Raw genomic sequence first — 143249 nt, 5'->3', positions numbered from 1 at the left:
TCCTAGTCACCTGACTGCAAATCTCTAATTTGTCCTCAAGAATATTCTTCCAACTTTTTCTTGTGGACATACTTCAGAGTCACATGCTCCTCCAAGCACTGGTGTTCGAGACCACTTGCTGATTTTTCGTGATAGGTCCCCTAAATCACCTGCTGTAACCCATCACCTGGCCACTCCGAGGCCTCTGAATTTACAGTTCCAGTTAAAGTCACGTCCATGAAGAGGGAGGGAACGAACAGCTCTCCCAGCCCTTCGAGCCCCCAAATTGATTTGGCACTTGGAGTCACTGTTATATTTTATACTGAGTCTTCTGAATCAGTTCATTGAATTTTAGCCGTAGCTATATAAAATCCTCTCCAGTGAAATTATTTGGCCATATTGCGAATAGTTCTGCCATAATCTATCAATGCCACTATCAGCAATAAAAAAAAAAAAAATCCTCCTCCTTCTCTTTTCATTATAATGAATTTTCTAAACTCAGATTGAACCTTGGAAGGTGCTTTACCAGATTTTTAATTTTTAAAAGGTAGCATTTTGTATTTGTACAGAAAACACGCAAGTTGGGTGATGGCAAATTTTGAATATTTGTTACGCTGCAGCAAGTTTGCTGGGGAGATTCGGGAAAGTTGGCTTGGATTTCTTGGGAGGAGAGGATGGGGCTTGGGGAGGTTTCAGGGGAGTCCAGTTGGACTTGGACACCTGTCATCAAGTGGCAGTCAGGGGACTGGGGTTTAAGCAAAGGGCAGCCGTGAAAATCTGGCTGGGATCATTTCAGTGCACAAGTGCATCGGTAAAGGGGCGTAATGCATCCAGCGGTTGCAAACATATATATTGTTGTCCTGCATAAGAACCCGATTTCCAGGTCAGAGCTCCTCATTCCACTCCACTTTCAGAGAAGAGCAGACCACTTGAAGGACACAAATGAAGACAACAGATATTCTATTAGTTTAGCTCCTTTGGTCGCAAGCAATGGCAGCTGACTTAGTTAATTTAACAAAAAGGACTTACTGGAAAAACCCAGGGGCCTCACAGAATCTCCAGGAGGCTGGAGAGCTAGTTTGTAAAGCGCAGGGCCTGGCAACCAAACCCTGACACCCATCTCCTAGTGATGTTTGGTCACAATGTTGGAAAGAGTAAATGCTGTATGTGTGTGTCTGCATCTCTTGCTTACAATCCAAAGCCCAAGAAGAGAGGGTGATTGGCCGAGCAGGGGCTCATGCCCACTTCTGCCTGTATTAGGTCAGGCACAAAGAGGGTCCAGCTTCAGAGTAAAGTCTCTTGAAATGACCATTTCAGTGGCAATTTCCCAAAAGCAATATGAAATGCTTTGGTATGACCCCAAAATAGCACATGTCTGCTACAGAACCCAAAAGAAAAAAAAAAAAAGTCAGAACTTCCCTTTTCTCAAAAATATGTTATCACCCAAATTCTATATTTTCTGGTGGAAAGGTACTTGACAATTTTCCCCTTTTTTCTAGAAGAGTAATTCTCAGCAACGACTGGTGCGTTAAGTTTTCTAGAGCTGCCATAATGAATTACAGCCAACTGAGGTGGCTTAAAAAACAGAAATTTATTCTCTCACAGTTCTGGAGGCTAGGGGTCTGAAATGGGGGTCTTGGCAGCCTGTGCCCCCTCTGCAGGCCCTTGGGAAGATTCCTTCCTTGTCTCTCCCTGGTTTCTGGTGGTTGCTGGCAATCCTAGGTGTCCCATAGCATGTTGATGCATCACTGCAATTTCTGCCTCCTTCCTCACATGGCTTCTCCCTGTGACTCTGTGTCTCTTCTCTTCTTACAAGGACGTGAGTTACATTGAATTGAGGGTCCACCCTAATCTAGTAGACCTCATCTTAACTCATCACATTTGCAAAGACTCTAATGCCAAAAAAGGTCATTTTCTGAGGTTCTGAGTGGACATGAGTATTGGGGTGGAGGAACACTATTTGACTCAGTGCACCCAGGAAAATGCAAATCCTCAGAAATGCAAATTCTTAGGCCCCCACCCTAGACCTATTGAGTCATAAACTTTGGCAGGAGAGTCCAGCAATCTATGTTTAAATAATATGTCCAGGGGATTTGAAGCCCTCAAAAGTGTGAGGACCAATGTCCCGGAAGGAGCCACTCATGCATCTCCCAATTCAGCACTTGGTCTTCCCAGAAAACATGGAAAATTATCATTTTGAGGAGAAACAAGGGTCTGATGGGAGAGGGCGAATATGGTAGTAGGGTAGCAGGGTAGAAGGAATCTGGATCTACACTTTGAAGGAAGAGTGGACTTGCACTTGAACTCTGATAACTTTGCCAATGGCTGGAAGCTACTGTGTACTTACACTTACCAAAAATAACCATTGTCATATTCATTATAATCATCATCCACTCAAATCACATATGGCAGAAAACAAAAGTCATCACATAGAAGACCTCAGAACTTGTTTATTAGAGTCAAATGGTGTTCTTTCTACCTTGGCAATAGATTTAATTTCTCTAAACTGTGTTTTTAGTCCTTAATGTTGTTTCTTTCCACCAGAGAAATTAAGACTTTTCTTAATAGCCAAAGGAAAAAGAAATAAAATTCTCTCTTAAGATTTCTGCACTGTTAAGATTCCTCCTGATTAGGGCTCTCTGTCATTTCTCTTTAATGCCAGTCATTGATGTATGGTACAGACTCATTCTCAGGGGTTGGTTGAATCGAATTGATGCCATTTGAAGATCTTGGTTCAGATGAACTATAGCTATTTCACCATGGTTAAACTTTATGCTTCATATCAATCAACCCATCAGTCAAGGAGAAATTTCAAGCATATTCTCTGTGCTCCAACACTATGTAAAGAATTTTTAGAAAGGAATAAAAAGGTACATACAGAAATATTAAATACCTCCCTACATGCCCCTCCCCTCCTACACATATAATCGTTAAGAAGGCGGTGTAGTATTTAGGAAAGAGTGTGAATTTGGTGTCTGTAGACCTTGGATATTAGTGCTAACCTCCCTCTTTCTGCTCCAAAACAGCCTGTGACAGAGACATTTAGTGCTCACTGAATGCCATGTGCTACCCGGTAAGTCCCTGCTTCCTCAGAGTTAGGCAGTCATGTGACTGATTCGGACCAATAGGTATTAGCAGAAGTGGTATATGTCCCTTCCAGGCCAGGGCGTTTGAAAGCCAGTGTGTGGCCCTCCTGCTCTTCCCTTCCTCTCCTTCAGAAAGCTCTGAAGCAGTATATTGAGGTGGAGCTACCGGTGTAACCTCCATCAGCCTGAATCACTAAGTGACCAAGTGGAACAGAGCCTCCTGCTTACTTATAAGAACTGAGCAAGAAATAAGTCATTGTTGGTTAAGCCACTGAGATATGTTTTTTTTTTTTTTTAAGATTCTATTTATTTATTTGAGAGAGAGAGAGTGAGAGCATGAACCAGGGGGAGGGACAGAGGGAACCAGGAGCCCAACATGGGGCTTGATCCCAGGGCCCTGGGATCATGACCTGAGCCAAAGGCAGAGGCTTAACCAACTGAGCCACCCAGGCGCCCCAAGATATGGGTTTTTAATGTTACTGCAGCACAGCCTAGTCTATACTGACTAATAGAGCCACTGGTCTACATTCATCCAGTAGTTACCCTCCCAGGACTTTGAGTCTTGAGTAAGTGCCTCTATAAGTGGTAAATGCTAAGTGAATAAGTGCTTGGAGAACATTCATTACACTCACGGTTTGTTCATTAGACTGTTCCTGCTAAGAAATAGATACCACAGTACCCCCTGTCCAGCCACCCAGGGTTCTACTTATTCCTGTCCATTTCCTAGCCAGGTTGTCCAGATTTTTGTCAATTCTGTGGGTCTCTTCATATCCCTTAATATGTTCACCTTTGCTTAATTTAGCTAAGGTCTATTTCTTTTGGCCTTGACCTTGGCACCACTGACAATGGGACTTTAAAGAGACCCACCTGTGCCCCTGATGAGACTCACTGTTCCTGCTATGGGCATTACCCACTGCATGCCAAAAATTATCTCAGAGACCAGGCCAAAGAAGGGGTTTATAATTAGAACTGAAGACCAACAGGACCAGTCTCATTACCTCAGACACCCCCAAACAGTGCCAGCCTCCCAGGCCATTCCTGACTCATCTGATTCCCACACAGCTCTGGGTACTTCCTAATGTGACTCAAGCTGACAACCCTCCCCACCCCCAGGTTGTTCCAACATACCTCTAAAACTCATGTTTGATCAGCAGCAAAATCCCCCTATCCCCAGCCTCTTCTCGTATTAAAGCCTGCCTTTCCCTGTGAATGTGTTTTCCCTAAAGCCCTCTCTCATCATCACTGACTTTCTCCTAGAGGCACAGGGCATTCTCCGCAACTCTCCTTCTAGACCACTGCTTTCCATTTTACCCCAGCCTCCCCATTCTGCACAACCTTCATCTCATTGGAAGCACATAGACTCACTTCTTTCCTATTGCACTTAACTACCAGCCTTCAAGACATGTCTCCTTATTCAGGAAGAGTTGAACTAGCTTGGCCCATTGTGTTTTCTCTCCAGCATCCTTGGAGGCTTCAGTACCTATGAAGATGGCTCATCCAATGCTCTGGCCTCTCAGTTTCTATCCCCCACTCGTCTTGTTTCCCATGCCGTGTCAGCAACCTGTTCCCAGAATCGTATTCTAGACTTTGACGTGATCATTAACTCCACACTCTCCAGAATCTCTATCTCAAAAAGCATCCCACTCTGATTACATCTTTTCCTCTCTCTAGCTCACTCCTTCTACTATCCTAACTCTAACCAAACCTTTCTGTTTCATTGACCCTACAAACTCTTTGCTGTCCATCACTTGCTTTGTGTCTCTACTCCCCTCCTTACCCATCCCTACAGCCCCTATCTTGTACAAATCCTCTGGAGAAACATCGCAGGGGTTAGCAGCACAGGCTCAGAGTCAGACTGCCAAGGTCAAGTCCTGGCTGTCACTTAGACCTGCTATGTGTCCTTAGACAAGTTACTCAATCTTCTGTGCCTCAGTGCATCATCTATTATAAATGGGGGGAATAATAGTATCTATCTTTCTCAAAGTGTTGTTATAAAGATTAAATGGGTTAATATTTAATATTAATATTTCATACACAAGTACGTACATGTGGCTGGTACATAGAAGCCACTATATAAGTGCATGTGAAATAAATTTTTAATACTCCTCAACCATTTCTGAAAAAAAAAAATGCAACCCAGTCCCTCCCTTTTTCACACTTGGCAAAAACCAAACTCTTGGATAAACTCTCTTCTCCATTTACTCCATATATGCACCTTAGCAGGTACAAATGGCTAGAGAAAAACACACAATCATATTTTACTCTAAATTTATAAATATATAACCACATACCTCATGTGGATTCAGAATTCTGCCTCATTCCCTAAGGAATAAATTCTTCTGCTCTATTTTTAAAGCATAATCCTCTCACTGTAAATCTTTAATATCTCTACCTAACCTTTAGCTGACAACCTTCTTTCTCCTTTCATTAAGAAACCAAAACAGTTAAAGAACTTTCTCATATTTCAACCACCATATCACCTAGGCCATTTGCATCTGTATCTACCTACTCTTCTGTTTCAGGCCAAGCCTTCCTCTTAGGCACTGGATCTCATCCCCTCTTATCTACTCAAAGCAGTAGTTTATGAAAGTATTTTCTGCCTCCCCTGATATATAAGTTTCTCCCCATCAATAATGTACATTCCCTTTGGTGTAAAAGCATGCTCTAATATTGCTCATCTTTTAAAAACCTTAAAAATCTCCCTTATCCACAGCCCCTACTGACCCATTGCTAACCTTTAAAGCAAAAGTCTTTGCAACAGTTGTCTATATCAGCTGCCTCTACTTTCTCATAAGTTCCCCCCTCCTGTTTACTCATTGAACTTGCTCTTGTCAAGGTTGTCCCAAATTTTTGCACTGGCCAAAACCAAAATGTCCTCATCCTACTTGACCAACACTAGCAACTCGGTGAGCACTGCCTCATTCTTGAAACATCTTTCCCTGACCTCCGGGACATCACTGCCTTTCTTGTTTGTTCTCCTCACAACTTTTTTTTCTGTCTCTTTTGTTGGCCTCTCCTCTTCTTTACCTTCCTTATCTCTGAAAGTTGAGAGTCCCAGGTCCCATTCAGTTTCATGGTTCTAAATACCAGCTATACTTTGATGACTCTTGACCTTATTTCTTTAGTTCCCTCTCACCCCTGAAATCTAGACTCATATATCTAACTGCTTAACTAAAATCTACATTTTGATTCAGAAGAGTCACCCTGAACTTAAAATATCTAAAACATAACTCCTTATTTTTACCACCTTACCCCAAACCTGCTCCTCTTGGGTCTTCTCCATTCCAGCAAATGATAGCATGATTGATGCCGTTGGCCAGGCCAGAGATCTTGAACTCAGCCTTAATTCTCTCTTTTCTCTCGCCTCTATATCCAATCTATCAGCAAACCTTGCTGGGACTAACTTCAAAATATATCCGGAATCTAATATATTCTTGTGCACCCATTGCTACTATTCTACTCTACGCCACCATCATCTCTCACCTGGATGACTGAAGGGGTCTCCCAGGTGGTGTCTCTCCTTCTACCTATACTTCTTCTTTCCTCTCATTCATTTTTCACACAGCAGCCAGTGTGGTCCTTCTGACACATGAGCCATTCCATATTACTCCTCTGTGAGAGCTTCTTGTCACATTTGGAATAAAATATAAAGACCTAACCATGAACTCCAAGGCAGCTGATACTCTGATTCTATCTCTGTCTCCATCAACTGCCTATTTACTCTATTGTTCGTTCTTCTTTAGACACATCCCCAGGATCTTTGACCTCTTTGTTAATCTTCAGACACACTATATGCATCCCATCTCAAGACCTTTGTCCTCATGGTTCTCTCTGTCTAGAGCACCCCCCCAACACACACCCATCTTTGTCACGGCTCAACCTCTCTCCTCATTCCAGTCTTTGTTCACATGTCATCTCCTAAGACCATAATATCTAACACAGCCTGCTTTCTGACTCCATTCACTCTCTGTTGTAGACAGTTTCCAACGATGGCTTCCATCAAGTCTGCCCACTGGGAGATGGAGTCTATTTGCCCACCCTTGAATCTGGGCTGGTCTCATGCCCTGCTTTGGTCAATAGAACACAGAGGAAGTGGCAATATTCCAGTTCCATGACTAGTCTTTAGCAAACCTGGAAGTTTCCAGGATGCTTTCTCTGGGGAGGCCAGCTGCCATACTGTAAAGAAGACCAAGCTAGACTACTGACTGATGAGACACCATGTAGAGAGGGAGAGAACACATGGAGGAGCATGGAGGCACCACACATATGAATGAATTCTTGGACTTTTCAGCCCAACCCAGTGCCGGTGAACGTGGCCAAGTGATTGACCCCAGTGGGTCAAATGAGCCAGCTGAACCATCCCCAAATTTCTGACCCACGGAATCATGAAAAATACTAAATCCTTGTTTAAAGCCACTAAATTTGGAGATACTTTTTTACAGGGCAATAGAAAACTGAAATACTTCCTAATACCTCACTCTGTGCTATAGACTAAATGTTTGTGTCCTCCCCAAATTCATATGCTGAAACCTGTTCTCCACTGTGATGGGGAGGCAGGGCCTCTAGGAGGTGATTAGGTCATGAGGACAGAGCTCTCACAAATGTGGGACACAACACCCTGATGAAAGACACCACACAAATCCCTCCTGTGCTCCTTCTACCACGTGAGGACACAGCAAGAAGATGGCTGTAATAAAGCAGAAAGTGGACTTTCACCAGACATCAAATAACCAAGGCATCTTGATCTTGGACTTCCCAGCCTCCAGAACCGTGAGAAATACATTTCTGTTGTTTATGAGCCACCCAGCCTATGGTATTTTGCTACTTCATATTTTCATGGTGTTTTGTTAGAGTAGTCTGAACAGACTAAGACACCACTTACTTTTTTTTTCCCATTTATTTTTCTTCACAGCAATTATTTCAGCAAGAAATTACACAATTATTAGTTTACCTCCTGTTTATTATCTGTCTCTGCCTCCAGAATATAAACCTACAAGGAAAAGGACTGTGTCTCATTCACCATATCATTCCCAGCGTTTGGAACAATCTCTGGCCTATTTTAGGACTCGATGGATATTTGTTGATAAATTAATATACCAAGAACCCTAACTGATAATGAACCTTACTTTTCTACAAAAATGATTTCCATCTTCACAGTAACAATTTCTTTTAAGTCCCAGCATCCAATTACATTTGCCCTTTAAACCAGAGATCTCTATCAGGTTACTAGGAAAACATCAGGCTTTTTTTTTTCTCCCCCCAGAGAATACTTTTGGTCAAGATCTGCAGTGCATTTTAAGATGACTTGGATATTGTTACCACTCACTGGATAGTGCAGAGTGATCCTGTGGGTTGGTTAATGACAAAGTACCACTTAGTCCCCTTATCTTCCCAGGACAGACTTCTTGTGCCTTCCAGCCCCTCCCATTTAAATACATACAAGTCCCCATTTTAGGACAGAACATCCCAGCAGGGGCTGATAGTTCTTATTAATTCCTGTGATCCCAACAATTTTTCCATCAAGGCAATGTGAGAACAGCCCCCTCTGTGTTAGTCATCGAAGATCATTTTCCAGTATGCTTCCTCCCTGACTCACTGGCCCTCACCGTGCATAAGATAGCGGACACTGCCACATTGGGGAATGCCTTTCTCTGAAATAGGTTTACTGTGATTTCTTTCATGCCTGGTTGGAACACAGAGTCATAATTAGAATGAGGCTCCTCTCCCAGGTCATTGTTCTGATGGTTCTAAATTGGTTCACACAATCCCATTTCTTTCTAAATGAACAGGACCTTTGCCTTTCTGATTGGAGACATGGGAGATTGACCACCAGGTCCTCAGCATCTCCCCGTGACTACCATTTTCCCTGGTGTTTTGGGGTACTCTGCCCTATACATTTCATTTGGGGAGCCACATTGCTAGGTTGTAATTTAATTTTTCTAAATTTAGTTTGTAGAAGGCTCATGGCCAATGGAAGGGGATTATAGCTTCCTAGGAATCCACACTTAAGCAGGAGAAAAGTCCTCTCTGGGGATCTGGATTTATTTACGGAGTTTGGGGACTCAAATGAAGACCAAATAGACTTAGCAGCCATACTTCTCCACTGCAATTTAACAGTCTCTTAAGCACAAAATCAAACACAATATAAATAAAGTGGCTTGAGTCTTCCCTGAGTGTCTTACCTTAACTTCCACTGCCTTCCGTCTTGCTGTCCCCTAGATGTCCCCAAAGACCCCAGTCTATCTTCTTGAAGAACTGTAGCTTTTTAAGGAGAAACAATCACCCATCCTGAAATGCTTTCTGTTACTTCAGGAGCAATCCGGCAATGCAGAAAGAATTATTAAAAGATCAGATATGTTGAAGATCTTAATTAGAAAAGGTACTAGTTGTGCGCAATACCTTTCAGAAAATATGTTATGTGCCTAAACCTGTACTTGGCATTATGGGAAATAAAGAAATGAATCAATTTTATATCTTACTCTCTGCTAATAAGGAAGTTAAAAAGACAAGCCATAATATAGTAGAGTAGTTCAGAGCATACACTGCGGAAGCAAATTGGCTGTGCTAGAATCCTGGCTGGAATCTGGTTAGGACATTTAGCCTTTCTGGGCCTCAATTTCCTCATCTGTACGTTGGAGACAATAAGAAGAGGTACCTCATTGGGTTATTACGAGGATTTCAATGAGTTGATAAATGTAAAGAGGAGAGTGTCTCACATGCAGTAAGTGATTTCTATTTTATATAGACATGGATGTGTGTGTGTGTGTGCGTATATGCGCGTGTGTATGTGTGTGTGTGTCATCTTCATATGATGTAGAAATTACCCACTGCAAGGGAGGCGCACATATAGTGCTCTCAGAATCCAGAGGCAGGAGACATCATTTGCAGCTAGAAAGAACCAGGGAGGCTTCCTGGAAGAGTGGCAAAGATGATTTTGCTCACTAAATACTACCTTGCTTTGCCCACTTCCCAGTTCTTTCGTTGGGGTCCCACGACAAGTTCTGGCGAGTGGCATGTGTGTGAAAGTGCCGGACTTATTTGGTCCCTCCCCTCCTGCTACAGTCAATGAGAAGGCTCTGCGTCCCAATTAGTGCAGCTACAGATGGTAGAAAGTCCTTCGGTCCATCAGCCTGAGTACCCAACTGTTCAGCATGGAGTGCAGATACCTCCTCTGACCCAAACACGCATGTTCAGCCGCCCACCGTGGATATATAGCATGGGCAAAATATCAATCTTCCATATGCTAAGCCACTGGGAGTTTAGGCTTCATCACTGTAATGTAACCTAGCCTGTCATGACTAAGTATATCTCTCTATATATACATCTATTATATGTGCATTATATAAATAAATAAATATAAATATATAATTAAAGTTCTATAAAATTCAAAAATATATATACATAAAATGGTGGTGGAGCAACCCAAGATAAAGAAAGGAAGTATGACAAAGTACAACCTATTGAACAAATGTTTGATTGGAAAGAAAAACTGGGGTCAGATCAGGGAGGGCCTTACGTTCCAGACTAAAGAGTTGAGACTCTATTCCACATGGGAACAGGGCAGCATTCAGCATGTTTCCTGGGATAATTACACCAAACAGGCGGCCCCAGTGAGAGTTCTTCGAAGAGCAAGAGCCTGTCACGATGTTCAATCCTTTTAGGTGGTACCTGCTTGAGTCCGATAATCCCTCCCTCCCTCAAACAGTTCAGAACACTAGAAGTTTGTGCTCTGAGTTGATATCAAGAAGAACTGGGTTTTATGATCTCTAACACAGAAATTTTTTATCATGATTCCTAACCCATCTCCATAAACTCTCCCAGTCCAGGGTAGCAGGAACCCCCTCTGCATTTGTTGTTGGAACTGGAGTAATGTGTTAGTATAACAGTTTCTAGAAAGAACAACCAAAACTCTCCATGCTCCTCTTCATTGAATGGGGGCTTTCCTGAGTGAGAGCATTTCTGAAAGTAGAATGGCTTTACTTCCACAACCAAAATGAAAAGAGGATATGTTTCTGCCCATATTGAAAAAAAAAAACAAAACCTCAATTGCCCAAGAAAACCAAGAATTACAGTTTTTGCTATATTTTGAAATATTAAAACCTATTATATTGGTTAAGGTAATCACAGTTACTATAACAAATAAACCCCAAACTGTAATGGCTCAAACATGGTAGACGTTGGTCTCTTCTATAAAATCCTAAATGGTGTTTCTGATTTGGAGGTGGCTTCCGTCTGTGTGATGATTCAAGGATCATGGCTCCTTCTTCCTTGTGGCTTTGTTATCGTCCAGATGCAATGTCCAAGAGTCCAAGGTCACCATGCTAACCTGCATCTAGCTGGCAGAAGGGGAAAGAGAGTGGAGGGTCACGCGCAGAGGTTTAACGGGCCAGGTCTTGAAGTGGTAGACATCATTTCTGCTCACTTTCTGTTGGCCAGCGCTCAGTTAGAGGGTCTCTTCTAACTGCAAAACCAGTAGGTAAATGTCACTTACCTGTGTGTCCAGGCAAAAAAGAAAAGCTGTTTGGGAAATAATAGGCAGGTCGGCCACACCTGCTGTTGTTCCCTTTCCTCCCGATAGATGTCTATTAAAAAAAATGAGCTAGTGAATTAACCTTCTGGTTGTTCATTCTTTCAATAGATATTTATCGAACACTTATTGTGTTCAAAGCACATGCGTGGTGGTTGGGGGCTGGGGGATGCAAGAAGAATGTGACAGAAAGCCTCCCTGGAGGAGCTGATGAGGCAGAAAGGTGCCTTGTTGTCTCATTGGATGAAGCGTCTGCCTTGGGCTTAGGTCATGGTCCCAGGGTCCTGCGATCGAGCCCCACATTAGCGGGGAGCCTGCTTCTCTCTCTGCTGGCTGCCCCCCACTTAGGCTCACTCTCTCTCTCTCTCTCTCCGACAAATAAATAAATAAAAATATTAAAAAAAAAAAAAAGAAAATGACAATAGCTCCAGGAGAGGTTCAGGTGGGCTTTTTGGAAGTTCAGCAGCGGGGTCAGGTGGAGGATCCCGTGATAGGAGTGGGGCGCTGATGGTTAACAGGAGCAGAAGCACAGAGGTAGGTGATCAAGGAGCCCTTGCAGCAGGAAGTGGGAGATTCAATCGGACCGGAGTGAAGGGTGAAGGAGATGAGAGCAAGTGTAAGTTGGACACATTTGTTAAGGTCCCCTGCCCTCAGACTCTCACCCATCACGGGTGATGATGTACTTTCTGAGAAAGGCTATTCAATCACTTATTTTCCCCCATCTATTTTTCATTAAGCAGGTACCCTGCTCCCTTTCCACTTCAAATAATTATAAAGATGATTATGGAAATGATAGTGGTGGTGGTGCTAATGAGGAAGGAGAAGAGATTTTGTAAAAATTTCCTAATCTACTCGGAAATCTCTGCCTCACTCAGAAGAATCCCTGAGATCGTCGTCCATGAGGCTGCCCTGGGCTGATTTCCTCTCCCTGGGAGCCCACAAGAGAAAAAGTGCAGCAGATTCGGGACCGCTTCTGAGAATCAGCAGAGCAGGGAGGCTTGGCAATCAGTTTGGAGAACACGGACGTCCCAGAGCAGCGCACTGAGGCCAGCTCTGAATGGGACCCAACATCTTCACCAGACCATGGGACTGAAAACCTCTGGTGTTGAGACTAGTTTCCTCCACCCTCAACCTTTCAGAAGACAAAACAAAACAAAAACAAAAAACACCAACGCATAAGAGCTAGAACACTGGGCTAATAAGGGTGCTGCTTCTTCATGTGAATTAGGCAGACAGACCAGCGAAGTGCATGACACTGTAGCAGCCTGACGGATGAAGTTTAGCAATAATCCAAATCAATTCAGTTGGCCACCAATGTGACCAAAGAGAAAGGGTGTGTGTTGCCCAGCCGGCCTGTCCTGTGGAGTGCAATCTGCCTTCCTGGTCCTTTGCCTGTCTTCCTTTCTGGACTCATTTCAGCTCCCAGACACACTAGAGGATGATGGGGAAACAGCTCTATTCTGTGAAGACCCTGAGACATTTGTCTTAGTTCGCAGGTGAGGCTGCCACAGCAAAGTGCCACCAACTTGGTGGCTGAAAATGGAAGGCACGGGAGTTGCTAAGGCTGTGGGATGGGAGGGTGCATGGCTGGGCTGATGGCCATTGAGAAAGTGAGAAAAATACAGGAGATCAATACCAAGCCTTCCTCCATTGCATATGCCATCCACGTCATTGGCATTCCTAAGCATCCTTCCAAATTGACTCGTGCCCATTTCCCTTGATTCTGCCTCCTCCCTGGGCATCCCTCCATCTACACACACTACCAGTCTCGCCCTCTTTTAATGCCAAAACCTTCCATGTATGTATCTCCAGAAAAGCACCTAGCATGTTGCTTTGGACACAGTAAGCGCTGAGTGGTGTTTTCTTAGCTCCTAAAATTCTTACCACAACTTTAGGGATTTTCACTGCAAATCAGATGTGAACTGAGTTTTTAGAGAAGACCTGGTTTATGTGCAAAGACACAGAGATGCAACAGAATCCTTTCGAAGAGCTCTCTTGCTGACGCTAAATCGTAGGGAACAATGCATTTCCTGACATTTTCAGATTCCCAGACCAGAGATAGACTATGATCAAGGGGGGAACAGGGGTGAGCAGTTTTATAAAGGTTCTTTTGTCCCATCCTTCTTCCAGACTATATCTTTATTCATGGGGCTAAGGGAAGGAATTCACTTTGAGTTCATGGACGTACACAGGTGTGTGTGCCCTGAATTTTGTCCAAGCCGAGTCTTATGGAAAATATACCTGTTCTGTAAAGGAACTCTAAAGGACTCCAGGGGGATGGAGAAAATTCTGTGTATGCATGTGTGTGTGAATGTGTGTGGGGGGTGGGGGCGTGAGACACAGAGCATGTGCAAGCATAAATCCGTTTATGTTGGAAAGGGGAGGGAATGGTGGATCAAGTTAATGTAAGGGAATTTAATCTGCATTTGACTGCTTAGCCAAATATAGAAGTAGTACCTAGAGGATGACATCATTATACAGGAAGGTGGTTGTTTCTAAGTGTAACACTTCAGGCTTGGAGAAGGTTTCAGCACCTGCTTTAATCAACCTTACAACTATTTTTATGAAGATTTACACTTACAGATAGAAGTTTGAGTAGTTTTCTCGAGTTCCTTCCTTTTACTTATAGTTTGGAATTTTTCCATGTTTTTGGACGCAAATAAATGCAGCTGTTTGCTCTGTGAGAGCAAGGGAAAACATATATTTATGCTGCATTTGTAATATAGAGAATGTTCAATTGAGACTGGATTTGGCTTCTTGCCTTATGTTTCAACTTTTCTTTTTAATAACATAAGAATCTTTATTCATGCAAATGATGCTATTGACTCATCAGCATGGTTAAGCAAAAGAACAAGGGTCTGGGCATAAAAACAACTGAGTTTCAGTTCTGCTTCATCAGTAATGACCCTCCTGGATGTGGCAGATTATATTTTCCAAAGATGGTCCCCAAATCTTACATCAGTACATCTTGACAATGTGACCTTGACCCTGTCCCATCAGGAGGAGGAGTCTGTGTCCCCTCCTCTATAATCCAAATGGGCTTGCGACCTGCCTGTAACCAACGGAATGCCGCAGAAGTGACCCCAGTGCACCACTTCTGAGGCTGGGTCATAAAAGACAACGAAGCCTCCCCCACCTTGTTTCTCGAAGGTGAACATCAGGCACTGAGCTGCCATGTGAGAAGTTTGCCCCTCCCGAAGCTGCTCTTCCGTGAGGAAGCTAAGCGTGTGGAGTAACCACCGACAGGCACCCGAGTCAAAAGTCCTGGTCTTTGCTGGGTGGTGTACGGAAGTGTTGAATTACTATACAGTGCACCTGAAGCTAATATAACACTGCGTGTTAACGACACTGGAATTAAAATAAAAACTTAAAAAAGTCCCGGTCTTTGAGAAAGACAAATACCGTATGATTTCACTCATATGTAGAATCTCAAGAATAAAACAAGCGAATAAACAAACAAGCAGAAAATAGATTCAGACCTCTAAGTAAAGAGAACAAGCTGATGGTTGCTTGAGGGGACGGGGGAGTAGGCGCAGCCTAAAGAATATGGTCAAGGATATGGTGATGGTTGTGTGGTGACAGATGGTAGCTACACTTGTGGTGAGCATTGTGTAATGTATAGAGTTGAATCCCTATGTGCACACCTGAAACTAATGTAACATGGTGTGTCAACTACAGTCAAATTAAAAAAAAAAAAATAAGTCTTGGTCTTTGTGTTCTTGCAGCCCAGGGGCCAGACATATGATGGAAGAAGTCTTCAGATGATCCATACTCTCCATCATGAAGTTCCTCAACACCTTCAAGGGTTTCCAGCTGAGGAACGAGCGAGGCCAGAGACCAGCTATCCCCGTCATGCCCTTTTTGCCCTGTCAGCCTGCCATGGGAAGGAGAGATTCAGTTCTTTCTTATTCAGGTCCCTCTACATTAGGCTCTGGATTACTCAAGCTCAGCTTTGATCTTAATACACCCATCAAAGACTCCTGGTACTTGTATGATAAATTCCGATTTCCAGAATGTGGCCAAGGGTCTGGTTGTCCCTCCAGCCTGACCTCCTGTGACAGTCTTCCCCACACTCTGTGCTCGGGTTCAGGTAGTCTTCATAACGTTTCTTTGTTCTCACATGGTTTTCTCTGCCAAGGCGGCCCTCTTTCTCAGCCCATCCTCTTGCCTAGGTAACTTCAGGTCTTATGTTATTGACACTTTACATAGATTCCCTATTATGTACTCTTACAACGCCCCTGTATTTTTCTTTCATGGTACTTATCACCTTGGTGATGAAATAATCATTTGCACAACTGTTTGGTATGTGCTTCACCACAACATTGTGGGGACAAGGCCCATATCCCTCATGTTTCCTGCTCTGTCCCCAGTACCTGAATCGTGCCTGGCACATAGTTTACTCAGAGTATTTGTTGAAATTTATTGAATGAACTTGTAAGACAGCTGACCAAAGTTTGCAGGTTAGGCTTGTGGCTGTAGAAATAAGCAAAAGATGAACCTGCCCGTATTGGTATCAACCTATGACCTTGGCTTCATAGTTATTATGCTCACAAATCAGCTGAGCTCACCCCACCAGGCTGCAGGCATCCTGAGTTTGTTCCCTATAGGCTATCTTGAGTGTCATCAGGGACACTTCTGATAATAGAATCTCTCTCTTTAAAAAATTGGTTTATGGATGAAAAAGTCCCAAGTATATAGGATGCTGAGTTTAGCAGAATCTGTATGTAAATTGGTATTTTGCTGGTGATCAATCTTGTGCTAAAAATGGAAAATCAATAAAAAAAAGAAAATCTAAGGAGAAAAATAAGTTGTAGACATTTTTGGTCCAATGAGTTTCCAAGTCCGAGGACACTGCCTCTGAGACCAAGGTTACTGTCTGTTTCGAAGGAGCGTGCAAGAAAACTGGACGACCATCTCATATACACAGAATATGGCTGAAGCTCTCAGTGAGAGAAAAGTTCCAAAGGCAATGCTTCCTATCACCCTTCCTGGGAAAGGCCTTTGCAGGAGCTCCTGGAGACTGAGAAGGGATTCATCATACATGACCAGCCGTGCTGGGATCTCTTGAGCTGCAGAGTTCACAGAACTGTTGAAGGGACAAGAGCTGAAATAGCAGCGAGCTTAAGGACATGGCAGTAGCATGAAAATGAATAAAAGTCAGTAAAAAAAAAAAAACACCTCATCTCAGATCCTTCAACTACATATCGAAATGGGTTGGCACAATAGAAACCTAGGGATGACAACTGAGCAAGAGCAACACGAAGTGGTGCCAATTCAAACCACTTCTGCCTGAAGTAAGGGGGGAAGCCTTGGGAATGGTAAACATTAACCAGGGAGCTAGTAGTCCTATACACTGTGAACTTTCTCCAGATAATTTATGTAGATGCCTAATTAACTTTGTTAGACAGAGATGAGGGAAGTCTCATTAAGGAAAATAGCTGTTAGAGTTGAACTGTGCCTCATCCCCCAAATCATGTGTTGGATTCCTACCCATCAGTACCTCAGAATGTGACCTTATTTGGAAATAGGGTCATTGCAGATGTAATTAGTTAAAATGAAGTCATACTGGAGCGGGTAGGCTCCTAATCAATCCAGTATCACTGGTGTCCTATTGAAAGGAGAAATTTGGACGCAGGGACAGGCACATATAGAAAGAAGACACTGCAAAGAGACACAGAGAGAAGTTGGTCATCTACAAGCTGCAGAGAGAAACCTGGAACAGATCCTTCACAGCCAATTTTGACTTCACACTTCTAGCCTCCACAACTGTGAGACAGTACATTTCTGTCATTAAAACCACCCAGTGTGTGGTCCTTTGTGACAGCATCCCTAGCTAACTAATACAGTAGCATAGCATAATAGCAGAGTGTACAGAGCTCAGAGAATGTTTAGTCCTGGATCCACCCTTACTAGCTGTGTGACCTTGGCCAATCATTGAAAAACTCTTTAACATGCTCAGCTTCCTCTCCTTTCACATGTAGATAATCAGGGATGATATTCAAAATATTTAACAACCCCTAAGGTACACTGCAGAGATTGCCAATCCCACAGGCGGTCATAGGAGGGTGACTTCAGATGCATTCGTTCTTGAAGACTCATTCCAGTCTTGGACAACGAGATGAACACAAAGCACTTACCTGTTGAGGTACCAGCACCAGTACCACCACCCACCACCAGGGCTCCGTTCACCCCTTCAGCATCTGGTCAGCTCAGGCCAGGGAAACACATGGGGATGGGAGCCGTTGTGGGGGAACCATGATGAGAGTTCCCTGGCGGTGCTCACCTGGGTCTCTCCTGGGCTGAGGTATTCGGTGAGGGAGAGGTATAAGGCTACGGGGTTCATCCCAGGGGCACAGAGCATCTGTTATTTACCAACCTGTATGGAAGTATTTTACACTTCCAACAACCAGCCGGGTCTTCCCGGCTTTTACCTGCTGAATATCAGATCTGGGATAATTACAGATACTAAATGGTTTCGTGAAAATTAGGTTAAGTGACATGTGTCAAGTGCTTAGCAAAGTGCCTGGCATATGGCAAGTGCTCAATAAATGCTAGTTTACATTTTTATTTTTTTTAAGATTTATTTATTTATTTTAGGCGGGGAGAGAGGCCGAGGGAGAGGGAGAAAGAATCTTAAGCAGACTCCCTGCTGAGTGTGGAGTCCGATGCAGGGCTTGATCTCACGACCCTGAGATCATGGCCCTAGCCAAAATCAAGAGTTGGACGCTTAACTGACTGAGCCACCCAGGCGCCCCATGTTTACATTATGATTGAGAAGGCATGTATTTAAATAGAACTCAAGGAACATTTATTAAGCACCTGCTATGTGCTGTGTACTGTCCCAGGTACTAGAGATCCAGAGATGAATATGGCCAATCCCTGTCCTCGAGGAATGTATTTTTGTTTCTACTTCCCTGCTCTTCATAATGAAGGGGGATTGAGTCTTTCAATGTATCAGTGCCTAACCCTTCCTTTACACACAGGATGTACTCATACCGTCATCATTTGGGTATTTCTATGGGGACTCCTCTATGCCATGGTTTGGCTTGAGTGATTCCTGAACTGATAGCATCTAAAACAAAACGAAATGAAAAATTTGTATGGAGGCCTGAATTCAATTGATTTTGTTTGCATTAAGATAAAAAGAAAAAAGTCAAGCTTGGTTAATATGCGCCCAGTGTTGCTTTTTGCAAGGACGGCATCAAAGGATCATTTGTGATAAAAATCAGAACTGCTGCTGTGGTCGTGTGTTTCCAGAGATGGAATTCTTTGGAATTCATATCTCCCTATGTGCACATGGATGGCCCCATCCCATCCTTATCTAGAGGTGGCGTCTATTACCCTACTCTCTTGACACTGGGCTGACGTGTGACTACTTTGACCGAAAGCTTGTGGTGGAAGTGATTGCGTGCTAGTTCCTAGGGCTGACCTTTAATAGGACTGGCAGCTTCCACTTTGCTATGGTCTGAATGTTTGTGTCTCCTCAATATTCAAATGTTACAATTTTATCCCAAGCTGATGATACTAGCAGGTGGGGCCTTTGGGAGGTGATTAGACCACAAACGCTCTGCTCTAATGACTGGGATTAATGTTCTTATAAGAGACCCCAAAGACCCAACTCACCCCCTCCACTGTGTTAGGTCACAGTGACAAGATGGCCATCGAAGAACTGGCCCTCACCAGACACCGAATCTGTCTGCACCATGATCTTGGACTTCCCAGCTTCCAGAACTGTGAGGAATAAATGTCTGTGGTTTTTCAGCTACTCATTTTACGGGATTTTGTTATAGCCTCCTGAATGAACTAAGACACACTTCCTCTTCCTTGAAACACTTGCACTTGAGAGGCTCCTTTTGGGAACCTGGCTGCCATGTAGTGAAAAGCCCAACACGGCGAGACAGGAGTAGGTGTTCCAGTTGCTGGCTTTAGCTGAGTTCCCAGCGGGCAGGCAGCACCGACTGCCAGCCTCAATGGCCGGCCATGTTAATGAGCTGTCTTGGACATCCAGTCCAGTTGAGCCTTCAGAGAAGCACAGGCCCAGCCTCTGTCTGGCCTCCACAGGGGAGACTCCACATGAGAACGACCCAGCTGAGCCCAGACAACTCACAAAAGCCCGGGAGACAATAGTAAATCAATGCTGGAGCCACTAGGTTTGAGGTGGTTTATTACATAGCAATGGGTGACCGGAATTCTGCTCTTCGGGAACTTCAAATATTCTCAACTTCAAAGCATGGTGAAGAAGCCAGAGCATGGGAATCAGAAGTTGGGCTCTGGCCACAGCTCTGTCCCTAACAAGCTCTGTGACGTCGGGCAAGGTGCTTCGTCACTTGGGGCCTCTATTTCTCTCCTTATAAACTAAGGGGTCCAGATTCCTGAGATTCCTCAGACTCCTAAAGCTTTATGGTGCTGTCATCTTTCTTGGATGGTGGTTAACAACACCTTCACTAAACTTCTGTGCAGAGCTCCACCCAAATGTAAAATTTGGCTTCATTTCATCGAGCTGCAGACCCTCATGGTCATCTGGCTCAAGCTGCTCATTGTAGAGACGAGGACACCAAATCACAGATGGGGTGGTGAAGGTGCCCCAGTCCCCAAATTCACTACTCCAACCCACTGTTCCCTTTCTCAAGCTTTTGTCTGACTATTTCTTCCTTCACCTCAGAAAGGAGTCATTGCAACCTCTTTTTCAAATGATCTGGGATGTGGTGTGGAAACTCGCCAACTCATGTTTTCTGTGTCTTTGTGGTCTTTGATTCTGCCCTCTCACAGCTTTCTAATTGGAGCTGGTTTTTCTTTTTTGTGTGTTTTTAATTTTTTCAAATTTTTTTTCTTTACTTATTTTTATGGTAGGATATATAGAACATAAAATTTGCTGTATTAACCATTTTTAAGTGTACCGAATGGATCTAGTTTTCATGATTCATTCCCAGTTCCTGGAAAGGGTGACTATGTGACATAATATATAGCCATAGAGGCCGATTCTGGATTATTTCTCCATGTTTCTGCAGTGTTCAGCTGCTTGGGGAACTTGGCCACGAGACTAGGAGACTCCAGGACAGAAGTCAGCATCTTACCCTGGTTGTTAGAAGATCCTCCTAAGATCTCTTATATCACCTTAACATTGTTTTTCCTGGGCGCCTGGGTGGCTCAGTCAGTTAAGCGTCTGACTTCTGCTCAGGTCATGATCCCAGGGTCCTGGGATCGAGTCCTGCATCAGGCTCCTGCTCAGCGGGGAGTCTGCATCTCTCTCTGCTCCTCAACCTGCTCTTGTGCTCTCTCTTGCTCACTTGAGCTCTCTCTCAAATAAATAAAATCTTTTCTAAAAAAGATTGTTTTTTTCTGCCTCATGGGAACAACCAGGGTTCATAAATGGCATCAGTCACAGGTGGGCATATATGTGCCTTTTTTCCCCCTAAAAGTAAGCTACTCAATGGAATAGCAGGGACACAGTAAGCTCATAAATACCCTTGTTGATAGTCTCCCTTTAGCAATCATGTTTATTTGCCAAGTTGTGTTTCTGCTAGAGAACAAAGAGAAATTTGCCCTTTGGTGACTGAATGAGGTCAAAGCATTATAATCGGTGTCACCAAGGCCTGACAATTTCTGCCCCACAGATGTAGTAAAAGCAAGCAGATCGCTGCCGTTCTTTGAAACATTTGCCCAAGTACACCCACAAGCCACGGCTGCGGACTGCAGGCAAACACCTCTTTGTCTGCCCCCAGCTCAGGGAGCTACAGCAGCTCAACCGTTTGGACACTGAAAGGAATCACAGTTCTGGTGGAAAGCAGGAACCAGTGATAGTCCCATTCGCCTCTGATGGGAATGAAGGGGCAGTAAAACCCTTTGGTGGACCTTGCGTTCTGGGGTCTTGAATCTCCAGTGTCACTGTGGTTGCAAGTTGCAGAGGAAGGCCTGGCTCGGAGAAGCTATTCTCAAAAATCCATGAAGGGTTCTCTTTGCAGTCACGGTCATGGCCAGGCTGGAGAGGCTGCTCCCAACTGGGAGAGGCACATCATTAGAGAAACGTCATGACCCTGTATGAAGGGGGAAGATAAAAATCAACATCCAGGGTTCTGAAGGACAGCCTAATGGACAATAAATATTTTACCAGCTCTAGCTATTTATATGGAATGCCACCTTTTCACCCTATCAAATTGTTTTCTTTGTGTTTTCTTCCCTCCCCCAAGTCCCATTACTTTTCCATAGCACGGAAGGAAAAAAAAAACAACGCTGTTGTCGCTTTGATAGTGAATTCTGTACACACAGTAGGCTCTAGATAATGTTAGTTCTTTTCTTTTGGTGTCCCTTTTCACTGAAATAAGCCTGCCTGTCTCTACTGGGTAAAAACTGTCCCCCCCACCCTAAGAGAAAAATCTGACCGGAGGACAATGTAGGTGATCCTATTTTAGACAATCATCAGACTTTTTTTTTTTTTTTAATAAGCCTCGCAGAGCGACAGGGTCAGTCCCTCTCTTGGCCTGCAGGAGAGGCCAGCGGCCCCCAAATCAGCTGTTTCTATTTTCGGATCCCCAAGTCCAGAGAGCGCTAACCTCCCCTGTGCTGAGGGCCACGCAGCCAACCCGGCAGCCAGCCGCTCAGGCCTGCAGCCTCTCTGCATTTACATTTCCATAAATTTACATCAAATTTGTGCTGAATCATATCCCCCCCACGCAGAAGAAATGAAATACATTATCAATAAGTACAACAAATTTGAATAATCTGGGAGCAGAGTGACTTTCTCTGTCTCTGTACCATTTAACTCTTTCCTTGGGGCCCCGGCTCACACCATTTCCCCCACCAGCCTGCCCTCGCCTCTGCTTCCCCTGCCCCCCTTCTCTCTCCCACCTTCTTGATTTTCTGGCCTCTTATCAGGAGCCCCACCAGGCCCTGCCTCTCCCTTTGCCCCTCGTTTCCTTCCTGGCCTCCTCCAGCTCTTGGCCCTTTCCTGCTGACTTCTTGGTCCCCCTTCGCAGAACCCTTCCAACCCAGGAGCAGCCCTTCTGCCTCAGCTGGTCCCCGCCCCCTGCCCTGCCAACGCCCCAGCCAATCACACCCACGCCTGAGCCCCTCCAGGATGGCAATTGCGGGTCCCGGCCTGCCAGGCCATCATCAGCCCCACTCAGTCATTTGAGCACCTCAGTGGTGGTTCAGCGGGGAGTGGAACTTCCTTCCACCCCCTGCTGCCTGGCTGATTGGCAGCCAGCAGGGCTGGGGGGGGGTGGGTGGGGGTAGCAGCGAACAACTGATTGTTTGCTGCTGGGCTAGGAGGGCATAGTGGTGGCAGAGAGAGGGCCCAGGAGCTCAGGAGGCAAACAGACAGAGGATGCTCTGAGTCAGGAACCCCGGGCAGTATCCGGGTCTGTCTGATGTCTGGCTGCCGGCTGCGGGAGGGAAATGATGGATGAAGTGCTTTGCAGAGCATCCCCAGGTAGGGGGAAGAGAGGAGGCTTATCTTTTATAGAATTGAGACCAGTGGCCCAGGGGACCTCAGGTCTCAGCGCTCCGTAGGAAGACTGACTTCCATAGACACCAGGACCTACAGTCCTATGCAGACTTCCCCCCACCCCCTTAAAATAAAGAACAAAGGAATGCACTTAGCAACCAGGTGGGGTGGGGGAGGGCTCCTGGCAGGATCTGTCTAAATGTCCCTCCTTTGACAAAAGCAAGAATTGGGGACCTTAGTTCATATGGAGTTAATTTTTTAGGATTATATAAATAAACAGTATATACATATATAATACATCACTATAAACCGTTATCATTATGAATCATTTTCTTCCCAGGCTCATCAGACTCATCAGACTGGATTTCCTAATTTAGGCAGGAGAAAGGTGACTAGGGGAAAGGAGTGGTCATGAATATTGCCCCAGTTGTGTAGTTCAGAGAAAAGCTGAGTCAAAAATCTCAACTAGAGATTTGCTAAGTTTCCTTTAAGGAGAACACTGACAATTTTGCTTGGGCAGCCAGAATTTGAATTGAAAATACTGTCTGGAGAAGTTGTATCAAAAACTTTAGGGCTTTCCTAGGTCTCTGGGGCTGTTGGGACTTGGCCAAAGTCATCCCGCAAGTCAGTGGAGACGTGGTGATGAGAGCCTAGGTTTCTAACAACAAGTTCAAGTCATGCTTTCGCTCCCAGTCTCTCCAGAGATTTTTTTTGTTTGGTTTTGTTTTGTTTTCATCAGTATCTATCTGATGGTTCAATGTCTTAGATTAAGCTATTTTGGAGTTGCCACATCTAAAACCCTCTCAAACTTTTGGAAAGTGAGAAGCATCACTCAAAAGCATCTAAGCACTTTCTTCTAACCCTATACATACAGAGAAACAAACAAACAAACAAACAAACAAATAAATAAATAAAGCTGGCCCTGGGCCTATGAATCAATATGGAAAAATTGGGACCCTGGAGAGTGTGTGAAAATAGAGGCAAAAGCCAACGTTTCAATACTAGTGTCTGGGTGGCAAATTTAAGACAAAGACAAATTTAAGATAATCCCTGGTTTTCCACTGGTCCCGTGCAAATGGACTGTGGGCTGGAGCATTTAATGTATCGCTTTTATCAGACATAAGGACAGTTGGTGAGCAATTTTAGTTTTTTCTTTGACAGAAGTTCACCACGATATAATTAGCTTTGTTTTTGTCAGCCTGGGCTGCTGCTGATGAGGTATCTAGAGGCCTTCTGGTATAGGTGCCTAAAAGCTTACACTGTATTTAATTATTATTATTACTCAATGTCAGGCTACATAAATGAAAAGAGATAAAAAAGAATCGCTTGCAGCTCCATTGCTTTGGTTCGTGATTAAAAATCACATCTCACAAGCTAAGCAGGTTCGAGCGGGCACTCCGGGCATGGAAACCTCTAAGGAAAACCCTAGCCAACCACAGAGACCGTGTCAATGGAGTTGAAAATCTCCCTGCATGCTGACGTGGGTAGAGGCTTGCCACTCTTTGATTTTCCTCCTCAATTTTATTTTTAAATACCTCAATCACTGGCTGACTGACTGCAGGGAAGAAAAACACATAGGGGAAACAGAGTCACACAGAGGGTTGTCTTAAAGGTACAGGGTCTCTCCGGTGAAGATTCCTGGGCTTGCAACTGCTTCTGGATTGTCCTGCCACCTGAAATCACCAGGGAAGGCTCCAGAGCAGCAGGTGAACTGAAAGCCTCAGGTGCACATGGTAACAGGAAGGGCAGGGCTGCTTTTCTGCCCGCCAAGAGAGAGGCACAGACCAGGAGGCAGTGGAAGGCAGATGGACCAGGTTATGTCTGATCTTCCTGCAGTGTATATCTTCCACAGGTCAGATGAAACCAGATGGTTTGCCAGAGGGCAATATATTGGCAGACAGTACTTTGCTTCGTAGCATGAGACATTGATCAGGCTGTTAGGAACAAGTGTTTGGCACCGAGTTAACCCTAGACATTCAGCTCAGGGATGAACCTTCTTTCCACCACCTCCTTGGGTTAAAAAGAGAATGGATTAGGTGGCCCAGCATGGTCAGGAAACCAGAAGCCTTAGGCCGCATTCTCACCTCTTTTTTCTTCTCTTCCCGCTCGCTAGAACATTACTTTGCAAAACCTCGATGGTAAGGCTTGCAAACCCTCCTGGACAGGGACCATGGTCTGCAATGTTACTGAACATTCCCAAGATGTGTACAGTATTTGTACACAATGGGCACTGAATAAACGTGTTATCTGGTAGACTGGCTCCTTCTCATAGCCCGAGCTGTAGAATCTTCTTTAGATGAGGGCCCAGAAGGTCATGATGCCAGGGGTTGTTGCTTGTTAAGGGCTGCCAGGGACAGTTCTGACCAGCCAGGCTCTTTATCAGTGTATCACCATCTGTGTTGGTTATCTGCTGATATATAGCAAACCACCCCAAGCCTTAGTGGCTTCAAACATAACAGCCATGTATTTAGCCATGTGATCTCTGGGTCAGCAAATTGGGCAATGCTCAGCTGGGTGGTTCTTCTGCCGGTTTCAGCTGGGCTCGCGCATGAACATCTCATCTATGGGAGTCATTGGTGTCACTCACATATGTGGCAGTTGGCTGGGTGTTGGTCTTGAGTCCATCATCCAGCAAGCTATCCTGGGCTTGTATGGTAGGGTTCACAGGTTCCCAAGAGCATAAGCAAGGATTAGTCCCCCTGCACATTTGCAACCTTGCATTAGCTAAAGCTAGTTACGTGGCTGAGCCTAGAGTCAAAGCTACAGACAATGGCAGGGAATTATTAACACCATTTTACAGTCTACCATGCCGACAAGACAAGGCCAACGATAAAATGCAATATGGCCTTCTTCCAGGTGTGGTACTTTGTGTTCAGGTATCCAAGATGCTGAAGAGACCCTCTGGGAGCCAGATGTCCTCACCAAATCTCTGTTTCTCCATTTTTCAGATCTCTGTTTCCACGTCTGATCAATGAAGAGAACACTCATCCCACAGGGTTGATCCAGGATCCAGAATGGACTAAAAATAATAAGTAAATGTTGGCAGTGATGTTCCCACAACTGTAAAATGGGTCCACAGCTTCTTCTCAACCTACCTGCTTGTCTTCACAGGTTGGGCTTCTGCAAGACTGGCAAGCTCACCTTGGTGGTGGTCCATGAGAGGATTTTAGGAGACCTGAGAAAACCATCTTGAATATTAATGACTTATTTGTGAAGATTCCCTGCCCTCTGTAATTCTCTTCAGTCTTTCCTCTCAGGAGACAGCCTCAGATTGAAGCCAGCAGGTTTTAACACCTTCCCTGACAGAGCATAGCATCCCACTCAGAGCTTTTGGTCCTATTTAGAATTCAATATTGTTTTAGTTTCAATTTTTTTTCATTTGCTTTCTATTTATGAGAGCTGATAATTTGAGAAATAAATGTAAGTAAACATTAGTAGCTTCAAAAACAATGTTAAATATATAATAACGCGTGGTCCCTTCATTCCTGTGACCAACAAACATTTGTACAGCACCTACCATGTGCCAGGCCCCGTACCTAACGTTCACTGGGGAACAAAGCCACTGCCCTCCCCCAGTGGGAAGTGGGTCAGGGGTTGGCTGGATTTGGGGGGTCACGCAGGTGCGTGTGAAGCGCGCCTGCCGCCAGGGGAGAGCAGGAATCCCGGAGCTAGGAGTGACCGGCATGCTGGGACCCCTCCCGCCCCTTCCCTGCGAGGGTCGTGGTGTGTGTGTGGGGGGTGTGAACGTGGGAACCGGGGCCTGGGCCCAGGAGTCGGGGGCAGCGGGCGCGGGAGATCGGGGGGGTCAGGGGCTGGGCGCGTGGCGGTCCGGGGCCCGGGGGGCGGGGGAACGGCCCGACTGTGGCTGTGGCCCCGGCCGCCGCGGCTCCTCCTCCCCTTCCCGCGGAGGCGGACGTTGAGTCAATAGGGCGGGCGGGCGGCCGCAGGCGGCGGCGGCGGCGGCGGCGCGGCGGCTCGGAGGCGCCCGGCCCTCTCGGGGCCGCGCGGGGCTCGGGTGGCGGCGACGGCGGCGGCGCGGCGGGGGGAAGCGGAGGCGGAGGCGGCGGCGGCGGCGGAGGAGGGCGGCGTCCATGAAGCCGGCCCGGGCCTGCAGGAGAAGGCCATGAACGGCGACCAGACCGAGAGCGACTGGCAGGGGCTGGTGAGCGAGGTGAGGCCGAGGCGCCGGCCAGGCGGGAAGGGCCGGGCCGAGCGGCCGCCGCAGCCCGGAGCCCGCGCCCCCCCCATTCCGCCCCGGGGTGGCCGAGCGCGGCGGGGACGTGCGGGGGACGCGCTGCCCCCTCGGCCCCGCCAGGTGCGCCGTTCCTCCCGCGCTTCCCGGGCTTAGCCGGGCGCCACTTCGCTCCGCGCCATCTGGTACCGGCTTCTGGAGAGGGGCTTTCGTCCCCCACCCCCCGGCAGGGTTGGGCCCCGCATTGGAGAGCGCGGCGCGGGGATCCGGGAGGAAAGGCGCCAAGCCCCACCTGCTTGCCTGGTCACCACCGTTCTGGAGCCTCGCGATTGGACGGCCGGTGCTGAAGCGGAAAGGTGGTGCCAGTGGGGGAGGAGGGAATCCGGGCCCTGGGGTTCCCCTCGGGCCAGGTGGAATTACCTGCCGTGGAGGTTCGGGTGGGGGAGTTCGGGGTCCTCCGTAGCCTTCATGCAGTCACTTGCTCGTTCCTGTCAACACGTGTATGGCGAGCCTACTCTGTGTCAGGCGGGGAGCCTTTTATCAAAGGCGTGAAATGCAGATGCAGAAGTCAGTCCGTCTGTGGAAGCAGAAAACACCAGCCCTCTCCTGCCCCCAAACTCTTTTGCCACAAACACCCCTGGCGCCCGCTGGTAGTCTCCTAAGCTATTCCCTCTTCAGCCCAGCTTGGGCTTTTTGGCCTGGGAGGCGCCGTCCACAGACTCCTCCAGGTGAGAGTGAGGGCCGATGTCCCCCTCTCACAGGTAGGTAGCTGTCCCTGACTTATCACCATATGTGACGGCAGTTAGCCACCTTACCCAGCCATGCTGAGCATCCCCTGGAAATTTTCCATTCTCTCCCTCCTGAGAACCATCCCCCTTGCCCAAGGCCAACTTGGGGTCTCTTGGACTTGATTCCTGTGCACACAATGAGGGGTGTAATGGTTTGCTCTCTTTCTTCCCTTATGGGATGCTGGAGGGGAAACCCGGCATTGTCTTTCTCCTTTAATCATTTTCTGGGCCTCCAGGTCAGTCTGATAACAGTATTTAATGTCCAGTGTGTGTGAAGCATTGTATTTTTGAAGAGGAATAAGATGTCCTCAGTTCTCCCTGGCTTAATTTGTTTACTCTTGGTCTAGTAGTTGAAAGCTCCTAACTAGACAACATCCGTTGTTTTGCTCAGGTCTAACTATCAGGCTTTATGCCAAGGGGCAGATCCTCTAGAGGACTTTTCTCTTGGCCTTTCAGGACTCACACCCATTAGTCAAGGAGGCTGGAGGTGGTTCTTCATAAAAGTCCAGTGTTGGGCTCTGAAATGGCCCCACTCCAACAAATACTTACCGAATGTCTATTAGTAGCCAGGTACATGGTACTTGGGATTCAGTGGCAAAGAAGACAGACAACCTCTTTTGCCCTCCAAGAATTTCTGGAGCATAATGCTACAGTTTGGGGGAGTCCCACAATAGAGACAGAGAGAGTGCTAAGGAACAGAATGTGAAGGATGGAAAACCAAAGGAAGGAAATGCTTCATTGCACTCGAATGTGCCTCTCCGTGGCAGGCTTACCTCCGCCTTGCACTGACCACACTGTATCACAGCCTGATGGCCGCCCCACTAGGACGTGTGTTTTCCTTGGCTTTGTTCCAAGTGTCTACACACTGAGCTCCGTACACAGCAGGTGCCCCCAAAATGCTTATGGAATAAATCAAGATTCTGAAATGGGTCTTTCAGGAGTTGCCTTGCCTGTTCCAGCTGCATTTCTTCAGGGTAATGCCTTCTTGCCTTCCACAGACATTCATTAAAGGCTTTCTAGCCTCACAGCTAGAGAATTTGAACCCTGGTCTGTCTTACTCCAGAGCTTGGGATCATTAGGCTATACTTCGTATTTTGATCATTGGTTCATCTGTCTATATCTTTAACTAGACCGCGGCTTCTCCAAGGGAGGGGACCGTGTCTTACTCATCTTTGAATCCTCAGCGGCTAAATCAGTGTTTTTCAGAGTATGATCTACGCATCACCTGCACCAGAGTCATTTGGGGAGCAAAGAGTGCAAAGAGTTACTCTGCATTTTTGGAAAAAATGCAAGTTTCAGAGTCTCTCCCCAAATCTATTGTGTGCCCACCTCCTCACCATGGATACGTCTGAGCCCTAACCCCCGAGTAGCTATGAATGGGACCTTATTTGGAGATAGGGCCTTTGCAGATATAATCAAGTTAAAGACCATGAGATGAGATCATTCTGGATTTAGGGGGAGCCCTAAATCTAATGACTGGTGTCCTTATAAAAGAAAGTAAAGATAGATTTCAGACACAGAGATACAAGGGAGAAGGCCACGGGAAGACAGACACACACAGAGGGAGGCCATGTCAATAGAGATTGGAGTTGTACAGCAAAAATCCCAGGATGTCAAGTTTTGCCAGCCGCCACCGGAAGCTGGAAGAGGCACGGACCAGATTCTCCCTCAGAGCCTCCAGAAGGAATCAGTTCTGCTGACACCTTGACTGTGGACATCTGGTCTCCACAGCTGTGAGAGAATAAATTTCTGTTTTAAACCACCCAGTTTGTGGTAACTGGTTATGGCAGCCACAAGAAACTGATAACACCCATGGCATGAAAATGCCCAGGAGTGCAGCCTCAAATCTGCTTTTCTCAGAAACTGAGCTACCCGGGGGATTCCCCTCCCCACCCAAGTTTAGCTGGCTGGGTGTGGACTGGGTCTGGCGTGGAGATGTCTGATACTCAGCCAGGCAGGATTCAAGGAAGAGAGTGGTCAACGGCCCATGGTGTTTCGCAGTGATTTTGGAGCCCAGCCGAAGGACCCGGGGAAGATGTCACCAGACATCTGACCTGAGCTGACTGGGCTTTTTGACAACTCCCATTGGTTTTCTGCGGAAGACCGGGCTTCTGCCTCCCACCCTGGATGCGCCCTCCATTGTCCCTCCTGCCCAGAGCCCCGCGCGCTCTTTGAATCAGTTTTCTTCCACGGCTTGCCTCTAGGAAGCAGTTTTCATTTAAAATGATCCTACAGAGATCAGTTTTATTTTCATATTTTTAGGATAACAAGCTGAAATTACAGCCTCCTCTCAGGCCCCGAAGTCAACACGGCCATGCATGTGAAAAAAGCATGGCTGGTGAGCTGTTTTGGAAATTAAATGTCTGGGGAGGGGGAAGTGTTCTTCTTAACACCGCCTGAGGTGATCTTTCAAAATCAGGGAAAAATCTGGAAATGCAGCCATGCAGACAATCAATAACATTCTATTTCTAAAATAAAAATGTTAGCCACCTCTGAGCCTACTGCCCTGTGATAAACCATGCCGAGTTCAGTATCACTATTTTCACTATTTGAGTGTTGGTTAATTAATTAGATAGCAATCAGTCTCATATTCCTTGAGCGTGTTGTAAAACCCTGGGCCTCTGCCCAGAGTGGAGCCACTGACATTTGAAAGAGAGAGATTGAAGAGACATATAGTCGGCCCTGTGGTTAATGGCACAGCTTTGGGTCTCGGTTGTCGACTGAGATCTGGGGGTAAATCTTGGCTTCCTCTTTCTGGGTGCAAATGATCAAAAACCCAACCCAAAGTGGTTCAGCTCAGGGAATTAATTGGCTGGTGTTGTGGGTTGAATTGTGCTCCGCAAAAAACATGTGTTCAAATCCTAACCCCCACCCCACAGTTGTGAACGTAGCCTTATTTGGAAATAGAGTCTTTGAAGACGTAATCAAGTTGAGGTGAGGTCATTAGAGTGGGCTCCTAATCCAATGAGGCGAGGAAAATTTGGATGTAGAGATGCACAGAGGGGAGGCAATGTGAAGTTACAGAAGAAAGAAGGCCATGTGATGAGTTATGCAGCTAACAGGAGTGCCTGAGATTGCTGGCAACTACCAGAAGCTAGGAAGAGGCAAGGAGCAGTCCTCCCCTAGAGCATTATTAGGGAGCATGGCCCTGCTGACACCTTAATTTTGGACTTCTAACCCCCAGGAGTATCAGAGAGTTCATTTCTCTTGTTTCAAGCCACCTGGTTTATGGCAATTTGTTACAAGCAGCTCTAGCAAACCAATACAGCTGGCCTGACTACTGATTCCCAGGTAGGGTGGTTTGGGGCACAGCTGGATTCCCTACTCACACAGACGCTTGGGTCTCCTTGCTGTTTGTCTTCAGCCTCAGCCTCCCATACATTCAAGTTCAGAGTGGAAAACAGAAGCTCTTATGTAGTACATTCCATAAAACCACAGGAATCACTCCCCATGAACCCACTCAGATCACTGGCCTGCCCTGGAACGAAACTGCTCAGGAGCGTGGTGATCTGACGGTCTTAGGCCCTGCCCTGGAAGCCACATGGCCCGAAAGCAGGTCAGGGCCCTGGGGGCTGTTTGCCAGAAGCAGAATGGACTTGAAAGAATCACCTCACTGTGCAATTTCTCTGAGCCTCGTTTTTTCCTCATCTTCAATAGAGTAATAAAATGGCCCCTCATAGGTGCTGTGAGGCTCAAAGGAAGTAGTGCTGGTTAGTGCTTCGGCCTCTGCCTGGCGGATGGTCTGTGAACATTAGTACAGTGACCATGAACCTCAGGACGGAAACTTGGGTATTCACAAAATGAAAACTTCTGTATTTTGCTACAACACCTGAATTTTGGTTACGGGTTCCCATGGTAAGGGTGGTGGAAGGATAATTTGGAGAGGAGTCATGCCTCCCCCTTTCCCTGAGCTTGTATTTACGTCCTAGGGGGCTCGAGCAGGACTCCACCATTGGCAGGGGTGATGGGGGTCGGGGGCACACAGCTGGTGATGGGGGTCGGGGGCACACAGCTGGTGCTTGGCCGCAGTCTCCTCATTTCAGGCTAGTGTCTGGTCAGAGGTCACTGTTGTGTCCCTCCTTGTCCCCCTCTTATGCTACTCACATCCGTGTAGTGCTCAGTCACTGCTCTGAGCATAGGGGACTTCACTCTCTGGCCCAGGCTAGGGGCAAGGCATTCGTATCCTGCCGCCCCCGAATCACTCCTCAGCTGAGGGAAGCTTGCGGAAACTATTGTGCAGTTGTCTGTGTAGATGTACCACATGACAGCAGGCTGCGTCCAAGACCCTTGGGATTATTTCCTACTTCCTCAGAAAGAAGGGTAGATTGTTAGGGTCAGGTTTAAGCCACGGCAACAAAGATACCTACCCTCAAAATATATCATTCTAATAAGGTAGATGTGTAGGTCTCATTCACATTACAGTGTGGTGGTCCAGCTGGGGAGGGCGGCCCTGCTCCCCAGGGCATTTAAGAACCTGGATTTTGGGGCACCTTCGTACTCCAGTGTGTCTTGGGGATGGTCCTCAACTGTATGTGTAAAGCTGGTTGCTACCATGTTTTTGCCCCAGCCCATGAGAATGGAGAAAAAGAGGGCAGGGGGAGTCCAGGGCGAGGGGCTTTTCTTTAATGAGGGATGACTTCTGCTCACATCCCCTTGGTCTGAGCGTAGTCATGTGGCTGCACCTTGCTGTAAGAGAGGCTAGAGAATATCATCATTAGCAGGATGTGCCCAGCTTAAATTTGGGAGGGTTCTTCTTATCACCACCTGAGACAATTTTTCCAAATTTAGGAGATTCAAAAGTAAGAACGCTACATAGGACATGAAAAATACAACCATAAAAGGAAAAAAGGATAAATTGGACTTTATCAAAATTTAAAACTTCGGCTCTGAAAAACTCCATTAAGGAGTTGAAAAGATAAGCCACAGGCTGGGAGACAATTTGTGCAGAGCACATATCTCATGCCTAGAACATAGAAAGAACTCTCACGACTCAATAATAAGAAAACAACCTAATTTTTAAAATGGCAAAAGAGTTCAATAGACACTGCCCTCGAGAGATTTGTATGGAAAACAAGCACGTGAACAGATATTCCACATCATCCGTTGGGAGGTAAACGTAAGTTAAAACCACAGTGAGATCCCCCCGATGCACCTATTAGAATGGAAAAACAAACAAATAAAAAATGGATAAACCAAGTGCTGACAAGGATGCAGAGCAGCCGGAAAGCCCATGCATCGCTGGAGGAATGGGACATGAAAACAGTTTTGCAATTTCTCGTCAAGTTAAACATACACTTAACTGAATAACCCAGCAATCCTGTCCCTAGTTTACCCCAGAGAAGTGAAGACATGTATTGACACCAAAACCTGTATGTGAATGTTTATAGAGTTTTCTTGATAGTTGCTGAGAATGGAAACAGTCCCAACGTCCATGAACTGATGAGCAGGTAAACTGCTGCACATCCGTGTGGCAGAAGCGTGCTCAGCATTAAGATGGAGCAGATCACTGATCCATGCAAAAACATGAATGAATCTTTAAAACATTTGGTACACCTGAAGCTAATGTAACACTGTGTACCAATTATACTAAAAAAAGAGAAAATATTGGCAAGTGAAAGAAACCAGAGGCTCAAGCCAAGCGTACCTACTGTAAGATTCCATTTATATGAAATTTTGGGGGAGGCACAGCTAAAATGGCAGGAAACAGATCGGTGGTTGCCAGAGCCTGAGAGCAGGGTGAGCAGATTGACGACAGAGGGGCATGAAGGAACTTTCTGGCGTGATGGACGTATTCTATGCCTCGATGGAGCTGATGACTACATGACTGTATACGTGTGCTAAAATTCATAGAGCTGCACACCCAAAAAAGAGGAATCTTTCTCTGTGTGAATTATGTCTCCATAAAACTAATTATTTTTAAAGGGGAGAGATGGACAGTCAAGATCACCATCTCTCTAGAGAGCTTTAGTCCTTACCTCTCCAGGACCCCACCTCATCAGGTTTCCATCAAGACTAGTCTTGCTCCCACCCCTCTCCCCTGGTTCTCACTCTGCTCTCCCCACTCAGGCTGATTAGGCAGAGCTCTGTGTTCATTCTTAGAGACTCCCTGATAACCAAGCTCTCCTTCCTTGCACTCTGATTCTGTCCTTTCCTTAACTTTGGAGATCTTTCTAGTTTTTGGGGGGGCTTTGGGAGAGAAAGCTCCTGGGGAGACTCTTCTATGCCTTGATGTCTTAAGGACCAAACTTTCAACACTGAAAAGCCAATCACTTTGTTACCTGTGTTTCGCTGGGTGCTCCCTTCCTGGGAACACGAAGGCAGGATGTCTGGCTTCTTTAAAAGGGAGGGGAGAGGGATATGTAGTGAGAAATGAGGTAGGGGTTATAGGAAATGGAGGCAAGGTGGGTAGATAGGACATGAGTTAATATTTCAAGGGTATTATTCATATTAATAATAATATTATTAAATGAAAAAGCAGTGCCCAATAGTGAGCACATATATAGATAGTTGGTAAGGCTTGAGAAGTGGGAAAAGGCTTCTCAGAGGCAGTGGAACTTGAACTGGGGTCCCTCCCCTTTGGTTGAAGAGGGCATAGATGATCATGATGGGAAGCAGGCATGAGCCCTGGGCTGGTGGTTGACTTTTGAGGAAATGCTTCTGATGAAGGCTGTTACTAGTGGGTTGGGGTAGAGCAGACGTTAAGCCTGGACTAGCCAGGGTGGACCAGATGGTGAACGAGTTCAAAAGCAAGACAGAGGGCGTGCTCTAATGTAGCTGGTAATAGGCACTGGGTGCTTTTTTAGATGGAGTACAAGTTGATGAAAATATTTGGAATAGATTTGTTTCCACTGAACTCAATGATCGCGGAGCTCTTACATCTACGAGGCACTATGCCAGGCACTGGGTATATACAGGCAAATTTGGTAACTTTGCCAGGAATCAAGAAAAGACAAGATGAGAGACCAGTAATCTAGTCTTTTCTGTCACCACCAACATTCCCGATTATTCCTTTTGCACCTAAGTCATACCACTAATCACACGGTTTTCTAACTCGTAACTTGTTTATCTCTCCACTGAACCCAAAAGATCTTGAGCTCCTTGAGAGTAGTGACCATGTGTTATTGATTTGTGGCCTTAGCTCTTTGCACTATGTTTTGCCCTTTGTAGGTATTAATTGTAGAATATGTGAATGTGGATGTTTGAATAAATAAAGTGATAAGGAGACATGGCGTCAGTAGGAATAGAGGTAAAAGGATGGTTATGAAGATTTTTTTTAAAAAGACCCCAATAGGATTTCACAGTCAGCTGTGTCGGGAAGATGAAATTGAAGGAGTCCGAGATGACCTTTGAGAGTTGGTGACGCTGGGTGTGATAGAGGGTTGGGGGTCGCTGAGTCTGGTGAGAAGAGATGAGTTCCATTTAGAACTCTGCATTGTTCAGAGTTTCCTGGGAGTACTTGAACTCTTGCAAGGCAAGCTTCGTGCTTACTGGGAACATTTTGGATGAGCTGCTATCTTCCTAGTGGCAGGCTAATTTCAGAGTAAGTTTATTAAAATTAGCATGTGGGGGAAAGTGAGCACAACTGCTATTTTTAACTAATAGGATTCATGTTCTCCCCTGTGCAGGGAAATTCGCATATGTGCTTCTAAAATTGACAATTTCTACTCTTATTATGTTAAAAAATTAATTTACTGGCTTTCACATTGAATAAAATACGTTGGCTGAAGATTCGAAGAGGACTTTGCCAGTCCCTGAATGAAAATGACCAGAGTGAATGACATTTCTCACTCACCGCCTGGTTTTCCACTAATCAAACCACACTGGGGCTTTGGGTGCCTCACCGCAGAGGACTTTGCTTAGTGAAGAGTCTGCATCTTTCTCTGGCCCATCAGGTAACATGATGCCAGTGGGAGGGGATACCTGGTTCCCAAGGAACACAAACCTTTGGTTGGTTTTTTTATTTTGAAGTCTTCCCATTTTCATTTTCTATGTAAGCTTGCTAAATAGTCTACTCTGTTTCCATTGCCTTATGCTGTTTTATTGCAACAAACATTTACGTGCAGGTTATCAGCTCTTCTTCAAGCCAGCCTACCCCGCATCAACTATCAACAACCTGTTATGCCACCTTAAAAAGAAAAGCACTTTTCACTAGAAGCTTTTCACTTTCCTCAGAAGCCTTCTGTGGCCCCCCATTACCTGGTATTCCAACGGCCTCCCTCAAACTAGCCCTGACCTTTCTAGTTTTATGTCTCACTGCCCCCCTCAGAAATTGGCTGCCCGAGACAAACTGATCGGTGATGCATTCTGGCTTTTACCTCACTCTCACATCCAGATCTCATCTGGGTGGGCCTTCGACTTCTTCCCAGACCACAGCCTTTACTAGTACTTCTGGGTGGAACAGAAGCCCACATCCCTCATAAAATCATCCATGACCACCCAAGCTTGAAGTGAGCTCTTCGACCTGTTGCTTTACGTAGTTCATGTTCCAAGCCACACATCCAGCACGAAAATGCTCCCAGAGAAAGGAATGGACCTTCTCTGTGTGCGGATTTTCACTCCTACACCAGTTAGTGAGCTTCTAAGAGAAGGGATCGTGACGGCCTGTGTTGGGTAGGAGAGAGGAATGAGTTTCATGCTATGACTCAAGAGGAGCAGGAACTGAGTGAGGACACTGAATAATACCCGAGAACCAACCTAGTTCTGGCCATAGATAGGGCCTCTACTTCGATTTCACATCCCCACTTATGGAAAGTAACTCATCCACGTTCCTGCCCACTTACAGCTTTATTAAATGGCTGACACCCAGGTAGGGTGTTAGTGACATTAGGATGGATCTGTTCCTGCGTTAGGTTGGTTGGTTGGTAGGATGGAGGAGTAAAGGACAGCCAGGAATATTAAAATGGGACAGGGGACAGCAAGGGAGAAGGTCAGCGTTCAACACACCAGACACAGATTGAGAACTGTGTGCAGTGCCTTGGACGTGAGACAGTTGCTATTGAGGGGTTTGTAGTCTAGTGGTGATAGAGAATGGGGATATGCCACTACCCTGTGACATACATTTTGGTTAAGTGCTCTGCTGGACAAGGGGAAGTTAATTTAGATTGGGGGATTGAGGAGGGTTCTTGGACCTGGAAGGTTGGGCAAGATTTGAGCAAGTAGGAGTATAAAGGAAGGGTGTTCTAGGCAGAAGGAACAGAAATAGCAAAGGTGCAGAGGTGGCAAATGCAAGGCTTGTTTGGGAATTAATAGAGTCTGGTCTCTGGTTGGCAATGCATAGTGGGGCTTGGGGTGGTAGTTGTTAGGCAGACCTTGAATGCCCCATTGGCTGTCTACGGAGTGCTAGGGTCCCGAGTGTGGCCTTTACTCTGGAGGTGACTGATGGCATGATTATACCCTTTGAGCAGGGAAGAAATTACCTGGATGCGTTGGGAAGGTATGTAAGCGGTAGAGATGAGGATTGAGCAGGACACAGGAGCCCACATGTACCTCTTCCTCTGTCCCCTTGCTTTCATCCCTCTCAGCCCACCTGCATCTGCCTTCCACCTCTTCTTTACTCCTGCAAATGCTCTTGCCCAGGCCATCCAGGAGCAGCCTCCTCTCTGCCATACACAGTGGTCTGTCTGCAGGCTTCAGCCTTTGTGGTCCTGAGCATGCAGCCTCTAACACTCCACCCTTCTTTCCCTACACGCTCGGCTTCTGCATCCCTCCATGTGGCCGCTGGACCTGTCTCCAGGCACCTCACACTCTCTGTGCCCTAACCTGAATTCCTCCTGCCTCTGCCTTCCGCCGTTCCTATGTCTCTTCCTCCTTCCCTCCCGGCTCAATTAATGCCATCACTACAGAGTCTGCGATCCTTCCTCCCAGTGGAACCCAATCCAATTATTAGTGAAGGCCCCTATTTTCTGCTCAGGGACAAGTCTTTAATCAGGGCTCTGGGTCACCACTCCCACCATCCCACCGTGGCCCAGGTTCTTATCCATTCTCCCCAGAACATCTACCACATCCTGTAAGGTCTTTCTTCCATGTCCAGCTGTCCAGCTGGAGTTGTCCTTCTGAGCACTGAAATGGTTTACCAGTCCTTTGCCTCAAGCTCTCGGATGGCCTTCCGGGGCCTGCGGAGGGAAAACCCAGGCCCTCCAGGGGCCCTACTCCCTCCTCGTCTCCAGCAAGTCCCCGTCTGCCCACCACTTCCCCACTCTCCACGGAACTCCTGACTGACACCAGATCATTCCATGCCCTGAGGCATCTCCAGGCCTTTGCTTGCGTCCAAGGTGACCTCCTATGCATACTTTGAGGCCCAGGTCAAATGCCACATCCTCTACTTGAGTTTCTTACCTCTCCTGGGCCTGGTGTGTTTTACTTGGGAAGTGGATAGTATGTTTGAGTTGGGAAGATGGTGTGGGAGACTGTTGGCAGCAGGGCAAGGCAAGGTAATGGGGTTCCTGAGGACGGGGACCCTCAGAGACATGGGTGGCCAACAATATCGAGTACAATTCCAGGCATGTGAGACTTAGCAGGGACTCAGGGAAGGAGGGAGAGAAGGGAGGAAGGAAACGGTCGATATTGCCATTTCTGATACTCTCTTTGAGGCCAGCCCTGCTCAGCTGCTGCTGTGCACCCCCTTCCAGCCTCTCACCCAGACCGATCATGGCCCTGAGGGCCCTGCGAGTGTGTGTCCACATGGCCCCAGCCCATGGCCGGTGTCCTGGCCAGCTGCTGGGCTCAGGCTGCGGTGGGTGACGGAAGTCATCAAGCTCCACCCAATCTCATGACTTCTCCAAGGCCTCAGTTTCTCTGGACTTCATACAATGAGGATAACATCATCTGTCTTGTGTCTCTCACCTAAGATGGGGTTAAAGTGAGGTGAAATATATGGAAGTGTGTTTTAAAGTCCCCAGCCCTCTCTGGCCGAGGTGGCGGTCCAGTCCTTGCCTGGGCTTTAGGAAAACCCTTCCCAGGGCTCCGGAGATGCCCCTGCAGAGAGAGGTGATGTGTCAGCTGCTGGTTGTCAACACGACGCCATTGAAAATCCATGTCGCTGGGGTGCAGGTGGATGTACCTGCCTGCTCAGCCATCTGCCGACCCCACACCCAAGGCAGGATTGGAGGTGGCAAGGATGGAACTCCCTTCTTTCTAGCCAGTTCCAATTGGCTTTGTAATCAGCTGCAGTCCGGTGAGTGCCGTCGGAGTCAGTCTGCTGCCTTTCCTTCTTTCCTGGCAGTCTCCAGCTTTGCCAGACCTTCCAGCACCTGGGCGGGTCACTCAGTCCGTCCCTGGGCGCCTTCCATTTCCCTGGCCTCTTCCGCGCTCCTCTCACTCACCCTCCAGCCCTGCGTCCTTCCTGCTCTCCCCGAGTCCAGCCTCACACTCCTACCCCCTTCTGGTCTTCAGAGCCGTCTGCTGACAACTCTCCTTCCCTCGTTTGTTTGGTGCTGAAGAAGCCTGTTCAAGAGCTGACTTCCGGGCTCAGGACACCGCTCTCTTCCACAAAGAGCTAGCAGCAGCCTCCTGCCTGCAGGAGGTACGTCCTCATCAGCGCTCCTGCCTCCTGCATCCCCGTCTGCCTTTCCACCCTCCTCTCTGCCTGGTCGAGCGCCTGGAAGCCAGACTGGGCTTCTGACCCTTCCTTGCTTGAAAGCCTCCATAGCTCCTGCTGGCCCTCACTTTGGCCCAGACTCCACTGTCATCTAAGGCCTTTCTTACCTTCATTCAAAGCAGATGTTCCAGCCTCATCTTCTGTTTCTCCATGTCACGTGTCCCGGGCTCCTGTTCCACAGAACCACGCCAGGTCTCTGCCAGGAGCCTGCGTTTCCACGCACGCGCAGTTTGCTCAGGCGGGGCCCTCTGGCAGGAGCTCTGGTCCTCTTGCTTCTTCCCACTCCTCTTCCAGGGCTCAGTGGTAACCACCGTAACCTCCGACTGTAAGGTCTTCGGCCTTCTGCGATCCTGTAGCGTCCAGGTGCCCCTCTGTGGCCAGCGTCTCCCTGGCCGCCCTAGGTGGGAACGATTTATGTACGTGCCTTGTCTCCGGCCTGGAGTTACTCAGAGCAGGAATGGGCTGATGCAGTTTTGAATCTGCCATTGTACCCAGCACAACGTCCTGCTCGTTGTAGACAAATCTGAAAGAGATGACACCTTTCGGGTTCTCCGTGAACACCTGAATTGAAAAACTCCTGAATTAAAACAAGGACGTTTCATTTTTTGTTTGTCAGAACAACATTCTCATTTGTTTCTTTCCCCAAAGCCCCCTTTTATCCGCTTGATCTCACAGACCTTCTGACTTTCAAAATACAGATTGTGATCTTTTAAAGGTAGTAAGTCAAATCTCCTTTTAATAAGCTCCAAGGGATTTATGCATTCACTGCAAGTCATTTCCTCCCTCCCCCTCTCCCTCTCAGCTGCCCCTTCTTTCTCTTTTTTTCTCCCAAACTGAAATTTTATTGTATCAGATATATTGCTTGAAAAGAGCCAGGCGGAAGCCGTGGGTGGGAAATCATTCGGTTCTAAAGAGCTGCTTTCTGTAAATGGGCTCTGACCTGTCTTAGAGCACGTCTGAACACTCACCAGTCTGCCTCTGCTCTGGACCAGATGGGAAGCTCGCTGCAAGGTTGTTTGCTCCCACAGGTCTTTCATGCAAAGAAGTTATGCAATTTCTTTGGTCCCTGCGGTCACGGTCTCATCATGAGAAATAATTGCTAAAAACATTACCTTACATCTGTCTGCCTTCCACTGATATTAAAGACGATGAACACAGCCTCAGGCACTTTGCTAAAAGTTGGGGTGCAGAAGGCAACGGTGTTGTCACCTTCCTCTCCGTTCCCTTATCCTTGTAACCACCTTGTCAGTTGGAATGAGCAGGGGGTAGTGTCCTTTTATAAATGAAGAAACGGAAACTCAGAGTCCTTATTGATGGTCACTTGGCAAGAAACGAGTGTGTGGAGGCAGGCCTCTTAGCTTCAAGTCAGATGTTTTTCCCACCCGAGGGCTTGGTTCCATACCCTCTGCACACTCACACCAGCTGACCTAGAGTGAAGCCCCAGGAACTGGAGCTGAGATAGAGACTTCTGGGGTCTCATTCTAGATCCGTGCCCAGACTTCAGTAGAGGCTGGAAGTTGAGCAAAAGGGGTGTCAGGGACACCTGAGATGTGACCATAACTGAAGGAACAGGATGCCACCTCTGCTGCGTAGGCTGAAGACAGGTGCCCAGGCGACCCAGTCCTGTCTGAGCAGAGGCTCCATGGAAGCGTGAGACTCTAATAAGGCCGAGGAGCCATCCGCCCACACCCTGCCTACTTGACCCCATCACAGAGAGTTCCTCGGGCAGCAGTGGGGGCCCTGCCCTCGCTGGCCTGAATCTGTGAATGAAGAAGAAAGGGCCGGTGGGGAAGAAAAGTGAGTGCCTGAAGGTATTACCTACAGATGGTCAGACTTTGGGTCAGGATGGATTTAACTTTAAACATCTGAGTAGATTTCTGTGTTCCCTAAATTTAGAAAATACAGGGATGTTTAAAAGAAAATAACTGTAATTCCAATACCCAGAGCTGATTGCTGTTAATATTTTAGTGTATAATCTCTCAGGTATTTTTCCATGCCTGCCTGCCTTTCTCCCTCCCTCCCTTCTCCCTCCCTCCCCCCTCTTTCCTTCCTTCCTTCCTTTCTCTTTCTTTCTTTCTAAAAGATTTTATTTATTTATTTTAGAAAGAAATAGAACATGTGAGCAGGGGGAAGGGCAGAGGGAGAGAGAATCTCAAGCAGACTCCACGTTGAGCCTGGAGCCCAACATGGGGCTCCATCCCAGGACCCTGAGATCATGACCTGAACCAAAACCAAGAGTTGGACGCTTAACTGACTGAGCCACCCAGGCACCCTCCGTGCCTTTATTTCTAAAAATGAGTTTATATCATAGGCTGCTTTATTTTTTTCATTTGTATTGAGGCTAACACATATACAGTGAATGCACACAGTGAATGCTAATGCTCAATGCCTTTTTGCATGTGCATGCACCTGTGTAAACCACCACCTAGGTCAAAATCTAGAACATTCCCAGCTCTCCAGAAGGCTCCGTATGCCTTTCCCAGTCAACACAACCCACCACCCACCGTAACCATTATTTTGAATTCTGTCACTGGATGCTGTTTTTATAAACTTGTTCTTTTGCCTACTCAGCAATAAGTAGTGACTAGTTTCCATGTCCTTCACTCATCAGCACCATCAACATCAGTTTATGGCAGCATGAGATTACACTGTATTGACAAACTGTATGCTTGCTGGACTTTGAAGCTATGTCTCAGAACTTCTTACTGCATTGTTTCCCACTATCAGAATGCTCAGCTGTCTGACATCAGGGTTCTCTTAAGTTCTAGAACAGGCTGCTGGGGCAGTGACTTTGAGATTTTCCTGTGGTTTTTTGCAAGGCCAGTTTATGCCTTCCCTGGCTCACTTAGTTTATTTGAATACATGTGATTTATGCTGAATGTCCTAATAAGCACCCCTGTGCATCGGCAAGGACATCTCGCATCCTACCATGTGGTGTGTAAGCGTCTGTATGGGAGAGCAAATTCTAGGATGTTCGTTCATCCCATCTCTCAACTCCTTCTTAAAAATTCAGTTTTAAAAGAGGAGAGGAATTCACTGGACAATTTAAACACCTGGGTTTAGAGAGAGGTCCTTTTCTGATTACAGGATTGCTTGGTGAGTGAGGAAAACAGTTGTTTTGATTACTGGAAACAGTCATGAGGATTTATGAGAAAAATGCCCATGCTCCCCCCGGAAACAGTGTCCAGCCTAGTGCTGACCACTCCTGTTTTGATCATGTAGGCATTAACCGTGCACATTTGGGGACCTTCCTGGCTTTCACCCTCTCCCGGCTTGGCTTTCGATTATTTTACTACCACTGTTATGATGAACACCGCGGTGATGGTTACTACTCTCTCAGTATCATCAGTATGACTAACAGCAGTAAAGTTATTTGTCCACTGTTTCCATTTATTAAGCCCTTGCCATGTGCCAGGTGGATAAGGTTTGGTCCAGGCACATGTTGGAAGGAGAAAGCACACAGTTATTGGGCACTATTTAATGTGCCCACACTTCCTATATGCGTTTCATTTATTCCTCCCAACCCCCTTGAGAGGCAACTAGGGTTACCACCATTTCACCTGCTGTGATCAGTATGGCTAAGGGTTGGGTGTTGGATGAGTAAGCATACAGGAATATGCTGGTAATGCAAGAGCTGCGATCTGAACCCAGGTTCTTTTGACCCCAAAGTCTGTGTTTTCCCCACTCGACACAGCCTCACCAAATGAGTGAGTGAGAGAGCGACCAAAGCTGCTACAGTGTCGTGCTCGTGTTTAGCAGGTGTGTGGTTTGAATTATCAAGCTGAAAGGGAAGGATTCTTTAATTTAAACCCTATTCAAACCTGGGTGTAGTATTTCTATGCATTCATGTCGTGGATAGCTAATGACACCAGCCAGTAGTAACATAGGGCTCTCTTGTGAACTCAGTTATATATCTTCCTCAGTGTCAGTTGTTTGGCCATGTTGGCATATTATTTGGGATTAATTTTAAGGTAATACCAGAAACAGCAGTGGTTTAAATAGGATAGAGTTATCTGTAGTTCTCCCTCAAGTACAGTGAATTTAGAGGAAGGCCATCGAGGGCTGATATGGCGGCTTACAGTTTGTCTGGGACCCAGACACCTGCTCTTCCTTTCATCTACCATTCCAAGAGTGGGGCTTTCCATTTTGGGACCAGTATTTTGCAGGAGGAAGAAGACATGAAGAAGAGTGGGCTCCTTCCTTTAAGGAAACTTCCCAGCAGTCTCCCAGGACACTTCTCCTTCCATCTCATTGGCCAACACTTTTATATGGATGGAGCGGATCGTGGTAGTACCTACCTCATAGGGCCCCATTGTGAATGTGTGTGAAGTGCCCAGAACGGTACCTGGCACACGGTGCGTGGTGGAGGAGAGTCTGCCATCTGTGTTTTGTCTGATGCATCCATGGTCATATGTGGGATCTAGGCCCATCAGGCTTGGTAGGTCTTTTCCCAAGGACTTGTTTTAACTACTTCGGTCTTTGCACCCTCCCACATGGTATGGACAGGAACAGTCCTAATGATAGCCATGAACATGATGCTTATGGATGATGATGATGATGATGATGATGGTAAAGATAACTTCTCAGTAAAAGCCAGCTACCTGCCAGTTACTGGACTAAATGCCTTGTTCATTCATTATCTCTTTTAACCTCACAAACCCTATGAAGTAGATACTATCATGGTCCCCATTTTACAAATAAGGTGTCTTTGGCTCAGCAAGAGGTGAATTAACTTGTTCAAGGTCATTCAGCTAGAACTGGCAGGGCAGAGACTGGGATCCAGGAAGGTCTGTACCCCAGGACTCAGGGTCTTACTCGGGATATCCACTGCCATCCATATCCTTTTAGGTCTGTCTGCCTCTGAAATTTCATCTCCTTTTGGAATGGTCACCTGGCCATATATTTAGTCCGTCCTTTTGACACTACTGTCCGTAGTGATCCTGGTTATCAGTGAATTTCCCTACTGAAAGAGAAATGCCCAAACCTTGACACTACCTGCATCAGTGATGTCTTCTCCAAAGGAATTCTTTTCAAGTGTCAGGTCTTGTGTCTGTACTTGCAGAAGACTAAACTGGAACAACCCATCTTATTGTCATTTAAATGTTCTTCTGATGACCCGTGATGGTAGTGGACAAATGACCTGTCAAGGGAAATAAGAAAATTATCCCCAATATTGGCTGGTGGCTTGTTGGTTTTGTGGAGCCAATGAGGATTTTGCCTTCCTCCCTGGAAGCCATAATAAATTCAGATCAGCCACAGGAGCCCTTTGCTAGCATAATCAACCCATCTGCACCATCACCAGCTAGAGAAACAGACGTGGACGGAGCCCTCACCTTGAGAAGTGTTTGCAATTTAGTCCATCCTCTGAAAGCTCCTGTGGTTTCAGTCATCGGGATCGCACATCCTACCATGTTCCAGAATGCCTCTCCACCCAACTTGCTGCTGTGGGGCTGTGTTCTGAACTGACGGTTCTTGTTGAGGGAAATTTCTCACTCATCAGTGCTACCGGAGCTGGTGGGAAGAGAGTGATAGCAAGTGCAGGAGCAATGAGCAGTGCTCAGAAGAATCTGAGCTAGGCGCAGAGAGAGGGCAGAACCGGCTCCCAGCCACAAGCTTTGGCTGCGGACACCTTCATCCTGTTGGCAGAAATGCGGGCCCAAGTGGCCCCTTGAATAATGACTCCGTGGTTCTCACACAGAGAGAACCACTGGGGGAGCTGTGATGATCACGACTGGTTGGCGTCTTGGCAGATGGTGGTATGAGCTCTATTTACTTGGATGATTAAAATGGTGATGGATTTGCATGTCTGATTTCAAGATCTCTAGTCTGCAGATGACTGCCTTTTGGGGCAGACAGGGATGGAACCCCTCCTTGCTTTGGAGTGTCTCCACTTGACTCAAGTATTGGAGGGCTGGGAGCCAGGGAATATTCCCACAAATGCTCTGTCTTGAGTTCAGTCTTCACCTTGAGCACTCTGACCCTCTTATGGAACCATTCATCCCAGCAGGGAGATGATATCTTTCAGAAAGGCAAGGTCTGCTGACAAACTTAGGAATCAAGATGGTTTTCTTTCTTTGAATAAGAGAGATGAAGTTCTTTGGGTTATTGTGATTATTAATAAGATTGGCACCTTTAGAATTTATTGAGTGCTTTTTGAATTTTTTTATTTTTATTTTTAAAAATGTTTTATTTTTAGAGAGAGAGAGCATGCAAACATGGGGCTGAGGGAGGGACAGAGAAAGAGGGAGAGAATCCAAAGTAGACTCCATACCTAGTGTGGAGCCCAACGCAGGGTTCGATCTCATGACCCTGAGATCATGACCTGAGCCGAAATAAGAGTTGGATGCTTAACCAACTGAGCCACCCAGGTGCCCCTCGAGTGCCTTTTTTAAACATGCATTGTCCTACAGAATCCATGTAATTCTTCTCTGAGGGAGGCATAGGGCACTGTGGCAGGAAGGGCGTGGGACAGGCCTGGGTTTAAATCCCACCATTGCCACTTAGAACTTGGGTGACCATTTTTTAATCTCCCAGAGCCTCAGTTTCTTCATCTGTAGAAGGGGATAATGCCTACATTTTGGGGTTGTGATAAGGATTAATGATTTTTATGTGTGAAATGCTGAATCACCTTCGGGCACAGAGTAGACCTCAAGATGGTGATGGTCATTCACACAGCATTTATAAAAGAGGAAACTGAAGCACAGAGTGCAGGTGAGTGGCTTCCCACGGCCAGTCTTCGGTGATGGCCGTGAGAACCACATCATTTCACTCTAAATCCCAAGTGCCATGTGTCTATTCATGTTCCCTTTGTCTCTGTGCCTCCCAGATTCCCCTTTGTTAAAGTAGAGTCCTGGAATCAACTGTAATCCTGCAAATGCCATACCTTGAGCCTCGTTTATCAAGTGGAGGTGCAGCTAGAGGTCCCCTCTGCCTCACAGTGTTTGGGGGCAGACCTGAGAAGTTAGGAGCAGGTAGATATATAGCAGCCGCTGTGGCTCATCAGTAGGAAGGGTTTAGGGTTTTGGTTTTTTTTTTTTTTTTATGATTTCTTTTTGAGACCAGGGGAAGAGGAGCCACAGCAATGTTACATCTTTTAAAGACCGTTTGACCAAAATGTTGCCCATGTTTTGCTGGCTTTTTATTGCTACCCAGCCCACAAGAAAAGCTTTCTGCAACTGAATTGAATTATTATCCTATAATGAAATGACGAGTGAATCTATCATCACATTCCACATGTGACTGTTGTATGTTATAATATGTCATTGCACATGTGAGTGTTGGTGACGTGGGCTGTCACCTGTATCTAGTGTATCCCAGGCCCCTGGCAACCTGGGTGGAAAAGGGAGATCCTCAGATGCATGGGTAATTTTAGTGCCCCATCCCGAACACCCGATCTCTGAAACGAACCAGAATTGCATACCCTGTCATCAGCATCTCGGCCAGAGGCAAGGTCGGATCAGCCCAGCACTGGGGAGAGCGCAAACTCACTCTAGGCAAGCGAGGAGTTTTAAAAAAATATATGCTATCTTCAGCAAATGAGAGGGATTTCCTTGCCCCTTTATGGCCAACTAGAAGGAAAGCCAGTCTTTTTCCCTTGCATTTCCTCCTCATCTCTGTAGGCCTGCAAAGAACAGGGGCACACCCAGACAGTATTGAGACTGAGAAGGGGGGGAGAGGGAGGAAGAGAGAAATAACAGGAGCGAAGGATTGAAATAGATATCCAGGCAAACCTTCGTTATTCCTAACTTCAGTTAACCAAAACTGTCAGTGAATTTCACATACCCCCCAGCTACTATAGTTCACATTATAAACTCCTCCAATTACCTGAAATCTCACTTAACTTAAATTTCAGCACATCCCCTGGGGCACTCGAATAATCAAAGTTTGCCTGTCAAAAGTAATACTGAAGAGGGAAAACCGCCGTGGTGACTCCGAGAAAGATAGATCATAAAAAAAAAAAAAGTCATCTTAGAGAATGGCATTAGAATCATTAAGTTACCAACCTGAAATTGCTGAAATGTTATCTAAAAATTACAGAGGCGAACACAGATTTAGAACAGGGCTGTGGAAATGCTCGGGAGTGCACAGTTGGAGACTGGGGTAGGGTCACGGCCAGTGAAGGCTGCACCCCTGGGCGCTGGCGAGTCAGCGTGACTTGGTCCAGATGCCTGTGGGCTGCAGGACCTCAGCGACATGACCATCTGCATGGGCTTGGCCTTGCTTGGCTTCTTACTCCATAGATGCCCAAACTTGCCCTGGCAAGGTTCAGGGTATCTCCAAGCAACAGTCCTGGATGCCTATCCAGAGAATGAAGGTGGTAAAGGAAGTTTATGCCCTTGTGATATGGGGAAGTGCTCATTTTGAACAATAAAAATGAGGTGACATGCAAATGCCATTTTGCTAATTCTATAGGAGCCGTCTTATGACCTCTCCATACACACCAAGTTTTTGCAAACAGACTTATTTTTCTAAATGATGCTAAAATGCAATTAGAGATTTAGGCTTAACAATAAATAATAATTGATTAGCTTACTAACATACATATTACAAATATATATATATTTGTATATATATATTTCAGCTTAGTGGGAACCAAAATTCATTTATTTCTCAAATACTTATTAAACACTCACTCTTGGGGCGCCTGGGTGGCTCAGTTGGTTAAGCGACTGCCTTCGGCTCAGGTCATGATCCTGGAGTCCCGGGATCGAGTCCCGCATTGGGCTCCCTGCTCAGCGGGGAGTCTGTCTCGTGCTTTCTATCTCTCGTTCTCTCTCTCTCTCAAATAAATAAATAAAATCTTTAAAAAAAAAAATAAATAAACACTCACTCTTGGTCAGGAGCTTGGCTCTGGAGATGCAAAGGTGGATGAGTTGGACCTTGGCTGCAGGGAGGCCTCAGTCTGTGGTGAGGCAGATAGGTGAGCAGGTGGCTGTGATTCTCTAGTTAAGGTGTACCCAGAATGTCACATGGCAATAAGGAGCCAGGAAGAGTCAGAGGTAAACTGCAGCCAGATATCAAAGAGCTCTTGTTTGTGAATCTCCTTAACAGAGATATTTTTAAAGATGAATGAGTGGCAGGACCTGATTTATGGTTTTCAAAGGGACTGGTACCTGTACTAGACAGGTAGAGTGACAAGGAGGCCGTCATGATGGTCCCTGTCAGACATCACCATTCAGGGCAAAGTAGGGGTTCCGGGAATGGGGGGAGTGGCTTATCTGAAAGTGAAATTAAGTCGATTGTTGAGTACTGTTTACCTGAAGCTGCAGATTGGATGAGAAAGGAGGTATCCTGGATGGAGGATGGAAGATAAGGTAGAAAGAGGGTGTGACAGAGTAGAGGGGGACCAGGGGAGGAAATAGCTCTAAGAAAAGAGTGAGTCTGTGAATTGGGAAGTTTCTGAATTATTCCTGAACAGAACCCTTCAGCCATGTATGTTTATCATCACGTGGCGAAGCCTTTGGGGATTGGCAGGTATGTTCTTGCAGCAGCTAATGGGAACTAGCCTGATCCCACCAGTAAAAATCGCCAAGGACCATGAGTCACTGTTTGAGAGTAAGAGTCACTTGATGGAGAGGTCCCCTCCCTGACATCCTGGCTACCTTCATCCCTCTCAGCATTTATCTGGTTGTAAAGCCATCTAAATAGTAATGTAGTATGTCAGATAGACATTTAATTGTTATGATCTTCCTTGTAGCAAATTATGATTTGTTTTATTGCAGATAACAGTAAATGGGTAGATAAAAGCCACTCAGTAGTGAAAACTGTGGGTCTGGGTTCTTAAGATGATAAGCACAAGGCTACCTTTGTGGTGTTTGCGTGCGGGCATGAATTAACGTGGACAAATGACTTGTGAGTTGTGCTTTAAAAATATGATTGAAATGCAATTCAAAAGAAATCTATTTTTGAGAGGATAATAAAAATATTTCATGATATCTAGTATACATGCTGAAAACTGGTCATATTTTACCAAGTTTATTCCGCTCACGTTTCACCGATTACCCAGTATAGTTGGTGTGTGGTTTTTCCTTTCTCCAGTTGGTAGGTGTATATACCCCACTGCAGCCTGTAAACTTCACCACTGTGTGTGCTTTTCTGGGTATGATTAGTAGAGCCTCAGGGGTCCATTAAAATAAAAGGAATTCTTATTAAATGCCCACTGTTTCTTTTTTAACCTTTATTCATAAGCCACTAGAAGGGGAGGACCTTAGCAGAGTTGAGAAATAAACTCAATAGAATGGATCTACCCAGGTTAATGTGGCAAACATTTATTGTTCTCTCACTTCCAACCACACCCCGCTTTGGAGGGTATTAGTGCTAGATATAATCTGCAGAGAGAGCACAGGACAACAGTCTGGGTGTCTCGTACTCCCCCAGGCGAAGGATGGCACATGATCTCCTTTAGGCCGGCTGGAGACTCCCTTGAACAGAGATAAAGAAGCTGAAGCATAACGGAGTCGGGTTCTACCCTGATCGATCGCCGGCCTCTGACCTGATCTTTCCTGCCTTGACCCCTCATCTAGCCTCCAGAGCCACTTCGCCACCTCCCTGTTTCTAAGCCGACTTCTCTGCCCTCCTGCCAATTCTGTGAGTGCCAAAGTCCTTCCAACACATTGCTATGTGAGGGGATCAATTACTGTTGCTTACAACCCAAGGATCCTGATTGATAAATGCAGAGAACAGTCTGGCTCTGCTACTCATTACTTTAGTAATGAAGGATAAGTTGACCTTGTTGAGCTTCAGTGTCCTCGTCTCTAAAATGGGGCTAATTGTACAACCTACTTCATAGGCAGCTGTAGGGATTGAATATGTTTCAAGTCGAGCACTTAGTACAGTTTGGAAAATAACAATGTTCACTGAATAGTGCCCACTGCACTTACTATTATAATTAGATAAAGGTCTACTTCTCCTTAGTATTACTTTTAACAGTGCCTGGCACATAGCAGACATTCCAAAAATATGACTTTGTTTTCTCCTTCATCTTTTCTGAAAACAAACCCATACCCTCCTTTCCATGTGTAGGGAAGAGAGCAGATAGCCCTGGCCCCTCCACCACGCTTGATATTAACAGGCATAATTACAGCTTGACTAGGGAGCAAAAATGGAAGCATAAGGAGAACCAAGTGCATATCCCTTGGCCCCACCCAAGTGACCAGAAAGTGGGGGTAGTTTCACGTGGCTCGTCCCCCTGGGCTCAGCCCTTTGTCAGGCGGTTGGGCAGCCATGTGACCCATTTGCCCACCGATAGGATTCGGATACCAGCTGCCGTGGCTGAGGCTAAACCCATGCCTGCTTCTGGTTGCCTGGGTAGCACCCTACCTAACAGAATTGCGTTAGACAAGGTGATAACAGAATCCATATTAAGAAACAGCAAAGTCAGTGTGTTCTTTGTAGGCTTGACAGATCAGATCAAACTGCAGGATCCAGAGGTGTGTCTGCAAAGCAGGCCCTGATCCCCAGCTGCCTTCCCTTCCCCCTGGGAGCTTGGCAACCAATTTTACCCAAGCTGTAGAGTCAAAGATAATTTACGCCACATGATGTCAGGATGAAATTGTCTTCCTCAGAGGATTCTTAATGTCACTCCCCTATTCAGAGCCCCTCAGGGCTCCTGCTTGCTGGAAGAATAAAATCTGAACTCTTCAGCCTGACTTCCAGGCCCTTTCTGACCTGACCACCCATCTGTCTCTCTTTCCAGCTTTATCTGATGCAGGCTTCATTCCCACCCGACGCCAGAGACAGCCCAGCGTGTCGCTCGCTGTTCCGACAGCATGTCTCCCCGTGTCTCACCTCTGTGTTTTGCTCTGGCCATTTCCCTGCTGGGGATATTGTTTTCCCATCACCACTGCCTGTCACAACTTCATCTACTCCCCAACAAAACGAACCCCTCCATCTGTCCTTTGGGATCCATTTCAAATGTTCACATCTTCCTCCAACACTTCGAGCCCCTTCTTTGCTGAGCTGTGATCCTCTCCTTGTGATTAAAATGGGTAGAACAGCAATACACAGACAGCACTTACTATTTTAAATGTTTTGTACATACGAATTGCTTTAATTCTTGCATGAGCCCTATGAAGATACTATAATTATACCCATTTAACAAGTGGAGAAACTAAGGCACGGAGAGGCTAAGTAATTGATCACGTAGCAAGGGAGTGGTCAAGCCAAGATCTAAATGCGGGTATTGTAGCTCCTTCTGGCTGGAGATAAAAAGGCTGTCAGATCCCGCAGTTCGATCTGATCTGTCAGCCATTACTTTATTTTTTTTTTTAAAGATTTTATTTATTTATTTGACAGAGAGAGACACAGCGAGAGAGGGGGCACAAGCAGGGGGAGTGGGAGAGGGAGGAGCAGGCTTCCTGCCGAGCAGGGAGCCCGATGTGGGGCTCGATCCCAGGACCCTGGGATCATGACCTGAGCTGAAAGTCAGCCATTACTTTAAAGTGCCTTTCCCTGTGTTTCTGGGAGCTTCGTTACTAGCATGCTGTAGTTAGTAATGATTAGTGAATGATGATCAGGCGACATATTATCATCTATTATTATCTTTTGTATGATATTAATAATTTTTATTACTATAAAAAAGTACCAGGCACCATTCTAAGTTTATAGGCATTTATGTCTCGCCAGGGTTGTGTACCTTGATTTGGTGGGTGGAGAGAAATGCACTGGACTGAGGAACCCCCAGCTTAGGTTTTGGCTCTGGGTCCTACGAGTCAGCCCTGGGTAAGCCAGTGTACCATGCTGAGTCCCAGCTTCCTCATCTGTGCAATTAGGGGCCTGGCTGAGAGGATTCCTGAGGTCTTTACCACCTTCGTGAGTTTGAGAATCTGTCAAAAGGGGACAAAGCCACATGTGTCAGAGGACGTCGAGGTAAGATAATGTATGCCATTTTCTCATTCATTATATGTATGTATTGAGCCTCAGCTATGTACCCTGCATTGTTCTTAGTGCCAGGCATCTGGAGAGAGGTTGAAAATAAGCCCAGAGTGAGTTATATAACTCAAGGTCAAGTAATAAGTGCAATGAAGGAAAGTAACACAGCATAAGAGGATTGAGTCTGGGGGCTAACAGACAGGGATGAGCTTCCTGAGAAGGAGACGTTACAACAGAGACTGGAAGGAAGCCAGGGAACGGGCCATGCAGTCCAAGCAGAGGAAATAGCAGTGCAAAGGCCCTGAGGTTGGAGTGGGCTTGATGTGGTCATAGACCAAGCTGCCTCTCAGGTATTCAGATGGAGGCATCCAGTTAGAGATGAGAGTGAGTGCAGATGAGAGTCTGAGCTGGTGACACCAGTTTGGGTGAAATCAGCACAGAGATGACGGAAAAGCCATTGAAATGAATGAGATCCCCCTGGTTGAGGTGGGGGAAGGATTTGAGTTAGCGAAGAGAAGAGGGCCCGGGGCTTGAATCACAGCCAACATAACTGTGTCCAAGTGCCCTTTTGAAAAACTAAGTGTCTCGTGCCCGTGATTCAGCTGGTGACAAGCCCGGTGTGGTCATCAGCACACGGCCAGCCAGAACTCTCGGGGATGGGGTTAGTTGATACCTGAGCAGATTGCTAGGTGGCCTCTTGCACCTCAGCCCTTCCCCCATGCAATATGATTGAAAAGGCCCCAGGAGATCTGCCTGTCTTCCAGACAGGGGCCTCAACATGCTATGAGTCAAAATGCCCTGCGCTCGGTACACAATGATCTCTCAGAGTATCTTCTTAGAAATGTGGTTAGACCCAAGAGAGGTAATATGTGGACCTGCTAATAATGTATTTGGTACCAAAATAGAATACTAAAAAGAGCCTGGAATTTGTAGTTAAGACTCCTGTTTGAGGGGCACCCGGGTGGCTCAGTTGGTTAAGCATCTGCCTTCGGCTCAGGTCATGATCCCAGGGTCCTGGGATCGAGCCCCACATCAGGCTCCCTGCACTGCGGGGAGTCTGCTTCTCCCTCTCCCTCTTCCCCAGCTTGTGTTCGCTCTCTCTTAAATACATAAATAAAATCTTTTTTAAAAAAGAGCCCTGGTTTGAGCTGACAGTAGTTAGTTGTGTGACTCTGGGAAAGACAATCTCAGCTATTTTGTCAAATGAGAGAAACAGTTTTTGTCCCACTCGTCATATAATGTGGACCATCAAATGAGGGAGTGTCTGTGAGAGCATTTTATTGGCTTTAAGTGCGAGAAGAAAAATACCTTTCATTTTGAAAAAGTGTACAAAGTCAAATTTTCGCATGGCACCCTCCATTTCGAGCTCAGTGAGGTGGGCAGGGCAGGTATTACTTAATCAGGGCTGTGCCTCAATCCCAAAGTGCTAATCATCTGCATTACATAATGGTCTTTATTCGGGTGCCGTTATGGCCACCCATCTCTCAAAACCCACCAAGCACCATTTCCTCCAAGTAGTTTTCCCCCCTGCCCATACACCCACCCCCTCATCCCACGCTTGCCTCAGTTGGTGACCTTCATTAAATATTTGTCCAGTGAATGAGTAAATGCACAGAGTGGCTTACTGCAGAATAGTAGTGAACAAGCTTGTAGAATGATGGCCCACAGTAAATGTGTGACAATATGCAGGGGTGTGTGTGTTTATTCCTACACACATGTTCAAAAAGAGAAGTTTGGTGAAATTGCATGGGATGCACATTGCCATCTGTTCTATGCTGCATCTTTTTTTGTTGTTTTTTTTTTTAAAGAAAATGAGGGGTTGCAAGTGAATTGATCTCGCTACCCAGATGAAGGTGTCACGACCCATGACTTGGAAAACACTGTTAGAGAATATACAGCAGCCAGGGACCTTGTTCTTTGCAGTTTTTGGCAAGTCGCTTGGGTTATCTGTGAGGTCTATCCCAGTTCCAGCATTCAATGCTAATTCTAAAGAAAAAAGAAAATACGAGCTATGGGAATAGACACATAGCATTATGGCAGCTTGAAGATTTACTGCACGTAATGTACTTTTCGTTTTTCCTGGTCTACACGAGGAAGTCAAAATCTAATGAACGCTTAGGTTTGGGACAATTACTGTTTGAGGAAGATCAGGTGTTAGTCACACACGTGTCATTGAAACTATGTAGGGATTAGCGAGGGAGACTTTCAAGTAAAAGTCAGGTTCCCTATCTAAAATCCTTGGGCCCCAGAGGTGTTTCAGATGCAGGAGTTATTGGAATCTGAGAGGAAATGCCGTAAGCATACGGTACATTATATATTGGCCCCAGCAGAGTCTAGGGCGGTGACTTAGTCAATAATCAAACACATTGATTTGTCTTCAGCAAATGTATGAATATTCACATTTAATGGCATAAAGACCATAAACGCCCTCACATGACTGGGGTCACTAACTGGACGTGAACACGTTTTCGGTTTTCAGAATGCTGTGGGATACAGAAAAACCCATAAGGGATTGTGGAAATAAGGTTTGTTATCCAGGTATCATGTTTTTCATTTTCAAAATCAACAGGACTGTTTATCCCTTTGGGAGAAAATATTTGTTGAATGGGTGGCTGAGACCAGCAACAGCTTAGAGAAAACTGTTCCAACCTGGCCACTCTGGAGGAAATAGCCCTCTGGTTCTTTTCTGATGCCCTGTAGTTTATCCCATTTCTTATAAGTGGATAGAAACCTTATTGCTTCCACTTGGCTCCCTCTCAAGGAGCACAGGGAAGAGATGCTTGTGGAGTCTTTTGTTTTTTCCCTTCTTCCTTCAGGCCTTGTCCGAGGAAAGGAGAGGCAGACCCCCGAGATTTGGAGGGGAATGGGGGAAGAGATGAAGGTTTCGCTCTTTTGTTTCCGGTCTAAAAAGTAGCCAAATTCAAAACCACCCTTCCTTAGCTTCCTCATGCTGGGAATACCAACTCCACATAGGAACCGACTCCATGAATATTCTGGTATTTTTCTTTTTCACAGAATGCTTAGTTTATTGGGCACTGGGGCCTTCCAGGGGTTGGCTCTACAGAGATCTGGGTTCAAATTCTGACTCTGCCCGCCCCTTGGCACATTACATAAACCCTTCCACACCGTACACAGTGATAGCAGAGTCACCTCACGGTGTTGCTGGGAGGATTGAAGGCACCCATATGCGGAAAGCATTTGTCGCAAAAACTTTGTTTTTGGTTCATCATGATAATAAGAATAATGGATCTTCATCATTGTGGTGGCTTGGCAGAAGCACAGAGCAGGGGCATCCTCTCCACTGGTCTCCCTACGCTCGCATTCTTTGATACAGACTGCGGGAGTCAGGACGGGCTAAGTTAGGCTCTGGTAACAAACACTTCCCCCAAATCTGTACCTTAACACCACGGAATTTTACTTCTGGATCATGTCACTTTCTCTGTGGACCCAAATGACTCTCCAAGGCAAGTCGTCCGCTGTGTTGGCACCGCACTCCAGGCGGTTTCATTCTCTTGGCCCCACCTGCTTCCATACCCGTTGCAGCCGCGGAGGAGAAGGTGTGGTGACTCTTACGTTGACTCTTAAGTGCTTTCACCCTGGGAGAACCTCCTGTCCCTGCCAGGCCCATTTTATGGGATAAAGCAAGTTACATGGCTCTACCTTACGCCAAAGTATGGGGAGGGATAGTCCTGCCATGGGCCTGGAAGGAAAGGAGAGCTGGAAATATTAGAGACATTCATGTCAACCACATAGGCATTAGCCTTTTCTCATTCTGCCGTAAATGGTAATGGGTGGTGTCCGATAGCCCCTGCCATATAGAGATTCTGGAACTGCCATGGTCATGGATGATCTTTGGAAACCGTTGAGCCAGTTCTGACCTAGAAAAGGCAGAGGAAGCGATTTCTGGATGCTTGAAGTAAGTCCTACCTCCGGGACGGGAGCCCCCTACCCGCCTCCCCGCCCCCCCCCCCCCGCACCGTGTTTTCCCGCACACCCTTTACCCCCAGTGATATTGGATTGTGGTGTTAAAATTATGGGTTCCTAGGGGCACCTGGGTGGCTCAGTCGTTAAGTGTCTGCCTTCGGCTCAGGTCATGATCCCAGGGTCCTGGGATCGAGCCCCGCATCGGGCTTCCTGATCCGCGGGAAGCCTGCTTCTCCCTCTCACACTCCCCTTGCTTGTGTTCCCTCTCTTGCTGTCTCTCTCTCTATCAAATAAATAAAAAAAAAAAATTATGGGTTCCTCAAGTTGCGGGGAACTTGGGAACTCCTCTCATCTTCCAGGCAGTGTGTGTGTTCTGTTCTGTGGCTTTTCCAAGGCCCCCGCAGTTCATGATTAGCTCCTCTCGAGACCTACTTCTGGACGGAGGCCTCCTGGCTCTGCCTGCTGATTTTCTGCCGTCCACCTCCTCCATCCTCTACACTTACCCCATCCTCCTTTAGGAGCTGAAATGTCTCAAGCACAGTAACTTGGTTGGTCCAGCTTTCTGTTCTATTTTTGGTCCCTCTCGAAGCTGGGGCTGGATCCCTGCACTTGCCCGTTGTTCAGAGCTGCCAACAAGGAAGGCTCTTCAGGACCTTTTCCTTTCCTTCCAGTTTTGTTGTTTTGTTTCCAATCAGAGGGCTAGGAAATGGGTCATTTTAACAGCTGCCACCACGTGGACTGAACTATAACCATTTTAGAACGAGTATGAGAAATTCCTTCCCATTCCCCAGGATCGCCCCCTCTGATGTGGTTTTCGAATGTAGGTGAGGTTTGGTGGGGTGAGGTCTGGAGCCAACGACCAAGAAAGAATTCTTGAGATGTCTTTGATCCAAAATGGTAGTTCATTAAAGCATAGGACCCGTGGGCAGAAGGATCTGCTGCCTGGGGCTGGGGGGGGGGGGCGGCTGATTAGATACTAGGGGGTTGGGGGAAATCAGGAAAAAGGGAGGTTTCGAGAAAGAAGTTTCACATGTTAAAGGATACCGGAGGCCTTGCCATTGTCGAGTTAAGGTTGTTTACCCCTGTAGTAAGGCATTAACAGTAAGATAGTTGGGAGCTTTCTGAAGGAACATTACACTTTGCCTGCTTCAAGTATTTGTCAATGGGTTATAGATTATAATGACATTTAATTGTATTTACATTCCCTTCTGGAAGACCATTGATAGAATTGCTTTGTTCTTGTAAATTGCTAAGACTTGTGTAAACTGAGGGAGACTCCTGTCTTGTAGGATTGTGACTTCTATAAGACCTTAACTCTTAACTATTTAGGGCAGCTAGGAGTGCATGAGGAATGTCACATATATGGGGGGGTGTGTGGGGTGTGAGCTTCTGCTTTGTCCTCAGCTTGCCTTCTGATCCCTCATCACCTACACACACACACACACACACACACACACACACACACACACACACACACACACCCCTCCTAGAGTTTTCTACTGTTATTTTGACAAAAGATGTAGGCTCTTTGGCCGGGTGCAGGAAAACGGAGCCCATGCATGCACTTGTTCAGAACGCATCTGGGCTACAACAAGTGGCACAGATAGCCCCAGAACGGTCCCGGGACCCTGCCTTGCCCCTGGACCTGCGGGCCCCTGCCGGCCTCTCTAACTGTTGCAGTTAGGGTTCTAACTCCTGAGGCAGCATGAAGCTGGAGGCCTCTAGAGCCTGGGTTTTCAGAGTGTGGCCAGAGTAAGAACCCCCTGTGCAACGGGCTAACAGTGCAGGTTCCTGAGCCGGTACTGGAGACTCAGGACCGGGCATCCGCATTTTCACAAGCACCTCCCCCCCACCCTGGCGGGGGGCACACAGAGCAGTGTTTTCTAGCCTTCCTTCTTGATGCTGCCACACCAGGGTCAGGGGGCTATGGGGGAGCTGTCCCATCTTCAGGGCAGCACCACTTTGAGCTGCTTCAGAAATGAGGCTTCAGCCAAATAAATGGCACGGAGGGCAATTTTTGCCATTTGCTGTTCTAGACCATAGTAAGCAGAAGGAAGATCATTCGAGCAGTGGGTTCCTAAAGACCGCCCTTTTGCTGCTGTTGGCTTTAGGTTCTGTACGGAAGGCATTTGTTTTCTGACCCCGTGGGAGGGGTATGATTGTCCTGTTTTCCCTGCCCTGAAGGGGATCCAAGTGCAGTGATGCTGCTCAGCAGATCCCAGGTCACTCTCTTCACAGAGGCCTCTGTGCCTGTTTTCTACCAGGTACTTTGGACCCAAGGGAAGGGAGTCCTATCACTGCCCTTCCCAGCTTCCGAGGCCCTATTTGAACCAGGCCTTGGGAGAGGAACAGCTTCTCTCTTGGATCCTAACGGACAGCAGGTCAAGTTCAGGGAACCTAAATTTCCACTTTGCCACTGAGGGGTGGCCCTTACCTGTTCGCCTTCAGGAGACCAGATGTTACAGCTAATCTCGCCTATGGCACCTTACAGTGTCTCCACACAATTGGAATTTTCTTCCCCACAGTTGGAAGACAGTATCTTTGGGGCCTCAGAGTTGGATCTGATGAATCGAAGGGACAAAGGTGGCCATTTTCGTGCCACCAATACTAACAGCACTGACAACCGAGGCTGCCGATCGCAGGCAAAGAACCAAAGGCACAAGGGCAGATCTGTTAAATTGTGTGTAAATGGGATTTTTTCCTGTGAAATCTCAATACCTCCCTTAGGACATTGCTGGTTAGGTTTTTGAGCCTCTCTCCTCTGATATTTACTCGTTGGGGATTTTACTCCTGAGAAATCACAGTGGCAACAGAACCATTTTGCCTCCATGAAGACGATGTCAAAGTCTTAAAAATCCAGGACGTTTTAAGGCAGGATTCCAACCTCATTACTGCCAGGAATAAGATTCACCCAAGGTGGAATTGTCCTCTCTTAGAACTCAAATCTGTCTCAGAATGGCTTTTCTTTCCCCTTTGTTTTTGAAGCTAAGTAATTACTTTTTTTTTTTAAGGAAAAAAAATTGTGCTAATGCACAAAACTCTTTTTCCTCTTTTATTTATTTGAAATTGAACTTAACAAAGTCAGTTCCAAGCAAGCACTATATATGAGTAATGCTTTTTGTCCAATAAAAGCATTGACTTCAATGGTATGGGAGCGCTGATTCCCTCTCTGCTTTGTGTGAGTGTCCATAATGACAAAGTGCTCACGTCAGCGTGTATAATGAAACTATAAATTGTTTTCATGAATGCTCTGAATTTGGTCTTTTATGGGGCAAATTCAAAAGGTATTTAATGCCACATTTCACATACGTGAATAACCCCAGACGGCGCAGTACGTCCCCTAAAAGTAAAGAGTTCCAGTCAGGCTCACACTGGCCCATGTGGTGGGTGATTATCAGGTGAGGGTGGTTCATGGTCAGTGTGAGGGGTGGGGGATGGGGAGAAGGAGGGACAAAGAAATCCTGTCTCTCTGAGGAAGAGTTCCAGCCAAGTACTCCCAACTGTTTGGGGGCAATCAAAGTGTGGCTGAACAGAGTTGGTCCCTGGGTAGTGGGTGCCTGCATTGGAATTATGAACGTTGTACACATCTTGGTGGAGGTAGTGAGCAAACATTCTCAGGTGAGAAAATGTCTGCTGGGTTGAACGGGCAAGTGAAATCTACTGCAGTGATTTATAGTTCAATTAAGTCATTTCTAATAACACTTTTTGTATTTCTTTATTATAGTATAGCCATATGGGTTTCTTCTAGAAAATTTAGAAAACATGGAAAAGCACAAAGAATAAAATTGTAAAAAACAGGTGTCAAGAGTTGTTACCAATATTTTTACAAAATTTGTATTGAATAATCTTTCTGTGTATATCATTTCATTGGATTTTAATAAAATTTTACATAATCTTACTGAATATATAAATCCTTTTAAAACAAAATTTGGGTCCAGCTATCTATCTATCCGTGTAACTTAAAAAATTTTGCTTTTTTACTTATATGTCAGTTAAATTATTTTGTCCGTTTATGCCAGTTTGCTGAAGTTCATGAACACCCAAGGTTTTGGTTCGGTGGTGAGGGGCGTACATCTGGTACTGTAGCAGTCTGCATAGTGTATGCTTACTGCGTAAGTCATTTACTGACCAATGTCTCTGGGTATATGTTCTCTAAAAACAAAAAACTCCACAAAACAAAACCAACTGGGCAGGATGCGTGACACACAGGGTGTGTTAAACGGAGGTCTATTGACGTTTTTGACCAGCTGCTTGGATTTGTTTGTTTTGCAGTACCTGGTGTGTAAAAGAAAGCTGGAGAGTAAAAAGGAAGCCCTGCTGATCCTCTCCAAGGAGCTGGACACATGCCAGCAAGAAAGGGACCAGTACAAACTCATGGCCAATCAGCTTCGAGAGCGCCACCAGTCCCTGAAGAAGAAGTACCGGGAGCTGATAGTACGTCTTACATCACGGCAACGTTCTTGTGCCCTCATTAAGATAGAAAGTGGGTTACGCTGGAATTAAAATTTAGAAAGAAAAAAAAAAGTGAGGATTTTAACATGCCAGTTCTTAAAAAAAAAAGGATCGCATTCAAACAGTTCCCAAAGTGGAAAAATGAAGAAGCGCAAGTTGTCACCCCTATTTCCTCCACAACCCAGCCCCAGTCACTGGCTGGTGTGCCTGTGCTTCCAGACTGCTTGCCCCAGCACCTATGGAATATGCACACATACACACATGTTTGTACATGCCTCCTTATTAATTTATTTGTATGGGGCTTTTTTATCATTTTGTTGTTGTTTTGTTTTGTTTCTTTCTTTCTTTTTTTTTTTTTTTTTAAGTAATCTCTACACCCAGGGTAGGTGGGGCTAGAACTCACCACCCGGAGACCAAGAGTTGCATGCTCTACCCACTGAGCCAGCCAGGCGCCCCTGTATGGGGCTTTTTAAAGAGGATTCGTATTATAAATCTGCACTAATCCAGAAGCCACTAGCTACATGTGATTATTTAAATTTCATTTGAAATTAATTAGAATTCAGTAGAATTGAAAACTCTGTTCTTCAGTCTCAGCACATTTCATGGGTTCAATCCCCACAGGTGGCCATTGGCTACCATATAGGATTACGTGGATATAGAAGATTTCCGAGATGGTCGCTGTATTGGACAGTGAGATACAGAGCGTTTCCATCGCTGCAGAGTGCTGTTGGTCAGCACTGTGTCAAGGTTGTTCCAGCACTCACCTTTCGCTCAGTACTTTGTCTGGGTCGTCACTCTAGGCCGTACATACAAATTTAATTCATCTTTAAAAACAGTTGCATAGTAACATTTCCATAATTTCTTTAACCTTTCCCTTATCCCAGGCATTTAGATTCTCTCTGGGTTTTCATGTGGTGAGATTTTTAAGGATACAGATTATACTGAGATGGAGGGTACCAATAGCAGAGCACTATTCTGCATTGTACTTTTTTCTCTCACGGATACGATCTCTGTGTTTGAGCGCCGACCCAACGGCTAACATTTAGCTGTCTGTGCTGGGGTCGTTGAACTGTCCTGGAGCAGAAATAGAATAGGAAGATTCCACAGGTCAAAATAATGTTGACTTACATTCGGGCAGCATCGGAGAGAAGCGTGCTCATTAACTGAGCATTTACACGTTCACCTGAGCTCTTTTTATTCCAGGTGGCACCAGAAGGTGGGGGGGATTGAATCGTTTTAAGACAGAAAGTATGATAGGAGTGCAAGTTCCCAGTTAATTCTCTCTCACTTTGAGCATGTCCTATCCCCTCTTCCTACCGCCCCCAAAATTGTTCAGCCCATAGAGAAAACTCAAGCGTGTGCACGTCCACTATCGTGCCTTTGGTTCTAACTATTTAAAAGAGGGATTCAACTCAAACCAAATGAAATACTGTCTGGTTTGGCTCTGCTCAAAAACAATTTTGATAAATCCAGTTTATTCGTGCATTTACTTGATTCGTATGGTTTTAGAAAGTATATAGGTTTGGTCCTAAGTGGAACTGATTTCTTAGAGGTGTTTCCAAAATAACTGGTTCAGTTTATACCTAATTTTTTTAAGTATATTTGAGGGGCACCCAGGTGGCTCAGTCGATTAAGCATCTGCCTTCAGCTCAGGTCATGATCCCAGGGTCCTGGGATCGAGCCCCATGTCAGGCTTCTGGCTCAGCAGGAAGCCTGCTTCTCCCTCTCCCCACCCCACTCACGCTCTCTCTCTCTCTTTCTCTCAAATAAAAAAAAAAATGTTAAAAAGAAAGTATATTTGAATTTGGTTCAGCACACTCGATTTCAGGGGGCAGGAGTGGGAGGGTCGGAATTTAGTTCAGAGTTTGGTTCAGTTCCTTAAATTTAAGCACGTATTTTTTTTTAAGTAAAGTGTGACATTTGTTTCTTTTTAGGATGGAGATCTGTCACTTCCCCCTGAAAAGAGGAAGCAGGTAAGACTTATTCCTGAAGTTCAGTGACTCTTGGGTTGTTCAAGTTGATACCTTACAATGACTGGAGGAATCAGGGAATCCAAATTGTGTAGAGAACTTCTCTTAGCTTCCCAGAATCCTTTTGTGTTACAGAGTGGGGGAGTGGATGGTAGAGAAATGCTCTCTGAGAAGAAGGGTTGGTGGTGCGGGGCTGGTGTGGAAGGAAACCCAGTGAGGTCCAATGGAGGGGAAGGCGGCACACCAGTTGACAGCATTCCCTTTCTTGTTGGGAATCCTGTCAGGAGCCATGAGTTGGGAGCTCAGGGCTATCACTCTTTAGCATACTGTTATGGATGGATTCTGTTCTCCCATTTAGCCTTTACCACTTCAGGCTTTTAAAACGTCTCACCAGCAAAACTCACATGTTCTTTTCTACTAAAATGGTAGCCAACGTTGTTTATAGGTGAATCCATTTTTTCCCCATAGATTTTAGATACTTGTGTCGTTGAACAAATCCTTATATATTTGTGGATCTGTTTCTGAACTTTCTTTTCTGTTCCATGGAGCTTCCTGTGTAGTCCCGGGGTTGTACCACATTATTCTAATGGTTTTGGCTTTACAATACTTGTGACATATGTTTGGGTAGTCTCCTTCCCTTGCTCTTGCTATTCACGTGTTTCTTATTTGTTACTTTTTCCAGATAAAACTTACAAACATTTTATCAAGCCTTTCTCTTATTCCACCAAAACCAACCAACCAACCTATTGGTATTTTGATTGAAGCTTTGTTAAATTTCTAGATTAATTTGGGGACAGTTAAGATTTTCATAACAGGGTGCCTCGGTGGCTCAGTCGTTAAGCGTCTGCCTTCGGCTCACAAAAACACAAAAACATCTAGCAATTCCAGATTAAGGAGCCCAACGACCACCCAGGTCGTGGTCCCAGGGTCCTGGGATCGAGCCCCGCATCGGGCTCCCTGCTCAGCGGGAAGCCTGCTTCTCCCTCTCCCACTCCCCCTGCTTGTGTTCCCTCTCTTGCTGTCTCTCTCTCTCTCTCTGTCAAATAAATAAATAAAATAATTTAAAAAAAGATTTTCATAACATTATGTTCAGGAATATCATAAATCATATTTCTTTTAATCCGGGTGTGTAATACATATATATGTTGTTGTTTTCCAAATATATCTCTGTCAGACCTTTCCTCAACTTCGTAATTGTTCTCTACTGACATGCCCTGAATTACAGCTTTTTATTTGCTTGAAGGGAGCCCAGATGATGGTGATGTTAATGCTGTGTGTTCCACGTTATGGAGAAGCCTCTACCCCAGAACAGGGCTTCAAAACTGGTAGATGCAAATAAAGATACAGGAATTGCTTTGTCTCTTCATAGCTCTAATGGCTAACTCAACATCCTATTTTTGTTCATTGACGATATACCTGATATCAAACATAAACTCGTTGGGTCCATTTCCTTGAGATTTTTGATACTGAGTAAATAGTATGCCCAAGACACACACACACATACAAACACACACACGGGACTTTTAAACTGCAACGCAACACAGCCCTATGGTTACCCATTTGGTTATTTAGTTTTGCTCATTCTATATTCTCTTCCTATTTTATTTATTTTATAATGCTTGAGGTTTGACCTAAAGTCAAATTTTGCTATGGAGCTAATTTTTTTTAAACAAAATTACAAGGATGTAATTTTATCATGAGTGTCTAAAAATTGGGCTCCTTAATCTGGAATTGCTAGATGTTTTTGTGTTTTTGGTGGCTATGAACAGTCATCTTTGTTGAGGTTTTTGAGTTTGTTAGTATTCATGAAGGGGTTTTACAGTTTAAGTGAATTCATGTACCGTGACTTTATAATAAAAAATTTACATTGACTGAGGAGAATCTGAAGAATTCCAGTAAGTCTGTCAAGCTGCATTCATATAGCTCTGAGAGAACAAGTTCAATGTCCTAAGCGTTGGCTTTTTAGACTTGAATATGGCGTTCAGTTTCTGTCCCTTTGGGATTTGTACGTGGGTGTGACTTTGCCTCTGTATCCTTCCTGCCTGGGTTGGAACCTCTGACTTGCTGCATGAAGTAGGATGTGTTGGGGTACAGGCGACTGAAATTCTAAAGTGTTTAAACAGTAAAGAAATCAATGGCCTTGCAGAACCAGAAGTTCAGAGGTAGTGCTTCCTACTTCTCCATTGTGTGTACTCCTTCTCTCCATTGTGCCGCACTTGGCAACTAAAAACACAGGACACCTGGGGGGGGGGGGCGCCTAGAGGGGCACAGTCTGCCAAGTGTCCAACTCAAGCGTTGGCTCAGGTCATGATCCCAAGGTCATGAGATCGAGCCCGGCGTTTGGGCTCCACGCTGAGCCCCCGTGCTTGTGTGCATGCACACGCTCTCTGTCTCTCTTAAATAAATAAATCTTAAAAAAAATACGGGACGCTTGAGAAATTCGGATTTCAGATAGACAATTAGAACTTTTTTAGTATAAAAGTATGGCCCTTGGGGCACCTGGGTGGCTCAGTCAATTAAACATCTGCCTTTTGATCTCAGCTCAGGTCATGATCATGATCTCAGGTCCTGTGTTCAAGGCCTATGCTGGGCTCTACGCTGGGCATGGAGCTTCCTTAAGAAAAAAAAAAAGTATGACCCATGCAATATTTGGGACAAATTTATGCCAAAACATTTTTCATTGTGTATCTATAATTCAAACTGAACAGGGCAGCCTGTATTTTATCTGACCCACTCTACCACAGTGCCAATTTTAACATCAGCTTTCTCTCTTGAAGAGTAAGAGAACTCTTGAACTTTCTCTTTCTTCTTTGCTTAGAAGAAAGAACTTAGCTTTCTTCTACGGCTGGTTCCCCTAAGCAGGAGAGGCAAAACCCCCAGCCATGAAATGGAAGTGCTCCTCTCCAGTCTAACTGGGCTAATGTAGGACATGCTCCCATTCCTGGTCTACTGACATTCCCCAGAAGAGTGCCATATGTTGATTGGCTTCGATTAATCACCGAGGATAGAAGGGCTGCTAGGAAGCCAGCAGTGACACCCAGTAAACTAATTGTGTGGCCTTGGGAAGGTTCCTTTGGGTGTCTGAGTCTCAGCGGTCTCATCCATAAAATGGGAATAAATATGGTACCCAGCACATAGTAGTGCCGGCAGATTCCTCCCTATGGTGCCTGGCAAAGGGCGAGCACCAGTGGATATGTATCATCCTTTCCTTCTCCTCCTCAGCCCCCTTAATTTTTTTTTTTTAATCAGTTGTATATTTGTGTGTTGAATCTGCCTACCACGGCCCTTGTCAGGACCCTTCTGTTTATAATTGGCAGGTTGAAGTGGCTGGGGCCACAGGGGAGGTTCCTGGCTCATAGGACCTCAGAGGGGTCGGTTGAGCAGTGAGCAGGGAGGCAGAGATGGAGCCAGGGCCTCAGGTATCCCAGCTCCCTCCTCTGCCCTCGGCAGCTGTCATTTTCTTTTTGTGGACTTGCCTTCTCTGTAGGATGGGAAGTGTGACTGTCGATCGCATGAGGACTACAGACTCCACATCTTTGATCTCTAGAAAAAAGTTGCTCCTCGGTCCCAAGTGAGAGCTCCTCTAGGCCAGGCTCAGGCCAGGGGCCCATCTCAGGGTCGGCCAGGCACAACCAGGCATCCTGTAGACACAGGAGGCTTCTACTGTTGTCACATTAAGGCTGGGTAGGCAGTGTCATAACCATCTGCTCTACGCACCTTCTTCAGACAGTCTTGGAATGACCAGTAGTGATGCTGGCAGCCAATGTTTTGGAGTGCCCGCTCTTGCCGTGTGCAGGCCCCGTGCTCAACACTGCACTGTGGATGAGCTCATTTAGTTCTCACACAGCTGTTCGAGGTGGGTACTCCCATTGGTGTCCATCTGACAGATGAGGAAATTGAAGCCTATGGTGGTCAGGGAAATTACCGCAGGGAAATGATATAATTCACTGGGGTGGGAGCCAGAGTTTGAACCCCTGCCATCCACTCAGAGCCCATGCTCGGAGCCACCATGACTCAGCACCTATTTACAGAGCATCTCATGGGTGTCTGTGCTTATGGTCTTAGACAGTAGAGACACCCGTGTGAGAAAAGTCACACCCAAGTCCCCGAGCTTCTGGAACTTGCCTTGTAGGTAGGGCAACCACAGCTGTGTTTCCTCGAGAACGTCTCAGTTTTGTCCTGGCATAATTTGTATTAGTGCTCCTTTTCACTCTCCCAAACCTCTTGGTTTAGATGATAAATAATATAGTCACCTTAATTCTAGTAGAGATGCTATGAACCAACAATAAACAAAATAATTAAAATTTATCGGATGTTAAAGGTCATTGGTGCTATGGAGAGGAAAAACATAGCCCAACGCAAAGGAGAGAATTCTGGCTTAGTAATGGAAGAGATGTCTTGAGAAATAGTGGGGGGAAATAGTTCCAGGATTTGGAAAAGTAAAGAATTTTACCCATTCAAAATATGTTTTTTAAATTTTATTTACCTTTAGTTAGTTTATTTATGGAAGCATGTGACTGCTTTTGGGGGAGTGGTTGTTAAGATGCCTTCTTCATTAGCTCAGTGTGGGGAAGAAAACGCACCAGTAAGTGTTTAGGTACGGGTTGCTGTGAGACTTTGCATTTAGCCAGAAGCAGACAGCTTTGGCACACATGTGACAGGCCTGGGAGGGAGAGGCACAATGATTTTCTTCACTTTTTCGTCTAGCAGGAAGGGGGTAGAAGGATACACTCTGACCCAGAGTCACCCATATTGCATGTTTATCCCAAAGGCAAGACAGTGGGTAAAATATTTACCCCTCCAGCTGCAAAGCAAGTGCTCCTTATTTAAGCAGAAGGCACTGGAAAAAGAACCAGCTGTCAGGTTAACAGATGGGACATGGAAGTCAAAAGACCCACCTATTAGAAAAGCAGAATATGTCACACGGAGCCATCACATTGCCCATCAGCCTTGTGTCTGGATTGGGAAGGAGGAATTTCTATGGCCTCTACTTAACTGCACTCTTCCCCTGTTCGTGTCTCAACTCAGAGGGAGAGATGGCTATGATCGCTGTTTTGGGCGGGATGTTTGTGTCCCCCCAACATTCATATACTGAAACTCTGCTCCCCCAGTGTGATGGTTTTAGAAGGTAGGGCCTCTGAAAGGTGGTTAGGATGAGAAGAGGTCGTGAGAGTGCAGCTGTCGTGAATGGGATTAGTGCCCTTCAGAAGTCACGAGAGAGCTTGCTTTCTCTGCTCTGCTCCCCGCCCCCTGAGGATGCCCCAAGGAGTCACAACTCAAGAGGGCCCTCGCCAGAGCCTGACTGCGTTGGCACCCTGGTCTCAGATTATCAGCCCTTAGAACTCTGAAAAATAATCTTCCACGGTTTATAAGCCCCCCAGACTATGGTATTTTGTCATAGCAGTTTGAGCTGACTACAGATGTATTTGAAGGTTCTTCTCAAATGTAGGTAGAAGCAATACCATGTCCTCAGCCTTGGTCATGCTTTGTGCTTTTCAGAGACCATATATGCATGTGTGTATGGACAAATGTGACCTCCCAACTATCTCTGGAAGTCACGCTGGACAAATTAGGTCTTCCACAAAGTTGCAAGGCAGCATCTCGGCTCGCAGCGGGTGGTAAGAGCCTGGCTTCTGAGGTCTGATAGTACCAATGCGAATTTCACCCTTCCACCTGCCAGTGGGTGATCTCAGGCAAGCTGCCTGCCCTTTCTTAGATTCACATTCCTCCCCTCCAAAATGAACGTAATAATGAGACGTGTTTATAAAGCTCCTCTGAGGAACTGGTATGATAATGCTCATCATGCGCATCACCTGGTACTTGCTGAGTGCTCAGTGAATGTTGGCTGGTTTCTGTTTTTCCCGTGACTTGTCCAAGGTCACACAGCCAGTTCATAGAGCAGGACTAAAATCCAGATCTGCTAACTTGTAGTTCCGTGTTCTCGTTCGGGTTTTTTGTTCTATATTTGACTCTGAGACTGAGTGGGGAGGAAGCATAGTCAACGTTTAACCTAACCCATTTTGGAAGTCCAGAGACAAAATGCTTTGACGTGCTTAGACGTGGTGGAGAGCCAGAAACAGCTAGGATGTTTACCTGGTAAAGGCAGTGTTTTTCCCGTGGCAGCCAAGGGTCTGGTCGTGAATATCTTCCCGCCTCCTTTGTCCCCTCCTCAGACGACAGACCAGAACTTTCATGTTTGTAGTTCTAGAAATACAGTTGTCGAGGCTTTCTTTTAGAACTTAGAATCCCTGGGGCGCCTGGGTTAAGTCGTTAAGCGTCTGCCTTTGGCTCAGGTCATGGTCCCAGGGTCCTGGGATCGAGCCCCGCATCGGGCTCCCTGCTCCGCGGGAAGCCTGCTTCTCCCTCTCCCACTCCCCCTGCTTGTGTTCCCTCTCTCGCTGTGTCTCTCTCTCTGTCAAATAAATAAATAACATCTTAAAAAAAAAAAAAGAACTTAGATTCTCTTTTCAAACAACTCAATTTCCAATGGCAAATCATCCGTTAAGGAAGCTGTGAAGAAATCGTGACAACAGCGATGCACTAATAAGTTCTCATGGGATATTGAAATGAAAACGTCTTCTTGATACTCTAGGCAGACTATACACAGAGCACCTCTTCACACCGCAGGGAGAGATCACCAGAAGATCTCAAGCAACCCTTTCAATATTTTTCTTTTGTTAAACAAAGCTGTTCCTCCAAAGGAGATAAAGGGAATTTAAATTATCTTGGGTGAATGTTCTTAGAAGATGGGACTCTTTGGGGTCACAGCAGCATATTCTCCCCATTCAAAATCCTCCCTGAGTCAACAATCAAATGCATCTTTGTCGTCTCCCGTTTTGATTTCAAGCCGACATACCACAGGAGGTATTCCTCCTGGTTTAAGAGGCAGCCTTCACTTCCTTGCCTTGAAAAGTGATGGCTTATTTAGATGGTGACATGTGCCAGAATGCCGAGCCTGGAGAAATCGGATTATAGAGTGGCCCTCTGTAGGATGGGACGGAGCCTTTTACTTCAGTAGAAAAGTCTTCTTGGTCAATCTTATTTTCCTCCGCCGGTGACTGCAAATCAGAGCAACTCTGTATGTGCGTCCTGGGTTTGATGCTCACAACCTAAAACTTCCTTCAAAGATCTCAAGTGCTTTGAGATGTTTCTTTTCATGACTCTCTGAACAGTACAGCTTTCCTGTTCCACCAGGGAAGTTGGGAAGAAATCCAGGCCCAGCTTGCAGGAGCCCTCCCAAATCTTAGTAACTGTGACTTCATTCTGAGTACTGGAGCATCTTGCTATATCAGCTCTGTGGATCCTTGCAGGGAGTTTGGGAGGAAGGTGAGAGCGCCCCCCAATTTATAGATGAGGATGTTTAGGCTCGAGTAATCTAGAGACCTTGAGAGGAGGCAGATGTAGAATCATAATGGCCAAGATGAAGCAAGCCTTCAAGTCAACAGCAACCTCCCAAAGCTACGGACGAGTGTTTGCCTATGGGCCCGGAAATGCATTCATTTGCAAGCGTGTGTTTTGAGATTATGAGGTGGGAGTAGGCTGCTGAAGGCTCCTTGCACCGTCGAAAAATATGTATGGAATGAGCTCTGGGTGGTTGTTTCTATGTAAATAGGAAAACTGTCACTGTAGCGGAGGCCATCCCTTTGGCAGTTGCTATAAATAGGGGGCCCTTGCTCAGCAAAGCAAGTCTCCGTCTATTACTATTAACATGGGAGTCGCCATAGACCAAAGCAGCGGAGTCGAAATTGCAATTAAATCTGCTATCAATCACTCTGTTCAAGTATACTTGTTGTCTCATCAAATATTTTTTAAAATATATTCTTATATAATCTAGTACTTTGCCCTATCGAAGGTATGGCTTCAAGGAGTCCACAGCATCAATTTTTTTAAAGATTTTATTTACTTATTTGAGAGAGAGACAGAGAGCAATAGAGAGCATGTATGTGAGAGAGAGAGAGAGAGAGCGCGCGCACAAGCAGTGGGGAGGGGCAGAGGAAGAGGGAGAAGCAGACTCCCTGCTCAGTCCCAGCCCAGGACCCTGGGATCACGACGGAACTAAAGGCAGACGCTTAACCAACTGAGCCACCCAGGTGCCCCAACACACCATCAAACTTTTTAGCACCTCGTCCAGCAGCATAGTTTCTAAGTCTGATCTCTGTCTCTTGCCCCCTCACCCTCTCTTTTCCTTACTGTTCTTGAGGAAGTATGTAGGTCAAGGTTTTACCTGTCTCTCTGTCTCTTATTTACCTTTTTTCCCTCCCACGTTTGATGTCTTATGTCAGCAAATTGAGAAGTTACAGGACTTTCTGGTACACATCATTTTTACATTGTGATGTAGACTGACTTTTCCGTGGCTAGGTTACTGCAACGATATGTATCGAATAAATTACAGAGGTTCAGGATGACACGAGGGATCGTCCCTGGAGTGTTGCCCCCGCCCCCTGGTTGCTGGTCTGAATTATTTAAGGACTCAGGTGGAAATATGTGGCCCGCCCCTTTTTCTACTCTTCCTGGTATCTGGGCTAGCGCAAGGATGGAAGGTGAATCTTAAACTTTTCATCTCTTTCTTTTATTTCGTGTTGTTGTTGTTGTTTCACTCTATACTCTTAGGTTCAGTCAACAGGGGCCTGCCAGTTTAACAAAAGACAGAAGGAAAAGCATACAATTTTATGGCTATTTTATGTGTATGGGAGTTCACAGAAGAACTGAAACTCCAAGAAGTGGTTGGCTCGGGGGCTTATGTACCGTTTTAATAAAAGAAAAGGGGTTTGGGCTTCAGGGGTTGATCAGGTATGGGAAAGTGACTAGGAAATGTTCAAGGAAATTAATGGAAGCTAAGTAAGTAAGTATTTTAGTAAGCCTTGTTTATGCAGACTTCTTGGGGTGCCCCGAGTGGCTGTCCGGTGATGGGTTGCTTTCTTCTTCCTGGTATGGGAGAGGGCGGGACACCTTCACAAAGGGAAACTCACACCCTGTTTTTAGGCACAAATGGGGAGGAGGGAAGGGAACTCTTTGTATCTGTTGATTCTCAATTGCCTGCCGCTCAAAATATCCTTATGGCAAAGTGGAATATTTTGGAGTGGCAGATCCTGATCCCCTTCATGTCCGTCTTTACTTTTCCTACTTCAGGGAGAAAAATGGTATATCGTGGATCATTTTCTCCCCATCTGAAGGATTCAGGGCTGTTTCTTATCGCTAGTGTCCTGAAACCCCTTCCTTGTGAGCCAATGTTGATTACTTGATCACTGAAAACAAGAGTCCTGGGGCGCCTGGGTGGCTCAGTCGGTTAAGCGTCTGCCTTCAGCTTGGGTCATGATCCCGGGGTCCTGGACTGAGCCCCACGTCGGGCTCCCTGCTCCGCGGGGAGCCTGCTTCCCTCTCGCTCCCTCTGTGATCTTGCTCACTCTTGCTCTCTCTCAAATAAATAAAAATTAAAAAAAAAATCTTAAAAAACAAATGAAAACAAGAGTCCTTAACAGTGATGATTGTCACTGCCAAATGTGATATATCATTTATTTTTTTTAGTCTCCCTGTCATCACTTCTTATAAGTTTAAAAAGTGTATTGCATCTAGAATGTAAACTGTTCTGACATATTTAATGGCACTTAAAAGGGAATCAAAACCCAGTGGTAGAGGTAAGAGCTAGAGCCAAGAAACAGCCCTGAATCCTTCAGATGGGGAGAAAATGATCCACGATATACCATTTTTCTCCCTGAAGTAGGAAAAGTAAAGATGGACATGAAGGGGATCAGGATCTGCCACTCCAAAATATTCCACTTTGCCATAAGGATATTTTGAGCGGCAGGCAATTGAGAATCAACAGATACAAAGAGTTCCCTTCCCTCCTCCCCACTTGTGCCTAAAAACAGGGAGTAAGTTTCCCTTTGTGAAGGTGTCCCGCCCTCTCCCATACCAGGAAGAAGAAAGCAACCCATCCCCAGGGAGCCACTCGGGGCACCCCAAGAAGTCTGCATAAACAAGGCTTACTAAAATACCCCTTAGCTTCCATTAATTTCCTTGAGCATTTCCTAGTCACTTTCCCATACCTGATCAACCCTTGAAGCCCAAACCCCTTTTCTAGGATGCAGTGGGCCTGGAAGAAAGTTGGAAGAACGGCTCTCCGGGCCGACGTGACTACCTGCCTTTAGTGAGAAAGTCTGCCCCTAAAAGGAGGAAAGGTTGGGGTGACAGCCCCACTGCTCTCTCACCCTCCAGATCTTTGTCTCCACAGTAACTGTCAGGATGTGTGGCCTTCATCTTTGTGCAGAGAGAATTGCTGGGGCCCGCATGGTGCCCACACCAAGGGCTGGTCCGGCAGCATGCCTCTGCAGACATCACTGGTAATTGGGGATTGCGTTGTTCCTCGACGTGTGTCTGAACCCTTTCAGCCCTGGATGTCCCAGCCACGTTCCCATCCCGTCTCGCTCACCTCTCTTCCCCATCACGATGTTAGTGAACTTGCAGCTGGAAAGAGTCAGTGCGGTATATGGGTCCTATGATAAACGCCACTGTATTCATTCCCCTGTTAACAGAGCTAAAATGGCATCCTTTCACGTTGGCCCCGGCTAGATCTGAATATTTAAAAGAGGCTTCTTTCTAAACCTTTTTACGGTTTGCTGTTTGTGCTACCTCCTGCCCCAGAGATTTAGAGGAAAGATCTCTCAGTTTGGTTTTCCTTCCCTGCAAAAGCCTTCCCAGGGTTAGGCGGTCTGCCACTTTTTCTTTGACATTTCCTTTACATAGTGCTGCTCTAGCCAACTGATGGTCACAGAGTCCTTCTCAATAACACGGAGACAAAACACTCTGCATAGCTGATAAATTATAAGCAGGTGCCACGCGTTAGCTTGATGGATTGTTAGAGTGAGCGTGTGTGAGTCATGGGTGTTATTTTTGGTCAAAAGAATCGTGTGAACTTTTCTCCTCTACTTTGAGTGCTTCGAAATGGACTACTTTTCTTTCTTTTCTTTTTTTCTTTTTTTTCCCCCCCTCTTTAAGGTATATGTCAAGGAATTAGGTGCCCTATCAGAGCAGTCATTTTCCAGTTCCTGAAGTTGTTTTGGAGTTGAGGAGGCAGAAGGACTGAAAAGACTGAATAGAAAAGAAATGGGTGTTGACAAGTAACCCAGCCTGGGAAATGTGAAATTACAGCCACCGGCTTTGAAGCAGGGTGCCTCCCCCACCCGACCCTACCGCGGGGGTCAGTTTCAAAGCCGGGGTAGATTTCCTAGAGCCCAGCGTGGAGGCTCTGTGCTCCTAATTGACCACCATTCTGCGGCTAGTATACAAATGCCTGGCTTTATTTTGGTAGAATTCTTTTCAGCCAGCTGCCGAGTAAATAATGGTTGGCAGTCACATCACTGGCTCCAGAAATCGTTGTTTTCTGGAGCAGCTCTGTCCTCTGCTTCACGTAGCACTGGAACCTTTGATGTGTATACCGGGTACCTGCCCTGTGCTAATAGCCAAGTACCTGGGAGCCCGTTGAGCTTGGTGCTTTTCAAAGCAAGGCTCAAGGACCATGCTGGGGGGGCAGGCTACTGGCTTCTGGTCCATGATAAACACAGAAATTGAGGAAGTGTTCAGAAACATCTGTGGCAATTTGACAGCATGATTTTATGTCTGTTGACTCTACCAAACACTTGGGGTTTTTATCCTGATGTCACTTTAAATTCATTTTTTTAAAGATTGTATTTATTTACTGAGAGAGAGAGAGAGAGAACGCAGAAGAGAGGGAGAATGAGAAGCAGACTCCTTGCTGAGCAGGGAACCCAACATGGGACTCGATGCCAGGACCCTGGGATCATGACCCGAGCCAAAGGCAGATGCTTAACCGACTGAGCCACCCAGGCGCCCAAATTCATTTTTCTAGAAATTGATTTTTATTGTATTTTACAAAAGTTCTACTCTGTGCTGGGTGGGATGTAGAAAACCAGCCCTTCCCCACTGACAGATCAAGTTGTACTTATTTAGCTACTACTTGAGGCTGGTGAGTGAACATCAGGTCTTCCCACTACCTGAGGGGCTCAAGCCACTGTTGATTCAAAGAGGAAAGATTGGGGTTCCTGGGTGGCTCAGTCGGTTAAGCGTCTGCCTTCGGCTCAAATCATGATCCTGGGGTCCTGGGAGCAAGCCCCGCGTCAGGCTCCCTGCTCAGCCGGGAGCCTGCTTCTCCCTCCCTCTCTCCCTGCTCGTGCTCTCTCTCTCTCTCAAATAAATAAATAAAATCTTAAAAACAGCCAAAAAACAAAAAGGAAAGACTAAGGACATTGCAGGTATTTCGGGGAGGGGTGTCTTCTATTAAGTTTCCACTGGTACTGTTTTTAAAATTTTAATTTTAATTCCAGTATAGTTTACATGCAGTGTTATATTAGTTTCAGTGTATAGTAATGATTCCACAACTCTATACAGTACTCCGCGCTGGTCACGACAAGCGTGCTCTTGATCCCCTTCACTGTCACTCTTACAAGCGTTTGTTCCTGAGCACCCCTTCCACTGGTTAGGAAGAGGCAGGTGCCGTGAAGCAGAATTTGTCTGTGTCTCCTGCAGAGGGGTGCTGAACTGCTGCTTCCCCGCCCCTCCGTGGGGCCAGTCCCTCTGGTCTGTGAAGGAGGGATTATGCTTGCTGAGCCAATGTCTGGGAAATGTTCTGGGGTTCCGTGGAGAGAAAGCAGAGGCAGCCCACTTGGGCTACCATGTGCTAAGGAAGGAGAGCTGCAGATGGAGGGGAGGAACTGGGAAAGCGAAGACAAGAGTTGAATTATCACTGCACTTCGGTCCCTGGGGTCGGCCTGCTCTTGTGTCCTTGAACTGCTCTCCAGAATGGAAATCGGGAATTGTGTGATGTGATGGGAGAGGCAGCGAGGGAAGCTGGGTGCCTTTTCCCCTATCTGGAACTTGCCCCCCTCCCATCCACAAGGCTCATGCTGGCTCTCTCTGCTTTTTTAAATCTTGGTTTAAATGTGGTCCTTTCCTTGGACACACTCTGTTCCCTTTGCCCACTTCATTTTTCTCATCATCCAACCACTGGGTCATTCTATATTTTATGGCAACATAATGTAACTAATGTAATATCATCTATTCAAATGTGAGTTTACAAGGGCAAGGCATTTTGTCTGTATTGCTCACTGCTGTATCTCCAGAGTCTAAAACAGTGCCTGGAACATGGTAGGTGCTCAATAAACATTTGTTGTATAAGCGAACAGATGAGTAAGGAACAGTGAAGGGGCAGGATCACTAAAGAGCCAATTGTGTCCAAGGAGGCATTTGGCCATGTCTACCCAGCTGTTCGCTGAGTGGTTGAGTTGGGGCCACTGGAAGGACACAGTCAAGAGGAGCTAACCAACCCTTAAACCAGCACCTACTGTATACCAAGCACTGTGGTAGGTGTCCTATGTTCATTCATTATTCAGTTTGGGTATCACATCACCACACGAGGTACATGTGGTTAGCCACATTTATGGATGGGGACACTCAGGAGGTTGAGGAATTCACCCATGGTCACCCAGCCCTGTAAGTGGCAGAACTGGGATCCAGCTTAATTGATCTGATTTCCTTTTTTAAGTGTAAGATGGGAATTAATTTTCTGCATCCTTCACCAAATTTTATCTGATAAGAACAGAAATCTGGGAAAATCAGAATACAACTATTCTAAAATATGAACCTTGCACATACGAGGTTGAAAATTAGATTGCATTGTTGAGTAATACGGGGCTTGGTTAAATCCAGCCAGTGGGGATGGGTCAGGTTCCCACACAAGACTCTGTGCCCAGCACTGGCTTCAGTGTTGGTACATATTGTTAATATTCCATATTCTTCCCTAGGCTGAGACCATAACCTCCAGACTCAGCATATTGTCTCTCATTTAGAAAATATTTATGGAGCATCTACTAGGTGCTTGGGGCAGATCCATAGAGAGAACAAAGTTCTTTGCCCTTCATGGAACTTCTATTTTTGTAGAGAGAGGGAGGCAGGAAATAAGTAATAAGCAGTAGGCCATGAAATAAATTACATGGTATCTTAAAAGGTGGCATGGGCTACAAAAGAAAAAAAAATTGGGAAGGGGCTTGGAAGATCAGGGTGGAGGTGAGCAGGTTGTAGTGTTAGCTCGAGTGGTCCAGGTGGGCCCTGTTGAGACTGTGGCTTTTGCACAAAGGCCTGAAGAAGGTAAGAGGGAGAGGGAGCCAAGAGGTATTCTGGAGGGAGAGCATTCCCATGAGAGAGTATAGAACAACAGCACCGGGATGGGAGGATGCTTGGTATGCTTGGGGAACAGCGAGAAAGTAAACTTGGGGGGAGCTGAACTGGAGTAGGGAAGAACCTGAGGCTAGAGACAACCTGATACCCCAACAGATGGGATATGGGAGATGAGACAGAGTGCAGAGTCGGGGATGAGCCAAGCCAAGGTTTAAATTTTTTATTCTTTCACCTTCGTTCTTTTTTTAGTACCTGACATCATTGAGTATTCCCAAAAGTATTAGCATTAAAAAAATTCTTTATTTTTTTTTAAATAGGCTGCACGCCCCATGTGTGGCTTGAACTCATGACCCTGAGATGAAGAGTTGAATGTACTGACTGAGCCAGCCAAGGAGTGCCCCCAAAAGTATGAGCATTGAGGTCTTTGGAGATTTGGCCACTGCACTTAGACTAGTCCCCTAATGCCTCTGGACTTGGGTTTCTTCGGCTATAACATGAAAGGAATCTTCAAGATAATCTTAAAAATCCCCTGTACAACTATTTCCAAATGGTTCCCCAAAGGCCATATTCTCATGGCTTGCTTGCTTCTCTCCCTCCTTCCTTCCTTCATTTATTCATCATGAGTCTTTAAAACATTTGCGGGAACACGAGCCCTTCCTGGAGCAACAGATACACATGCCGAGGAAGGAGAGAAAAGAAGCGCTGCCTTTCTGTAGCTTTCAGTCTTCTCGCTAAGGTTAGAGTAGAAGGCAACTAGCAAGGCAAGACCCAGAGCAAGTGGCAGCTAGCAAAATACAAATAGGGCTGTATGACAAGCAGCCACGTGACCGCGTTTCCGGGCTCAGGGCACCTGTGAAAGGGGTGGGAGCGTGGTAAGAGGTGCTCACATGCTCTGGGAAAGGGGGCTGTGATGGCGGGAGGTGCAGCTGGCTTGAGAGGGGGAGGCTGGTGCATGGAGAGTGGTCCACATGGGCCGGAGGGACCTGGGTCGAGCAGGAGGCACCCCCTACAGAAGCGATGATGTCGTGAAGCCAGGACCAGCGGGTGAATGGTCCTGATACCGGGGGACCAGAGCAGGGAATGAGGAGGTGAAAAAAACCAGCCTAGGAGACTGTTGGATTACCTCTGGACCCTGATTTCTGAAGTGGTGGCTCATTCCTCATCCCCTCTCTGGCTGCCTCATCTCGTGATTGAAATTCTGGGCATTGAGGTAGCAAAGCAAAGCTCACTAAACCAGTTCCATTTGAAGGGGAAGAAAACTAAACGAGGAAATGAAGCTTTTTCCTGTATTCTTGGCTCAAATTTTAGAACTGAACTCTACATCCACTTGTAAGATTTTTAGTGCGGAACCCTTAACATTAGTTTTCTAAAAAGTCAAACACAACTGATGCCTCCGTTACTTGTCTGTGAGCCTAACATTAGTTTTCTAAAAAGTCAAACACAACTGATGCCTCCGTTACTTGTCTGTGAGCCCTTCTGGAAACAAAGAGCATCCCCGTGCTGAGGTTCACAGTCAGCACTGTTCCCCTCCATGCAGTTATCATGGTGTGATTTGCACACTTGCCACGCTCACGTATGCATTGATCTAATGCGCTTTGCGTGGCTCCACTCGGCCTGGACGCCAGCCTCGGAAAGCCTAACAAAGCCCCACATTTATCCGCTCCTGTGTTTCTGATTGTATTCCCTAATATGTTGACATTTCCAGGCTAATCTTGCACAACTACTGAGAGATTCTCAGGACCGAAATAAACATCTGGGAGAAGAAATTAAAGAACTTCAGCAAAGGCTTGCAGAAGTCCAGGGCGACAATAAGGTACTGTGAATATTTAAAGGGAAAAAGCTCTGCTGTGTAATTGTGCGCTTAGAAGTTTAGGTACAGCACATCAGAAAAATGTAATGCCGCATTTGCTGAAAAATTTGTTATAGATTTTTACATTCGCAATGAAAATTCACAGTTTAGCATTTCTTACCTTTATGACATTCCCTTTGTGTGTGCGCGCACGCGTATGTGCATGCTTCTGGGTTGTTCTAAAATATTGCCACAACCCATTGCGGGAGTTTCATTATGTTCAGCTGGGTGGTGAATAACTTTGAGGTTGAGGGCAAAATAAAACCCAAAATGCTATACTTTCCCCCTTCTCTACAAATAATGGATTTGTGGCTCAGATGATTTGGAATTATTCACATTCGGTTTTGAATTTTAAGTAGTCATCCCACTAATTATGTTCACATAACCAATTTATTTTATTGCTAAATTTGGCAATTTGTATGGAACATTGCTCAAAATCCACTGCGTGGTATTAATCAAACTCCCCTGTTGGCAACGTTAATTATAAAATATGAACTCATAAACTCTAAACTAAATGTGTGCTCTCTCTCCCAGCTGAAGCTATGAACAAAAGTACAATTGAGAAAAGGAAGAAAAACTATCAAAGTTTAATTCTGTCCCCCCCCACCAAAAAATTTTCTGTTTTGCCACAATAGATTCATTTTCAACTCCTCACCAGAGGCAGCTTTCCTGACAGAAATGGCCATTGGAGTTTGACTCAAGAAAACTCCATGGCAGGGAGGAGGTCCTTTCTTGGGAAACGTCTTTTAAATGTTACCAAATTTTCTTGACAAATGATGGTGACGTTCACTGTTTCTGGGAGTTGTTGGTTATTGGAGGGTGCCATTTTGAAAGATGCTGGCTCTTTAAAAAATGCACACAAGAGTCTGGGTTATCCAGAGAAGTCTTCCATAACAAAAGATCAGAGAGGATTTTCTGCTACTGCTGGTTTGAGAGGCTCAGTCTGAGGACCAACTGCGAGATCTTCCCTCGTAGCCTCTTCTCCACTTAATCTGCCTTTATATATTTTTTTAAGCCTCTTGGATTTAACATATATTTGAAAAATTAGGCTTGACTGTTTCGGGTCATGAAGTAGGCAGTGGGAGAGAATGCCTAAGAAGGGTTCTAATTAACACTGGACAAGCTAATCAGGCCTCTGGTGTGGTTTTATGCACCATTACAAGGATTTTAAGTTCTGTATCCTAGGTGTTTGGTCCATAATTAAAGGCCAGACCTTCTTAGTCACTTCCTCAAGGTTTTCTAGAGAATAAAATGAGATGTGTGTAGTAGTTTCCTTTAAACCCATAAAAAATACTACAGGAATTTTGGAGATATAATAAATCCACAGAATACTAGAACATTTTGAAGAAGATGTGATTTTTGGATTCATGGTTCTTGATTGACTGATTTTTTTTTCTTATTTCTTTTTTTTCCCCCTCTTAAATGAGCTACCCCCTCCCCAACTTTCCAAAATGTACTCTACCTCATCTTTTGGTCACTTTTAATTTTGTCATCTTTTGGACATGGGGTATATTAGGAATCGTTTGCAACGGATATTTCAAGGAGAGAAAGGGAGGGCGTGTGTGTATGTGAGTGTGTGTGTATGCATGTGTGAGTGTGTGCAGGACTGAGTGTGTGTGTGTGTGTGTGTATGCGTGTGCCGCACTAAGCACAGGTCTGGGGCTCCTTGTGTGTTGGCACAGTCTGAACTTCTTGATTTGTTTGTGCTCTGGGTCTTTACTCCAATAGCTGGACACATTTATCAAACTTTGTTTTCTTGCCCAAGGTTTAGAATTTAGTGACTCATATTCATGGTCTGTGAAGTAATTCGCCCGCCAAAAGGTACGGGGAAGATGTTATAATGTTCAGCAGACACCGCATCTCAGTATCCAGCCTCGCCTCCTCAAAAGAGACCAACTGCAGTGAGCCCCCGAGAATCCAGTTATTCTCGTGTGCGTCTGTGGTTATAGGGCTGATTTACTTCCAGATCCCTGTGAGTCATAGCCACCCTGCCCCCACCCCCGCCCCCGGTCGTCAACATTAGGGCCAGCTTACTCATTTGATAATGACACCAGGCATCTTGGGAAACTCAGAGGCCACTGTTCCCTTGATGTGTGGTGAAGAATGGCTTAACCCTTCATTTTTTTTCTTTTATTCATTATGTCACTCGCTGCTCCAACACTTCTAACACCTTCCAAATCCATCCTAACCTCCTTGCCATGGTGGGCTAGGCCCTCCAGTATCTGGCCCCTTACTGATTTCTCTAGCCATGTCTCTTGCCACTAGTCACCTCATGCTTCAGTGCCACAGCACTAATTTCAGCCCTTTCGTGGAGCTCTACTGCCTTGTGCCTCAGGGCCTTTGCACCTGCTGTTGGCTCTGTCTGGGATACTTTTCCCGTTTACTTCTCTCTCCAACTCCTGCTCATCTGGTCTTAGGTCAAATGTAGCCTTCTTCAACTCTTAGGGCAGGTCCTGTGCATGCCCACAATGCTCTGCTCTTTCCCCTCTGCTTACACTTTATGGCACCCTTGCCCCCAAAGAGTAAGCTCTTTGCAGGCAAAATTCCTGACTGGTATACCGCTTTTTTGCTAGGAATTAGCACTCTTAGTTCCTGGTACATAAACATTACTTAATAAATCTTTATTGAAGGAATGGAATGGAGTAAATGAATGAGTGAATGAATAAACTGAATGAATGAAGAGAAGGAAAAGAAGAGCAAAAAGATTCAAGAAAGAGGAAGAGGAGAACAAAAAGGGCAAAGAATACAAGAAAATAAGCAGACTGAGAAAAGAAGCTGTGGTTGTCACCAGTAACTCCATTCACAGGCCGAGAAGTAGTTTCGAAATTTGGAGAAAGGAGCTAGAAAAGCAAACTTCCATGTAAGAAAAAGCAAAACCAAAGCAAACCCCCAGTATGAGGCCTTGGGAAGCCCTTGTGGAGAGAGCAGAGTGTCTGAGGCTGAGCCTTGGTGGACTCAGGGTAAAAGCCCTGCTCATAGGCTACCTCAGGCCTGTGAAATTCAAGAACACTTAGTAACTGCTGTTGTTGGACTCCTGACTACCCCCGCCCAACCCACCCCATTCCAAACAGAAGGGCCGATGGCATCATTTTATGAGCGGCTGTTAAAGCAGGAGATTTTTATATCCAAGTTGCCATTTTAACTCATGACCCTTATCCATATTTTGGGAAGCCCAGATTCTAGATGTTAAGTACATTTAAGAAACAAGGTGATAGGAAATTACTTGCCTTGGATATTTTAAGGTAGACTAATTTTTCCATTTGTTCAGCTAGAGCCTTATAACCCTACGTGCCATAAAGCATTTTTCAAACAGCCTCTTGAAAGATTTGTTGCCACCCTGGCTTACAAGCAGCTTAGTCGTCCTATGGGGTTGCGAGGGTGGGGGGGGTTCTGTGATAGGGTGGGGGTCCCATGATCAAACACCACCTGCCATCTCTTTGAACTGTGCCCAAGAATTTCTTGGAGCTCTTGGGTGGACACAAACCCCCAGTCCAAGCTAGAAGAGTGGCCTGAGAAGGGAAACTTACCAGACACCCTCCGTTTCCTTGATAATTATAGTTCTGAAAGGTTAATGAGGAAAGAGGAGGCACGCAGGAAAGGGAGGACTCACATCTCCACAAATCACCCTGGGAAGAGCTTTTCATGGGTGGTAGATTGCCCTGGGCTCTCCGGGTGTCAGTCTGTGAGGAGTAAGGACCCATTAGGTGGAAAGACCCAGACAATGTTGGGGCCTTAAGTCTAAAAAAGAGCCCACCAGGAGAATTGCAGCTTTCCTTCCCGTCCAAGAGGACTGCTTGCTCCTCTTCTGGGGATTTAAAAGAGTGGATTTAGGGAAAGAGGACCAGGAGGAAGAAGGGGTTCTCTGAGAATTTAAGGATTAGTAAGAGTCAATCAACAAAACTAGCAGAACACATTTGGATCAGATAGCCAGAGATGAGCTGGTAGACCAGCTCTCCAAAAGAGGAAGGCTGGCTGACAGCACTTTGCTGATTTTTATAACAAATCATGAGGCCACTGACATGAAGGCACTGAGCTGGGAGTTGGAAAGACTGGCACTCCAGGAAATGCCAGCTTCCAGCCTTGGCAATGTCAAGTGGTGTAGAGAAATATAGGCCAAGAGGTCCAACTTTGGAAATTGTTAGACCCAGATTTATAGTCTAGCTCTGCCAGTGGTTGTTTTATGGCCTTGAGCAGGTCAGTTTTCTCTCTGGGCCTCAGCTTCCTTATCTTGAAAATGGAAACAATCATACCTCACATAGAATTGTTGTCAGGTTTTATCATTTATACATCCACACATAGTTGGGGTCTTGCCACATACTGCTTAATGTTCTAGGAGCTGTGGATACACCAAGGAATAACAAAGACAAGGTACCCATTCTCATTGAGCTTATATTCTAGTTGGGGAAACATAAGAACTCTAGTTCGGGAGACATAAGAAAATAAAATACATAAGATCATCAGACAGGGGTTAGTGCTGAGAAGAAAAGAAAGCAGGACAAGGAGATTTAATGATCAGGTGTGTGTGTGTAATACTCAGTGTTTGTAAAGGGCATAGCGTAGTGCCTGGCACCGAGTAAGCGTTCCATGAAGGGTAAATATTGCTAGTATCTTAGCATGACCTGGGGCCAGATTGGCTTTGGAATTCTCTTGTGCAAGTATTTTACCAGGAAGCTCAGGTCTTCCTTCCTGTTGATCAACTGTTTCCAGTGAGCTGGAACAGTTCCAACTGTCCCGATAGAGACAGAAATTGTAGCGAGAAGCCTGGCCTCTGGAAGATGGATCCCCAGACTCAGCACTCCTTATAACCACCCCAGACTTTGCCAGCACCAAGAATGCTTGCTTTGGTGCAGAGCTCCTGGAAGCTTCCTTGCATTTTGTGTGCCCCTTGTAGAATAAGTACCTAATAGAGTATGTCAGGAACAGGAACTCATGTTCCCATTGAGACAGCCAGAACTGGGTTTTCTCGTCCATTTGCTTTTGTTTTTCTCCATGTGACAGATTATGGCACTTTATCCCAGAAGAACAATAATGCAACACAAGGTATTCAAAAGCAAGGAAGTTCAGGTGGACAGTGGCTCCTACCAGTGTCCCATGTCCACATTTCCTGGGCCCCCACTGGGCCAACTTAAATGTAGCTATTTGCGATATTGCATAAACACGGGGTTTTGCCCTTAATAATGAGCTTTATGTTACACCAGCTGATGGTCTTTAAGCACCTCTGTTTTATCTGGCATTGGCACCATAAAACGATAGAGCTCTTCTGTGAACATACCTCTATTGACGTGGGACTTTTGGATGGTTTCAGAGAGCAAACCAATTAAGTCAAGCCACTAGCCGATAAAGACAGACTAATGAGTATGCAGGTGACTAAAGTTTTTTTTTTTTTTTTTTAAAGAAAAGAGTGCTCAGCTGCGGCTGTTTGTAATGGTCCAGGATGAGGTATCAGAAAGCTCTTTGCAAACTGTTCCTCTTTATGCTTCAAAGGAAAGGAGAGATGTCCCAGTCTGTAGGAAACCCAAATGAAGAGAGCACTCTAATGAAAAGCTCTTACCTTGGGGCATTATAGAAATTAATTACAAAGAATTAAAATGAGTGATAAGGGCCCTTCGCCTGCTTGAGCCCCAGCATATCTTATTCTAACTGGGATCTTGATTGTGAACCATAGACAACGCTCAGTTAGTTCAGCAAGCAGCCAGAGTAGAGCAGTATTCCCTAATGTCTTACTGTCAGATGAATTAGACACATTGGGTCTCAGAGACCATATTGGAGCCTGTCTTGCCTTCTATGAGCACATAGCTTGAGTGGCCCATGAGATCATTAGTTTTGGACACCCATCCCATAGACCAGGCATTGTAGTTACTTTTCATTTTTTACTTTTCTTAAGTAATATTTACTCTTTTTTTAATTTAAAATCAATTTAATTAACATCTAGTGTATTATTAGTTTCAGAGGTAGAGTTTAGTGATTCATAGAGAGCAGGTTCTGGGAGATAGCCGCGCAAGACTCCTTTTACAGTACACCATATCCAAATCACACTCAAGTACAAAGACATTGAAGCACCTTACAAATGCTTGGTGGGGCCCTATAAAGACTGTGGCTCTGAGGTTAATGTGTACTGAACTGGCTGAAGGTAATTCAGGGGCTTCCTGTGTGATCTTGGGCCAGTTGCTTGACTTCTCTGGGTCACAGTTGTTCTCATCTTTGGTACAACGGAGATAACAGTTGTATTTGCCTTATAGAGCATGGTTCAGTGCAAATCATTTCAACAGAGCTTTATTGAGAACCCAACTATATGCTCTATGGATGGGGCAGTAAACACTGAATCCCTGCTTTCATGGAGCTTCCATTCTAGTAGGGATAGATGAACAGTAATCAACTAAACAAATAAATATATTCTATTTCACAGATTCTGAGATGCAGGTTTTCACATTTGAATATCTCTGATAAAAAATAATCAGTGGTATCGTGTTGTTAACGATGGACAATTTTTATTCTTTTTAGAGGTATATAATGGTGGGTCTTAAAGTGGAGGGGAGTTTTTTTTTGTTTAAGATTTTTTTAAATTTATTTTAGAGAGAGAAAGCGTGAGCAGGGGAAGCGGCAGAGAGAGAGAATCCCACGCAGACTCCACACTGAGCACAGAGCCCGACGTGGGGCTCGATCCCATGACCCCAAGATCATGACCTGAGCCGAAATCAAGAGGCAGATGCTCAACTGACTGAGCTACCCAAGCGCCCTTGGAGTTTTATATTTGATGAAATACAGTATAATATTTCGGAGGGTGTTTAATGCTAAGTGAAAACATGACTTAGAGTACATTGGGGTGCAGCCAGGGCATAATGGGGACACTATTTATATTGGGTGGTCGGGGAAGGCTTATCTGCTCACATGCCCTTTGCCAAGAAACCTGAAGGATGTGTAGCGGGAGGTGGTCAGTAACGGAGGGATAAAGTGCACAGCCCTGAGGCAGGGACAAGCTTGGGATGATAAAGGCATGACAGGGAGGCCAGTGCACCCTTTATGAGAATTAAATATGAAAAGTTGTACAAAGCACTTGACACAGAACACGCTCCACTGGGGGAACGCTGTGTGGTAGCTGTCGTAGTTATGGAGAGAGGCGGCAGAGCATCAACTCCAGGACCCTAGACTGCCAGGGTGGACCTCCCAGCCCTGCCATCTACCGGGTTTGTGATGTGGGCAGGTTACTTTACCTCATCAGAAAATGGAGATACAACAGTGCCTCACAGGTGCCTTGTTGGACTTAACCGGGTTCATGTGTGTAAGCACTGAGGCCAGGGCTTGGGGTGTGGGAAGACCCACATGTGTGTTCACTTTAAGTGGTAAGAGATTGCAACCTTCAGAGAGGGGGCGCTGTGGCTCACTGAACTCAGCGTGGACTCAGGGCAAGAGTCTTGACTTCAGAGCCTGTGTCAGCCTTCTGTGGGGTGTGTGGGGGGGGGTCTCTCCTGTAGAGGACATGACAGTGTCTGCCTCCTGGAATCATAGGAAGCATCAAATGAGACCCCTTCTATGTTTAAGAAGCATTTAAGGACCCCTCCGCTTAGCCAGACACCACTGTGGGTACCAGGGATTCCAGGGCACTTGATAAGGGATGTTCCTTGTGGTGGAGCTGACGGTAGGGAGGGCACGAGAGACGGATGAGATCATTTCTGGTAAGTATGATGAAGACAGTGGGGTCGGGTGGTATGAGGGAGAGCCACTTCGGGGTGAAGTGCTCTCATCATGGTATCCAGGGAAGCCTTCACAGAGGAGGTGACATTGGATCTGAGACCTGAAGACAGGAAGGAGGTGGGTTCTGGATAGACCAAGAGGATGTGCAAAGGCCCCGGGGGCAAGCACAAGCATTTATGTTTAAGGCATTGACAGCCAGCCAGGCTAGAGAACAGAGAAAAGGCAAGTGGCTGGAGATGGAGTCAGGAGGCAGGTGGGGAGCAGCTCACGTCCTCATGTTGTGCCTCATCAACCTGACTAAAAACTCTGGCATTTGTTCCAATGCAGTGAAAAGCCACTGAAGATACGATGTGTCGGAAAAGCTTCTAGCACATTGTTTGGCTCAAATTGGGTGCTGGTTACTCTGGAGACATTGATATACCCACTAATGAGTGTGCGTGATGATCTCCAGAGCCTTCGGAGGAAGACAGTGAAAACAACTGTATTTTGTTTGTTTGTTTGTTTGTTTGGCCTTTTTTTTTTTTAGTGATAAATTCTTTTGTTTAAAGCTAGAACTGGATTGTCCTATAGGTCTAGGAATTTGGACTCTGGTCTACACAATAGAGTTGCCCACTGGAGCCTTTTTAAGCAATTATGTCCAATTTTACCAAGGGTATTTCAAAAGGTCAGAGGGCAGTTGGAGAGCATATGGAGAAAACCAACAGGAAAAGTAAAGATAGGCAGGGCCTTGTTTATTAAGTTGGCAGGCATGGCACTATGCCAGATGAATGTGTAATAAATGCCTTTTGATGCTGACCTCGCCCTAGGTGGGCTCTTTGCAGCAATACACAAGAACTGGGGGTGAGGGAGGGCTAGCATCCACTTCCTGTTAGCAAATCTTTCATCTGATCCTCCTAGTGACCCTGACAAATAGAGTCTCTGCCTAAGAATGATAACTATACCAACTGTAACTGGGGATTGCACTTTTAAAGCTCTTTGGAAAGTTACATCAACAGTGATCATTGCATTGTAGCTGCGCTTCGTGAGGATAGAGACCACCCCCCCCCCCCAGTCTGGCATTATGCAGTGCACAGGATGGGCAGCCGTATGTAGCTGTCCTGTCTACAAAATAGCATTTATCCTTACTACAAACTGAAGGTGTCCCCCCAAAATTCGTATGTTGACACCTAACCCCCAATGATCGGTGGGCCTTAGGGAGGTGATCAGGTCATGACAGCATAGCCCTCATGAATGGGATTAGTGTCCTCATAAAAGAGACCACAGAGAGCTCTTCTGCCTCTTCTGCCAAGTGTGGATACAGCAAGATGGTTGTCTGTGAATGAGGAGGCAGGCACTCACCAGAGATGAAATCTGCCAGTGCCTTGAGCTTGGATTTCCTCGCTTCCACAACTAGGAGAAATGCATTTCTGTTGATCAGAAGCCACCCAGTCTACAGTGTCCTGTTATAGCAGCCCAAACAGACTAAGGCAGGAGTTGGTCCTGAGAACTGGGATGCTGCTAGAACAAATAACAAATGTGGAAGAGGATTTGGAACTGGATAATGGGTAGGGCTGGGAGAGTTTGGAGGTGTGTGCTAGATAAAGCCTACATTGCTGTGAATGGACCATCAAGGGCGATTTTGGTGAGGGCTCAGGAAGAAAAGAGGAGAGTTGCAAAGAAAGCCTACATCTTCTTGGAGAATACCGAAGTAATCCTGAAGAGGATGTTGGTAGAAATATGGACAGTGAAGGCCATGGATGAGGCCCCATAAAGAACTGGGGATGTATTAGAAACTAGGGGGAGGGCCGTCCTTGTTATGCAGTAGTCAAGAACTTGGCTGAATTGTGTTTGAGTCCATTGTTTTATGGAGGGTAGAACTTGTGACCAGCAAAATTTGATATTTAGCTGAGGAGATCTCTAAGTAGAGTGTTGAGAAATGGCTTGGTTTCTCCTGATTGCTTATAAAATACAAGAGAGAAATGATTTGAAGATGGGATTGTTAAGCAAAAAGGCCCCAGAACGTAAAGATTTGGACAGTCCTCAGCCTATCTGTAGTGCAGAACAAATGAGACCAGCAAGGGGATGGCCAGGTGACCATCTGACAAGCAGATAAGTACTGACCAGCCAGCTCAGACAGAAGCCAGGGGTGGTTCTTAAAGACAATGAAAGAATGGACATGAAGGCAAATCTGAGATCACCCAGTCTGCATGGTGTGCATGGGCCTGGGGTCACAGCAGCCTGGTTACAAAAGATGGGGCCACCTGGACCTGCAGGGCCAGCAGAGAGCCACCGTGGGGTTGTCCTACCAAGTCATGGGGGTGAGGTTGCCACCCCTAGTGGGTCCAAAGGCAGAACATCGAGCCAGGGAGGATGATTCTTGAGCCTTAAGGTTTAACAGTTTGTTCTGCTCAGTTTTGGACTTCCCTAGGACCCGTCAGCCCTTTCTTCTTTCCTGTTTCTCCCTTTTGGAATGGGAATGTCTATCCTCTGCCTGTCCCGCCTTTATATTGTGGAGGAACACAGATCGTCTGGTTTCGCAGGCTCACAGCTTGGAGGGGTTTCCCTCAGGACGAATCATACTGGAGTCTCACCTGTATCTGATTTGGATGCTATTTCAGTGAGGCTTTGGACTTAAGACTTTGGGGGCTGTCGAGATGGAATGAATATGTTACGTATGTGAGAAGAACATGAATTTTAGGGCGCCAGGGGTGGACTGTTTAGAGACTGAATATTTGTGTCCCCCCACAAATTTGTATGTTGAGATCCTAACCTCCAATGGGATGGTAGCAGGAGGTGGGGCTTTTGCGAAGCGATTGGGTCAGGAGGGGGCGCTCTCATGAATGGAACGGGTGTCCTATAAAAGAGGCCCCGGCATCTCTGTCCTCTCCTCCACTACATGAGGACACAGCAAGCCGATGGCCATCTCTAAAGCAGGAAGCAGACACCACATCCTCTCAGCACCTCGATCTAGGACTCCCAGCCTCTAGAACTGCGAGAAATAAAGACTTGTTGTTTAGAAGCCATCAGTCTGTGGCAGTCCGTTTCAGCAGGCTGGATGGATGAAGACAATCCCCATTTTCAGATAAACAGATGTCACCTGGGGCCCAACAAGGTTAGATGACTTGCCAAGGTGGCATGACGAAGACGAGCAGCATCGGGATCTGAACACAGGTAACACCTGCGAATAGCAGCTGGTCCTGCCCCTGGCTACCTGTCACTGTCGACAGGGGAAGAGGAGTTCAGGCAAGCGAAGACCGGATGAGGAGAGGATGTGGAGGGCCGAGGGGTGAAGCCTGAGAAGAGATCGTGGAAGGGAGTGAGTCATTCCGACTGGGGGCCCCCAAGGAGGACCAGAGTTTGAACAGGGCCTCCACAGAGGGGTCGGACTCCATCCATGGGGTGGGGGAGGGGCACCCAAGAGCCATTTGGCCACGTGGTTTTGTGGACGCGTCCCGCCGCCACATCCCAGCTGCAGCTGCTCCTCAGCCATAAGCTGACGACTCACACCCATAATTCATTCATAAACGTTTATTTCCATCTAAATCAGCAAATGAATACATCTATTGGTGGCATGCATGCGCCTCGCATGCATTTCTCTGGCTGGCGCAGGGAGGCTGGCCGTGGAGTTTTGATGGCCCCGTTTGGGGGAATTAAGTGCCCCGAGCAGTTGCTTCATAGCCATTTCCAAGGTGGGACATCAACATCATTGCCTGTGGTCTACAGATAAGGTTGGCTCTGGAGCTCTGCTTCCTCCAGCTTGGAAGGAAGACTGGACCTCCCCAGCGGGTGTATATATGGGGACGCTCACGTGGAGGATGACAATGATGACAGTCCATAACAACAATCGTGTTCGCAGCTGACGGTGCACACTTTTTGTGTTCCGGGGGCTGTGCTAAGCATTGCAGAAAAATCCCTTCCTCTCTTAGGATTAGGTCCTGAAGTCAGCACTTGAGAGACAAAAACGTGTCTCACCACCGTTCCCCGTGATGGTCCCTTAAATTGTCCATAAAGCTCAGGGCGTGTGGCATTTAGGTTCCCGAACCGGGTGGTATGGATAAATATGAACAATGTGATTGTGTCTTAAGGTATTAGCAGCCACTGTCCCACACCCCTCTGTCCAGGACCCTGAAAGCAGGGGTGCGTAGTGACCCAACTTAAAAAATCTTGCTCGCTTCATCCTCTCTTCTCCGTGGCTCTCTCCCCTCTTTTTACCTTCCTGCACCTCTCTGCCAAGCATGGATATTTGAACCCTTGAGTTAAATGCTTACTTAAAGCAACTCCACTCCTCAGTTCATGCTCATAGCAAGCCTCCCTGCACCCCCCACCCCCGCCCCCTGAAGCTATACTGTTACTGCTTCAGTGGAAGATACTGCAGCTCAGGGAAGGTCAGGCCTGTGCACAGTTGCACAACCAGCAGACTGTGGAGCCAGGACCCAGACCCCAACCAAGACAGACTGCAGAGCCTGCGAGGCTGTCGCCCTGGAAGGCAGGAGAACTCTTCCTGCCGCATCCCTACCACAACCCCCTCCTTGGGCCCCTTCAGCTGGTTGCACTTGAGTTTGACCAACTAATTCATCCAGCTATTACCAGTGTGGGGCCTCACTTTTTAAAAATAAATGTTTCAAGCAGTCCAGCCCTGCAATTTAATAGGCAATATTGTATGCATATTAAACACCAAATGATTGTTAACATATTTATTGAAGCTTAACAGGCATCGGGCATATAAAAGATGACTCTCTTATATGGCTGTCAGACCTCAATAAACATGTTTAATAATTAATTGGCGTTAAACAAACATAATTGTGTGATTCTAAATTAGGTGTTCAGTGAAGCGTTCTGTGCATGGGAAACCACAGTAGTGTTTTATTACTTCAAGTTCAGGCTGTCAGTCTGGTTTTCACATATCAAGAGAAGCGCCCCCCCTTCCCCCGTTCCACACCGTGTCAAAGGCCTCCTGTGTCCTCATGCTGAAAAAGGCACAAGCCCTCTCGTTCCTGGACCCTTTGATCTGAGAAACGTTTCTCATTTGGTTAGCTGTTTGTCTTTCTGCATATCCACTTGGGGTTCTTAGCTGTTTCTCGGCTAAGAAATTGTGTGATGTAGAAGATGTTTTCACATATCAGCTTTCAGTCGAATTAACCAGTTCTGCCATAAACTCCATCTCCCCCCAATACAGGTGATTCACATTATTCTCGATAGCTCTGCTCTCTGAATTCTCTGCTAACAGCGAATTAGCAAATACCGAACCATTGCTCCTAGGGGAAATGCAAGACTAGGTTCCTCACAGCCTCTGGTCACAATATTTTTTTTTTAGTCAATTCACACAGAACTTTCTTTTATGTGTGTTTCTGTGTAAAGCCATCTCACTTAGCCTATACTGTTGATTCTTTAACATTGAACGCGGGGCCTGTAGCACTGTAACTCACACCTGGCGCGTATTCTCCTCAGGCACCTCACAACCTTCGTGTGCCTAGGAACACGAGACATCCCTCCAGCACTGTGTATTTTAAACAGCAAAACACCAACAAAAAGCACAAAAGCATGAACAAACAGGGCACTGAATAGACCCTGAAAAGGGACACTTGTTTGCAGTATGAGAACTAAAACACGAAGGTAGAGCGTTGCTTTGTTCTACCTCAGCTGGGAATGCTCCTGTTGGATGAGTCTCATATTTGCAACTTTGTACTTACCTGCACATGTCTGCCTATGATGCAAAAATGCCACGAATGTTGGTTTTGAGATTACAGATAAATGTGCAGGTAGGTAAATTCACACATTCGGGATCCTTGAGTAATGAGGATCAACTGTACTCAGATTCCATGAAGCACAGCCGTCCGTATACCTGAGTATCCTACGTCCTCTGCCGGCCCTTTGTACAAGCTGCCCAGAGCATTGTCTGCTCAGATGCTTTAGCGCATAGTAGGTGCACGATAAATATTGGTCACGTTCGGTTGAGTCGTTTTCAAATAAAGACCCAAAATAGATATCGTTTGAAGATGTTCTTTGCTGTTTTTAGGCACCATTGATTTCCGTGGTCATTGCTGGTATTTATTGTCTCAAGCTAGTTAATATTCTACCTTGGCTTTTAACTGTCTTTCTCTCACCTGCCCCTAAATCCTTTAGAGACTTGAAAATCCATTTTCTTTGCAGGCCACGAACCCCTTAAGATCCGTGTTGGAATGAGGAAGAGCATGCCCCAAGCAGGCATTGCTGGCTGGGTCGTAAAAAATCTGTCTCTAGGATGTCCTCCATCTACGAAGCCCATCCACACACACCCTACAGGGAGGTGGGGAATCAGGCTTACAACCTTTTCAGAAGAAGCATCAGGAAGCAGGGCCATAACTTGAAAAAGTCAGTCTCGTGGCCACGTTTGGCGCTGAGCTAGGCAGGTAAGGGCTGTTCTGGCCCCATCAGATCTTCCGGGGATCACAGTTTCCATCATGGCCCTACCCAAAGGTTTGGAGTTGCACATGGAGCGAGCCTCCAGAGTCTGGGGCAGCTCTTGGTTCTGCAGGGATCCTTTGGAAAATTATATTTTGAAGACTGGAATTTTATCCATAGGCATTTAAAAACATATAGATAAAGTCTGTCATGAAAGTCGTGTGTGCTTATTTGAAAAGTTAGAAGTTAGAGCACAGAACAGAGAACATACATGGTCTCACCATCACCAAAACACACACATTTAAAAATTGCGGTGTATTGGGTCCTTTTTTCTTTTGTGCGCGGTTCTTCGTATAGTTTCAATTTTACTACAAATGAAAGTCTTCTGCTTTTGTTCCCCGCTTAGCATGCTATCATAAGCATGTTCTGTGTTATTACACAGTTCATCACCCTTATTTCCAACAGCTGCAAACCAGCCCATTGATTGATTGCACTACACTTTGCTAGCCATCCCGCTCTCGTTAGACGTTCATTCTCGTTCTCTAGCTCTTTCTGGAAATGAGAGTACAATCTACTTTTTCTTTTTTCCTCAAGCTAGTGCATGTCTGGGATTGTTGTTAGCCCAGATTGTTAGAGACGGGGTTACTGGATCTTTGGTGGGGACATTTTTTAAGGCCCTTGATGACGTAGCCTCTTTGTTAAGATGTGGGAGTGCACGCCCATCTTACTGGATGCTTCTGAAAATTGCATTACCATTTTGTTATTTTTGCTGAGTGTAAAAGAGACCCAGCATTTTTTCTTCACTGTGGTAACACTACAAAGGACCTCCACCTTCAAATGCCCAGGCCGGCGTTCCCGTTAGATTTATACTATGTATGCATGCATATAGGGGTATATGCATGTGTGTACAAACTACAGTATATATTGTATATATATTTTTTTAATTCATGATATTGACATGACGTTTCTTTGTTTTGTGCCTTTCCTTAGTATTTCTTGAAAAGTCTTACCTTCCAAAACTTTCTGCCTTAATACGCTCAGGTTTTTGTTTGGATCTATTCATTTTAACACACACATTCTCTCTCTCTCTCTCTCTCCCTCTCCCTCTCCCTTTTCCTACTAATGGAAAATGCAGCTCTTGAGGATGACAATTGCCAAGCAGAGGCTCGGAGACGAAGAAATTGGCGTGCGGCACTTTGCAGCTCATGAGCGTGAAGACTTGGTTCAGCAGCTGGAGAGAGCTAAGGAACAGGTTATTGCTAACATCTGTTAAGAGTGGGGGATATGTTTGTACCGTTGGACTGTGCCCCCTGTTTCTCAGAGAGGGCGAGGTGCCTGGGATGCCAGGTGGAGGCGGAAGGAGGGTCTGAGTTGAATGCTTTTATGTTCTCCCTGCTCTGCTACTTCCCGAGCGGCCTCTTGTGGTTCTTGCTTCCAGTAGGTCTGCCCTCCTAGTTTGGGGTACCACTGCTCTGAACACAAGAAACATCCACCTCCCCCTACTCAGGATAGACAGGAAAGGAAGAAGACATGACAAACTGGCCTTCATTTGCAAGTTTCCTGAAGTGCTGAGTAATGCTTTTTAGGCAAAATCTCAATGGGTACAGAGCCCTAGTTAGGGAACAGGGAAGAGAGCCTAAACTTCATTTTCCTTCTCTTACTAATTGGTTTTGAAGAGCGAACAAGATTTCTGGGTCTGGAGTAGCTGGAGAAGGTATGCACATGCAAGACCCCGGCTGCTATTGCTAGTGTCTGGATTTGCCCTCTCCGAGCCTCTTGCTTTGGGGCATGCTGCACTTGGGAAGGGATCGGTTCTGCTCCCAAGCTGCTGCCCCTGCCCAATCTTAGACATCACAAGCGTCTGGCAGGGACTTACTTCCTTCCCTGAAGCTTTTAACCAGCGTGTGGGTGCTTGTGGTTCATAGCATACACGGGTGGGATGAATATGCTCTGTCAGAGTCGGTCAGCCAAGCAGAAGCCTCCATCTCTGGCCATAAAATGACATCTGAAGAACATCTTAAGTAAGGACACTTCCTTGGTTTCAGATTGAGTCTCTGGAGCATGACCTGCAGGCCTCGGTGGATGAACTTCAGACGTTAAAGAAGAACGGTCTTCCTACCAGGACAAAGTGGAGAGGCTCAACCAGGAGCTAAACCATATCCTGGGTGGGCACGAGAACCGCATCATTGACGTGGACGCCCTCTGTATGGAGAACAGGCAAGTGGCCAGGCCTGGACACGCACTCAGGCAGGATGCTGGCCGTGAGTTCTCTGCAGCCCGAGTTACATTTGCCTTGCATTAAAAGGAAAGTCCCACCGCCAAAATGGTGATAGTAACGTCATGTATTAGCTGTAAAAGTCAGAAAAGAAGCACCACACACCTGCATGTGTGCCTCACTGACCCCTTTTCTCTACCCCCCTACCCTCCCCACTCCCTGGTTGGGCAAGAAGGGTAGGGAGCCAGTGAAAGCTGCTTGGTATTGCTATCAAGGAGAGGGGAAAGAATAAGAAAATAAATTGAGAATTCCCTTAGCTGTTTCTTTTCCCCGAGGCAAATTTCAGTGTGTGTGTGTGTGTGTGTGTGTGTGTGTGTGTCTAATTTAATGTTACGTCTGGTGTCGCCTCTCCCTGCCTGCCTTCCCAGTGGAATCATCTAATGAGAATTATGTGAAAACTGTGTGGAGACCCCTTAGGGATCTCTGCAGAAGGCTGTTCTAAAGTGGGGTTTCTGTGATTTGGGCATATTTGACCTTGATCGTCTCCATTTAAGAAGAGGTCACCAAGATGCACTTTTCTCCTCCTCTTTTGGTGGGTGAGAAAGCATTGTATGTACTGGTGACTCTGGAGGCGGGGTTGTTTTCTTTTTTTCTTCTCCTCCTTGCGTGTATGTTTTTTTATTTTGCTCCCAAACACTTCCTAGTTGCATGTTTCTTTCCTAGGTACCTTCAAGAGCGATTAAAGCAACTCCACGAAGAGGTCAACCTCTTGAAATCAAACATCGCCAAGTACAAGGTAGAGAATCGTGATGATGCTGGTAATGATTCACTATTGTACATCTAAATGCCATTCTATTTTAATTCCCTCTTATGTGCCAAAGACATTTGAGTGCTTGCCTGCTCTCCTGATAGAGTAAGAGCTTTCACTGAGGTAACCAGGAGGAATTAAGCCCAAAACAACAAACACAACAAAAATAGCTTTTGCAAGAGCATCTTTGTTGCTGTCACCTGGACAGGGCACACACGGGCCTTCCAGGATCTGGGACGTGGGCCACTTCACAGCCTCGGTCCACATAGAATCAGGCGTCCTATTGGCTTCTCTAGAAAATGTTCCATCATCAGACGCTATTTGTCTCATAATTATCCGTAAGAAAATGGTTTCCGAGCAACAAGAAGAAACCAAGATTGGGAAATCACAATGTGAGCGAGAATGTTCACGTCACACTGAAAGGACAGAACGTTTTAAATTCTCCCACTGTTGTTTAGACTCATTCCAGCCCCATTAGTTTGATAATATCTATTTCTGCAGATGTTCATTGTGAGCGTTATAATTAGAAGCATCTCCTGGGTTTCTCTGCTTTGAAAATAGATTGATTTCTCTCCTGAGGGTAAAGTTTTATAGCAGTCTAGGTGCTTGGGAGAACCTTCTCGTTTTCCTGGCTTCCGGTGTTAGCTTTTCTTCTCCGAAGTCTCTATGCTGTTCTTCCTTTTCCATGCTTGCGGGGGCCACACTTTGTGCCAGTCTATATATACACATGGAGCCACAGAAGAATGCAGCTTTTAAACTTGTATAATTAATACATGCATTTAAAAAATGTTGTGTATGCATTCATTTAACAGCCTTTACTTGGTTCTTCAACGTGCCAAGCACTGGCTACACAGTCATATCAATTGTAATGTGAGGGTCTGTGATAGGAATGGTACTTTGGTGGGGCACCTGTGCACCTCCTAATCTTGTGTACATGGCAGACATCATTCATCGGTCCTGGCTTTTTCCAGTCCAGCAACGGAAGCCTTCCGAAGACCAATAGTGATCTCTTGGCATCGGCAAATGAAAGGAAACCTGTTCTCCATCTCATGTCTATTCAGAAGGGGTTTCCATAACTAGTGACTTCACACATTTGATGGAGCTCTTGCTTTGAGATTTGATTTAATTTAATGAATACGCATTGAGTGCCTTTTATATATAGGAGAAGGTAATTGCTGTCATTCTGCTGGGCGCCAACTTTAAAAAAAAAAAACAACAACAACTCTCTACCAGGTCCATAAATTTCATAACTCTTTGGCAGGGATGTGGAATTTTAATAGTTGGGTCAGCATTTGGAATTTGCCAAGGGTTCCTGTGTGCCTGATGGGAGGGTGCGTCTACTCTAAGTAGGTATTTTTCTTTTTTCTTTTTTTTTGGCTTTTTGATAGAGATTGTATTTTCTCCCAATGCTACATTAGAATGCTCTCGAGAGACGGAAAAACTCAAAAGGCCAGAGTAAATCTAGCAGCAGTGCGCTGACTGGAGTCCTGTCTGCAAAGCAAGGTAGGGTTTGTTCTCTGGAGGGACTGCTTAGGACCACAGAACGCTGGAGCTCGGGCTCCGCATCTCCGTTTGTGGGTGGGGAGCCAAGGTGGTTCTTAGAACAGCCCTTCTCAAACCTTCATCTGTATCAGCATTGGCTGGAGGGCTTGTTTGAAAACACAGGATTACTGCCCCACTACACACACAGTTTTTGATTTAGTAGGTCTGGGAGGGCCCCAGAGAATACGCATTTCTAAAAAGTTCCCAAATGTTGCTGATGCCTGTTCTGGGATCCTGCTTTGAGAACAGCCACATTAGATGTCCTTCTAATAACAGGACCCCCTTCACATCTGGTCCCCTATCCTGTGCTCTTCCTTCAAGAGCGCTTTCCCTCCTCTGATCACCAGTTTAGCATCCCTGGGTCCGTGTTCCAGGCCTCGCCGAGCTTCTCCTTTTTCTGGCCTCTGTGACCAGAATAGAAAAGTCTCACAGCTGCTGAAATCATTTTATCATGGAACATGTGCCTTTTTCAAAGAAGCTTTTATTGATTGCAATTCTGTTCCTCCTTCTTGTCGATTCTGATGAAAAATAATGATCTTCCAGGAACAGTCCAGGGGAATAAATAGCAGAGGAGCTTGCTTCTGACACTTATTATTTGGGAATTCAGTTCTCAGCATAAGCCTCAGGTTGAACATGCTCACCTGGCCCACTTTCGGGTTGTCGGCCACGCAGACCAGCAACGAGCATGTGGGAGTCTTAATCAGAGCTGGAGTGGCTAGGGGGAAAAAAAAAGTGCTGAATCTCCAGCCGGCCTAATAACCAAGGCACTTTTACAAGCAACTTCTGTTTTTCCACTCAACTAAGAAAAGGATACCCTAGAATTGTTTTTAAATAGAAAACCACAATACTCCACAGAAATGTGAAGTAGCCCATGTGAGTTTAGCTCTCGATACCCTTGACAGCCAAACATCTTTGAATGGCGAGACCCAGTCTTATCACTGACGTGGGGAATGCCAGCCACATTCAAAGGCCATGCCGTAAGCCCGCAACGGCCTTCTGGATAACCCAGCCTTTCTGGATAACCCTCCGGCAACTTATTTTGAAAAACCTTGAACTCATCCCCTTTGAGCAACAAGAAATAATTACCAATGTATGAAAACATGCTGCTTGAGGAGAGTTCTTCCTACATTAGTTATAAGAAAAAAAACAACATAGGAAGTAACATAAATGTCCAGCAGAAAATTAAATAAATTATTCTATATCTCTATATGGGCTCCCAAGCTGCCTTACATTTTATGTTTTAGGAGATATTGATGATGAGGAATAGGGTTAAGTGAAAAAAGAAGAGCTTTTTCCCATTTCAGAAGAAAAAATGTATGAATCTGTATATCTATGTATAGGCATATAGAAAATGATGTTCAAGAGATCTAGTGAGAGATTTAATTTTTTCTGTCTGATAGGAGTACAAACGGTGTCTTTTTTGTGGTAACTTGTAGTTTCTAAAAACATGCAGACACAAAATATATTTTGTATTTTAAATAATGTCCCTGTGATCTTGCCACCCACCGAGCATACCACACTGTAGGAAACTCTGTCACAAAGCAAGGAGCTTGGGGACCAGAGTCATTGCCATTTGCAAGGCTGTGTGACCTTCAGCTGATGTTTTTAATCCATCAGTGCCTTGCTTTCCTGTCCATGAAATGGGAATAAATAATACTCCCCAGGGTGGGTTTTTTTTTTTTTTTTAATTTTGGACCTCAAATGAGTTAGTATGAAAGTGTTTTGAAAGGGTAAAATAATGGACAAATGCAAAAGATTATTATCCCTTTAAAAAACTGGTGATAAACGTCCATGAGAACTTCCTCGTTTCTGCTCAACCCTCACACTGAATTTTATTTTGTTTTATTTTGACACCCGAAGTAGATTCTTCAATACAACATCATAGCATTTAGAAGCGGGGAGCCTATCCCAGCTTCATTATCCAGGAAGAACAGACGTTGGTTTGCACTGCAGTGTTCAGAAGGACTTAAGACTGAGCTATAAACTTTATATCCCACCTAGTTCAGGATCTGTTATCTGAAGATCACGGGTGCAGTCTCCCAGCTACTCCACAGTCCATTTCTGATCTGAAATCTCTGGCAACGGCCCTGCTGGAGACAATCCACGAGAAAAACATGGTCATCCAGCACCAGAGGCAGACCAACAAGTAGGTAGCTGGACCCTTGGTGGGTGGTGGGTGGGAGAAATGTGGGATGCTGGCTGGTGGCAGCCAGGTGGGACTGTAGGCCTTTTGGGGAGGGGAGGGAGCCCTTAAGTCTGGAAGGACACTTCTTAAACTAGAATGATGTGTCTGCATTATGACAGCATCTTAGCCATTTGCCGGAGTGGGGGAGGGGGAGAATACTACCAGCCATTACGTATTGAACACTTACTTCCCGGGCCCCTCACTGAGGAATGCAGATGACACGGGCCGTTTGGACAGTACCATTGCTCGGGTAACTTACCCTCTCTCTCCTGCGGGTCTCCTTCAGGGGCGGCACCTCCTCCGTGCCATCTTAACCGACAGCGTGACAATGAGGGGTTCTGACCAGGAGGAACGCCAAGCAAGGCAGCTGGGCCTACAAGGGAGTGTCATGTCACTCTTCCACAGGAGCAAAAAAGGTGGTGGGGCAGAACAATTCAAATAGAGGTCTCCTTGGTTTTTATAAACATACCGACTAGGTGGGGCAGAGTCAAGTTAAAGTAGCCATCAGAGACACACGCAAAGCTGGAGGTGTTCAGAGAATGGTGAATAAACAGTAAGTTAAGGCAACAGACGTCGCAAACAGGGCTGGCTTTGAGGGCAAGCGAATGCGCTTGGAAGGGCCCTGCCCTTGGTCCGGAACTCCACAGTCGCCATCTTCAGATTCTTGATCCGTTTTAAACAAGGAGGGCCTGCATTTGCGTTTTGCGGTGGGCCCCCCCAAATTACGTAGCTGGTCCTGCTTATAAAACCTACACGCAGCGCCAAAATGAAGGTGTGGAAGCGCGCAGGCTCCGAAAAGCGGGCTTCCAGCGAGGAGGGGAGGGATGAGGGAATCGGGGGTCCTGGCGGGGGTGGGGGGGCACAGGGAGTGAGGCGACTGGAAGATGATTGAGAGTGTTGTAAAGACACAATGGAAAAGGGCAGCCGGGGGGTGAAGGGGAGACCGCGCAGGAGATTAAGGTACACATAAAGAAGGCGGGGAGCGGTGGAGGGAGTCTGGACAAACTCAGAAGGACGACAAGGGTAATTTATTGACAGAAGAAGTTTTTAAAATTCTTTTAAAACAAATCTTAACCAAGGAGTGAAACAATCAGGTGCTAAAATGCAGATACTTCTCAGGGGAGGGAGAAGAAATGGAAATCTCCCCAGAATAGGTACGAGGGTCTGTTTTATCCAGCCGGTAGTGTTCCGCCTGAGCCTTCTTTGTCCTCACTGACTCCCAGTAAAGCACCACTGGGCTCTTCCAAAACTTCTCAGGTCTTCTAAACCCTAGTCTGTTGTCAGCAGGAACCTCAGCTGCTCTTGTACTGAGGAAAATAGACGCTCCTCACCAGGAAGCCTATGGGCTTACCCTCCCCTGGAACCAGTGCCTTCCACCCTCAGTCCTCCTGGCTCTGGGAAACACACCGGCCCACCATCCTGTTGGTCCACAGCATCTTCCCTCCTCTGGGCCTGGCTCCCCTGTGAGCAACTCTTCCCACCTGTTCCACTCCTAACCCCCCTCCCCCCACCCCGGCTCCTGCCTCTTCATCCAGAAACCACACGGAGCTCCCTGAACCCCCAAAGCCTTTCCTCTGCAGCTCCCCCTGAATTCCATTCATCCAGCATCTTTGTGAACAAGAAGGGCCGCCTTTACTTCCTCAACAGCCACCACCTCAAAGTGTGTCCCGGGGGGGCACCCGTGTCAGAATCACTCAGAGACACTGATTTTGAAATGGCAGATTCAGGGGGGTTTTCTGGAGGGAACATCAGGGTTCTGGATCTGAACCAGCCCCAGGGGATGCCATATGCAGGAAAGAAGATCACCTGGGCTTCAACACCTCCCGAGACCTCTTCCCAGATTTTTCACAGCAATCTTCCTTTGAGGGTCTCCAGTACCCGCACACTGCACTTTCTGAGTCTGTTTCTTTTCTGATTTCCCTGCATCCCAATTCCCGTCTTGGCACTCATCTCCTTGGGTTCCTCTGACTTTCTCCTCATGCCCTCGCTTCCCTCCCAGGTCTCCACCAGGCCTTCTGCCTCCTCACCCCACCTGGGAGGCTTCATCCCGCCCCCCCATCGTGCCTCTCACTCTCTGCAGGCTCTTCTCAGAGCTCTTGTCCCCCACCTCGTCATCCAGAGCAGGACCCACATTTCCAACTACGAGGCTGATGATTTCCCCCATATCCCTTCAGCTCTTCACATTCAAGGAATCTAGACTGGGCCACCCACTCCTTAGTACATTTTAAGACCCTTGAAAATGCTCCTGCCCTTTGACCCACATGGTCTGCCTCTAGGAATTTATCCTAAAGAAAAAAATCAGTATGATGTCCTCAGATTCATATATAAGGTGTTCACCATGGATTCATTTGTAAGAGGGGGAAAAAACAGAAACAACCCAAATGTTTTTATTTATATTTTAGTTTGTTTTATTTTATTTTGAGAGGGGGAGAATGCATGAGTGCAGAGGGAGAGGGAGAGAGTCTCAAGCAGGCTCCGTGCTGAGCGTAGAGCCTGATGCGGGCCTTGATCTCACAACCTGAGATCATGACCTGAGCTGAAATCAAGAGTCAGACCCTTAACCAACTAAGCTACCCAGGCACGCCCCCTGCAATGGTTTTAAGCTGGAGGCTGGTATAGTAAATCCATAAGATGGAATATTGTGCAGCCATAATTCAAGCATGACTTGAAGAATATTTAATGGGCTCTGCCCACCATCCTGACACTCAGGTCCAACAAACCTCCACATCATGCAGGTTGAAGCTGTCCCAAGGCAGAACGTTTGTCCTTAGAATTGCTGTTCTCTCCCAGTACAGAGGACAGTGCTGGGCCCACAGTAAGTGCTTATGATTATTTAATGAATTGATGACGGAATCATTTTCTACTCCTTTTTCTTGTTCCCTTAATACTCTTTACAATTTTCATGGATTCAATATATAGTTCAGGTCCTTGTCATGGGACTTCAGTGTACATCTTCTAGCTGCCCTCTCTGCTTTGTTCCCACCAGACTATCACCTCTTCCTTGGGAAGACCCTCCCGTCAATCCTCCAACTGCAGACCCCCAGACCCTCCTCAGCCGCCAGCCCCCGCCAGCTACCGTTCTGATCACATCACAAGCCTCCACTAAACAGCAGGACTTTTCTTTTTTTGTTTGTTGCAAGTTTTTATTTAAATTCTAGTTAGTTAACATATAGTGTAATACAGATTTCAGGAAAAAGCAGGACCATTAAAGCAGAGACCTGCTGCCTGCCCAACTCAAGTAACCCCAGGCCGTCAGGCTGAGACTCGCCTCTCAGGACACATTGATTTCCCAGCACCTTCCTACCATAACCCTACTGCAACCAGCACACCCCCAGGCTCCGTGGGCTCTCACCCTCATTGAGAAACAGACATGTTTTGCCAGGTTTAATTTTGGTTTCTTTTTTGTTTTTGTTTTTTCAAGTTTAATTTTGTTTTAATGCACCTCGTCCTTTGTAACTATTATTTAATAATTTTGTGCCATCTCATGGTTCAAATTTTTAAAGGTTAAACATCAATGTGTCTCTAAACTACTACCATCTCTCAGACACCCAATTCTCCTTCCTGGAAGGAACCATTATTTTCTTATTTCTTATGTATCCCTTTCCAAGAAACATATAACGCATTTCCACAGACACATATAAATACTCATGTATACTTGTATAAATATAGTCTTTTCTCTCTTCCTTTCTTCCTTTCTTTCTTTCTTCTTACAAATGGTAGCAAGTATTCACCAAAAAGGGGTTTTTTTTTTTGCTGTTCTGTACCTTGCTTTTTCCCCCCATAACAATAGATCTTAAAGATTGCTTCATATCAGTACATAAAGTACCTAATGTGCCATTTTTAAAACTTAGAAGGTCTTTGGTTTCATACTTTCAATAAATGTTTTATTTGGGGGCATGTGAAAAAAAACTATACAACAAATGGAGTGGGGGCTAGGAATAGAATCTGAATTGGGTCTGCTTACTGTGATCCCCCTTGACTTAGCCTTTTGTAGCTAAAATAATACAGTAGTTTGTGTTGGTGGAGCATTATTAAGTGAGAATAAGAGGTATTCTGTTCTGTAAGCCTGTGCTCCCCCTACTGGCTTTCCCGCCGCCTGACACCCCCCCTCCCCCCCCCCCCCCCCCCCCCCGCCTTGAGAGGGCCCAGTGGGAGCCATCTTGAAGAACTGATGAATCCACATAGGACTTTATTTTTTGAGAGGATTTGCAAGTACTGGGCATTTTGCTTGAGGTACTCATTGCCAAAGAGTTGGCAGTTGTCTGACTGTTGCTAAAGAAGGGATGAGCTTCCTGTGATTTACCAGCAGGTAGCAAAGCAGTCATAGAAGAGACAGGTGTTGGGGCGCCTGGGTGGCTCAGTTGGTTGAGCGACTACCTTCGGCTCAGGTCATGATCCCGGAGTCCTGGGATCGAGCCCCACATTGGGCTCCCGGCTCGGCGGGGAGCCTGCTTCTCCCTCTGACCCTCTCTCCTCTCATGTTGTTTCTCTCTCGCTTGCTCTCTAGTAAATAAAGAAATAAAATCTTTGGGAAAAAAAAAAAGAAGAAGAGACAGGTGTTGAAATCTTGTTTTACTGAACGCCCCATTTAGTTTTCCGGTCAACACTTTGCTGGTGGGTAGGGTGCTGGTGCTGGTGGTGGTGGTGGGTACATGAAGATATACTGGCCTTTCACTGCCCTTCCTGCCATGCCAACACTGTTTACTGCTCACCCCCCCCCCAGCCAATGGTAAATAGCTTGGAAGTTCAAGATATTGGGAGCAGCGTAAACTGTCATGGACCAGAGGAAAGAGTCAAAAGAAGGCCACCCGGGGTGGAGGTGGGGACAGGGTAGAGCCAATCACATCTTGAGGACCAGGCTCTCCCCAAGGACCCTCACTCAGGGATTTCTGCTCCCGTGTTGTCTGGGGAGTAGGAGCGGACACACAGTGGTGGCCACCTCCCGAGTCAGGTCTGTCTTTTTCAGATCCCCTCTTACGTTGTTACTATCAGAAACTACTACTGAAAATCTATCTGGAGGCCTGACATCTTGAGGATTTTCCTAGACTGCTAGGTAGACATATGCTGAAATCCCTCTTAAAGCAAATTGTAGCTAATAAAAACCTGATTGTAAAATCTGCCCCCTCCTACCAAAAAAAAAAAAAAAATCCTCTCTCAAACCTGTTTATGCCTCAAGCTACCGCCCTAGCTGTCTCCTTCGATTCTCTGCTAAACTACTTGAAGAGTCATCTGTATTCCCTGCTTATGGTTGCCCCTAGTCTGCTTCTCCCAACCCTGTCGCTTGGATTCTTTGGTGTCACCCCTTCCACTGTTCCTGAAACGTCTCTCGCAAGGGTCAGGCATGTCCTGTAGGTGGACTTTTTCATCCAGTGTGACCACCTTCTAGAATAAGACCATCGGCCCCACCATCTCACCTGGGTCTTCTGTCCCCTTGGCTTCCTGGCCCCACGTGGCCTGGCTTTCCTCTTCTCTGGCCAGCTGTTCCTCTCTGGTCCTTTCTTGCCTTAGACGAGGGGTAATCAAGGGTCCTGTTCTTCTGACTTCTCACACTCTGCTGGTGAGCAGACTCACTTCCCAGCCTCCATGCCCATCTCTGCATTCCCAGACTTTCCTTCTCCCACATGGCCAGCTGTCTCCATGGATATCCCGTGGGCACCTCAAATTCCTCACCTACCTCGGTATTACTACTCCATTCGGCTGACTTCCCACGTCCCCCCCTGGCTTGCTGGGGCCACCACCATCACGGACTTGGACATTACCCTCCTGACTGGTCTTTCTGCTTCTCCTCATACTCATTCCCGTCCATTTTCCACTCCACATCAAGAATACTTTTCCTAAACGTCATCGTGCTGCTTCTCTGCTTAAACCCTTCCAATCTCTCACCGTTGCCAATGGTCATCATGCTGCTTCTCTGCTTAAAACCTTCCAATCTCTCACCGTTGCCAATGCATAAAAGTCTCACCAGTCTCAACAGGGCAATAGGGTCATTCATGATCTGGGTCCTTAAAAACCACTCTGGATTCATCTCTCATTTGTCTCGCTTCCACTCTAGGGTTCTGCTGCAGTACTTGCATACTTTCAGGCCTATGTTTTGGTTCCGGACCCTCCACTTAGCAGCTGTGTTGCCCTGGGCAAGTTAGTTGACCTCTCTGAATCTCTGTTCCCTCATCCACAAACTAAGCATATTAAAGGCCCCCTCATCAGTTGTTGCAAGGGGTAAAGGAGACACTATCTGGGCAGTGCTTAGAATAATACCTGCTAGAGAAGAGGCGACTGAGAGATACTATTCAAACCTCTGACAGGCTCTGTACCTATGTGTCTGTGTGTCTGTGTGTCTGTGTGTCCACATCTGTCCTCCCACCAGACTTTTAGTCCCTCAAATACAGGGACACAGGCTGCTTCTCTTCATTATCCCCTACAGCCTCAATAATTGTGTGCTGAATTGGTCAAACTGAATTCAGCGGACCCTGTGCCTATGTTTCCTGCCTTCCTCAATGCCTACCGTCCTCTCTCCCTGGGCTGCACCACCCCACGTTCTGTGGACCACCTGCCATATTTGTCCAGCATGAAGCCCATCAGGAAGTCTTTTTGTCTTTTGAAGAATCTTGGGTCCCATCATACAGGTCAGCCCAGTTGCATCCACATTTCAATTATGAACAGTTTTTAAAGAGTTCTTGCTCCAGACACAAGGATGCTTGTTTTAAAGTGCCATTGTGAGGTGTTGGTTAAGAGCGTGCACTTTGGCAGCAGACGGAGTTGTAGGTTCAGATCCAGAGTCATCACCAGCTGAGTCCTGCTTGTGGTTCTGGTCAAGTTAACTAATTTCCATGCCTGTGTTTCCCAGTGGGAGGAGTAGAGTGGGCTGGATGAGAGCACCGGGGGTCAGCAAAAGACACAGCTTGGAGATAAACTGTGTGCCCTTGGGCATGTTGCTTAACCTCTCTGTTCCTTGGGGTCCGCATTTGTAAAAGGATAATAATACAACATACACTGCAGGGTTTTTGTCAGGTCAAATGAGATCATGTAAACTCAGTAGGTGCTCAGCATGAGCTCTGACTCATAGCCAGGACTCAGGAAAGATTAGTTTCGCTGTTCATGTTAGCAGTAGTGTGGTTGCTGTTGTTCTGGATAATGTTGTGGCTACTATCACTCCTAGCACAATTCCCACTGGACCCATTTTATTACCTCCAGCTCTGTATCAGATGCCTGCATCAGCCCAAAGAGAGCAGTCACTGCTGACAAACAGGCAGGGTCCCTCAAAGTATGGGACACTAGCAAATTCACCGCAGTCTATTTCTGGGAGACAAGGCTCTGTTATCCGGGAACATCAGGGGGTGTAAAAAAAAAAAAAAAAAAAAAAAAAGCAACCAAATGTCTCTGCACCATGCCTTTGAACATTGCTCTAATGGCATCCGTCAGCGTACACAGAAGAGTTAAGCCTTATCTTTTGTTTCCAAGAGGCAGCCACACACAGATGATCTGATCTCGTTAAGAAACAGGCATCAACTTGAACTCTGCTGTGATTGCATCTCAAACCCATCAGCTGGTGAAAAGGGAGCTTGGATCAGAAGGTCTGAGCAAAATATTGAAAGCGAGATTACGAAGAATGGTGTTTATTGAAGGGTCAGGGATATGAAAGCAGAATAGACCCAACAAATAGGGTGGCAACTGAAAGTAATTGATAAAGACTATGCAGAATTTAAGACTTAAGAAAAGAAGAAAAGCTCCACGTACCTAGGTGAAGAAAACCACATGTAGTAATGTCAGAGTTTTCTGGGAGCTCAAAGGGAATATTAATTAAGATGCTGCGAGTCAATTCAGGTAAAATAAGGATGAATCCAAAGCCATATATATATGTGCAGCTATATACATATTCATGCCTCTGTATGTATGTGGGTGTGTGCAGCTATCTCTGGAATATAAGGAGAGGTAGGAGAACAATTCTAGCATTCTGATTTCTCCTGCTGAAAGGAATTGAAACTTTGCTATTAAGGTGATTTCCGCATCATTCTAGCATGACAGCACCAAGAAAATCCCCCAAATAATATAAAGACTGGTTTTTCAATTTCCAGGCCAATGGAAAGTGATTCAAGTTTGAGATGACTATGAAATCATTTCCCAACTATGTTTAATTTTGTGTAGAGTGGAAGAGGGGAAATACATGCCCACATTTATGTCTTCCCATGCATAAAGACAAGGTTTGGTTCCCAAGTAAACGTTATAATCTTTTCAGATACACGTTCCAGAAATTATGTCCCAGTGGGTCAGAATGGTCACCTTGAAAGCAATATAATTCTTCTAGTGATTCTGCAATTGCTGGAAGTTCTTTTGAAAGGCCTATTTCTTCATTCTGTCCATAGATAATTGCAAGCCTTGAAAGAAGGAAAGCATTTTCTTTAATCAAATATGTTTATTGAACACCTACCATCAACGGGGCATTCTGCTAGGTATGGGATATGGATATCAGTAAGACATAGGTTAGGTCAAAGAAGGCAGATCTTATTATTTTATTGACTCAAAGCAACTTTACCATGCGTGCTCACCCATCTTATTGGTTAGACTTGGTGGTTTCCAGAACTCAGATACATCCTCAAAGAATCAGGTGCGATACTACTAAGGGCATTCAAAATGAATGATAATCTTTAGCAATGAGCAATTCCCAAATAGAAGTTGTGTAAGACGTTTGGGCAATCATGGAATAATTGTTTAGCTTCCCCTCCTTTTTTGGAGAGGACTCACTTAAATGGCAACATTTAATATTTTTTTTAATCATTCACTGTATATTTTCATATGTACGTTCAACAGAGTGTGTGTGTATAATATATTATATATTATACATATATATTCTTTGCACATGCACACACAGTATATTTTCTGCATATACTTTAAATCTCAAAACATTTTCTATCAGGGCACTCTAGGGGGTGTCCCCGAGTAGCTTGCTCACAGCCCCAAGAACTGATGAGATGCTCATTAATTTGTTGTCATTTTCTCCCATTTTCCAGAATCCTAGGGAATCGGGTGGCTGAACTGGAGAAAAAATTAAGAACTCTGGAAGTTTCTGGTTTGTGGAGTCTTCCAGGTAAGCAGAACTTCATGAAAGTTATTTTCCTTTTTTAAAAAAGGCAGCCCTCACCTATTTTGCAAAGATTCTACTTTCTAAATATCCTTTTATTTGAAGATCATTGTTGAAAAATCTACAAGTGCTTTAAACATAGAAGCCATCAATTTTGAGGAAATCAGAAAAACTCCTATAAATATGCACGTTCCCATCTGTGGAACTATGAAGTTTTGCTAGCCTAAGCTCAGAAATTGTCATTTTGTGTGTCTGTGTATGCTTTATTCTTCACCTTTGTGAATATAGTAAATTGTTTCATTGTTTTTTACCCCTAGGTATCTTATAAAGTTTTGTTCATTTTAATTATCATCCTTAAAAATAAATATAAGAATGTACAAAGATTTGTTCAATTTACTCCTCAATCCTAAAAATGAATATAAGAACTGACAAAAATTTGTTCTATTTAATTATCATGCGTAAAAAACTGAATGATACCTAAAAATAAATGTACTGACAAAAATTTGTTCTATTTAATTATCGTTCCCAAAAATGAATATAAAAATGAGTATAAGAACCTTCTTCTCTCTCTCCCCCTGTCCCATTTTTTTTTTTAAAGACTTTATTTATTTATTTATTTGACAGAGAGAGAGACAGCGAGAGAGGGAACACAAGCAGGGGGAGTGGGAGAGGGAGAAGCAGGCTTCCCGCGGAGCAGGGAGCCTGTCGCGGGGCTCGATCCCAGGACCCTGGGATCATGACCCGAGCCGACGGCGGACGCTAAATGACTGAGCCACCCAGGCACCCCTCCCTGTCCCATTTTATGCAGCTTGAAAATCAAAATTTCCTTTGGAGATTTTTTCCCCCCACGATTGTACACGGTGTGAGGAAAACTCTGATGTTTCACTTTAATTAGCTATATTTATCCTGTTTGTCTTGGTAAAATACCCCCTTTGTGAGACCCCCATCAGCTATTCCCCTTTTCTTCACACTCTCCAGAAACTTGTATTTATCATTTTCCACCCCCTCCTCTTTCCCTGGGAGCAACATTTACATATATTTTTAGTTACTTAACCTTTCTGCACAAACCAGCCTCCTCTACCCTTGAATCGTATCAGTTGCTGCCCTGTAATGTTCGAGAAATGAAAATTGCCACAGGGACATGGACAACAACACGTTTTCTTAATGTAATCTGAATAGCTGCCTTAGGTTGCCTACAAGTGCATTTCATAAATGGGAAGTTTTAGCAGAGATTCCTTGAACTTGATGTCAAAAGACCTAACAGAACTAATTAGTGGCAAGTGCCATTCTGGGGATTTGAATGATCCATTTTGCACAGGAACCTTTTGATGCAGTTAAAACCTTATCTTCTTTGAAGGTCTTTCTTTTATTGCATTGAATTTCAACGCAGTCAGGCAAATTTATCATTTATTTGTGCAGTCAGATTGCTATTTCTGTGCATAGACTAGAGTCTTGATGTTTGTTTTTTTTTTCCCTCCAAATAACTTAGTGAAATTTCACGATGTTTTAGTTCTACAATTTACGTAAAAAAGATGGAAGTTGAATAAGGGACACTGAGAATTTTCTCTGGTGTTGTTTGGTCTGGGCTGGAATGGCTATTATGCATTAACAATTCTTTCTTTCCTCCTTATTGCTGCCTGAAGGCCTGAGCTACAATGTTTCAGTAGGATTTGGGAGTATGTTCTATTTAAAATATCTGTGTTTGTGGCTAATATCAGCAGTGCATTAATATCATCCCTGCATGTAAATAAATAGAAATGCATTCTCTATGTATCATTGCACTTTTCTGATTAGAACAGTCCTTTGAAATAGAGAATTCAATTAGTACCAAGCAAATATTGGTAAAATGAGCTTTGAGGGACCCGGCTAGATGGAGCTTATGCCATGGCCATGTTTGTTCTAGTATCTGGCCTCCACAAAGACACAGAGGGACTCCCCAGATCTGATAGGGTTGATGTAAAGGAAAGAGGATTGCTTTGCTGCAGTTGTGAAGGATGTCACAACGAGGCATCGCCATGGGATCATTTTTAAACCGTGGTGAGAAATAGTAAGGGAAGGGCCTCTTCAGCATCAGTTCAATCAGTGCCTTCTATCCGCTCATTGTTTTGTGGTCCCCATTTAACCCACCGAATAGTGGAGCAAGGGGCAGTATGTTCTCTTCCTGCTTCCTCCTTCCCTCCCTCCCCTTCCTCTACCTCCACGTCCTTCTCATCCTTTCTTCTTCTCCACCTCTTCCTCTTTCTCTTCCACTTTTTTCCTCTCCCTCTTCCTCTCCCCAGGTAGAAGCCATGTCAGTGTTTTGGCCCCCTAGAGGGGACTGAGTCCCAATAGTCAGAGAGTTGTTAGCTCTCTCTTATTTACTAGCATCTGAAAGGATCAGTGTCTTCTTCAGGAAATCAGTCCATCAGTGTGTTCATACCTTTTTGAGCATCAACTTTGTGAATTCAGTTCTCTATCAGGCATTCTAGTCGTGCCCCCTCCAAGAATCCGGAGTCCCATTAGGGAAGAAAGATGCGTACACATCTAGCAGTGAGGAAGAAAGCACAAGATGATATATAATTAAGTACCGAGTGATAAAGGTGTTGGGGTGTAAGTGACGAACGTGAAGAGTCATCAGATGTCAGACCTGGAAGGAGAGTTGAGAGCAAAGAATTCAAGGATGGCGAATATTTGGTGTATATTACAAAACACCCATTCCCATGCCAGTGGCAGACATTACTAATCAATCACATGGCTCTTGCATGCTGTCCTCACATAGGCCCTCAGAACAGGTATCCACACTGGCTTTCCAGGAAGCCCCCTCCTGGTTAGACTTGACATGTGAGAGAAAACATTCCCCCTTTCCTGATCTAGTCTAATCCCCTCATTTCAGATGGAAAAAACAAAGGTTTAGGAAATGAGAGGATACCGAAGGGACACAGAGGCTGGTATTAGAACTCAGGTGTTTCCACCCGTGCTGGGGAACTGTAGTTCAGAGAAGAGAAGAATTGAGGGGAAGGGGCAGTGGTTCTATCAGCTGGGGACTGGAGAAGGATTCAGAAGCCAGAACAGTCTCCTCTGAGACTCCGAAGGGCAGTGGTGAGTTCTGCCTTACTCGAGACAGAGCTGCTGTTGGACTTTGAGCATGCGATGAGTATTCTTTGAGTCTTTTCTCCCTCCCTTCTCACTCTCTCAGCCAACAAGTATGTAGTTCTCCATGTTGTTCAACAGAGTTGGGGAAAATTTGTGATCTTGCTGGAAAGTAGGCAAGTCTGACAAATGCCACAGTCCACGTGGAGAAATCATCTGGATAGCAGAGCATATTCCAAACTGTTTCATCGGTTCCCAAGAGGTGGGAAGGCATGGGGCTCCTGCAAGAAAGTGGAGGGGGGCACAAATGACCTGGTCCCCTGGGAGGGAATGACACCCCCCCCCCACCAGCCTCAGTTCCCCAGCCCTTTGCTGGCCTCTGCAGGGAGAGTGGTGCCTGGGGGCTCTGAGGGGAGGTTTCCTGGATGTGCTCCTGCTCTAAAAAGAAATGTTGAAAGCCAGAAAAAAAAACCTGGCAAGCGTAGAGTTGGGCTGAGTTTTTCATTTTAATTCTCTCTTCTCCACTTGAAGCATCAGCCTGGGGAAGAAAATGTGCATTTTGGAAGTACTTGGTGCATTTGGGAGAAGGGGAGGAGGCATGCCGTGTCCCAGGGAATCGGGAAGGTTTCCAGACACTCACATGCGTGGCAAGCAGAGGGGCCTGTGGGGCCTTCCACACCAGCTGCCACTTGACTCTTTGTGGGTCACCTCGCCCCACCCCTCTTCCTGCAGGCCAAGGTACCAGAATGAAACAATGAGACAGCCGATTATCAGATTAGAGCTCACATTCATCAGCGTAGATGGAATCCAGACTTAGAAACAACAGGACAGCCTTCCAAGGAGGTCTTTGAATCCTTCAACAAACACTTTGCAAGAATGACCAAATCTTGCCATTTTACCTTCAGGTTAGGGCATGATCTCTCCAGGTAGGAATTTCAGGAAGTGTTCAGCCTCTCTCCAACCTCCACCTTGATTGGCCATGGATGAGTCGTGGCTTTGGTTTCCTTCGCTAATGCTTGTTGCTCAGACTCTGGGAGAGGTTTCGCGGGGCTGGCTCCAGCGTTTTTGCAGAGCTACTATGGAACGGATGATGCTCTGTGGCTGGAGAAGACTAGGGACACCTTGCACCCTAAAGAATCCCTTGTGACAGGAGGGGCTGAGGGCTTCCCTCAGGCCACCTTAGTCCCTCGGTTGAGGCCAGCTCCCTGCTGTGCCCGTAATTGATTCCTCAGCCACCAGAGCACAGGGGACTTGGAGGGCTGGTTGGGACACAAAGGGGCAGAGTGTGCCTCTTCCTGCAAGAACAGCTGGTCTACCTGTAGAGAAAGATGGCTCAAGAAATGCAGTCTCTATTGACTTGAGGACAGTAGCTGTTGTTTTGATTGAGAGAAACAAAAGAAGTCCACGCTGAGGTGTCTGCTCTGGGTTCAGAGAAACCATTAATCCCTTGCAGTGTTTCCAGATTGTAGCTTTACAGTACAAAGGGAAACCCGATTGTGTTTCTTTCTTTCTGAGAGCCTCTTAACAATATCCCAACCTGTAGATCTACAGTTCTCTTTGGGACACTTCTCCAGACTGTGTCCCTGAAGATTTGGATTTTTTTTCCACGTGAGACAATGGCCGTGCTGGTGGAGAGCTTTTGGATCGGCTTCTATCAGATTTCTCTTCTTCTGGGATGACCCTCAGCTGAACCCAGAGTGCTGATTGCTGCTAACAACATATTCCATTTGCCGGAGGCAGCAGCAAGCACCTGTGCCCACCACGACATCAGCAGTCCCAAGAATCCATCACCTGTGTATTCAGATACTTACTGGCTCTTTATTAAGCACCTACCATATGCCAAACTCTCTCCTACAGTCTTGGAAATGAAGCTCCCTAACGGGAAGACAGTATTGGGAACAAACTGAGGGCTCAGAGGTACAGTCCCAAGGTTCACCTGGTTCTCTGAAGGCGGGAACATCTTTACTGAAATACCATTCTGTGTCCACTGAACCTGAAACCGAGTAAAATCACAGGGCTTCGGGGCCCCTAATTTGAGCCCCAGAGAGATTAGGGGCTTGGCTTTAGAGTAGGTCTTGCTCAAAGTTAGACGGCTAAGGCTGGAGCATAGGCTTGGCCCACAGCCCTGGGGTTTTCATTTTGGGCACTGCAATTCCCACCGAGGGAATCCCAAGGCCTCGTGGACAGAAGTTTGGGGTCAAATCCTGCCTGTTGTTCCCTCCTGACCACTGGGCAGCATTCCCTTTATGTCCACATGTTCTGTGCCTGTGTGTCTGTGGTCACGATGCTCACGTTTCAGAGCCACGCTTCCTGTTCCTGACTTGCCATGGGCTCCACAATAGAGTGGTAATGGTCTTCTTTCCCTCAACCTCTCCATCCACTGGGGGAGTTCATACACATAGATACAAGGGTTTGGCTGGTAGGGGACTATATGTTCTAAGTGAAAGTTTAGCTGTGACAATTTGGGGGATCTGAGACTACCCTCCTTATGACAGAGTCATTACTCAGTCTAAGTGACCACATTGAATTAAGTCAAAGGTAGCATATGGCAGTGCTGTCTACACCGTAAGATAATAATTTCAGTATATGACATTTATTGAGCGCTAGTGAAATGCTTAAGGGCTTTACGTGAATCGGTTCATTTCATCACCACCGCCCAATGAGGTAGGTGCCGTTCTTCTTCCTCATTTTACAGATGAGGGCTCTGAGGCTGAGTGACTTGCCTGAGGTCAGCCAGCTAGCAAGGGATGGAGTCCAGAACACAAACCCTGTTGTGTGGCTCCAAAGCCGGCACTCCTCAGCCCTCTGCTGTGGTTATGCCTGTTCTCTTCTCATCCAGATTAAAGCCATTCGGTTTTGGGCCAACATACCAGGCTGCTCCTTCATGGTGGCATTTGTGGGCAGCCATGTCCTGAGCAGACTCACAGACTGGCCCTGGACCTCACTGCCTGGTCCTCACACTACAGAAAGGGCCATCTGGCCATTGCCCTTCCGCAGCGTTACCTATGATTAAAGAAAGTGCCTCATTCACCTAAACAGCCAGTCCATTGTCTGGGGCGAACATAACCACAACTCCGCTGGTGACATAACATGTCCATGTTCCCCTTTTCCATGACAGGGGGCAAGGACACCATACTGTTCAGTGACCCTGCTCTTCCCACCATACAGAGATCAAGATCCCCACTGCTGAAGTTCATCGAGCAGCCCACTGAGAACAAAGCAAATTCCGAGGACGGTAAGCACATGATTTCTTGATTTCTCTGTCTTCTCTGTCTCTCTGGCATCCAGTGGGGGAAAAATATTTCTCTGTCTCTGCCTGACCTGTGCCTGGCACGGAGGCAGGGCTCAGTGGACTTCAGCTCCTTCCTGTAGCTTCTGGGCCACTGTGGGGTCATCCCTTGCATTTCCTCTTGTTGCTCATATGGGTTTGTGTTGTTTGGGGCTTCCAGCAGAAGAGTGCAGGCCTCTGTGCTCAGCACAGTGACATAGAGGTTAAGAGAAAGGGCTCAGGAGTTGAACAGCTCAGGCTCATAGTCCACCCCCACATTGTGTTGGCTCTGAGATTTTGGACTAGTAACTTCTGCATGTCTCCTTACCTATAAACTGGCAAGATGGTGGTGCCAACTTTGGGGAGATCTCAACACATTGCCGGGCACAGCGGAAGTGGTCTGGGAGTTAGTTGAAAGGAGAATAAAAGCTTCTCCTCTACCAGGCACACTTTCTGGAGGCAGAGTGTTTTGAAGGCGATCACAGGCTCATTTAGGTGCCAGAGGAGCCCGCAAGTGTGAGAGGAATCTGTCTTCCCATGTGACAGTCTTGTTTCCCCAGCTAAACTATCCCTCACCTTTCTAAGTTTTGTTTGTCTTCTTTTTCTACCCCCCAGTGTGATTGCCAGCTTCCAGTATGGCCCCAAATGATCCCCACTTCCTGGTATTCATGCCCTTGTATATTCCTCTCCACATTGTATCAGGGTTCATCTGTGTGACTAATAGAATACAGCACAAGTGATAGTATGTGACTTCCTAGGCTAGGTCAGAAAAGATATATGGGATCTTCCTTGCTCTCTCTGTCTTGGGTCATTCTCTCTGGAGGAAGCCAGCTGCCATGTCTTGAGGATACCCAAGCAGTCCCACATGCTGTTCGTGTGGTCTGGAACTGAGGCCTTCTAGTCACCAGCCATTTGGGTGTGCCATCTTGGAAGCAGATTCTCCAGCCCCGGTCAAGCCTTCAGATGATAGCTGCCCTAGTTAACATTTTGATGACAATTTCATGAGCGACCACTAGTGAGAACCACCCAGATAAACTTCTCCCAGGCTCCTGAGTCTCCAGCTGCTAAGTTTTGAGGTAACTTGCGGCCCAGCAGTGGGTAACTAATATGCCCAGCATGCAGGTGCCAAGGTTCTTTGCTTGATTTCTGTATTTTCTCTCCATCCTCCCTTGCTCTGAGTCATGCTTGCAGCCATCACCTCTGTGAAAATATTCTCGAAATATTTTTCCCCACTGGGTGCCATCTGCAGAGCTACAGTCCCTTATTTCCCAAAGTGCAAACTTTACCACCTAAATATTTTGTGGACTTCTCAAGTATGACATCACCAATTCTCTATGCTTCTTCCCTTTTTTTTTTTTTCACTTTCTCAGCTACCCAGCTACCTTGAGTCATCATCGACCACTGTCAACTTTCCTTCCCCATCCATATCGGCTCTGTGGCCACTCTTTCTTCAGAGTTTCTCACACCTCCATTCCTACCCCCTCTGGCTTTAGCTCAACCCTCTTTACTTCCTCGGCACGGCTTCGTGCCGTGTTTCCTGTCTTCTAGACTCTCCCTACTTCATTCCCATCTTCCCCCTGCTGCTGCAGGATAAAGCTTCTGGAGCACTACTTTCCAACATGTGTGTACCCTGCTCAGAAATCTCTAGTGGCTCCCAACTGTCTCCCACTTAAAATCGCAACCCTGCAACCTGGCCTACCCTCTTTCTAATCTGATGATTATCTGACGTAACAACTTTGCTTGTATCAAATTGTACTAACTAGTTAAATCTGTTGCTACCATTGTGTAACAAACCACCCCAAAACTTAGAACTAAAAGCAACGACTATGCATTATTTATCATGAGTCTTGGGATCTGACGAGCAGTTCTGCTGATCTGAGCTGGCCTCAGCAAGGCTCACTCATGCATCTGTACAGCTATGTTTTGACGCTTGTCTCAATCCCTCACAGTAAGTAATGGTAAGAATAGGACAGATCTGGGATTTCAATAGAGGGGATCCCCAAGCATATGCAGGGAGAATTCTTAGAGGGAGCGCCTGACTCAGGTGGGTTTCACACTGGCCAAAGGCAAGCCTGGGTCTTTCCAGCCAGCAGCATGTGGCTCTTTGCAAGCCTGGCCTGTAACACACCATGGCCCACCACGCAGTCTGGAACATGCCTTGGCCAGTGGGCATCCCGTGCCAGCATCCAGTGTCCACGTGGAGACCCAAGGCCTCTGTCTGCTCTGAGCTTGTTTAGCCCCTGGGTGGGCCCAGGGCCCCCTGAGCTGAAACGGAACATGAGCCTGGCTTGATTTTCACAAGGGTAGCATAAGTAATGGCCTGATTCGAAATGATAGCTTCCAGAGTTCCATCATTAGCTCTCATTGTTCCAACTCTGTCCTTCGCCAGTGCGGGTGGGAACAAGGAAGCATTTATGTAGTGGCTGGCAGCGGCTGGGATGGTCTCATCACCGCCGCATCTCTGATTAATTCCAACTGAAAGAAGCTCACGCTTGGGAGGACAAAGCCCGTCAGAGATCAGTTAACAAAAGAAGACGAATGTCCCCTTTGGGCCAGTGTGGGAGAGTGACACATTTTTAGGGGACGAACACTCTTTCTACAAAGAGCTACTTTTTCTTCATCTTTTCGAGAAAATATTTCTTCTTTCCGTACTATTTGTGTCATAATGCGTTTGTATCAGTTGATTGCCTCATCATTATTGATATGTGTTTTGTTATTAATACACATTAATGGTACTAATTCTGTTTTGTAAAGCAGCACAGAATAATTACTATTATTTTCAATAATATTTTCCCATGCTGAGCTCAAAAATCCTTCTTTTATGGAAATGGCAATGCTCTGTGTCTGTTCTCAAAGGATAAGGAAAACTCTCGCAGCTGAAGAGTTAACATTCCAGAATCGCAGAGGTAAAGGAAGAGTTTTGTTCCCCCAGCAAGTAGCAGATGCCCTAGGTCTACAGATCAACAGTTGTGACGTTTTCAATAACTTTTCTTTGTCTCCTGATAAGCACTGGAGTATACTTTTTAGATATCTTTTGGATAACAAAAGGGAGGAGAGGACTGATAAATCTTGCTGTTGACCCATAATCTAATCCCAGGTGGAGCCTGGTCCCTATATCTTTATGGTCCCGAGGCTCTGAAAATCCAGACTTTCTCAGAAAAAAAATACATCCCTGGTAGGACCAAACAATAGAACTACAGCCTTGCCCATCCCCCGCTTGCTGCTGTGTTTTGACCTCTAAAGATGGCAGCAGTGTTCTCCCCTCCCCCTGTGCCCCCAAAAGGTTGCAAAGTTCTCCCTGGTAATCTCAGAGGTTTGCCATTTTAAAAAAGATTCACGCGTTTGGACATGAGCAGAATGTCATCTGAGGAAATGGCACAAGGCAAAGTACCAGCGACCAAAAGGCCCCAGTGTAATTTAGACCACCCTCACTTAGATGTAAATTAAGGTAGAGAAGATTAACCTGACCCACAGTAAAAACACCACAAATGGTTTAGGGGTTAGGTTGTTACAGGTAAGGTTAATTAATTTTTCAGGGGCACCAGAATATACTCTGAAGTGTCCTGGAAGAAGTAATTTCATAAGAGTAATTTCCAGAAGGAGTTTATTCATCTCACGTTGGTGAAAAATTTAACTGCAGAAAAGACCATAATTTACTCCTTTTAAATAAAGCTTCTTGCCCTGTGCTGGAAACTTGCTCAACTTGTACAACTACAGTAAATTTGTTAGTATGAAAATGTTATTGCTGCCCTGAGCTACCTCAGATGTAGCTAAATGTTTGTGTGAGTTAGAAGTCTTTTTTTCCGGAAGTGCCCTTTTAAGAACTTTTAGGGTAGCAACCTGAATACAACTTAGAACGAATACCATAAATTCAAGGATTGCTTTCGTTTTTTGATGCATGGCATTTACATATATGTAATATACTCATTTGTTCATGTATTCATATGTATGTCCATAGATCCGAGCATCTGATAAGCTATTTATTGAGTCCCCACTGTAGAACATGGGCAAGGTTTATCGGGTAAGATTTTATACTTCAGGTGACTTTTTATAAGCTACCTATACATAAGTAACAACTTAAGGGTAAAGAAGTAAAAAGTACAAAGTTCCCTTGGGGGTCTAGACACAGCCTTGTGGAGATTAGGGCACTGTGGAGATTACTTTTTGTCCGGATTTCATCAAACAGGCTTTGTAGTGGAGATGGAGGTCAAGCTGACTGTCGAAGTCGGCTGTCTGGATACATAGAGGAAGCATGGCCATGGCAGAATCATCCACCTAAGCAGAAGCTCAGAGGGCAGGACTCGGATGCCATGAAGGGTTAGGTGTGGCTGGGGTGTGGCATATGAGGGCAAGAGTTGGGATGTCAGGTGGAAAGGCAGATGGAGGTTGAGTCGTCGATCGCCTTGAATGTCAGGCCAAGAGCTTAGGTTATGTCCCTGAGACAGTAGCAGCCTTAGAAGGGTTGATAGCTGGGGAAAGGCATAGTCAGATTTGTGTTAAAGCTCTCAGTGCTTTCTACACTGTCATGTGCGCCCAAATCGCCTGGAACCTTGTTAAAACACAGGCTCTGAACCAGTAGGTGTGGGGCAAGACCTGAGATCCTACACATCCAACAAGCTCCCAGGCGATGGTGCCACCGCTGTCCACAGACCCCACCTTGAGTAGCAAAACTCGAGGCAAGGTCCCTCTCCAAGCCATCTCTGGATTAGAGCAGGGAGAGACTAGGAGCAAAGAAACCTGTTGGGTATGAACGTTACATTATCCAGGCCTAACCGATCTGAATAGTTATTTTCTCAAAAATCAAGGCTTGCATCATTCCCTCATTTACATATTCATGAATTGCACTGCAAGGACAAGTCATGGCCTCATTTTCAGGTACAGTACTTACCGAGGTCTGTGAGTTCTTAGGACAGTAATACATAGCTGTCCGTAACTATATACAGGCTTTAGAAAGTATAAAGTAGATTTGGTCGAACTTCTGCCCCTCGGACTTTGTGAACATCAGAAAGGCTAAAGAGAAAGAAAATGGCTTTTTTTGAATGAGGGAAGCAGATTTGAACCAGAAGAACCAGAGTTATGGGGCCTGGGGTGTGGGGACAGTGGTCCAGGTTGAGTTGCCGCCACCCCCCCCCACCCTGCCCCATGATTCCAGTGTGCCAAGCATCACATCCACCTCTTCTGTCTACCACCATCTCTTCCTGCATCCCCTTCATCTCAGTCTCATTTCAGACTTCCGGTGCATCCAAGCTCACTAATATTTCATTGCTTCTGGAGTTTCTCAGAGTTTTTACCGGGGTTCAGCCCTTGTAAATAATCGGGTTAATAAAGCCTCAAAATCACATGCAGTTATTTAATTAAATAAATAGATGTTCAAAACATACATTTAACATACTTTTCTCTTTCTTCAAGATGTTACTTATGTGAGAGAGCGACAAGAAGCAGGGGGGAAGAGCAGAGGGAGAGGGAGAAGCAGGCACTGCCCTGGGCAAGGAGCCAGATGTGGGGCTCGATCCCAGGACTCCAGCATCATGACCTGAGCTGAAGGCAGATGTTTAGCCAACTGAGCCACCCAGGCGCCCCCACATACTATTCTTATTAAGAAATACCTTTATGCACCATCTCACAGTTAAAATGGAACCCACAGAGAATAATATTGTTACATGTTGCAGAAATTCTAGGCTGCATTTTAACTCAAACTTTTTAGATCTTATCGACTTTTTAGGCTACATGTAGTTAGATGTATGCACTTTTGAATATTCAGTCTTTCTAAATGATATAAATAATCCTCAAAAATTCATATAAATCCTTTTAATAGTCCCCACGTAGCTATCGCCTGCCAGGGGGTGGGTTTATAAACTATCAGGAGTGGTTTGCACTTGTTTTCTGAATGCTTACCTGTTCATTGGCTGAGGTGATGTTAAGTCAAATGCAGCTGAAATTTTGGGAAATGCACCTAGTGATTTATACAGGGAAGCCTTAGAAATCAAGCCGTGACTGCAGAGGGTCTGCCCTGGGAAAGGAGAGGAAGAGACAGATGCAAGACACTATGAGTGTTTTAGTCAGCTGAGGCTTCTATAACAAAACACTATCAGGGAAGTGTCTTGAACAACAAATACTTATTTCCCACAGTTCTAGAAGCTGGGAAGTCCAAGATCAAGGTGCTGGCATGTTCGGCGTCTGGTGAGGATCCTCTCTGCCTGACTTGCAGACATCCACTTTCTTGCTGTGTCCTCAGTGGCAGAGAGAGAGACAGACAGACAGACAGAGAGGGAGAGGGAGAGAGGGAGGGAGCGAACAAGAACTCTGGTGTCTCTTTCTCTTCTTAAAGGGCACTAATCCCATCATGAGGCCTTCACCCTCATGAGCACATTTAAGCTGAATCACCTCCCGAAGGCCCCGCCTCCTAATACCATCATATTGAGGATTAGGGCTTCAAATATGAATTTGGGTGGGGGAGAGGATACATTCGGTTCATAGCACTGAAGCACATAAGTAGTACTTGGCGGTTGATGGGTATAGAAAAAGGAGGCACACTGATGTGGGTGGCTTCGGGGGTGAAGCCCGTATTACCATGAACCGGTCCTGATATGGCAGGCACAAGGACATCTACTGGGGCAGGTTTGGGGGCGAGGGGAATTCCAGATCATCCAGGTGGGGGAATCCAGTTGGCAGCTAGAAACCTGGGTGTGTATCTCTGACAGAAAGGGGTCAGAGCCATGCATGTAGATTTGGGAGCTGCACTCATGGTCAGGAATTAAGGTCATGAGCTGGCCAGTGAGTGAGAGTGAATGAAAACAAGGGAAACACATGGCACATAGATGGGGGGTTGGGAATCAAAGGGGCCAGAAGGAGATTTGGGATGGACAAAAGAAACTAGGAGGCCTGCAGAGTAGGCTGAATAGTGGCCCCCAAAGATTTCAGATCCTAATTCCTGGAACCTGTAAATGTTACCTTCAGTGGGCAAAAGACTTACAGGTGTGATTGATTTACCCACTTTTGAGATGAGAGATTGTTCTGGATTATCCAGGTGGGTCCTCAGTAGAAGCACGTGTCTCTTTGTAAGAGGGAGGCAGAAGGAGATTTGCCATGCACAGAAAAGAGAAGGCAGTGTGACCACCGAGGCAGACAGTGGGGGATGCTGCTGCAAGCCAAGGAGTGCCGGCAGCCGCCAGAAGCTGCAAGAGGCAGAGAACAGATCTTCCCCTAGAGTCTCCAAGGCAGTGTGGCTTTGGTTCTGGCCCAGTGAAAGCCATTTTGGATTTCTGACCTCCAGAGCTATAAGAGAAAAAAAATGTGTGTTCTTTTAAGCTACTGAATTTGTGGTAATTTGTTACAGCAGCTATGGGAAACTAATACAGTATGCTCACCGAACAAGATTGGAGGAGAAACAGAAGAACACAGTGTTTTGGAAACCAAAGGGAGAAACAGCTTGAGGGGAGGATGTGGCATCAGAAACATGCTACAGAGGAGGGGCGTCCGGGTGGCTCAGTTGGTTAGGCGTCTGCCTTTGGCTCAGGTCATGATCCCAGGGTCCTGGGATCGAGCCCCGCATCGGGCTCCCTGCTCTGCGAGGAGCCTGCTTCTCCCTCTCCCTCTGCCTGCCACTCCCCCTGCTTGTGCTCTCTCTCTCTGTGTGTGTGTGTCAAATAAATAAAATCTTCAAAAAAAAAAAAAAAGAAAGAAACATGCTACAGAGGAGGCAGGAGGGGACTGAGAAAGGGGCGTTGGATGTGGTGACAAGAGCTTGCTCACTGGTAGGGAGGATACAAGGCAGACTGAAGGATCTGAGTTGTGAATCAGCACTGGGAACTGGAAGCAGTGGATATAGGCTCTTAGGTCTACAATTTAGTGCAGAAAAGGAAAGACGAGATGGTAATTGGTGACAAAATCTTGGAAGTTGCATATCTTACCTTTTTAAACTAGTAATACAAGCAGGTGTTTAAAATGTAAATGACACAGAGGGGGCACCTGTGTGGCTCAGTAGTTACACGTCCAACACTTGATCTCAGCTCAGGTCTTGATCTCAGGGTCTTGAGTTCAAGCCCCAAGTTGGGCTCCATGCTTGGCATGGAGCCTACTTAAAAAATAAATAAATAAAAAGAGAAGAAAATGTAAATGACACAGAAAGGTATAAAGTTAAATTTAAAGCCTTCCTCCATCCTTGTTTTCTGCCCTGACCCTCAGCTTGCTCCCTAGAGGAAAATTACAAGTTTTAGTGTATGCCACAAAAAAATATATACAGCAAGTACATACAGAATCCCCTGTTGATGAGCACTCAGGTTCTCTCCAGTTTTCTGCTATAAAAAACAATGTCATGGGGCACCTAGGTGGCTTAGTCAGTTAAGCATCTGACTCTTGGTTTTGGCTCTGGTCATGATCTCATGGGTCGTGAGACTGAGCCCCATGTGGAGCTCCTCCTTCAGTGGGGAGTCTGCTTGAAGATTCTCTCCCTCCGCACCTCCTTCCACTCACGCAGTCTCTCTCTCCCTCTCTCTCAAATAAATAAATAATCTTTTTTAAAAAAGCAATGTCATAGTTGAGCATCTAGGTGCATACGTCTTGAAATATTTGGACTAATATCCATAGATAGATTCCTAATCCTGAAAATACTGAGTCAAAGGGTAAATGTATTTAGGATTGTGATAGATATTGCCTAAATGCCCTGTCAAAGAGTTTGCTCATTTTTATTCTCTTTAGTAATGTATGATTATACCTGTTTCCCCACATCCTCAGCCAACCTGAGCTTTATCAAACCTTTTCATATTTGCCAGTCTGGTAGATGAAAAAATGCATCTCTGTGCAATTTCGATATCTTTAGTTAGAGTGATGTCATCGTTTCTCACGTTTGCCATCCATTTGTATTTCCTTGTGAATTGCCTGTTTTCATTCCAGACTTAAATATTTGTTGACTGCTGTGACACCTTCAAATGAACCCACTCTACAGACTGTAACATGGATCAATCTTATACACACAAAAAACAGTACAGACACAAGCCAGCATATACAATACGACTCTGGTATATGAACACCAAAGACCAGGCAAAACTCATCTTTGGTGTCTGAAGTAGGCTAGTGGTCACTCTTGGCAGAAAGGTGACTAGGAAGGGGCCCAGGGGAGCAGATAGACTGGGAAGTGTCTATAGGGGGTTGGTTATTTTGCTTCTCCTGGCTGCTGGTTCCATGGGTGTGTCCACGGTGTGAAATTCAGTGAGCTGTAGACGTAACGGTCAGCGCACTTTTATGTACATTATGCTCCCATCAAAAGGAAAAAGGAGAGTGAGGAACTTTTTATAAACATTCTTGAATGCTTAGAATGTGCCAAGCACTGTGAACAAGTCAGGTGAGGCCCCCGCTTGCATTCTAGAATAAGATCAATGTGTAAAATGCTGAGCACCGAGCCCAGCCCAGAAAAGCACCTAAAAAGCGTTAGCTGCTATGATTCAGCTTTAGAGAGGGAGAATCCACAGGTGCCTGCAGAGACCGAAAGATAGCATAGAATGGATAGAGGGACACACAGACATGAGAGAACCACAGGAAATGAGGCTGCGGGCTGAAACAGGAGCAGATCGGGTAGGACCCTGTGAGAGACCCAAGTGAAAGGAATTAAAATACATCCTACAAGCAGCTAGGCTCTGACAAAAAGTCCAAAGCAGGAAAATGCATGGTCGGAACAGGTCAGCTTCTTCAAATCGTCCTGAGTGCTCCCTCCACTTCCCCAAGTCCCAGCTGTCAGCCTGAAGCAATCCGCATGTGTCTGATGCCAGCCTGATGGCAGTGGGACTCTACTCTGGTCCCACTGGGGGTACCAGGAAGTGTCCCCCAGACCCCTGGCCCCATGAGGTGCTTCCATGCATGTCACCACTGTTTGGCTTGCGGGCTAAGAACATCTTGACTTCTGGGAACCTCAGAGTCTGGCGTTGAATGCACAGGACTGGATGCTGGGAGGTTGCTCCCCAAGCGTGTCTCTGTCCTGCAGGGCCACCGGTGCTTAGGTCTGGAAGGGACATCAGAGAGTCCTGCCCCTTGTTTTGTGTCTGAGGAAAGGAGGCCAGACAGGTTCTCCTGATCACAAAGTAATGAATCAGTAGGAAAATGAGGCTAGACGCCCGTTCCCAGGACCCCGTTCTCTCCCATCCCCCTCCAGTCGAACTCGAAAATGATGTTTAGAGAAGAGGTTTGGGCAGACCAATTTAGTTAGGAGGGGTGGGGAGCTGAGGAAACATCAGCAGTGTGCATCGAAGAATGAGGTGCTGCTGGAGAATGAGTGGGAGGGTGCGGGACACTAAATCCCTCCCACGCTGTTCTTCTCTTTCCCACCTGGAAGGCCACCAGCACCCCTTTTCATGACTGAAGGCCCCAGGTCTTTCCTGAGCCGCAGAGTCTACAGAACCTTCGTCTTCAATTTAGATGCTTGACGGGCACGAGGAAGCACAGAGCGGGAAGCAGGAGACAACCAGGCGCCTGGAAGGGATGGGTGATGACCTTGGCCGCAGGCTCCCTTTCCCTCCGTGAATGACACGGCAGCCACCAGGGTGGCTGCTTTCTTTGTTGACGTGGGTCCCGTGATCCCCTGCAGCGGCACTTTCCGCCTCCGAGCCCTGGTGACATGGGCCTGAGGTTGGGAAGAGAGAGGGAGCGAGGGCTGACCTCCCGCCAGAGGCCTAATGCTGTCCCGGGTCTGTTTCAGGGGAGGTCCAGAAGCCAGAACGAGGTGGAAGCCGGGCGGCCGCCGAGGCGTTGACAGGCCCGGAGGATGCTAGAGGGCCCGCCGTCCGCTCCGCGGCAAATCAGAACCACGGGAACCAGTGCAAACCCTCACCGCGGGTAGCGTCTGAGGAGGAAGGAATGGACAGGCTTGGAGGGGAAAGAATGAGACTGACAGAGGCTGAACCAGAACAGGTCCAAAGAGCGAGTCCTGGGAGGCTCGGAGGCATGAGAGGGGGACAGCTCCGCCGGGCCTGGCCTCCAAGGGGGAGGCCCCCAAATCTTGCCCGGGCTCCTTTGAGTCCAGCCAGTTGGCAGCCGAAGCCTCCACCCTGGAGGACGGCAAGGAGACCCCAGAGGGTGGCGGCACGGGGAGCGCCGTGAAAACCTGAAGGGGAAAGGGATCCGCACGGTGACATGTCTAAGGCGCAGGGGACGGTAATGACTTAAGCATCAGAACAGCGCTGGGAAGCTCCTTTCTCCTAACATACTTCCAGATCTGCAAGTGAGAAGAGACCCAGGTCCTGTGGCAAACTGTGAATATTCTGATGATGCCAGCACAGTTTGATTTATTAAATGCGGGTCCTCAAGCTTCCCCGTGTCATCTCTTTCTGCCGGAGACACGCTACTGCGAACACGGCCGGGCACAGAATCGTGTCTGCCATATGGCTGGTTTTCGGCATCCGTCTTTCTGTCAGCGTTGGTTTTATTAGAGATAAGATGTTTCTCTATTAGCATTTAATGTTGTTGATCAAAATTATGGGAACAGCTTGAAACGGATGGGGTTTTTAATCAGGTCCCCGTCTTTGTAATGGCTAGGTGGTGGCTGGAGAGAAAGGTGTAATTGAGCATAATGGGTCCAGAGGGCTCGTGGCGCCGCTCCATCGTGTCAGGGCCCGGGAGGACCTCCCAGCGTGGGTGTTCTTGGCACCCTGCCCGCGGCACTGTCTGTCATGCCACCGACTGGCAGGTGGAGAGGGGCTTAAGCGGGCTCAGAAGGTGGGGTTTCTGGTTTGAAATCCCCAGCCCCTGTGGAGACCCGCTTGCTGACTGCTAGAGCTGAGCTTTCCAGCCTGTAATTCTGAAGGATTAATTGACCCGGAGTGATGGGAGGGAGAAGAGGGGGGAAGGGGACTCCAGCAGTATTTTGATTTTTCGTTTCTGAGATAAGAGCCAGAGCCTGGGAATGCTGGTTTTCTGCCTTCCACCCGTGCTGCCTGTAGGGTGTTTATGGCCATGGAGGGGTGGGGGTGGGGCTGGGGACAAGATAAGCAGTTGGGGCAGGAAACTGCTTAGGGCCCATCCAGTTTCCCTTGCCAGGGAAACCTTGAACCCTTCACTCCTCCTGCGGGCCATTAAGGCTGCTTCGTCTGTGCTGCCGGGTACCGGGATCTTAGAGACGAGACGCAGAGTGTGTGGCCTGATAGTGGAAAGAGAGAGCAAAACAAAATAATTTCATTACAGCCCGTTTCAGGGGACTGTGGAACCAAGTACCCAGGGTGGGAAAGGAGGGGGCATCAACCCTCCTGGTTCTTTCCTTAGGGATAAAATTAGCTCTTCTGGGTGACATCTGGAGCTGCAGAAAATGGAAGGCCCATCAAACGATAGACCTTTTTTTGAGCGAAACTCAGTTCATGACCCCAGAAAGGCCTGATACCATATCCCAAAGCTCAAAACACCCCTGAGAACCAGAATCACTCCTTTGACAGGCTCTCCTGCAGGAAAAAGAGAGGCTCCCTAGGTGGGAAAGTTGAAAATTCATCCGAAATATCAGGTGGGTAGAGCAGGTGCATGATCCCAGGTGTGAACCCCGCACGGGGGTGGCCAGCCCACCCCAATGCCTCCCTGCCCTGTTTCATCTCCGGCGTTACTCTGCTCACGGACGAGGAGCTCTGTCAGATTTTGCGTGCTCTCACCCTGAAGCACAGCGAAGTGGAGGCAAGAAGGTCAAGTTTGGGGCCTCCAGCTGCTTTCTTCCCACTCACCGGAGGTCACCCCAGTAGTGGAAGAGGGGCGTGCCCAAGTCGGTGCACTGTTGCTCCTAGACCCAGGAGCTGGGATCTGGACACACCATGTGCCCCTTGCCCGTCACGCCCTGATGCCCCATTCATCCTGTGACTGTGCTTCAGCCTCTCCTCACTCCCCATACCCGCCCCCTCAACTTCCTCTCCAGGGAGGTGGCTTCTGCAGCTGCAGAGCCTGCACAGGCCAGCAGCCACGGAAATAATTTTCCTGCGGCACTAGGCCTTAACTCTCTGCAAATGTTCAGCGCTACCGCATAGCCCGCCAGAGCCACCAAAGGAAATCACAGCCAGATTTAATACAATCATAATGAAAAGAAAAATCTCTCCCCACGGAAGCTCTGGTTTTGACACACAGTTGGCCAGGTGCACATCTTTAGGGCCCATTCCGTCACCTTCTGGAAAGCAGCGCTTATAAGAAACGCCACCACATTCCATCACGGGCAGGGACACTACTGTGAGTCCCGGAGAGTGTGGGGTTCAGGGTGGGGAGGTCAGAGGGAGTGATAATCCAAACGGTGTGTGCAGTCCGCCTGGGAGGGTTTTGTGTTATTAGATGGAATTGGAGCCAATGAGCTGATCCTGTCACATGAGTAACCTTGACAATGCCCCATACACACATGTGACTCTGTCCCTCCCCTGCTGTTCCAGCCCCGCGTGGCTCCTCTGTTCCACAGACATTAAAGGGAGTTTCAGCAATTACTTACGGCTGTCTTTTGTCTTTTTGAGAGTCCTCGTGGAAGTGCACAACGTTCTCTCCCCTGCTCCACCAGCTAGCCTTGCATCAGTCTGAGCACGCTCCGCTACGATTCACACACTTTAAGAAACTTGAACGATAGGAAAATGAATTATATTGCATAAGGAGAACTTCAGAAGTAGGGTATTCTGGGCCGGGTTTATTCAAGAAGTCATCAAGGATCTGGGTTTCCATCTTTCTGCTCTGCCTGCCTCAGGGTCAGCTACACCGTCAAGCTGCTGAGACGGCTGCCACAGCTCCAGCATCAGTCACTTGTTCTCACATTTGTGTCCAGAGGCAAGAAGAAGTTTCTCCCCATGTGTGTGCATGCATGTGTGTGTGTGCATGTGCGGACGTGCATGCATAAGAGCAAGAAACCTAGTACTTGTCACAATTCATTGGTCAGAATTATCACAAGCCTATGTCTAAACCAACCCCTAGCGAGGGAGTTGGAATTAACTGAGAAGGGCTCAGGCTCATCAGGATCACCAAATGAACTGGGGAGGGCCTGTCCCTGGACATGCAGACTCTAAAAGGGTGAACAGCAAAACAAAATCGAGCAGTAGAGGAAAGTTGAGAATAAATTTAAATAAGCCACCAGCAGCATTGTCTCTGAACCCCACATCTGATTTTGTTTCATTTTCTTCCCTTAAAAAGCCAGAATATTGCGTTACTCATGAGTCTGGAGCTGGGGGGCGGGGCGGTGGCTGTTTTTTGTTAAGAAGGATGTCATCTCATCTCCGCTCTCCCCTGGCTGCTTTATCATCTGTTCTGTTTTGTAGCTGGGACGTTCCCACCTTTGTTTGCCTCTTCGAGTGTGTCTGTCCTTCCATTATTTTTCCAGCTCGGTTGCCAGCAGAATGCAGAGCAGTCTGGATAAATGAAACAGAGCCGACAGGTCTCTTAATGAAAGCTTGTTTGCACATCCTGCCTTTCTTGTGACTGCTCTGTACCTGAGAGCCTTTAGGTGTGGATTTTTACATTTGAGCGTGTGTCGTTCTTTTAATTAAGGCCCCTAGAAATGGATTGGCTTTTTTCAACCAGGCATTTCTCATCCCTAACTCCTCTTTCCATGCCGCCTCTGCCCACCTTCCGCCCCACCCCCCCACCCCCCGGTCTTCTTCACCTCACACAGCTATTCCAGAAGACTCTCTAGCTAGGAGGCTCCTGGTGGCATTCAGCTCAATCCCAGCTGGAGCCTCCGCCCACTCGGCAATCTTAAACTACATGCATTTTCCCGGCATTGTGCCTCTTGTGCCCTCAATCCGCAACACACACCACCATCACAACAGGGAATTCTAGAAAAGGGTTCTGCCATCAGTCATTCACCTGTTGGGGTGACTCTTTGGATGTGTTAGTCCCACTGGGGCATTTACACCCCTACTCACCATGTGGTTCAACCTCTTCTTTAAGGAATTTCAAAGACCAGCTACCTGCTCATTGGTGTTATCTTCCTTGTTTCTTTAAAATTACAGCATGCCTTCACCCCTCTTGGTTTGCTGCTCCTCCAAAATATGGGGCCTCTCCTGACTCCATCGTTTTGCTACAGCCCTTTGGATGGCTTGGTATCCTATTTCTCTTTGCAAAAGTTCTCTCTTGGGGCGCCCGGGTGGCTCAGTCTGTTAAGCGTCTGCCTTCGGCTCAGGTCATGACCCCGGGGTCCTGGGATCGAGACCCACATCGGGCTCCCTGCTCCGCGGAGTCTGCTTCTTCCTCTCCCTCTGCCCCTGCTCATTCCGTCTCTGTCTCTCTCTCTCAAATAATAAACAAAATCTTAAAAAAAAAAAAAAGTCCTCTCTTTGAGTACCTTCTCTGTCTGCCTTTTGCTTTCATTCTGGAAGCCTCCATTTGGAAAAATCTCCCCCTTAATATAATACTGAGGGTACCATGACACGGCTCAGTTAGGATGTCAAGAAGCCAAAATATTCCCCTTAAGTCACTACTTTAATATATTCCTTTTTTTCCAGATGTCTTTCTGAACAGAGAAAAATTTGAAAATCAGAGCTGCAATAGAGAGCTCAGTAGTGAATCTAATTAGAAATGAGAAGCAGGAAAAATAAGAAGGACCTGTCTCTCGATATTATGATTGCTCACAAAAACAAAACAAAACAAGTTGATACAGCATGAAGGCAATTTAAAATGATAGATACAGATGTGCTGCCTTACATTTCATATCACCTCTCGACTGAGTGGGATTTTTTTTTAATAGGGAAAGTTTGTGCAACACTGACAAGTTCGACTTTCTGGAATCTATGTGAGCCGAGGAATATATTTTGGATCTTAGCCGAGGCCAGTGATAGCCTATTAAATTTAAAACAATTGGCTTTAAAAAAAAAAAAGCAAACCAGCTGCTATCTTGTAGTTTAATTTAAAGAAAGAAGTAACCTCTATTCATTTGCAGACCCTGTGTTTATTGGTTTCTACAATCATCATGTAATGTAACTATATCTTTTTTTTGTTACCTGAAATAAACATGCAGTAATTTTCCTGATATAGATGATTATCTTTAATTTGCACCATTTTCCCTCTCCAGCCTCGCTGCAGGCCAACGATAGAGGCTGAGTGTTCCTTCTAGAGTATTGTATCAACTTATCGGTTGCAATCTGTCACCTAAAATTATTAGATCATATGGCAGTCGTGAAAATTATGGAGAATGTAAAGATTTTATGCATTCAGTCAAAAATGCCAGATCTAAAATCAGTTGGTTTATTTCCTGCCGTCTTTCAAGTTGACCAAAGCACTCACTGATTTGCTCTATTTTCTTACGTTTTTAGTATTTCTGTATATATACGCACTGAAAAGCCCCACTCAGAAAAAATTCACTGCAATTCTGAGAAAAAGCTTATCCTAAACATCTAAAGATAGCATTTCTAATTATTGTCTACATTGTGTTTAAACTGTGCAAACTTGAGCATTATTCTCACTTTACCAGCTGTGTCTAGGTAGAGTCATTACATCAAACGCTTCTAATTTTACAAAAAGAAATCAAAACAAGTGTGTGTTTAAGTCTCAGTGACAAATGCAAACCCTGTGAGTCAAACAGGCAAACTGATTAGCAAGCTGACTGGGAAGTCAAAACAGCAAATATAAGGAGATTAACAAAACAGATCTGTAAGATGAGAGGAGTAAAAATAGCCTCCAGGGGCCAAGTGGGGTCCAGTGGGCGGGTTTGGTGGCACACATCAGGTTCTGGGCCCAAAACCAGATGCCTGCCTGTAACCCTAACCCTAACCAGATGCCTGCCTGTCTTCCTTCGTCTCAGAAGCCCCCCACCACCACCACCCCCAAGAGCTGGGGTCAAGGTTCATCCCAGTCAGCTTCTTCATGGATGCAGAAACTTTCTTACAAACCTAAGTGGAAGCAACTTTTCCTTTACTTGAATCCTTCTAGTTGCAGGATGCTCATTACCTTACAAGGTAGTCGAATCCATTCGTAGGTAACTCTTTTTCTGACCTTAGCCATTTTTATTAATTAGACATGTGCTAGATACTTAGGTCTTCATGCTACACTATATAGCTGTCACAAATAACACTTGATTTAATCCTCACAACAATATGATGATCTTATTTTACAGATGAGAAAACCCAAGCCCAGAGAGGTGAAGTGACTTAGGTCACACAGCTTTAAATGTGGCAGAGCTGGGGTTCCAAACAGGCCTTTCTACTTGAGCGTGAGCTGTCAACCACCCTGCTAGATGCATTCCTTTGCCTTTACAGTGAACTGTAATTTACCCTTCTATTATTTCCTTTCTCTGTTTCTTGTCTCTGGAGCCCCACGAAACAGTTTATCAATCCAATTCCCTTTAATGAACAGAAAGCAAAAGGAATGGGTCTGCTAGGGTATCTCTTTAGTCTTGAGGGGGGCCAAGGGTAGTGAAAAGAGAAACTAAGAACAGAAGATGCTATTATCTGAATGTGTTCCCCCCAAATTCATACATTGGAATTCTAACCCCCAAAAGATGATGGTAACAAGAGGTGACACCTTTGGGAGGTCCCCAAGTCATGATGGGGGGAGCCTTACGGAAGAGGCTCCAGAGCGATCTCTAGTCCCTTCCTCCATGTGAGGACACAGTGAACGTCAATAGTTGTGAACCCCAAAGAGAGCTCTCACCCGACTATGCAGGTGCCATGGTCTTGAACTTTCAGTCTTTAGAGCTGTGAGAAACAAATTTCTGTTGTTTATAGGCCACTCAGTCTGTGATATTTTGTGATAGCCCGGATGGACGACAGCAGAAGGTTAGTGATGAGAAGCACCAGTCTCCTTCTCAAAATAAGTCCAAACCTCCCCTGATGATTCTGAATTAACCTATAATCGGGGCAGCAGAGTCGAAGATGGGGTGCTGGGCATCCATCCATGGGGTGTTGATGCCTCCACTGTGTGTCCTCTGTGATTCCTGCCTCGTTTTCACGACTTTTAACTGTGGGGATAGGCACACACATCTGTTGAGGTCAGGATATTTAAAGCCTCCGTTTCCTAGTTCCCTCTCAGTGCTGAGTTCTGCCCAGTTCAAGTTAATACTTCAAACCAGTGAGAGCCAGTTGGTGGAGCAGTCACCAGGCAGAAACCTCTCTCTCCGGGTGTCACTTGGGTTCAAGGAGAGATTTTTAAATAATAAGTTAGTCCGAGTAAGAAGCAAAAATAACCACTGGGGATGGGTTTCTGGCAAAGGTTCCATTTGACTCACTGCCTTGAGAGTCTGGGAGAAATGGAAGCTGCCTCTGAGTAACCAGGGTGGAAAACCTACAGCTAGAGTGGGTCTCCCCAAGGACGTTAGAAAGTTATTGGGAGTGCCTCTATTCAATCACCGAGGGTGGATGGGGCACCTGGATGGCTCAGTCAGTTAAGCTTCCAACTCTTGATTTCAGCTCAGGTCATGATCTCAGGGACCTAGGATCGAGCCCCACGTCAGGTTCCACGCTCAGTGTGGCGTCGGCTTGGGATTCCCTCTCTCCTTCACCCTCTGCCCCTCCCCCTACTCACGCACGTGCGCGCTAAAACAAATAAAGATCTTTTAAAAAATAAATAAAGGTGGGTGCACTTTCTGATCTAGTGTGTGTAAAGATTATGCTTCTCAAAAAGAGAGGCTGAACATCCAAGTCCTAATCAAAATCAGCCTGCCACTGGGCTCCATGGTTCCATCTGCCTTTGTGTCAAGAAGTCAAGAAGAAGAACATTGTCCTTGTCCGGGTTTTGGAGAAGGCCAGCAACTTCAGACAGCAATGCCAACCTCCCTGTAAACTGCCCGCTCGACTGCTTCACTGGCCCTCTCCCCGCCATCTGGGAAGTGGACCTCGGGCTGCACTTAGAGGCCCATGCCAGGAGACCCAAGGCCCAGTGAGGTGGCATGAGCCGTGTGCCAGGCCGGTGGCTCCAGCCTGGGAATCACCAGGAAGCTTGTTGCAAATAGATGTCCATCTTTCCCTTTGGATTCCAGCCCAGGAAGCCGTCATTTTTTTTTTTTTTCTCTCTTTCCTGAGTGATCCCGGTGCCCGCCATCTTGGGAGCCACACAGAAGACGTGCCAACCAGACACTGAATACCGTGGCCAGCAGACTTGGAGAGAGAGGATAAGGAGAAATCCTGTGGGGATTTGGGAAATATCTTTGCTCTTTCCAAAGACTAGCTGAGCCTGGGAGCAGAGCCTCAGACAGACAAAATAAGTAACCAAGGCCCCAAATGCAAGTCTGAATTGCTGAGTTTTAATGTGCAACACAAAGATTGCCAAACAGCTCCCAAAGGGGCAGCTCTCTGCGGGTGGCAGTGGGCGAGTGACAGCTGAGGGCACCGGGCAGGGGCGCCTGACTGCAGGCTGCTTGAGCTGGCAGGGTGCGGGAGAGGTGGCTGGGCGGGCGAGGGTTCTGGGTAACCTCAGGAGGGGTCTCAGAAGGAATCTACGGGGTGGGAGGAGCTGAGGCCTTAGGGCAAAGAGGGGTTTCAGGGCTCCTGGACTGAGGGTAAGGGTGTCAGGGTGGAAAGGGACCTGGGGGAGGCGGGAGAGGTTTGGGGAGGGCAGATGGGGTATTTCAATACCTCCGGGGGTCCTCAGAGCTCAGGATGAGTGTCTCAGAGGGCGGGGGCTGCCTTCTGGAGGCAGAGGCGTGTCTCAGCATACGTGGTTGGAGGCCTCTGGGTGGAGGGGCTCTTGGGGGAGACCTCAGCCATGGCAGCACTGGGACCCCGGGGCGGGGGCGGTCTCTCTGGGAGCAGAGGGAGAGACTCGAGGCAGGCAGGGGGCAGGTCTCGGGCGCGCGCGGAAGGGAAGGGCGTCGGGGCCCGCAGGGAAGCGGGGTGCGCGCTCAGGCGGCCTTGCAGTCGCTCTCCCGCCGCCGCTTCCTGCGCTCCGCGTGCTCCTGCGCCAGGCGCGCCCAGGGCAGCGGGCCGCTCACGCCCACCACGCAGCAGGCGAGCCGGCGGCCCGCGTTGCCGTTCTCCACGCTGGCGGGGTTGCCGCCGCGGCCCAGGTCGTCCTCGCCCGCGTGCACCACCACGGCGCGGCCCACGATCGAGTGCGGGCCGGCGAGCGAGGCGGCCAGGCCGCCGCGGTGCTTGAAGAGGCGGCCGTCGCGCACGGCGAAGTTGCCGAAGTCGCCCGGGTGCTGCGGGTGCGGCACGGCCAGCGGGTTGTAGTGCGCGCCCGTGGACTCGCAGCCCTGGCTCAGGTCCCCGAACTGGTGCACGTGGATGGCGCGGCTGGAGCTGTTGGCCTCGGCCGGGAAGCCCTCCAGGTCGAAGAAGGCCTCGAGCCGGGCGCCGGGAGCCAGCTGCCGGAAGAGCACAAGGCCGCTCACCCGGGGCTGCGCGGCGTCCAGCGTGGCGGACGGCTGCACCCGGCAGGCGGCGTGGAGCGCGGCGTCCGGGCCGCCTTCGGCCGCCGCCCGCCGCTGCGTCAGCTCCTGCCAGATGGCCGTCACTTTCTCGTGCATGTCGCGGATCTGCGCCGCCGTGCTGGAGCCGGGCTCCTCCGGGTCGGAACCGGGCCAGGCGCGCGAGGCGGGGGCCGCCAGCAGCAGGCAGGCACACAGCAGCGAAGGAGCCAGCATGGCCGGAGTCGGGCACCTGCGGGCACCCCCCCCCAGGGGTGGAGCTGAGCGAGCCTTAGTCCCTGGCACCAGGCAGTCTCGGGACCTGCCCCCCACCCCGGCCCCGGGGGGGGGGGGGGCGCTTCCTTGCCGGGTGGGCATTCCTGCCTTCTCCCCTGCGTCTGTGGGCCTGCTGTCCTCCAGGACCTGCGTGAGGTGCTGAGGGTGTAAGGATGGATTTGGCACAATCTCAGGCAACTCATGGGGATCTTTTTGAGCCAGCAATGTGATCATGGCCCTCTCCAGTCCTGTCTCCATCACGTGGAGGGAGTCTTGGGGCAATCGGGGGAGCATCTCAGGACGCGTGAGGATGGCTCTTCCAGACCTCTTGCTTCCCCTGATTACCCCACCGCATCCTCTGCCACTCTGGCCAAGCATCCTTCGTTACAGACATACTAAGACTAGCTGCCCCTGCCTTCTTGGTCTTTGCATGAGCGGTGCCCTCTCTCTGAAGTGCCCTATCCCCTCTTCTCTGCCGCGCACAATAAACTCGAAGCCAGAAACTCGGTTTTACTCATCATCCCCAGCACCTGGGCCCCCACCTGGCTGTCGGCGACATTTTATACGTGATTGTTGATTGAGGAGTTCACTGAGGGACAGACATGTCATCAGATCATTCTAACGCCATCCTGTGATTGAAGATGGAGGAGTCTCGTACTTGGGAAGGACAGAGGAAGGAGTACCCACCCCCAAGGGGATCTCCAGGAAAGCTTCCCAGAGGAGATGACATTTGAACATGGTGTCACAAAGCAAGCAGTTTTTGAGCTGAGCCAGGCTGGAAGCCCGTTTCAGGCAGGAGGCGCAAGGTGCATGTTCACAGCCCGTGACAGGGTATGGTATGTTTAAGGGATAGGGGGAATATTTGTGTGGCTGCAACATGGCCTGTGTGGCCAGGGAGGAGGGAACTTAGAGCCAGGGGCTGAGGGCCTGGGTTTGCTGTGCTAGGGACTGTGAATATTGAGCTGCAGGGTGGGGGGTCTAGAGCTGGTGGAAATTTTAAAGCAGACGGTGATGAGATAGTTTTTAGTTCATTAACCTGGTCAGAGAAAGGATATGGGCTGGCCTTTGGGGATGGAGGGAACAGGCGAGAAGGAGTGGGGATAGTCCAGCAAGAGACAGAGACACGGAAAAGGAAGAATGGAGACATCCAGAAGTAGATGAGTTGCCTGGTTGCCTCAACCCAAACTGGAACTGATGAAGGCCTTCACCAAGATGGAGGCAGCAAAGGTGGAGGGGCCATGGATTTGGGAGACATCTTGAAGAGTGCTTACAGCGAGGACGGAGAGGATGTGGGAGCCCAGCAGGGGAGACAGGCGGATGCATGGTGGTAAGAGGCCCTGAGAAGTCGGGAGAGAGGGTTTGTTCAGCCTGAGCCCACTGGGGGTGAGAGGCTGGTCAGTGCCCAGGTCAGGTGTTCGGTAGCCATTTGGAAACATGGGTCTGGCACTTGGGAGAGGCAGTGTCGCTGCAAGGACTTTTCAGTGTTGACTGCACATTGGACTCTGGCTCTTAAAAGTCACGTGCCCAAGCCTCGCCCAAGGGATTCTGATTCAGTGGGCATGAATTACTATTTTTTTTTAAGCTCCATCAAAGACTCGGGGACTCAACCAGGGTTTTAGAGTCAGACACAGGATCAGATCCCAATCCTGACGTATGCTAATCGCGATATTGTGGGGAAGTGACTGACTCTACCTCAGCTACCCGCAAAATAAGGTAATGTCACCAAGGATCACGGTGAAGAGTCAGTGAGATATTATATGGCAGGCTGTCTTCGTAGTTTTAAGTCTGTCCTCACGGACCAGTGCTTTCTCCACAGAACCGGGTTGCCGGTCAGCTGCACTTTCAAAGGCAGGTGCCACTTGAAAAGCAAATTCCAGGGTGGGGTATTTATTCCTTCTGTAACCATTATGGAAAGGCAATCTAGTATGGCGATGAAAAGAGTGGATTCTGGACTCACTGGTAGTGCGGAGTACCAGAGAAACTGCTGGACTAAAAGCTAGTTGGGCTCCACCTCTTTGCTGAGCTTTGGTTTTGTTTTTGTTTTTGTTTTGTTTTTTTATCTGCAAATAGGGATAATTATACATACCTTTGAGGCTTGCCGTGAGGCTTCAGAGAGACAGTGTGAAGGGCTAACACTTACCGAACACACCTACAGGCTCTGTTAAAAGCACTTTGTCTCTGTCGAGTCACAGAAGCCTCACCTGAACCCTGTGGGGTAGGTGTTACTGTTATCCCCCTTCCAAAGAGCAGGAAACTGAGGCCAGGAGAAGCGAGCGTCTTGCCCAAGGTTACATACTCGATAAGCCGCTGACGGCAAGATTTAAAAGTGTGTGGTCCAAGCACACTGAACAGCTGAAGGCTCACACGGCACAAAGCCTGGTAGGTATCTGGCAGCTCTTAGCGACCAGAGGGAAACGCTGATAGAAGTTCCAGGCTGATCAGTTGAGAGATGCTACTGAAGCCATGGGAGAAGGAGGTGCCCAGGAAAGGCTCCACGAAGGAGTGGCAGGAAGGTAGGAGAAGCCCAGAAAGTGATGTCAAGGGTACCACCGCCTCAGGCATGGCCTGGTAGGGGCGTCCACACTGGAGCCCCGGGGAGCGGGTTCGGGAGTGGGGGACCATCCCAGGCCTCAGCCTCCAGCTCTCCATCATCCATCGCCTCCCCCACCCCTGCCAGCAGTCTTGCCCCTTGGGACGGCTCTGCCAGTTAGAAAGCTCTTCCGCAAAAACAGATTGTTTGGGGTGTGTCAGTGAAACTTTCTTTTTCAAGAATGCTTGGGTCATACTTAACAGTCTAAGCAGATTCTTTTCTCTTAAAAGAAAAAAATTCGTCTGCAACCCCAGGTAAGCCCTGACTCCGTGGTTCTAAACCTTGACTTCTGCCTCCTGAGGCCAGTCCGCATCAGACTCACCCGTCTCATACATGCACACTGCCCCCCGCCCCCCGGCGCCCCTGAGATTGAGCTGTGAATGACCACGTGGTTCCGGGGGGCTATGTGCCTGGTCTGAAAGGGAAGACAGGTTATCGGAGGAAGAGGACAAAGCAAGCCACAAGCCCTGTGCCTCCTTCCTGGGTCTGGATCTGGGAAGACGGTGACCCTTCTGACACCTTCCCGATGTCCCAGGTCCTGGGCCCATTCCTAGAAGGAGCCCTGGAGGTGAGCCTGAGCCAGCCAGGCCCTCCCCTAAGCAGGTGGCTCTGCCCTAGGAGGTCCCAGCCCCCGAGGCATGCAACATTCAGAGAGGTGGCCTTCCTCCCTCCAGGTTTCTCTTTTCTAACCCTAAAGTCCACTTCGGGCCTTCACAGGTACAAAGGACAACAGTTCCTTTCTCCCCTGAGGCTTCCCCCCTCGCCCCTCCTCACTCACCCCTTCAGAGCAGCCAGGTTCTGTCCCTCAACGGGTCCCTCTCAAAAAGACGATCAAGCGCTTTTCCAAGCAGAGGCCACATGCCCCGCCCCAGTTCCAAACTCATAAAAACCCCCTCTGAGAAGAAGGAAATGAACCTGAACTTGGCACTCACCTTTCCAGCTCTTCCAAGAGAGCTTTCCTCCTGAGAAGTAGGGAGCAGCGCCCAGCGTTCACAGGAATGCGGGTGGACTCCGGCTGCTGGGCTGTTTGGGCGCGCAGGGAAGCCAGCCCACGGGAGTGGTCACGGCCAGGGAGGCAGGCCATTGGGCTGACTGAGGGAGGGTCAGGAGGCCCCGTCCCCGGGTGTGCAGTGGCCTGGCCCCCTCCTCCTCTGTCTCCACCCTCCTCCGGCTCCACCTCCGCCCCCCCAGCCTCGTGCTCCCCGGCCAAGTTTTCCTTTTTGTGACTTCACTGGTTTGTGCAGACGTCGCCAATGACCTTCAGCACGCAGCTGGAGGAATAAAAAGTCGGCAGAAAATAGCCTTTTTGGAGAGGTGTACAATGGGCTCTTTCTTGCTCTCCCCTGATTTCCTCCGCTGTTGACTTAGGTTTGCTGGATGCTACTAAGAAGGAAATGGGCCCCTTGCAAATATGCGTGATGTCCGCCCCCCCCACCCCAGCCCTGGTGCCAGCCCTCTGAGAGGTGAGGGGCAGGTGGCTTAGTGGTCACGTGGGCCAGGCTGCCCAGGCCCAGCTGTGTCACTTCCTAACTGTGCTCCTGGACCAGCCCCCCCGCCCCTGCCGGGGGCCTTCCCTTCATCGTCTGTAAAATGGGGATCTGATGCTAACGCCAAGCCAGCACGCTCACACACCATCACCATCCCTGTTGTGGTCGTTTTCTTATTCAGGTTATGCTGGAGTCTTCTAAGCGTGTGTGGCCCAGGGGACCGTGAGGCTTTCCCACTCCTGGCCGCCTGCCCGCCTTTGCTGCCATGGTCCTTCCTCCATCGCGGCAACCCCTTCCTGAAATAGAAGCTTTTCTCTCCCAGGAAAGCCCACACGGGAGAAGGCGGCTTGTCTGCAAATGGGTTGTGGGTGCTCACTCCAGGCCAGGTACCCAGAGCTGCAGGAGCCCCTGCCATCTGGGGCTTCAGACTCTGGAAGGGAATGGGGATGCCAACAGATCCATCCAGTGCGGAGTAGGGAGTGCAGCTGGGGAGGGATGGACGGGGGCGCCCCTAGAGACCCAAACACTAGCCTTGGCAGCAGGAAGGCTTGTTCAAAATCTAGACTTCGAGGCTCCACCCCGAGCTGAGGGAATCCATTGCCAGCTTCCTAGAACTGTTGTTGTTTTTTTAAAGTTGGTCATTCTGGTGGGCAGTCAGCTTTGGAAACATCTATTCCTGCTTCCTTTGGCAACAGCACCTCAGTTCTCTGCTCGGAAACCAGGCTCATTCTGTGCAGGAGGTATTGACTTCACCCCTCTTGCTCCAGACGTGGGCGTGTGACTAATCAAAACATTGCATTGGTTCCAGGATCATTCAGAGCCAACGCAATGCATTGACACTTTCCCTGGGACTGCTAGAAAGACTAGAGTTGTTGCAGCGCCCCTGCCCCACTAAGGGAGAACTCATCTGAGGACAGGGCCAATGTGGAGGGAAACAAAGTAAAAGTTGAGTGAAATCTGGACCCAATGGCAGAGTGTGCCCCTGGATCTAGCCATACCTGAAGCTCTGTTTTTAGGCTGTCAGTCAGTGCATTCTCCTTTTGCTTAAGTTGTCTGGGTGGGGATTTTCAAACTTGCCACAGAACACTTTGTGAAACGCCTTCTTGTGTAGCATTTTTTTATTCAATGCTCGTATAAATGCCGTGGATGGGTATGAATTTGCCCACTCGGTATAGATAAGGAAATGAGGTTCAGGGAGGCTAAGTAATGGGCCCAAGGTGGCAGAGCTGAAAAATGGCAAAGTCAAGATCTAGACTCAAGACTCCAATTCCTAAGCCTGCCTCCTTAATCATTAGACTCTATAACCCTCTGGCCTACAAGATGAAGGGAAGGAACAACAGGTGAGCCCACACCCCACAGTTACCTCCTAACACCAACGACTGCCGCGCCGCGAGCCGCTGAACCACCGACCTCGCTTTCTTTTCACATCTGTTACTGTGTAATACAACAGAAAACCAAGTGAGGTTTGTAAAGGCAGCAGTATTCGGAGATGCGCTCAGAAGCACTCCCATCTGCGTAAAGAGATCTCTGCCAGAGATCTTTGAACTTCTTTTGTGCAGGGAACCCCGTTGTACTTTCCCTTTCATTGTATTCAGAAAACCCATAGAATGAAATTCCACCGGGAAACAAAGTGGTTCCCAGGAGGAGAAAATTCCTGAAAGCAATAATTAGGGTTTCAAGGTTGTCTCCTAAAAAGGCCAAATTCTGTGTGAGGACAGTTTACCCAGTGTGAGTACTTTGATCACACCTGAGAAAAGTTCCAAGTGTGTCTTTCTGCCCGAGGTCCGCCCAGAAACCTGGAGGGGAGCAGAAGTGGAGTCAGGGACCTGTGTGGTTCAAGCTTGGATCTTGGCATTTTGTCCAAATACCTCCGGGTGAAACGGGGAAAAGGAGGTCCTTGCTAGTGAGGTGGGCAGGGAGAAAAGAAGTGTCTTTCTTACTAATAGCAATAAAATCATAACATCTAGCATTTTTATGAAAGTGCCTTTTGTGTGCTGGGCACTTGTTAAGCAATTTGCACATTTTTTTGAAGGTTTTATTTATTTATTTATTTATTTATTTATTTATTTATTTATTTATTTATTTAAAAGAGAGAGATCGAGTGCACAAGAGCAGGGGAGGGAGAAGCAGATCCCCTGCTGAGCAGGGACCCCGATGCGGGGACTCGATCCCAGGACGCTGGGATCATGACCTGAGCCGAAGGCACATGCTTCACTGACGGAGCCACCCAGCCACCCCTGCCTGCACCTTTTCGTTCATATTAAGAGCACGGGGGCCCCCCATTGAAGAAGAGAGATGGTATTCTGTGTCCCAGCGCCACGGTCTGGCCAGCTTCCTTCTCTCTGTGAACATGGCACCCTTCTGTTCAAGTGTCAGGTCAATGCGTGTGCATCAGAAGGTAATGAAGGCCAGCCAGAACCAGGGACTTCTCAAGTGCTCACACCCCGCCGGCCTTGGGAGGAGCACAACCAGCGAAAGGGCATGAATGCAGTGCCTCCTCCAACCAGAAGGTTAGCGTGTGCGAAGCTCTTCTCAGGAAAACAGCAGAGTGCAACCCCTCCGGGCGAAGCTCTGCGTGGACTCTGACCCTTCGTCCAGCCCCTCCTCCTGCCCGTACCTGTGAGGGGAAACAGAGGTCCTTCCTGCTCTGCCAGATGCAAGCCAGATAGCGGGATGAGTAACCAAAAAGCACATGCAAGGCAGGGCCTGCTTCCTCAAAATCATTGCACAATCTGTTCATCTCGGGAAAAGAGAAGCATTTTCAGCTTACTTTTGAGTCCTATTTATTGAAAGATATTTGCCGAGCCCAGGGACACCTCGGTGGCTCAGTCGGTTAAGCATCTGACTTTTGATTTCAGCTCAGGTCATGATCTCAGGGTCGGGGGATCACGCCCCGCATCGGGCTCCGCGCTCTGCAGAGTCTGCTTGAGAGTCTCTCTCTCCCTCTGCCCCTCCCTGCACTCTCTCTCTCACAATAAATAAATAAATAAATAAACTCTTTCAAAAATAAGTAAAAATAATTGGGGCGCCTGGGTGGCTCAGTCATTAAGCGTCTGCCTTCGGCTCAGGTCATGAATCCCAGGGGTCCTGGGATCGAGCCCCGCATCGGGCTCCCTGCTCCACGGGAAGCCTGCTCTTCTCCTTCTCCCATTCCCCCTGCTTGTGTTCCCTCACTGTCTTTCCACTGTCAAATAAACAAAATAAAATCTTAAATAAATAAATAAATAAAAATAAAAATATTTGTCGAGCCAAACAGCCACAAACTACCCCTCCTCTTCTTGCTGCCTCCCACTGTAGACTCTGGAAGGCCAGACACTTGCTTTCCCAGTATCCCTTTCAGCTAGTGGTAGTCCTGTGGACCCAGTTATCACCAGTGAGATACAGAACCTGATGTGTCTTTGGGGAAAGCTTTTATTTTCATTTTTAAAAGGACAGAAATGGGGCACCTGGGTGGCTCAGTCGGTGAAGCGTCTGCCTTTGGCTCAGGTCATGATCCCAGGGTCCTGGGATCGAGCCCCGCATCAGGCTCTCTGCTTAGTGGGGAGCCTGCTT

The 143249-nt window shown here is 46.8% G+C and overlaps 2 protein-coding genes and 2 long non-coding RNA genes across 6 annotated transcripts; 1 reads left to right on the top strand and 3 right to left on the bottom strand.

Moving 5' to 3' along the window:
• The first annotated feature begins 27021 nt into the window (after window positions 1–27021).
• Window positions 27022–128507, top strand: CCDC149 (coiled-coil domain containing 149). The gene is given in 15 exon segments (XM_027597576.2): window positions 27022–27206; window positions 60678–60839; window positions 62792–62830; window positions 78723–78830; window positions 94054–94170; window positions 94964–95006; window positions 95009–95135; window positions 95857–95929; window positions 97360–97444; window positions 99485–99629; window positions 108674–108750; window positions 110388–110420; window positions 114932–115048; window positions 125769–125996; window positions 125999–128507. Coding segments are annotated over 15 exon segments (1581 nt in total). The 5' UTR covers window positions 27022–27158; the 3' UTR covers window positions 126178–128507.
• LOC113924193 lies at window positions 107596–122589 on the bottom strand. Of its 2 annotated transcripts, XR_003520574.2 has the most exons (4): window positions 120977–122589; window positions 119970–120091; window positions 111164–111267; window positions 107596–108040 (listed from the first exon to the last, which is right to left on the bottom strand). It is a non-coding gene; the product is annotated as an uncharacterized LOC113924193 (long non-coding RNA). The 2 variants fall into 2 exon arrangements; XR_003520573.2 differs by lacking the exon at window positions 107596–108040 and having other exon boundaries at window positions 110431–111267.
• On the bottom strand, window positions 127069–132091 carry LOC113924191. Its single transcript, XR_003520571.2, has 3 exons — window positions 129931–132091; window positions 128514–129414; window positions 127069–127205 (listed from the first exon to the last, which is right to left on the bottom strand). It is a non-coding gene; the product is annotated as an uncharacterized LOC113924191 (long non-coding RNA).
• Window positions 132092–132119: 28 nt separating this feature from the next.
• SOD3 (superoxide dismutase 3) lies at window positions 132120–139361 on the bottom strand. 2 transcript variants are annotated; one of them, XM_027597572.2, is made up of 2 exons: window positions 139143–139361; window positions 132120–135597 (listed from the first exon to the last, which is right to left on the bottom strand). In XM_027597572.2, exons 1-2 carry the CDS (start codon window positions 139292–139294, stop codon window positions 134838–134840), a joined length of 912 nt encoding a protein of 303 aa, XP_027453373.1. In that variant the 5' UTR covers window positions 139295–139361; the 3' UTR covers window positions 132120–134837. The 2 variants fall into 2 exon arrangements, with proteins under 2 accessions (XP_027453373.1, XP_027453372.2); XM_027597571.2 differs by having other exon boundaries at window positions 132120–135625; window positions 139143–139239.
• Window positions 139362–143249: the final 3888 nt, after the last annotated feature.

The sequence above is a fragment of the Zalophus californianus genome, chromosome 2 (assembly GCF_009762305.2).
Source record: "Zalophus californianus isolate mZalCal1 chromosome 2, mZalCal1.pri.v2, whole genome shotgun sequence".
NCBI lineage: Eukaryota > Metazoa > Chordata > Mammalia > Carnivora > Otariidae > Zalophus > Zalophus californianus.
Note: the sequence above shows the minus strand (reverse complement) of the source record. Positions and strands in the feature narration are given on the sequence as shown.

Excerpts from the sequence above, each read along its gene's own strand:
- SOD3 (XM_027597572.2), bottom strand. The coding sequence starts at position 139,294 with ATGGCCTGCCTCCCTGGCCGTGACCACTCCCGTGGGCTGGCTTCCCTG. Across the intron at positions 135,598-139,142 it reads CTCTTGGAAGAGCTGGAAAG|GTGCCCGACTCCGGCCATGC; the intron begins GTGAGTGCCAAG and ends GGGTGCCCGCAG.